The sequence below is a fragment of the Hakea prostrata genome, chromosome 3 (genome assembly GCF_041222555.1).
Source record: "Hakea prostrata isolate BN-2017 chromosome 3, UWA_Hpros_2, whole genome shotgun sequence".
In the NCBI taxonomy this organism is placed as follows: domain Eukaryota; kingdom Viridiplantae; phylum Streptophyta; class Magnoliopsida; order Proteales; family Proteaceae; genus Hakea; species Hakea prostrata.
Genome location: NC_142602.1, coordinates 35,403,022 through 35,547,200, shown reverse-complemented (window position 1 = coordinate 35,547,200; position 144,179 = coordinate 35,403,022). Strand labels below are relative to the sequence as shown.

General features: G+C 39.9%; 2 protein-coding genes across 2 annotated transcripts; one reads left to right on the top strand and one right to left on the bottom strand.

Moving 5' to 3' along the window:
* The first annotated feature begins 61,636 nt into the window (after positions 1-61,636).
* On the top strand, positions 61,637-121,033 carry LOC149022162 (glycosyltransferase family protein). Its single transcript, XM_089150327.1, has 13 exons — positions 61,637-61,700; positions 61,813-61,905; positions 64,968-65,044; positions 65,851-65,926; positions 66,023-66,095; positions 84,278-84,332; positions 84,696-84,757; positions 85,176-85,239; positions 86,278-86,335; positions 86,423-86,509; positions 98,267-98,360; positions 102,823-102,938; positions 120,744-121,033. The coding sequence occupies exons 2-12, from the start codon at positions 61,820-61,822 to the stop codon at positions 102,913-102,915; spliced, it is 825 nt and encodes a 274-aa protein (XP_089006453.1). The 5' UTR covers positions 61,637-61,700; positions 61,813-61,819; the 3' UTR covers positions 102,916-102,938; positions 120,744-121,033.
* Positions 121,034-122,082: 1,049 nt separating this feature from the next.
* Positions 122,083-123,020, bottom strand: GUN4 (protein GENOMES UNCOUPLED 4). The gene has a single exon (XM_089150328.1). The coding sequence runs from the start codon at positions 122,970-122,972 to the stop codon at positions 122,193-122,195; it is 780 nt and encodes a 259-aa protein (XP_089006454.1). The 5' UTR covers positions 122,973-123,020; the 3' UTR covers positions 122,083-122,192.
* Between the last annotated feature and the right edge of the window lie 21,159 nt (positions 123,021-144,179).

Below are 144,179 nucleotides of genomic sequence, written 5' to 3'. Positions count from 1 at the left end.
GTGGAGCAGCTAGCACACAGGTTTGGACGGCATTGACGGCTCCTATTGACAGTAGTCGGCATCGTCTTCTTCGCCGATGGGATCGTGAGCTAGAAGCTGATCTGAAGCTGCAAGAGCATGACCCTAAGGTGAAGAAGGTGAAGAAGATGAGGACTGAAGAAGAAGAAGAGCCAATGGAAGATGTTGATTAGAATTTCTTATTTCTTTTGGACTTTTACCTTTGTTTGTAATAGCTTTAGACTTTGCTTTAGCTTTTGATCTACCTTCCGCATTTTTCTATGGGGTATATTTTTGTTATACTCTGTAGTTTCTTTTGATTGGTATCTTGTTATTTCCACACTCTAATATACTTTTTGTGATCCCTTTGAGATCCTTTTAATATTAAATTACTTGAATACAATGTTTGTTCTTGCTTTTGATTATATTATTGTGCTAAGTGGATATGATTGTTCCAAAAGTTGATCTTCAGGGCTGTGGATCATACATTCGGGTATTCCAGATAGGGTACCAGCTGGGTGGATGTGACAGAATGCTATCAGAGCCCAAAATTTTCCAAACAATCATAACTACAAACACAGTAATGAAAGCATTCTTGAGTCATAGATCCAAAAGTGACTCAATCTTTCTTAGAAGTGAATAATAGACAGCTTGGATTAGAAACTTTAATCAATAAAGCATAATACACAAAGTTTGAATAATACACAATAATCATAAGTTATGACTTGTACTTGGGTTGTGGTTATGGGTTTCAGTTATGAGTCAAGTCATGTGTGTAAGTTGTCCTTGTCAGTTGTCAGTTGTCGTTGAGAGTTGTCATATGAGTCTGAATCAGGAGTTGTTGTTGGGAGTTATGGTCATGAGTGGTTGTTGTGAGTTACGAGTCCTAAGAAAATGTTGAACAATAATTAATACAACAAAAGAAATGCATAATGTGCAATAACACAAGTGAAACAAATTGAATTTCATTAATCCTATAGGAATTTTTTACAAGTTTGAAAGTAAATACATATGTGAAAGCATAAAATGAAAACTCCTAGCACTATCTATCTAGGTGATCGACTCTGATGATCTGTCTGGTCCCTCCTAGCTCTGAACTCCTCCTCTAGTCGTGCAAATCGCTCTCCCAAATCCAAACGAGAGAACGAGGCAAAACTTTCAAAAATAATAAATCCATAACTTCCAAAAATAGCAGATTCTATTTTTGGGGCTGCTTTGGTCGATGTTGTTTGGTCAATGGGATCGACCAAAGGGTTCCTTTGCTCCAAATTGCTGAATTTTGGATCTCCCAGGTCAAAACCAACTCTTTAGCCTTCAACCAACTTAGGGAAAGGACTAACCTGACTTCCTAGGACATTCTAAAGCTATCCATACTGAACTCAAGGTCCACCTTCAAGGTCAAACACCAATCAATTCAATTCTTCATCCAAAACAAATAGGGTGTCCAGGCTAGGGTTTGGGCTGGATTTCACATTCTCCCCCCCCCCCCTTAAATGAATTTCATCCTTGAAATTAGGAAAGTACTTGGCTTCCAAAGAAATGGGAATACTTTACTTTCATCTTGACTTCCTTTTCTCAAAAATTTCCTTCGGGGATAAACTTCTGTCCCACAGCTTCTTCCAAACGAAACGAGGCAACTCATATAGCAAAGAATAAATCAACACAATGCATATGGCATGTATGCAATGCACAAGCAAAGAATAGATTAATAGCAGAAGTTAAAAGCTAAGAGTAACGTACCGGTCACGGCGTCTTGGTTCGGCTCTAACTCGCTTCCAGCTATGCTATACACTTTACCAGCAGGAGGGGCTTGAACTGGCTTTGCAACTAAAGCAACATGACGACCTAACTTATGAGGGCAGACACAGGCAGGATGTCCTATTTGTTGGCAGAAATAACAGACAAGCTCTCTTTGTCCTACAGGTTGCACTTGCGCTAAAAGTCTTTGAGTCACTGGCCTCAAGTTTGCATAGATTGGCCCGGGGTTTGCATTCCCAATACCTTGTCCCACAGCTTGGCGCTGAAAAGTTGTGGCGGAATATGGTGCAGGTTTAGTGAACTTCCTGTCAGTCCTTTCAAGATAACCAGAACTTCTACTAGGCAGGGATTTCAAGTGACTAAACTTCTCTCTCTTGGCTTCTTCAACCTTCTTCGAATTCTACACTATCTGAGCATAGCTCTCAATCGATAAGATGGTGAGATATGCCTTGGTTGAGATAGGGTCTCAATCGTTTGAAGAACTTCTTCGCTTTAGCTCTATCCGCCTTCAGGGATTCAGGAGCAAAGACAATAATTCCTCAAATTTCTGTTGATACTCAAGTACAGAGAGGGGACCTTGCGTAAGAGCCATGAACTCCAACTCTTTCGCATCCTTCACAGACTTAGGGAAATAATTCTTACAAAACGCTTCCTTAAAGATTTCCCAAGAGATACCATCAGCATGCAAGGCTTCAAGGATAGGACTGGTCGAATTCCACCATGCACCAGCTTCGTGTTGGAGCTTTTGCTCGGCGAATAAGATCTTCTGTGCTTCAGAGCACTGCAAGTTTCTAAAACCTTTCTCTAATTCCCTCAACCACTTATTAGGGAACAAAGTATCTTCCGTCACTCCAGTAAAACTCGAGACTTGCAGTTTCAGAAAACTCTTCATTAGTCGGGTATGAGGAGTTTCGGCCAACCTATCAGCATCAGGCATAGCAGCAAGGTTAGGGTTTGCCTAGGCAGCAACACGGGTCTCATTGTGCATAGCCATAATCCCACTCAACATTTGATTAAATTGTGCACTTTGTTGTTGCATCATATTCCCCATGATATTAGCGATATCATGGATATTGACCATTGGAGGAGCACCAGGTGGATTACCAGTAGCTTGACCATTCAAAGGAATCTGGTCATCAACACCATCAGCAGATACACCAGCATTAGAGACAGCATTGCTTCCATTCCGACTAGAGGAGGCACCCCGGTTCCTTCTTCCAACCATTTTGCTAAACCAACAAAAGTAAAAAATCCACGAAAATTTCATCCAAGGTCAAACTTACATTCTCAACATGTCAAACACACTTGACTCAATTGCACAGGCCATTAGAAATCCAAGCAAAGCATCAAAAAATCAAATTTTCTCAAAAATGGCCAAAACTACAAAATTCACCTTGCTTGGTCGATACTCTTTGGTAGATGGGATCGACCAAAGCGTTGACCAAAGGGAATCTGCACGAAAAACAGCTTTGAAGGGAGCACTTCCTTCACTTCAAGCTCATTTCTGACTTCACTTCCTTGGAATTTTTGCTTTGCAGAAAAGGGTTCTAAGGCTTCCTAAGGCTTGCAAGAGGCTTCAACAACTTCACACAACCTATGTGAAATCCAGCCCTAGCCTAACCCTAACCTTGACCCGGTAACCTCGGTGTTTGTAGGTTTGAAGACCCGAAGTGGAGGAAAAAGAGATCTGTGGGCCCTCTCATTAGAAGACATGGTGTTCGACCCCAAACCCATGGACATTGATGATGGTGCCCCATACTTGGAAGCATTGTTAGTGTTTGATAAGAAACTGCATCTTGAAGAAGAGGAGTTTAGTTAAGGGACCTAATGCACTCCTGAACTTGATTCAAAGGTAATTCTCTGACCTAGACTATTCATTTGAGATGTAGGAAGAAGCCCATTTGATTTTGAGTTGATCTGGCCCTCCATTTCCCTATTCTAAGTTGCTGTCCTAGCTTGGTTGACTGCCTTGGTCGGCTGACCCAGTCGACCACGCCAGTTAGCCAACTAATATTTTAAATGCTGAATTTTATGTTATTTTATGCTCTACTTAAGTGGATTTCGTAGTTAGGACCCTATTCAATTGCTAGAACCTCCTGAGAACGTGGGAAGACTCCTCTTAGGCCTCTCCTTGGTAGTGGTGAAGTGCTCTTACAATATTCTTTGTTTCTCATTCCCAAGATCATCTCCAGGGTATGTAATCTCTCATTCTCTCTCTAATATACTCCTACCTCATCTTATTCTTGTTGTTGGGACTATGAAGAAGGTGTTGCAACCTTGCAACCACCTCTTCTATTGTTTCCTTGCAATAGTATAAACCCCCTTTCTATTCTATCAATGCTATGCTCCTATACATGATTCTTAGCTTGAATATTCATTTTGTTAATTACACATGCGATTGATCATGTTATTATATATCTTTCTATATGTGAAATATCAATTGTGTAGGATATGATTGAATCAGGAATGTGATTGATTAAGTATGATTTGGGATTGGGGAATGTCCTTTTGACATTTCTGTCCTTGGACATTAGTGGGAATAGAATGGGATATTTCCGATGGTGCCCTTTGTGAAACCCAGCCCTAACCTTGACCCGAAAACCTTGTTGTTTGTAGGTCCGATGACCCGGAGTAGGGGAAAAAGTCAACTGTGGGCTATCTCAATGGAAGATATGAAGTTTAACCCTGAACCCATGGAATTTGATGTTGGTGTTCCAATTATGAAAACTTGCTCAAAACTAGAAAGGAAACTACACCTAACTGAAGATGAGATTAGTTGAAAGACTTGGAGTATTATCTGACTTGGTTCGAAGGCATTTCTACACCCTAGGTATGTAACTTGATGTGTGTGTAAAAGCTCTTTAGGTTTGGTGTTCATTTGATCCTCCAAATCCCAACCTTGGCCTTGCTGTCTCGCTTGGTCGATTGGGCCAATTGACCAACCAATCGACCAATGGGATCGTATTTTGCTAATTAGGTCATGGCTGCTCTATTTAAGTTCAACCTTGAGCTTAACCTCTGGAACGAGTCAGAGCTCCATTCCAATCAGTTTCTTTGCGCCCTAGGTTGGATTCTTGCAAGAACTCTCACATCTCCCTTCTTCTTGCATCGAAAGGTATGTCTACACTCTCTTCTTCTTCCCCATCTCTATTTTTCTTTTCTTTTTGGACTGAGACAGTTGAGTAGGTGCTGCATCCTCTGTTGCAAACATCTCTCCACTCATCTCTCATGGTTTCCTAAGGATTAATGGCTACTATAATGATCTTGATTATGATCATTGCAAGCTTTTGAAGAAACCATGATCTTCTTATTTGATTCATCTTCTGATCTGAATTCTTATAGTCTTAGATCTGTTTCTTGATTAGATCAGTGTTCAATCTCTATGTTTTCTTTACTAGAATAGTAATCTGCCAATCTTTGATTTTTCCCTTCATGATCATAACATGTTTTCTTCAAAAACCCTGACTGTTACTTTTATGGTAAGTTTTGTTTCCTTATTTGTATCTTCAGGTTTTGATCAATGATAGTGTTAGACTTGTTCTTTAGTACTAGTAGACTGTCATTAGGATTCCCTTCTTGTATGGTGATGTTTCGGATCGCAAAATTTTGTTTTCGGATCAGAAACTCTGTTTTTGTATGCTACTGACTCAGTTGGTTGAATGATTGGTCGACTGGGTCAGTAGACCAATCAATCAACCAATGAAGACAGTAGCTCTTTTCTTGGTCTGTTTTGGTTTGTTTGATCTCCAGCCTTTTTTACTTGTTTCCTAATAAGGTATGTATACTTGTTTAGGATCTTCTTGCCAAGTTTAGAAAGATTCTCCTTGATTCTTGGGATTCTCTTCAAAGTTATATAAGTTAAGGAGGGTTATTTTTATAATTACATAGATTGTGTGATCTTAGCTTCTATATTAGAATCATTCGGATTTGTTACCATAAATGGATTATTTTATGGATACACTACTGATGTAATTACTTTAATTACAGTGGCATTACTTACTTGTATTCTTTAGTTTATGAATGTCTTTTATTAACAATTGTATATGAGACGGATCGTGTTATTGTATACTTTCTATATGAGGAGTTACTAGAATTGTGTATGAAATATGATTGACTGATGATTGTGACTGATTAGGTATGGTTCGGGATGGAGAGGTGTCCTTTTGACACTTCTGTCCTTGGACATCAACGGAAATATTATGGGATGTTTCTGGGGGTGCCCATTGACACCTTCCTAAATTGTTGGTTGTCATACCTAGGACTGTCTAGCAGTGTTTGGCTAGGATGTCCCCGTTATATCAGACCCTAGTCAGAAGGGTATTGAGATTGAATGACCCGTGGTAGCAATAGGGATTCACGGGTGCTCAAGACCGGTAACCAACCCATGAGAGGACAGGAATCACATTGTGGGGGCCATTTATTGGGAAGGTTGCATATGGATAGACTTGGTCTCATGGGCGCTCAAGACCGGTAACTATAAGGACTCTAGTGTGAAGAATACCGGAAAGGATCCCGAGAGGGGAGGAATGGACGTATCTGGAATTAACTTGATATGACTAAGTAGAAGACTTGCATTTGGCTAGGCTGAACCCTGACATGCGCCAATACTTAGACCAATGGTGATGTGAGAGAGCGGTGACCTATACCCCAGTCATGGATTGTCCGAGAGGGATGAAGGACCCATTACCAACCGGAGCCGAGTGATTGAGACTTACCCAAAGAAGTATGGTGCTATGACTTAAAGCATGTCTGCCAATAGAGACCAGCATACATAGAGTTAGATTCATACATACATTGTCTGTTTCATATCATATTGCATCATGTTGTGTTATGTAATCATGTGATTTATGTTATCGTGGATTTAACCTGCCTTACTGGGTTTCTTTCGAGACTCACTCCTTTTGTATTCTATCTTTTGCTAGACTTCTCTACAGGTTCGGATTACTATGACGGTACGTATGAGGAAGCACAGGGTGAAGAGGCATATTTCCCGTAGGGTGATAGCTGTTACGATGATTACTGTGAAGATCCCTCGGGTGGTCATGCTTCGTACCATGATTAGTCCATCTGTGGAGTGGAAGCGTCTTTGCCTTATCTCTGAAGTCTACACTTACAAGGACATTCTGTACAAAGTTGAAAACAATTTAGTTACTTTTGTTACATCTTTTTGGGGTTAGTTGTAATCTCTTTTCTTTCCTTTCTTGGCTACTTTTCCGCTGTTTGGTAGAGTGAGTTTCCGCCTCACTTTACTCCTTGACATGACATTATTTATTATCTTTTCGCACTCTGATGATATATGATCTTTTCTTTCCTTATTTGGACCTCTCTTTTATATTGGCACATTGATTATTTATGTTCATGATTATGTTATTGCTTATGTGGGAGCATGATTTCCTCGATACTTGTTCTTTGGGACTGTGGATCACACACCCGGGTATGCCAGTTAGGGTACCGGCTGAGGGGATGTGACAGAGTGGTATCAGCGCCCAAAGTTCAAGAAAATCCTAACCATAGAAAACAATAATGGAACATTCCTGAGTCATAGATCCAGAACTGACTCATCTATTCTTATAAGTGAATAATATAACATTTGGATTAGAAACTTACTTAATGAAGCATAACTGAATCTTTTGAATAATACACAATAATTATATTTTAATAAATGACATATAATGTAATAAAGGAAAGTGCATAATACACAACAATAAAGAGAAACAAAATGAACTTCATTAATTTTAAGAAAAGTTTACAACGGTTACATCTGATAAAGCATAATAGAAAATCCTAAGTACAATCTATCTAGGTGCTCTACTCTGATCTCTGAATGCTGTGAAGTCCTCGGCCATCTGAGTAATCTGAGACTCTATACGCTCCTATCGTGACTCCATAGCACTATACATCTACACCTGTCTAACCTCCATCCTCTCTAGCATGGAAGTCATCGATCTCATTTGTGCACCTAAATCAGAAGTCTCTGGGACTGAGTGTGAAGGGCCTCCAGTCTCAAAATGTGATGATCTGGGAATCTCAAGATACTCTGGATCAGCCTCATGCATCTCTGTATCCTCCTCTGCCTGATCATCAGAATCTGGACCAGCATCACCCCCATCTGCTGGATCCTCATCCTCCTCTGTATCATCATCCTCCTCACCCTCTGGACTTGGAGATCTCACAGTCTGGGTAAGCCGCATCTGCCTGATGGTCCTCGTCCCAATAGTGTACCCCAGTGCTCTAGTGACTACAACTGCTTCCTCTAGATCCACCCCGAAGTGCTGGAAGACTAATGTTAGTAATCTCCCAAAGCAAAGGTTCCTCATACTCGGATGTGCCACCAGGTCTATCATGACGTTCTGTATGATGTAGGACAAGTCAATCTGAAATCCCATGTAGATACGGTAGATGACTACGACCTCCATCACTATGACCCTGTGATGATGTCCGGCCTTCGGCATGATGTTTCGGCCCACAATGCGATCGATAATCCGAGCCAAATCCGTCATCTGCCCGCCGTTCCGTGGAAGATAACACTCTGAGCTATCCCAAAGTGTGGTACATATCTCATGAAGCTCGTAGGGTAGCAAGTAACGGTCCACCTCAGTCCCTGAGGGTATCCATAAGCACTGATGCAGATAGTAAGGCACCTGGAGAATCTGTGCCAGTGTCCTAGTGGAGAACCGGGATCTGTGTCTCCATGACCCTGCTCTCAAGAATCAATCTGAAATGATGACCCTGTCCTCTGGCCTCCTCGATAGTCGTGAGGTTACTAAAAAACAACCTCACTAGCTCCGGGTAGACATGCAAGTCCACTGTGAAGAGATGGGTCCACCCTAGGATGTCGAATATTTGTCGGATCCTGAACACCCTCAGCTCTCATAAATGAAGAAGTCGCTGTACTCTATGTGGCAAGACTCAAAGAACGCCTCATACAGGAACTCTACCTGTGGCGTATCGAATCTATCGAGCTGAAGTACCTCTGCTCTCGGATGAGCTGGAACTCTGCCTTCCCTAGAACCTACTATCCGGCCTTGACCGTGTCCTCCTCTCTGCATGATGAATGTCTATGGAAAAGACAAAGACTTTGCTTGTTAGTGTTGTTTTGAAAATTCAGCCAGAAGGGCATTTTCGTAATTTTCATCAAAATTGAAAATTTGTGGAAAATGCAAATTGAACATACTAGAATGTGCACAATACTTGGAATTGCATGATTATGAAGTTTATTTGAAGAAAATTGATCAAAATCTTGGTTTAAAGTCAAAAATTCAGCAAGAAGAATTTGGGGATTTTGCATTCTAGGTCAAAATTGGATTTTTGAAAATTCTGAAATTGGTAGAATCAAACTACATGTACACATCCACAACATCATTTTAAACATGTATCATTTGATTTCGTGTGAAAACTCCAAGTGGTTTGTGAGAAATCGGAATTTTTCTAAAAATAGGTGATTTCAGTTGCGTTAGCGATGTGAAAATGCAAGATTGTGTTAGGACTTGTTATCTAAGCATGGCATTGTGCTAAAAACCCATGGAACATGTTTCTAAGTATTCCTAAGCATGATTTATAACTATAGACACAAGTAAAACATGGATTTTAATGAAATGCTAACATGAGAAGATGCATTTGAGAGAGAAGATGATGGTTTACCTTGTATGATGATGAGTGAGTGTTGTAGAGTTGCTGTTGAAGCACCAATCTACTCTTGAAACACTTAGAATGCTCTAGAACTTCTTCCCCAGAGCTCCCTCTCAAGTTTGCAAGGTTTGGAATGAGTTTGAATGAGGATTTGTGACATAAAACCCTGATTTTCGCGTGCTGTGAGCATTGGTCGACTGATTGGTCGATTGGGTCAATCGACCAATGGACCCAGTAGCTCCAATTTTTGTTGAATTTTGAAAAAATGTGATTTTTGTCCTATGATTAATTGTTTAATGACTAAATGGATGTATTTGAGCATGATTTAAGATTTTTAATCATTTGGACTTGTGGATTATGATGAAACTTCGAAATTCAGGGTTTTTGACATTTCGGTTTTTGCGAATGGTTACGTTAAGAAGTGGACGTGGTGAATCCAGTGGTCACAAAAGTGGCAAGATACCAATCGATGGTCATGATCAACAGGCCAACACTGGTGACCAAGGTACCCATAATGTACCCAGTGCCCCAAACATCGGAAGTTTCCGCGATATTGCCAACATTATGGGCAATATGATGCAGCAACAAGCAGCCCAGTTCAATCAGATGTTGGCAAGTTTCATGACTTTGCACAATGAGGCTCGTGCCAATGCCAACGGAAATGCTCATGCTGCGGTTCTGAATGCGGAAAGGCTGGCCGGAACTCCTTATACCCTTTTGATGGAGAGTTTCCTGAAGCTGCAAGTGTCCAACTTCACTAGAGTGTCCAAGGATGCCTTGTTTCCTAACAAGTGGCTGCGTGAATTGGAGAAAGCTTTCCGAAACCTGCAATCTACTGAGGCCCAGAAAATTCTGTTTGTTGAGCGGAAGCTGACACTTGGTGGACTTCCACCTGGCCTATTTTAGAAGGTTTGCATGTAGGCATTGTGTCGTGGGATTTGTTCAAGGAGGCTTTCTGCAAGAATTATTTTCCAGAAGTAGTGAAGGATGCGAAAGAGGCTGAATTTATGGCTCTTACACAAGGACCTCTCTCTGTGTTGGAGTACCAACAGAAGTTCGAGGAGCTATACTTCTTTGCTCCTGACTCCTTGAAGCTTGACAGTGCCAAAGCGAAGAAGTTCTTCAAGGGATTGCGACCTGCAATCAAGGCATATCTCACTATTCAACCTATTGAAAGCTATGCTCAGGTGGTGCAGAATGCCAAGAAGCTAGAAGAAACCGAGAAGGAGAATGCTAGAGTGCAGAGACCTTGGCAATCAAGGAATCTTGGATTTGTAGACCGTACTGATTGGCGCTTTGTGAGACCTACGCCATACGGCTCCTACTTTTCAGCCTAGGAGTGTAGGTCAAAGTTTTGGATTACAGCAGCAAGGTCAGTATAGTCAATATGGCGGGAATCGACCACCGATGAATGCGAATGCTAGGCCCGTGAATGCTATTCCTAGGCCTTTGGTTCAAAAGCCACACGTTGCACCTATTCCTGTTGGACCTAGTAACCCTGTTTGCTTCTACTATAAGCAGACTGGTCACTTTGCTCATTTCTGTCCTAAGAAGTCAGTTCAACAGCCGGCTCCTATAGTGAAGAGTACTCTTGCCCGTCCTTCTGGTAGAGTATTCAGTATTTCTGGTCCTGAATAGGATGCGAATCATGAAGTGGTTGTAGGTACTTTGATTCTTGCTTCTATTCCTACATTTGTCTTATTTGATATGGGTGCTTCCCATTCGTTCATATCATCTGCATTCATCAAGAAAACTGACTTAGCACCTGAGAATTTATCTAGTCGTTTATTTATTTGTACACCTACTGGACCTATTGTGAAACTAGATAAAGGGTTAGTTAAATGTCCTGTTTTGATTGGTGGGAAGAACTTGGAAGCCAATTTGGTACTTCTGGATATGAAGAAGGATTTTGATATCATTTTGGGTATTGATTGGTTAACTGCCCATAATGCTGTAATTCTTTGTTCTTCAAAGAGAATTTAGTTTCAGATTAGTGGAAGTTCAATTTTTGAATTCCAAGGCGAGAAAGGAAGAGTTGGTAAGAAGACCTTGTCCGCACTGATGCAAGTCTATGCATTAGTAAAAGGGATGCCATCTGAAGGAAAGGTTAAGGAAGGAAAGAAAGTAGAAGAAGTCAGGATTGTATGTGACTTCGTTGATGTCTTTCCTGATGATCTGTCAGGAGTGCCACCTGATAGAGAAGTGGAGTTTTCTATTGATCTAATCCCTGGAGCTGCCCCAGTATCTAAGGCTCCATATAAAATGGCTCCTACCGAGTTGGAATAGTTGCAAAAACAGTTGAAAGAACTCTTGGATAGAAGTTTCATTCAGCCTAGTGTGTCACCTTGGGGAGCCCCGGTCTTGTTTGTCAAAGAGAAGGATGGTAGTATGCGTTTGTGCATTGATTACCGTGAGTTGAACAAGCTGACCATCAAGAATAGATACCCGCTACCCAAAATTGATGATCTCTTCGATCAGTTGAAGGGTGCAACAGTGTTCTCGAAGATATTTGAGGTCTAGATATCACCAATTAAAAGTGAAGTCAAGTGATATTTTCAAGACGGCATTTAGAACAAGGTAAGGACATTATGAATTTCGAGTCATGCCTTTGGGTTTGACTAATGCTCCTGCTGTGTTCATGGACCTCATGAACTGAGTATTTGATGACGTACTTGATAAATTGTGATAGTTTTTATCGATGACATCTTGATTTACTCGAAGAATGAAGAAGAGCATGCAAGGCATCTAGATTTCACCTTGCAAAGACTGCAAAAAAGAAGCTTTACGCTAAGTTTAGCAAGTGTGATTTCTAGCTCAAGAGAGTAGTATTCCTCGGCCATGTGGTTTCTGGCTCAAGAGAGTAGTAATCCTCGGCCAAGTAGTTGTCGATTGGGAAAGACCGAAGACTGTGACGGAAATAAGGAGTTTCCTTGGTTTGGCAAGGTACTACAGAAGGTTTATTGAGAACTTTTCTAGATTGGCTACTCCCATGACTAAGCTGACTAGAAGGGAAGAGAAGTTTGTTTGGTCTGACGCGTGTGAGAAGAATTCCAAGAATTGAAGGATAGATTGACAAGTGCCCCGGTTTTGACTATACCTGATAGTTCCAGCGGTTTGACAGTCTACACCGACACGTCGAAGATTGGTTTAGGTTGCGTGTTGATGCAACATGGTAAGGTCGTAGCCTATGCTTCTCGGCAATTGAAAGATTATGAGCGGACTTACCCCACTCACGATTTAGAGCTTGTCGTTGTTGTCTTTACTTTGAAGATTTGGAGACATTACCTTTACGGTGAGAAGGTTTCTATTTTCACCGATCATAAAAGTTTGAAATGCTTCTTTACCCAAAAGGAGTTAAATATGAGACAAAGAAGATGGTTGGAATTGGTCTATGATTATGACTGTGACATTCAGTATCACCCTGGTAAGGCGAATGTGGTTGCTGATAAGAAGCAGGAAAAGTCAGAAGAAAGTATTGGACTTGAATGCTCTAAGTCAACCTCTGTTGTCTTCGGTTGCAAGTTTTGATTTGGAAGTGGTCCCTGAAGGTTAGGATTTTGTTCTTTCTGCCATGACAGCAAGATCCACCCTTAGAGACAGAAGTGTTGCTCTTAAAGGTTCTGATCAGGAATTTAAGGAAAAGATTGAGAGGATTTCTTCGAATCCTGATTCGAACCCTGACTTTGGTATATCTATGGATGGTGCCCTATTGTTTAGAGATAGACTTTGTGTGCCAGCTAATGAAGGAATCAAGAAAGAGATATTGAAGGAAGCACACCAGTCGATCTTTACAGTACACCCTGGAAGCACCAAGATGAATTAGGACTTAAGAGAACATTTCTGGTGGATTGGTTTGAAGGCCGATATAGATGATTTTGTTGCCAAGTGCGAGACTTTCCAGTGTTTGAAAGCCGTTCATCAACCCCCATCTGGATTACTTCAACCCCTTCCCATTCCTGGTTGGAAGTGGGAAGATATCTCTATGGAATTTGTGATAGCTTACCTCAGACAAGTAAAGGTAATGACACTGTATTAGTAATTGTCGATAGGTTGACCAAATCAGCCCATTTCATTCCTATGAAGATTACTCATACTTTGGATAAAGCTAGCTCGGCTTTATGTGGACAATGTAGTTCGTCTGCACAGAGTGCCAGTGAGTATGGTTTCTAATCGTGATCCTAGGTTCACCTCAAGGTTTTGGAACAATTTGCAAAAGGCCTTGGGAACCAATTAAACTGGAGTCAGCTCATCATCCACAATCTAATGGACAATCTGAGCGGACAATTGAAACCTTGGAAGATATGCTTAGATCTTGTGTAGTGGATATGGGTGGAAATTGGGATGAACACTTTGCTTTGGTTGAGTTTGCCTATAACAACAATTATCAAGCAACAATAGGCATGGCTCCACTCAAGGCTTTGAATGGTAACACTTGTAGCACACCCTTGTATTGGACTGAGACTGGTGAAAGAAAAGTCTTAGGTCTAGAAATGATTGAAGCTACAAGCGCAATGGTTGATATGATTAGAGAAATGATTAAGTATGCTCAGCCAAGACAGAAATCCTATGCTAATAAGTGAAGGACTGATTTGGAATTTCAAATCGGGGAGAAAGTTTTCTTGAAAGTTTCACCTATGAAGGGTGTGATGAGATTCAATGTCAAAGGAAAGCTTAGCCCTCGTTACATTGGACCCTTCGAAATTTTTGAAAAGGTTTGGCCTATTGCGTATCGTTTGGCCTTGCCTCCATCTCTTGCTGGAGTTCATAATGTGTTTCATGTTTCAATGCTTTGGAAATAGATAGAGAATCCGGAACACAAACTACGGCAAGGACCCGAAGGACTTAGTGCTGATCTTACCTATGATGAAGAGCCAGCTAAAGTCTAAGACAAGAAGGACAAGCAACTACGGAATCGCACCATCCCTTTGGTGAAGATTTGGTGGAAGAACCATACCCCTTAAGAAGCTTCTTGGGAGAAGGAAGAAGATATGAAGGAGAAGTTTCCTCACCTTTTTGGAAGTTCAGGTACGCTTTCAATTTCGAGGGCGAAATTTCTTTTTAAGAATGTGAAACCCAGCCCTAACCTTGACCTGGAAACCCTGTTGTTTGTAGGTCTGATGACCCGGAGTAAGGAAAAAGTCAACTGCGGGCTATCTCAGTGGAAGATATGAAGTTTGACTTTGAACCCATGGAAGTTGATGTTGGTGTTCCAATTATGAAAACTTGCTCGGAACTAGAAAGGAAACTACACCTGACTGAAGATGAGATTAGTTGAAAGACTTGGAGTATTATCTGACTTGGTTCGAAGGCATTTCTACACCCTAGGTATGTCACTTGATGTGTGTGTAAAAGCTCTTTAGGTTTGGTGTTCATTTGATCCTCCAAATCCCAACCTTGGCCTTGCTGTCTGCTGCTTGGTCGATTGGGCCAATCAACCAATGGGATCATATTTTGCTAATTAGGTCGTGGCTGCTCTATTTAAGTCCAACCTCGAGGTTATTCCGTCTCCTCTGCCTCCTAAACCTCTGGAATGAGTTAGAGCTCCATTCCAATCAGTTTCTTTGCGCCCTAGGTTGGATTCTTGCAAGAACTCTCGCATTTCCCTTCTTCTTGCATCGAAAGGTATGTCTACACTCTCTTTTTCTTCCCCATCTCTATTTTTCTTTTCTTTTTGGACTGAGACAGTTGAGTAGATGCTGCATCCTTTGTTGCAAACATCTCTCCACTCATCTCTCATGGTTTCCTAAGGATTAATGGCTACTATAATGATCTTGATCATGATCATTGCAAGCTTTTGAAGAAACCATGATCTTCTTATTTGATTCATCTTCTGATCTGAATTCTTATAGTCATAGATCTGTTTCTTGATTAGATCAGTGTTCAATATCTATGTTTTCTTTACTAGATTAGTAATCTACCAATCTCTGATTTTTCCCTTCATGAGCGTAACATGTTTTCTTCAAAAACCCAGACTGTTACTTTTATGGTAAGTTTTGTTTCCTTATTTGTATCTTTAGGTTTTGATCAATGATAGTGTTAGACTTGTTCTTTAGTACTAGTACACTGTCATTAGGATTCCCTTCTTGTATGGTGATGTTTCGGATCACAAAATTTTGTTTTCGGATCAGAAACTCTATTTTTGTATGCTACTGACTCAGTTGGTTGTGTGAAACCTAGCCCCAACCTTGACCCAGTAACCCTATTGTTTGTAGGTCCGACAACCCGGAGTAAAGCAAGAAGTCAGTTATGGGCCATCCAAGTGGAAGACTTGGTGGCTGGCTTAGAATCCATGAGAGTTGATGTCAGTGTTCCATTCATGGAAACTGCACCCTGATGATGATGGAATTAGTTGATAGACTTGGAGTACTCTCTGGCTTGGTTCGAAGGCATTTCTACCTACTAGGTAAGTCACTTCATGTGTGTGCAAAACCCCTTTATGTTTGGATTTGATCTGAGCCTTCATTTCCCTGTTTTGGAATTGCTGTCCTGATTGATCGACTCATTGGTAGTCGACCAATCAATCGACCAATGAGATCTGATTTTGCTGATTAGGTCTTTGCTTGCTCTATTTAAGTCCAATCTCGAGTCTACTTCGTATTTTCTACCTCCAAACTCTTTGGAATGTACCAGAGCCCTCTGCAAGTCATCTCCCTTGCATCCTTGGTGATTTTCTTGACGGATCTTCGTCAAACCTCTTGCATTTACACAAAAAGGTATGTGATCATCCTCTTCTATGTTTCATCCTTGATTCTTCATTACTTTTCTTTCCTTTTCTGATTGAGGACAGTAGTAGTGATGTTGTATCTCTGTTGCAACTATCACTATACTCTTTCCCTCTTTTTTCCTAAGGATCTAAAGCTTGGTGGATGATATTCATCAAGATCATCACTCGCTTTTGAAGGAAAACATGTATTCATTATTTTCTTGAAGATCTATGCATGCTTTTCATGATTTCTTTATCACAATTAGTGATCCATCATCCTATTGTTCTTGTCCATGATTTTTACTATGAATTCTTCAAGAACCATGATTGATCTAATTATGGTAACTTTTTGTTTCCTAATCTGTGACTTGAAGACTTGATATGATTAGTGTTTTGAAGTCCTCTATATACTAGTATACTGCCATTGTAGTTTCCCCCTTGTTTAGTACCCTTTTGAACCACCAAATTCGGTTTTATATTCTAAAAACTCTGATTTTTGAAGGCCACTGTCTCTATTGGTCGACTGAGGCAGTAGACCAATTCAATCGACCAATGAGTACAACAACCTCATATTTGGTCTGATTTGGATGTTTTGATAATTTTCCTTTTAAGTATCTTTCCTAATATGTTATATACACTTGTTTAGGACTTTCTTCCCAAGTTTAGTCAAGGTCTTATTTGATTCCCTAAGATCCTTTGCGAGTTATATAAGGTAAGGATGGTTATTTCCTTAACTACATAGATTGCATGTTCTAGTTTCTATATTTGAATCTCTTTAGTTTATTTCCTTAATTAGATTCTTACAATGATATACTACTGATGCAATTACCTTGATTACAGTAGCATTACTTGTTTATACTAAATTGATTCATGTATGATTTACTTACCAAATATATGCAAGTTGGATGTTATTATTGATTTCTTTCCATATAAGAAGTTACCATATATGTGATGATATGGATTTATGTTTGTGAATGATTAAGTATGGTTTGGAAAGGAGAGGTGTCCTTTTGACACTTCTGTCCTTGGACAACTACTGGAATATTATGGGATTTTTCCGGAGATGCCCTTTGGACACCTTCCTAAACTGTTGGATGACATATTTAGGGATGTCTAGTAGTGTTTGGCTAGGATGTCCTATTATGTCAGACCCTAATCGGAAGGGTATTGAGATCAAACGACCCGTGGTAGCAATGGGGATTCATGGGCGCTCAAGACCGGTAACCAACCCGTGAGAGGACAGGAATCACATTGTGGGGGCCATTTATTGGAGGGTTGCATATGGCTAGACTTGGGCTCATGGGCGCGCAAGACCGGTAACCAACCTGTGAGGGGACGTGAGAGCTTCCAGATTACCATGTGGATAACCAATAGGGTTGATGAGTCCGTAGTCAGGGACTATGAGGACTCTAGCGTGAAGGATGCCGAAAAGGATCGCCAGGGGCGAGGAATGGACGTATCTGGATCTGACTTGATGTAACTAAGTAGGAGACTTGCATTTGGCTAGGCTTTGACCTTGACATGCGCCAATACTTAGACCAATGGTGATGTGAGAGAGTGGTGACTTAACCCCCAGCCATGGAATGTCCCAAGGGTTGCCGGACCCACTACCAAAAGGCGTTGTGTGATGAGACCTTCCTAAAGAAGTACGGTGCTATTACTTAAAGCATGTCTGCCAATAGAGACCAGCATACATAGAGTTAGAATCATATTGCATCATGTGTTTCATATCATATAAGCATTTTACTTTGCTTTGAAATCCTGCTATTTATGTTGTTATGGATTAACTGCCTTATTTTCTTTGAAACTCACTCCTTTTGTACAATATCTTTTGTTAGACTACTCTACAGGTACTGATGACTACGAAGGTCAATATGAGGAAGCGCAAACTGAAGAGGCGTACTACACGCAAGGTGCTGGCAACCATGAAGATTACATTGAGGATTCCTCAAGTGGTTTTGCTTGTTACCAAGATTAGCCCTACTGTGGAGTGGGAACGTCTGAGCGTCATTGATGAAGTCTTTCTATGTTTATGAAGACGTTCTTTATAAGATAGAATAGACTTTAGTTTAGTTTATTATATCTTTCTTTCTTATCTTAGAACCAGATGTAATCTTTCTTTTGACTTGCGATCTACTTTCCGCTGGTTGTAGAGTGGGATTCCGCCTCACTTTACTTATTGATTTAGACATTTTGATTGTCTTTCATACTCTGATGATATATGATTTATTCTTCCTTATTTGGATCTTTTGGATTATACTTTGTACATTGATTATTTATGTTCATGATTATGTTATTGTCTATGTGGGAGGTTGATTACCTCGATACTTGATCTTCGGGGCTGTGGATCACACACTCGGGTATGCTAGGCAGGGTACCGACTGGGTGGATGTGAGAGGTTGACTGATTGGTCGACTGGGTCAGTAGACCAATCAATCTACCAATGAAGATAGTAGCTCTTTTCTTAGTCTGTTTTGGTTTGTTTGATCTCCTGCCTTTTTTACTTGTTACCTAATAAGGTATGTATACTTGTTTAGGATCTTCTTGCCAAGTTTAGAAAGATTCTCCTTGATTCTTGGGATTCTCTTCAAAGTTATATAAGGTAAGGAGGGTTATTTCTATAATTACATAGATTATGTGATCTTAGCTTCTATATTAGAATCATCCGGATTTGTTACCATAAATGGATTCTTTTATGGATACACTACTGATGTACTTACTTTAATTATAGTAGCATTACTTACTTGTATTCTTTAGTTTATGAATGTCTTTTATTAACAATTGTATATGAGATGGATCGTGTTATTGTATACTTTCTATATGAGGAGTTACTAGAATTGTGTATGATACGATTGACTGATGATTGTGACTAATTAGGTATGGTTCGATATGGAGAGGTGTCCTTTTGACACTTCTATCCTTGGACATCAACAGAAATATTATGGGATGTTTTCGGGGGTGCCCATTGACACCTTCCTGAATTGTTGGTTGTCATACCTAGGACTGTCTAGCAGTGTTTGGCTAGGATGTCCCCGTTATACCAAACCCTAGTCGAAAGGGTATTGAGACCGAACGACCCGTGGTAGCAATGGGGATTCATGGACGCTCCAGACCAGTAACCAACCCGTCACATGAATCAGATTGTGGGGGCCATTTATTGGGAGGGTTGCATATGGATAGACCTAGGCTCATGGGTGCTCAAGACCGGTAACCAACCCGTGAGGGGACATGAGAGCTTCCCGTTTACCATATGTGGATAACCAATAGGGTTGAGGAGTCCATAGTCTGGGACTATGAGGACTCTAGTGTGAAGGATACCGGAAAGGATCCCGAGAGGGGAGGAATGGACGTATCTGGAATTAACTTGATATGACTAAGTAGAAGACTTGCATTTGGCTAGGCTGAACCCTGACATGCGCCAATACTTAGACCAATGGTGATGTGAGAGAGCGGTGACCTATACCCCAGCCATGGATTGTCCGAGAGGGATGAAGGACCCATTACCAACCGGAGCCGAGTGACTGAGACTTACCCAAAGAAGTATAGTGCAATGACATAAAGCATGTCTGCCAATAGAGACCAACATACATAGAGTTAGATTCATACATACATTGTCTGTTTCATATCATATTGCATCATGTTGTGTTATGTAATCATGTGATTTATGTTATCGTGGATTTAACCTGCCTTACTGGGTTTCTTTCGAGACTCACTCCTTTTGTATTCTATCTTTTGCTAGACTTCTCTACAGGTTTGGATTACTATGACGGTACGTACGAGGAAGCATAGGGTGAAGAGGCATATTTCCCACAGGGTGATAGCTGTTACGATGATTACTGTGAAGATCCTTCAGGTGGTCATGCTTCATACCATGATTAGTCCATCTGTGGAGTGGAAGCGTCTTTGCCTTATCTCTGAAGTCTACTCTTACAAGGACATTCTGTACAAAGTTGAAAACAATTTAGTTACTTTTGTTACATCTTTTTGGGATTAGTTGTAATCTCTTTTCTTTCCTTTTTGAGCTACTTTTCCGTTGTTTGGTAGAGTGAGTTTCTGCCTCACTTTACTCCTTAACATGACATTATTTATTATCTTTTCGCACTCTGATGATATATGATCTTTTCTTTCCTTATTTGGATCTCTCTTTTATATTGGCACATTGATTATTTATGTTCATGATTATGTATTTGCTTATGTGGGAGCATGATTTCCTCGATAATTGTTCTTTGGGACTGTGGATCACACACCCGGCAGGGGTATGCCAGTTAGGGTACTAGCTGGAGGGATGTGACACCCTTGGACGCTTTCTTAGATTATTGGATGTCATACTTAGGGCTTGTCTAGTGGTGTTGGTTAGGATGTCCTTGTTGTATTAGACCCGATTTGGAAGGGTATTAAGACCGAACGACCCGTGGTTGCAATGTGGATTTGTGGGCACTTGAGACCGGTGTGTTGCATCCGTGAGAGGTCATAGATCACATTGTGGATACTCATGAGAGACCATTCATTGGTAGAGTTGCAAATAGTAGACTTGGGCTCACGGGCGCTCGAGACCGGTGAGTTATATCCATGAGAGGACGTGAGAGTTTCCCATCTATTTTTTGTGGATGACCAATAGGGTTGATGAGTCCGTAGTCCGACTTGTTTGTAGCCATAGGATACGTGACTCTAGTGTGAAGGATACTAAACCGAGTTGGTTGGTGCCATAGGGGAAGTATCTGGATCTGACTTGATATGACTAAGTAGGTGACTTGTATTGGGCTAGGCTTTACCTTGACATGCGCCAATACTTAAACCAAATGGTGATGTGAGAGAGCAGTGACCGAAACCCCAACCATGGATTTTTCGAGAGGGATGCAAAACCCATTATCAACTGGAGCCGAGTGACTGAGACTTACCTAAAGAAGTATGGTGCTATGACTTAAAGCATGTCTGCCATAGAGACTAGCATACATAGAGTTAGATTCATACATGCATTGTCTATTTCATACCATCTTGCATCATGCTATGATTTGTATCATGCTATTTATGTTATTGTGGAATAACTTGCTTTGCTGAGTTCTTTTGAACTCACTCCTTTTTGTGCAAATGTTTGTTAGACTATCCTACAAGAACAGAAGAGCTTGATGGCCCCTACTACAAGACGTCCATTGATGAAGCATACTACCATCAAGGTGCTTGCGATCATGAAGATTAGTCTGAAGATCCCTGTATGGATTATGCTGCATACCAGGATTAGTCCCACCCTAGAGCGGAGCCGACCTTGTCTTGTTTCATTTGTTTATGTTTACGAGGATATTTTGTATAAGACCGAGGAGACATTAGTTTAGATGTTTATCCCTTTTATTCCTTCTTTTGAAAACTGGATTGTAATCTTAATTGTTTTCGAACTATTTTTCACTCCGATTTGGGGAAAGATTTCTCCATATACTCTTTACTTGTGATTTTCTTATACTGGTATCATTTATTTCCGCACTCTGATTATATTGTCTCTCTTATCCTTATCGTGATCTCATTGTTTACATGATATTATATTCACTTGATCTTGTTCATGATTATGCTATTGTTTATGTGGGAGGTTGGTTCCTCGATATTTGATCCTCGGGGCTGTGGATCACATACCCAGGTATGCCAGGTAGGGTACCGGCTGGGTGGATGTGACAACCTACATTGATCATCTTACACAAGTAAGCTCTCTTCCTTCTTCTCTTTCTTCTCAAATGTCCTTTACCAACAACATGTTTTTATTCAAAACTATGAGATGCTTGCTGTTCTTGCTTAGAAACATGCTCCAACTAGTTTCCATTCAATGCACGCCTTAACAACAAGATTTCACTCACTTAACACAATTTTCTCTATTCACAACACCAAAATCCCAACTTTTGAAAAACTTGCACCATTTCCAAACCAAATGGAATTTTGACACCAAACCACTTCCTATATGACTGTTTAAATATGATGAAGGTGCTCGTGCACTTCGTTCGGCCAAAATCCGACTTTCCAAAAATCACAAAATCTTGCCCAAAAGAAGATTTCCTTCTTCCTTCTTGCTGAATTTTCATGTCCAAACTGCATTCTTGATGGATTTTCTTCAAGCAAACCATCCCAGTAGGTTTATCCAAGTCTTATGCACATGTTAGTATGTCCTAATTGCAATTTCCCCAAAATCAAAATTTTTCAAAAAATAACGAAAATGCCCTTCTTTTAACACAAATAAGCACAAGAACTAATCCAATTGCAATCTTTCTCTTGTCTCAATTGGTTCACTATGCCTAGAGGAGGACAATGAGTGGATAGGGGTCGGGGGCACGTTCCATGGCCGGCAGTAATAGAGGAGGCTCTTTTCACTACTACAGTGGTTGAGTTTCTACACGAGTACTATTTCTGGGACATACTGGTCGAGTGCGGGTGATTGGTTATCTTGGATGACTTGGAGACATTCTGCATCAGAGAGAGGCTTGGGGCTATGGATTGGCTGCACTTATATACTATAGATTACCCAGTCTACCAAACTTCGTCAAGTACTTATATAGTAACCTGACCACCACATAGAGGAAAATCCACGCGATGGTACTAGGATCGTCATTGAGTCTATGGTCGGGGGTGGAGAGATCAGCTTCACTACCAGGGTACTAGCTTGCATTCTTGATGTTCCGTACATTCGAGATTCTCGCTGGTGGATCCCGGCTGGCACAAACATCACGGAGGCTCTTCTCCCACATGAGGTTCATGAGATCTGTATGGCATTATGGAATGATCTCTGCTGCCACAGTTTAAGAGCGGCACTAGGATGCGTCCTTCAACTAGAGTTATCGCTCGCATTGTCGGGCAAAATATCATTTCTAAGGCAGGGCACCACGGTGTCAATGATGGAGGCACTAGTGATTTATAGCATCTACACTGAATTCCAGATAGACCTTGCCTACATCATGCAGTATGTCATGATTGACCGAGTTGAGTTTCCTGGGGTCAGGAACTTGGCTTTCAGTTGGCTCTTGACTCGCATCTTCGAGCACTTCAGTGACGATCTCAAGGATATTCCGATACTCTACCGCCAAGACATCGGAGAGGACATTGGTTCCTGGTTGATCGGGAAGATGAGGCTTCGCGATGCAGCTTGGTCAGAGGATGAGGGTGATATTGCCGAGGCTGATGACATAGAGGATGAGGATGCCGATGAGGGTGGTGATGATGATGATGATGATGATGATGATGATGATGAGCACAAGGATGAGGTTCCAGCTTAGGGTAAGGATGATGTCGGGGATCAAGGAGATGAGGATCAAGGACAGGGTGAGATTCTGAGACACGAGGATATTCCTATACCACGCTTCCGCGAGGTCAGAGGTCCATCACATACGACTTCTGAGGCTCCAAGTGTGGCTTCTCATCAGTCATCGATTTCTTCCACGCTCGAGAGGATTGAGGCTGGACAGAGGAGGATAGAGTCCTTTTTGTACACCTTGGGAGAGTGATTTGTATGATTGGAGGAGGAGTTTAGAGCTAGGAGGGACCAGACAAATCATCAGAATCGATCACCTAGATAGATAGTGCTAGGAGTTTTCCTTTTATGCTTTCACAAATGTATTTACTTTCAGACTTGTAAAAGTCTCCTAAGTGATTAATGAAATTCAGTTTGTTTCATTTGTGTTACTGTACATTATGCATTTCTTTTGTAGCATTAATAATTGTTCAACATTTGCTTATGACTCGTAACTCACAACAACCACTCATGACCATAACTCCTAGCAACAACTCAAACCAACAACTCTCGACTCAGACTCATACGACAACTCTCAATGACAACTTACAACTCACAACGACAACTTACACACATGATTCGACTCATAACTGAAACCCAGAACCACAACCCAAGTACAAGTCATAACTTATGATTATTGTGCATTATTCAAACTTGGTGTATTATGCTTTATTGATTCAAGTTTCTAATCCAAGTTTTATATTATTCACTTCTAAGAAGGAAGTCACTTTTGGATCTATGACTCAAGAATACTTTCATTACTGTCTCTGTAGTTATGATTGTTCGAAAACTTTGGGCTCTGATACCATTCTGTCACATCCACCTAGCCGGTACCCTATCTGGAATACCCAAGTGTGTGATCCACAACCCTAAAGATCAAGTTTAGGAACAATCATATCCACTTAGCACAATAATATAATCAAAAGCAAGAACAAATCATTGTATTTAAGTAATTTAATATTGAAAGGATCTTAGAGGGATCAAAAAAGAATATCAGAGTGCAGAAATAACAAGATACCAATCAAAAGAAACTGTAGAGTATGGCGGAAATATACCACACAGAAAAATGCGGAAGGTAGATCAAAAACTAAAGCAAAGTCTAAAGCTATTACAAACAAAAGTAAAAGTCTAGAAGAAATAAGAAAATTCTAATCAACATATTCCATCGGCTCTTCTTCTTCTTTAGTCTTCGTCTTCTTCACCTTAGGGTCATGCTCTTGCAGCTTCAGATCAACTTCTAGCTCACGATCCCATCGGCGGATAAGATGATGCTGGCTGCTATCAATAGGAGCCATCAACGCAATCCAAACCTGTGTGCTGGCTGCTCCACTAGTCATTACTTTCTCCAAAGACTTCCAAAGCTGCACCATATAAGGAAAGGTCCTCCATACCGTAGCACGAGTTCTCTTCTGAACCTGCAAGGTCATCTAAAAACAAGTACCCTGAAGGGTAAGCTCAAAAAGAACTTAGCAAGTATCCAATCACAATAAACATCTTCACAAAAATTCCAAGGCCAACATAAATGCAATGATATGAAACAATAGATGCAAGTATGCTTCTAACTCTATATATGTATGATGGTCTCTATTGGCAGACACGCTTTAAGTCATAGCACCATACTCCGCTGGGTGGGTCTCAAATCATTCTCCCTTAGTCTTCCCGGCATCTTGGTTCTCCGTTTGATCAATGGGTCCTAAAACCTTCCTAGACATACTTTGGCTGGGGTTTAGGTCAACACTCTCTCACATCACCATTTGGTCTGAGTAGTGGTGCGTGTACAGGGTTAATCTTTGCCCAATGCAAATCATCTACTAAGTCACATCTATTCAAGGTTAGATACGTCCATTCCTCGCTTCCCGCAATCATTTCTGATACCTTTCCCACTAGAGTCACTGTCTCCTTCTCGGCTACGGAGACTCTTTACCCTACTGGTCATTCACACATAGTAAACGGGAAGCTCTCGTGTCCTCTCATGCTTCCCGCAATCTCGAGCGCCCACGAGCCCAAGTCTACCACATGCAACCCTACCAATGAATGGCCCCTACAATGTGATATATGTCCTCTCATGTTTCTCGCAATCTCGAGCGCCCATAAATCCCCATTGTTGCCACGGGTCACTCGGTCTCAATTTCCCTTCTGATGGGGTCAAATATGACAAGGGTTTCCTAGCCAAACACTTATAGACCAATCCTAGGTATGTCAACCAGTAGTCAGGGAAAGCGCCAAGGGGCACCATAGGAAAGCGTCTTATACCACTTCCATTGGTGTCCAAAGACAGAAATGCCAAAAGGGCATTCCCCATTCCACAACTACAACCTAGGCATTCACATCATATCATGATTCCATACATATCACATCATAGTCCAAATCACATTCACATCATTAAATCATCAATTTCAATATGTGAATCACAATATGAACATGCTACTGTAATTATAGAAGTGATACAATATTAAGAAAGTGAAACAATAGTAGATAACTCATGCATTCGCATCATATCAAAACATGGTATGTTAATATGCAAATTGTGAGTGGAATGCTCACCTCGTAATCCGAAATTAAAATCTTCAAGTAAGAGATAAGAGAACAATTCCAATATCACCTAAACAAGCTTGAGAAAACATGAATAGGTCATAAGAAACAAATCCAAAAGATAGGAGTTAAAATGAAGACAAAACAGGGGAAAAGTTGTTGTCAGCAACCCTTTGGTTGATGGGATCGACCAAGGCATCGATACCAAGCAAATTCAGTACGGACATAATACACTAATTTGGTCATGACTTCTTCATTTGATGTCCAATTACTCTAAAATTTGAAGGGAAGCTCCACACAAACATACTAAGACTATCTATGAAGGTTAAAACATCTAATAAGGTGAATAGAATAGAATTCTAACAAACTAAAACCATGGATCAACATAGAAAGGCTAGAATGAATGGGGATTCATTCAAAGAGATAGAAAATAGTAAATTAGTAATAGATGAGAAACAAGTCTAACACTGATTAGAATGGAAAACTACAGTAAGCATAGATCATGCTATCAAAACTAAATCAAAATTATGAAGAATCACCATATGGCTTCAAGGAAAGCATAGAGTGAATAAGGATTCACTCTAAGACAAAGGAGATCAGAGGTTAGGTCATTACAATAGTGTAATGCCTTCCTCATAACCAAAACAATAAGAAACAACAATAGAGAGGCGAGATTAGAGAAAAAAGAGGTCGAATACCAACCTTGAATGAGAGAATTCAAAGTAGAAGCTTGGTGGAATGCTTGAGGAGGAGGCTCTAGGGTTCTTCTCACGTTCTCCAGTAGTTTAGAGGCTAAACAATTAGGTTTAGAACGAGGTTGCAATATAGGAGATCCCAAATCCAAAACTTCCAAAAATAACAATTCTATTTTTCAAGGTTGCTTTGGTTGATGCTGCTTAGTCAATGGGATCGACCAAAGGGTCTTCGTCCTTCATTTTGCTGAATTTTGGATCTCCAGGTTCAAAACCGACACTTAAGCCTTCAACCAACTTAGGGAAAGGTCTGACCTGACTTCCTAAGACCTTCTAAATCTATCCATACTGAACTCAAGGTCCACCTTCAAGTTCAAAGACCAATCAATTCACTTCTTCATCCAAAACAAATAGGGTTTTCGGGCTAGGGTTTGGGTTGGATTTCACATTACGAAAATCCACCCAAACAAAAGGAGCCTAGAAAAACCCAAATTGAATTTCATTAATCACATAGGAGATTTTTATATAAGTCTGAAAGTAAATACATTTGTGAAAGCATAAAAGGAAAACTCCTAGCACTATATATCTAGGTGATCGACTCTAATGATCTGTCTGGTTCCTCCTAGCTCTGAACTCTTCCTTAAGTCGTGCAAATTGCTCTTCCAAGGTGTACATAAAGGACTCAATCCTCCTTTGTCCAGCTTCAATCCTCTCCTATTGAGCTTCTATCCTCTCAAGCGTGGAAGAAATCAATGACTGATAAGAAGCCACAACTGGAGCCTCAGAAGTCGTATGTGATGGACCTTCGACCTCGCGGAAGTGTGGTATAGGAATCTCCTCGTGTCTCAGAATGACCCTGATCCCCGACATCATCCTAACCCTGAGTTAGAACCTCATCCTTGTGCTTATTATCATCATCATCCTCATCACCCTCATCGGCATCCTCATCCTCTGTGTCATCAGCCACAGCAATATCACCCTCATCCTCTAACCTAGCTCTGTCGTGAAGCCTCATCTTCCCGATCAACCAGGAACATGGGTGGCAATTGGGATGAACATTTAGCTCTGGTTGAGTTTGCCTATAACAATAGTTATCAAGCGACGATAGGCATGGCTCCATTCAAGGCTTTGTATGGTAATACTTGTAGAACACCCTTGTATTGGACTGAGACAGGTGAAAGAAAAGTCTTGGGTTCGGAAATGATTGAAGCTACAAGTGCGATGGTTGATATGATAAGAGAAAGGATTAAGTCTGCTCAGTCTAGATAGAAATCCTATGTGGATAAGAGAAGGACCAATTGGGAATTTCAGATTGGAGAGAAAGTTTTCCTAAAAGTATCACCTATAAAGGGTGTGATGAGATTCAATGTGAAAGGAAAGCTTAGCCCTCGCTTCATCGGACCTTTTGAGATTCTTGAAAAGGATGGACCCGTCGCATATCGTTTGGCCTTACCTCCATCTCTTGCTGGAGTTCATAATGTGTTTCATGTTTCGATGCTTCGGAAGTACATAGAGAATCCGAGACACATACTACAACAAGCACCTGAAGGACTTAGTGTTGATCTTTCCTATGATGAAGAGTCAGCCAAAATCCTAAACAAAAAGTGTCGGAATCATACCATCCATTTGGTAAAGATTCGGTGGAAGAATCACACCCTTAAAGAAGCTTCTTGGGAGAAGGACAAAGACATGAAGGATAAGTTTCCTCATCTTTTTGGAAGCATAGGTAAGCTTTCAATTTCGAGGATAAAATTTCTTTTAAGGGGGGAGAATGTGAAATCCAGCCCTAGCCTAACCCTAACCTTGACCCGGTAACCTTGATGTTTGTAGGTCCAAAGACCCAAAGTGGAGGAAGAAGAGATCTGTGGGCCATCTCAGTAGAAGACATGGTGTTTGACCCTAAACCCATGGACATTGATGATGGTGCTCCATACTTGGAAGCATTGTCAGTGTTTAAGAAACTACACCTTGAAGAAAGGGAGTTTAGTTGATGGACCTAATGCACTTCCGGACATGATTCGAAGGTAATTCTCTAACCTAGACTATTCATTTGAGATGTAGGAAGAAGCCCCTTGGAATTTGACTTGAACTGGCCTTCCATTTCCCTATTATAAGTTATTGTCCTAGTTTGGTCGACTGCCTTGGTCGACCAAGCCAGTCAGCCAAGTGATTCTTAAATCCGAGAAAAGCTTATTTTTAGGTTCTTTTATGCCCTACTTAAGTGGACTTCGTAGTTAGGACCCTATTTTATTGCTAGAACCTCCTGAGAACGTGGGAAGACTCCTCTTAGGCCTCTATTTGGTATTGGTGAAGAACTACTACAAGATTCTTATTTTCTCTTCTCTAATCTCTTCCCCAAGGTATGTAATCTCTCATTCTCTCTCTAATCTACTCCTACCTCATCTCATTCTTGCTATTGGGACTATGAAGAAGGTGCTGCAACCTTGCAACCACCTCTTCTATTGTCTCTTTTGATTTGTATAAACTCTAATCCTATGCTATCAATGCTATGTTCCCTATACATGATTCCTAACCTTGCATTTCTATGATTTTCTTCATATCAACATGATTTTATCTCCTAAGCTGATTTTTCTAGTATGCTAGGTCTGATTAAATGTTAGTAATTGTTTTTAATCTATTGCTCATCATTTTATTGATTGGATCCTTGATTTCCCTTTGCATTTGCAATTGATTTCATTGAAGATCATGATTTTTAGCATTTAGAAGTTAGGGTTTCAAATTGGGGATTTTTGATTTGATCATTGTTATATGTCTAATCTTCTTTAGATAGTCTTAGTATACTGTTCCTAACATTCCTTTCAAATTTTGGAGTGATCCGAGTCCCGAAAGCTAGGTTTCGGATCAAAAATCCAAAATCTGCCCCGTTATTGTTTACCTGGTCGACTGCTTGGTTGACTAAGTCAGTCAACCAAGCCAGTCAGCCAGCTGAATACAGCTTTGTGTATTCGGCCGTTTTGATCCATTTGACCTCCGATTTGCTTGATTCTTCTTCTGATATTGCACATATGATTGTCTAGGGTTCAAGTACTAACCTTGGGACCATTCTCCTTGATATCCATACCATCTTCGATTCAAATTAAGGTAAGGATGGTTATTACCTTAATTACATAGACTACTTGAATCTTGTTTCTATTTTGGGAACTTCTTAGATTCACTTCATTATTGTATTTCCTAGCATTGTATGACTACTGTAGGTACTTCAAGTACAATAATCCATACTTATGTATTCTTTGTGATCATGAATATTCATTTTGTTAATTACATGGGCGATTGATCATGTTATTATATATCTTTCTACATGTAAAATATCATTTGTGTAGGATATGATTGAATCGGGAATGTGATTGATTAAGAATGATTTGGGATTGGGGATGTCCTTTTGACATTTTTGTCCTTGGACATCAGTGGGAATAGAATGGGATATTTCCGATGATGCCCTTGGATGCTTTCCCAAATTATTGGATGTCATACATAGGGCTTGTGTCACATCCCCCCAGCCGGTACCCTAACTGGCATACCCGGGTGTGTGCTCCACAACTCCGAAGATCAAGTATTGAGGAAATCATCCTCCCACATATGCAATAACATAATCATGAACAGAAGAATAATCAAGTTTTAATATTATAAACAAAAGATCTAAATCAGGAAATGAATATCAATACAATCAGAGTGCGGAAAATGATACCAGATGTAAGCACATCAAAAAGAAATAGAGTGAGGCAGAGACTCACTCCACAGTTCCGGCGGAATGTAGTACATAAGTCTAAAAAGAATTACAACTGATTCTAAAGGAAAGCAAAGAAAGAAAGTCAAACTGAACTACGAGTTTTCTATCCTATAGATATCATCTTCAAAATAGTGGACTTCATCAATCCAACATAGATGTTCCAATTCTACGTTACATCTAATCGTAGTACGCAACTTGATTGCTCAAGGGATCATCAGTGTGATCTTCATTGTTGCCAGCACCTTGCTTGTAGTATGTTTCATCGGCTTGCGCTTCATCATATTGTCCTTCATAATAGTCAATACCTGTAGAATAATCTAACAAAAATTTGCACAAAAGGAGTGAGTTCGAATGAACTCAGCAAGGTTAGTTAACTCATAATGTTTGTGAAATTTAAAAAGTAACCGCAAGCGCACCGTATCGTGTAGCTAACGGGTCGATCTCAAGGAGATATGCCACTTATAATTCAACTTCTTAATAGTAATGCGAGAGTGGAATGATTCAATTTTTGTTAACTAATTAACTAAACTAAACGATCCTAATCTATACGTCTAATGCAATCGAATTGAAACGAACAATAAATTAAACACAATCAATGCATAAATAAAAGACAGGAAAATGCAGATGCAACACCACCCGTCACCGAAACCAGAGGCACGACTGTAGGCTTGCTCCGGTTATGTGGTCCGAGATTATGAATGAATAGGCAGAAAGTAAATAACATAAAGTAAATAACAGAAAGTAAATAACAAAGCAATAAACAAAGCAATAAAAGGAAAAGGAAATAACTAAAATGCAGATGCAACACCACCCGTCACCAGAAGCAGAGGCACGACTGTAGGCTTGCTCCGGTTATGTGGTCCGAGATTATGAATGAATAGGTAGAATAATAAATAATGCTGAAAGTAAATCCTAAATTAAGAATATGGAGGGGTAGATAGAAGCGGGAATGGAGGGAGGAAAGAAGATTAATAAAAAAAATTACTTACTTGCGAATTGAACAAATGATTCGAATCTCAACCAACCCTAACAACCAGATCTAGATCTAGAATGATCTAAATCTGCAATTGCTAGACCCAGAGAAAAACGAATCTAAAAACTTGAACTTGAAACTTGAACTTGAATTGCATTACATAAAAATTAAATCTAAACATTGAATCTAGAAAATTTAAAATCTCACAACTGCAAGCAAAGAAAACTAGAGAAAACCTAAATAAACTGAAGAGAGAAGAAAGAATGCTTCTACTAAACTCTAGAACATGTTCTCCTTTGATGGAATATGATCTCCTTTTATAGAGTTTACATGAGATATGAAGCACGGCCGAATTTGAATAAAACTCAGGGTTTCTATCTGACTCATCCAATTAGGGTTTTGATGTACTAATCGCGCCGACTTAGAGATATCAGATGCATAATCCCACCGTTGGATTTGAGGTTTAAGTAGTCGTGAAGCTCTCCTCCAAAAATCAGCATGATCGGACATCGGATGACCGTTCGATGAAGGGTTTGATTGAAACTGGACAGAGGCATTCAAAAACGGGATTTTTGCTTCATCCTTATCTGAATATAATTCTTTTTCCTCTTTTTCTTTCTTTAATCAAATCCCAAATAGAAAATAAAATATTGAGGTATGCAAGGACTCTTTTCCATCTGGACTCTCTCAATAATATCTTTGTAGATTTGATTTAAAATCTCAGCCGTAGATCAAATTTGCCTTCTTTATCTCTTCAATATTTCGGAGTTGGCCCGTAATCACACATCTCTAGCCCATCATGCTCCAGATCAGGCCCATTTTCACATTTGAGAATTTGAATGGACTTCTTGACGTGTAAAATAGCATGATTCAAGCCCAAAACTCCAAATATTTGCTTAAGTCTTGAAAAGTCCTAAAATCTGCAAAAACAACATAAAACCCAAGGTAACTCCATTCTAAGTGTATAAAATGCATGCTTTATGCCCTAAGATTTCACACATAAATGTGTTCATCAGATTCCCCCACACTTAGATTAAGTTTGTCCTCAAGCAAAAATTAAAGAAAATTCAAATGCAAGTAAGAAACTAGTGCAACAAAATAAATCCTAACTCACTTTCGTAGGAATCACAGTTACACTTAGCATGTGCAACATGCCTTTAAACCAATAGGTTACCCCTAGAGGACGAGTTTTGTCTCGTGGATGTTTGCAGTGAATGTACATCCAAAATTCCAATTTTAGCTCAAAATAAAACATTGCAAATTCCAACTCTAACAATTGGTAAGTACTCATATAAGATCAATAGCTATGACAATTTTTTCTCACCATTGATTTAAGATCCCCCACACTTGAACTTTATTACCCCATATTGATTCTTGAGACTTAGCATATATCTCAATCAAAGATTCACCTTATATCTTTCAAGTACACCTTTCCTTTAAGCAAAACCACTCATAAAGTAAGGGGACCAAGTACTAAGGTTTTGAAGTATTTTTGACCAAACAATTTTACCAAGGCATTGATGACACTTGTATTTATTTCTCTTTTTTTTTCTTCTTTTGAGTAGTGAACTCTACATTACTCCACTACGGTTGGCTTGAATAACATGGTGGAGCAGACACCAGAAACCCAAGTTACTTTGTAGCTTTGCTTTGCATATGCCCACATAGACAGTGATGCGAGAGTTCTTTTCAATAATCTCCTTCCTAAGAGTTTCGATCAAGTCACCTCGATTCCCGAGTCGGAGTGCCTGTCTAGTTCCAAGGAATTCAACTTTTACTTTCTACTCTTTTTTTTTTTTTTTTTCTCCTCTTTTCTTTTTCTTTTTCTTCTTGTGTCATGCCCTACACAAAATTGATCTCAACTTCTAGCCAAAGAAACAAGGACCCACATAACTCATAAATGGTTCGACGCCTTAAGTTAAGGGCCTTTTATTTTTCTAAGGAAAGTCTCATCTCAACATATATACAAGTTACCTTCCTCTCAACATGGTTTTTATGTGTTCATGATGGGTACCAAAATCACTCTCATTTCACACATCATAGCAATTGAAAGAATATGTATAATAACCAAAAGTCAAAGTTAAAATCTACAACGCAGCTATACCCCCCCCCCCCCACACACTTAAGTAATGCAATGTCCTCAATGCATGTATGCTAAACAAAGAAGACAAATGAGGGGTATACCTTTCAGTCAATATGTGCTTATCATGGGAAGCTTTAGTCTTATCTTCAATATCAATGTATGATGGGGAAGGCACTCCAAATAAGAAAAACCGTGAATCGAAAAATCATCTCTAAAGATTTCAAGAAAAGCATTCACAATGTTAAAAAGAAATTCTCATCATACGTTGAGGTTCTCTAGAAGGTTTTGCATCTTTCATAAGATGAATATGATATTGTTCAATGGAAGAACTTAGACCTTTGATATGAGTGACAAACCAACCCAATGCTTCTCTATTATCATTCAACTGTGTGATCAACTCTTCTGCTTTGTCAGAAGTTAAATCAGAGACAACAATAACGGAAGATGATTATCTTGTCTCAGGAAAGCATACTTTAAATTAGAAGGCAACTCTTTCAATTCTAGCTTGGGGGGTTCAATTATTGATGGCTTGGGAATGGAGATGGAGATGGATAGAGGATTAATAGGCTCCAAAGGTGTGTGAAAATTTAAGACTTTGGAAAAGAAAGTTTCACTATCATCATCCAACATATCCATACATTCTTGAAATTTAGAATCAAAATCAATCTCAAAGTTGGTAATCATATCATTAGGAAAATCAAAAGATTCCTCAAGCATATTGATCTCTTCTTCTATTTGTGGTTGTTTCCCTATCCTGAACATATTAAACTCTACAGTTTGATTTCCAAAAGATAATCGTAAGAGGCCATTTCGACAATTGATTAATGCATTACTAGTAGCCAAAAATGGTCTTCCTAAAATTATTGGGATTTCATCCTTGATTGAAAAAGGTTTAGTATCTAGCACAATGAAATCAACTGGAAAAATAAATTCTCCCACTTTTAGTAAAACATCTTCAACCATCCCTTTAGGAATCTTAACTGACCTATCTGCCAACTGAAGAGTAGTTCTAGTTGCTTTCAATTCTCCCAATCCTAGTTGCTTATAAACATGGTAAGGCAAAAGATTCACACTTGCACCAAGATCAAGTAAAGCATGTTCAATGTGTGTATTGCCTATGACACAAGCTATGGTGGGGCTCCCTGGATCCTTATACTTGACTGCTACAGGTTGAGTAATTATTGAGCTAATGTTACCTGCCAATAACGCCTTTTTGGGAATGCTAGTGATTCTTTTATGAGTGCATAAATCTTTCAACACTTTTGCATAGGTGGGAATCTGGGATATGGCATCCAAAAGAGGGATATTTACTTCTATCTTTTTGAAGACATCAAAATTTTTCTCCATGGTTGCAGTCTTCTTCTTATTAACTAGACGACTAGGATAAGGGGCCTTAGGAACATAAGGACTCTCATTTGAAATTTGCTCTTTTCTCATAGTTTCTGATAGTGGTTCACCAAACTTAGGTACTGCTAAAGCAACTGGCTCATCCTCAACTTCTATGGGTTTCTCAGACAAACCCTCATTAGGAGATACTTGAACATTCTCCTCATCACAGTGGTCACTAATCTCGCTCTTTTCATTAATATGTGACTCACCTGTTAAATACCCTTTCCCACTTCTCAATGCAGACACAGAATTAATTGAAGCTAAAGAAGAATGGGAGGATTCAACTTGGTTGACTTGATTTTGTGGTCTTTGTTGAATCTGAATCCTAGGATTTATCTCAGGTTGGCTAGGCATTTTACCTTTTTCTCGCTCATATAAAGCACTTGCAAGAGTGGAAATTTGTTTTTCCATATTATGCATAGAAGTCATGAAGGTGCTGGAAAGTACTTCCATATTCTTCTCTAAGGAAGAGAGACGAGAAAACTCTGGATTGTTACCTCTATTGAAACCAGGTGATGATTGATTTTGTGCAATGTGAGGCATATGAGGCACAATAGGTGGATTGATAGGTCTAGCTAAATTGGCATTCTGGAAATTTGGGGCTTGAGGAAACTGGACATTTGGATTATGAGAAAATTGGGCATTTTGCTTTTGAGGGGCACCAAAGTGATTTTGTGTGGAATAATTTCTTAATCCATTTTGGTTTTGCCCTTGAGACCATGAAAAGTTAGGATGATTCTTCCCCCCAGGATTGTACGTGTTACTGTACGGGTTTGAAAACATCGCACTGACATTTTCATGTTGGCCTCCAGAATAGCTAGGGCATTCCTCAATTACATGTGTAGGAGACTGACACCATGCACACATAGCAATAGATTTGTCAATAAAATGTGCTTGACTTGGTGGTGCAGCTTTAACTACCAAAGTCTCTAACTTTTTCAAAATGTTATCTATTTGTACTTCCTTATGAACTTGGCTATCAACAAAATATCCCCTACTAGTCCTTTCAGACTCTTGGGTTGACTCCCATTCTCTAGTTCTATCTGCTAGGTCTAAAAGAAAATTCCAAGCTTCGGAATCATCAGTGAATGATGTAAATCCTGTGGGGCACATTGATTCCAACAGTTGCTTTGTTTGGTAATCGATACCCTCATAAATTATTTGGCATAAATGCCATAATTCTATACCATGGTGAGGGCATTCTTGGAGAAGGCTTTGAAACCTCTCCATTACCTTAGCAAAGGACTCATTGGGTTTCTAACGAAATTGAAGAATATCATTTCTTATTTTGTTCGTCTTAGAGAAAGGAAAGAATTTCTTCAAGAATAGGACAGTAAATTGTTCCCATGTGATAATGCTATCCCTAGGTAAGCTATAAAGCCACTTTTTGGCTTGGTCCTTTAATGCAAAGGTAATAAACCGTAGTCTTATGGCATCATCAGTAAGTTGTTGTACCTTCATAAGGACACAAACCTCCTCAAACTCCCTAAGGAACAAATATGCATCTTGATCAGGTAGCCCATGAAATTGGGGTAACATAGATAGATAATGAGATTTGAGCTCAAAATTATTACCCCTCACTTCAGGTAAACGTATACAGGAAGGTTGTGCAGATCGGGTAGGATAAAATCTATCCCTAAGACTCTTAGGTGGAGGTGGTGGAGGTAGACCTTCCATGGTCAAGTTAGACACTCGGACAATTCTATTTGTAGAATCACGAGTCCAGACACACATGCACTAACTCCCTAATGCAATTAATGGCTCTTATGAGAGAATGAGATTTTTTTATTTTTTTTATAAAAATAAATTAAATAAAGAATAAAAGAAAAGAAAATAACAAAAACAAAAGGAAAGTAGTGAATTTCCCACCACAAAGATTGAAACAATGATTCCAAAGCTGTAAGGTTGCCGTATAGCTGAGCGCTTATAGGTTTGACAGCAAGGGAATCCGTATAGTCTTCGGAGCCACCTACAATCGAATCCTGGGGATTCTGCAGTAGAGTGGGGACTACTATACGTTTTTGTTTCTACTCAAGTTAAGAGTAATATCTTTGAATTTTTTTTAAAATTTTTTTTTTTTAAATCACTTCGATTTACCTAAGAATGAGAAAAACAAAGTGGACTAATACCTCCCCGGCAACGGCGCCAAAAACTTGTTTGTAGAATTTTAAAAGTAACCGCAAGCGCACGGTATCGTGTAGCTAACGGGTCGATCTCAGGGAGATATGCCACTTAGAATTTGAACTTCTTAATAGTAATGCAAGAGTGGAATGATTCAATTTTTTTGTTAACTAATTAACTAAACTAAACGATCCTAATCTATATATCTAATGCAATCGAATTGAAACGAAAAATAAATTAAACACAATCAATGCATAAATAAAAGACAGGAAAAAAATGCGAACAATAACAAAGCAATAAACAAAGAAACAAACAAAGCAATAAAAGGAAAAGGAAATAGTTAAAATGCAAATGCAACACCACCCGTCACCAGAAGCAGAGGCACGACTGTAGGCTTGCTCCGATTATGTGGTCCAAGATTATGAATGAATAGGCAGAACAATAAATAACAGAAAGTAAATAACAAAGCAATAAACAAAGCAATAAAAAGAAAAGGAAATAGCTAAAATGCAGATGCAACACCACCCGTCACCAGAAGCAGAGGCACGACTGTAGGCTTGCTCCGGTTATGTGGTCCGAGATTATGAATGAATAGGTAGAACAATAAATAATGCTGAAAGTAAATCCTAAATTAAGAATATGGAGGGGTAGATAGAAGCGGGAATGGAGGGAGGAGAGAAGATTAATAAAGAAGGTTACTTACTTGCGAATTGAACAAACGATTCGAATCTCAACCAACCCTAACAACCAGATCTAGATCTAGAATGATCTAAATCTGCAATTGCTAGACCCAGAGAAAAACGAATCTAAAAAAATTGAAACTCGAACTTGAAGCTTGAACTTGAATTGCATTACATAAAAAAATTAAACTTAAACATTGAATCTAGAAATTTAAATCTCACTAATGCAAGCAAAGAAAACTAGAGAAAACCTTAATAAACTAAAGAGAGAAGAAAGAATGCTTCTACTAAGCTCTAAGACATGTTCTCCTTTGATGGAGTATGCTCTCCTTTTATAGAGTTTACATGAGATATGAAGCACGGCTGAATTTGAATAAAACTCAGGGTTTCTATCTGACTCAACCAATTAGGGTTTTGACGTAGTAATCGTGCCAACTTAGAGAAATTAGATGCATAATTCCACCGTTGGATTTTAGGTTTAAGTAGTCGTGAAGCTCTCCTCCAAAAATCAGCATGATCGGACATCGGATGACCGTTCGATGAAGGGTTTGATCGAAAGTGGACAGAGGCATTCAAAAACGGGATTTTTGCTTCATCCTTATCTGAATATAATTCTTTTTCCTCTTTTTCTTTCTTTAATCAAATCCCAAATAAAAAATAAGATATTGAGGTATGCAAGGACTCTTTTCCATCTGGACTCTCTCAATAATATATTTGTAGATTTGATTTAAAATCTCAGCCGTAGATCAAATTTGCCTTCTTTATCTCTTCAATATTTCGGAGTTGGCCCGTAATCACACATCTCTAGCCCATCATGCTCCAGATCAGGCCCATTTTCGCATTTGAGAATTTGAATGGACTTCTTGACGTGTAAAATAGCATGATTCAAGCCCAAAACTCCAAATATTTGCTTAAGTCTTGAAAAGTCCTAAAATCTGCAAAAACAACATAAAACCCAAGGTAACTCCATTCTAAGTGTATAAAATGCATGCTTTATGCCCTAAGATTTCACACATAAATGTGTTCATCACATAACAACATAAATAACATACAATAGAACATAACATAATGCAATGCAATATGAAACAGATAATGTATGTATGCATCTAAACTCAATGTATGCTGATCTCTATTAGCAGACAAGCTTTAAGTCATAGCACCATACTTCTCTGGTAAGTCTCAGTCACTCGGCTCCAGTTGGTAATGGGTCCATCATCCCTCAGGACATTCCGTGGTTGGGGGTTAGGTCACCGCTTTCTCACATCACCATTGGTCTAAGTATTGATGCATGTTAGGGTTAAGCCTAGGCAAATGCAAATTATCTACTTAGTCATATCAAGTCAGTTCCAGATACGTCCATTCCTCCCCTCTCGGGATCCTTTCTAGTATCCTTCACACTAGAGTCCTCATAGTTCCAGACTACGGACTCATCAACCCTATTGGTTATCCACATATGGTAAACGGGAAGCTCTCATGTCCCCTTACGGGTTGGTTACTGGTCTTGAGCGCCCATGAGCCCAAGTCTATCCATATGCAACCCTCCCAATAAATGGCCCCCACAATGTGATTCCTGTTCTCTCATGGGTTGGTTACCGGTCTTGAGCGCCCATGAATCCCCATTTCTACCACGGGTCGTTCGGTCTCAATACCCTTCGGACTAGGGTCTGATATAACGGGGACATCCTAGCCAAACACTGCTAGACAACCCTAAATATGACAACCAATGGTTCAGGAAGGTGTCAATGGGCAACTCCGGAAACATCCTATTTCCGTTGATGTCCAAGGACAAAAGTGTCAAAAGAACACCTCTCAATCCCAAACCATACCTAATCAATCACATTCTCAGATCAGTCATGACATACAAAATCAACACTTCTTCATACAAAAGAGAATATAAAAGCATAATCTAATCATTACACAATATATAGTAACAAGCATTTCATATAAACTTGAATAATTAAAAAGAATACATAAGTGAAGTGCTATTGTACTTACAGTAGTACATCAAAAGTATAAAATACAATAACAGTAGTTAAACTCAAAGTTTCTTAAATTAGAAACCAAGGTATACGCGATCTATGTTATTATAAAGTAACTGTCCTTACCTAAATTATCGTCGAAGATAATCCAAAGATCAAAGAGAGAGGTTCCAAACTTAGCAATTAAACCCCTAACAATCATAGATACAACATTAGGAAAGAAGCCTAAAAGATCAGAGAGCAAACGAATCAAACTGAGCGAAAAAACAGAGCTTCTGACTTCATTGGTCGATTGATTGGTCTACCGACCCATCGACTGATCAGTCGACCAATCAGTCGACCAACAGAGTCAGTACGAAGCAAATACGGAAATTCTTATCCAAAACTCAATCTACAGGGTTCGAAACTTCACGAAACTTGGAGGAAAACTTTAGGATAGTATTCTAATACTAAGGGGGTAAAGATCGGGCACTAATAATGATTAAAAACATTACCTTCAAATTTAAAATCATGGTTTCCCCAATTGGGTGAAACCCTAGAATTCGATGAAAAATATACTATGGAAATCATAGAAAAGACAAGGGATGATTTAGATTTCATCCAAGAAAAGGTAATCAGAATCAAATACAAGTGTGTTATGAAAATTAGATTCAGTCGACTAAGAAATCAGATCCATAAGAAGAACTAGGGTTTCAAAGGATCTTACAAGAATTAGGGTTGAGATCTCTATGTTGATCATAAACCCTAAAGAAAAGAGTGAGATTATGAAAGAGATGGTTCCAAGAATGCAGCATCTTCTTCCCAATCTCATACAAGAACAAGATTGAAGAATGATAAATCACAACACCGAAAGATTACTAACCTTGAATTGGTAGATTGGAGATGAGAGACTTCAGATCTTGCGGAGAATTCTTCGAAATCACCCAAGAGAGATTCGAACCAGTCTTCCCACGTTCTTAGAGTGTTTGGAGGCAGAGGACACTAAGAAACACGAAGTGTGTTTAAATAGAGAGTGAGAAACCCTAAAATTAGATTTTCTCGGATTTAACAAACTATTGGTCGAATGCTTGGTCGACTGAGCCAGTCGACCAATCAGGTTAGCAAAGTCTAGACAAGGAATTGGAGGATCAAATGAACACCAAACCTAAAGGGCTTTCACACACACATCAAGTGACATACCTAGGGTGTAGAAATGCCTTCAAACAAAGTCAGATAATACTCCAAGTCTTTCAACTAATCTCATCTTCAGTCAAGTGCAGCTTTCTTTCCAGATCTGCGCAGACTTCCCAGTATGGAACTCCATCATCAATCTCCATGGGTTCTGGGTCAAACACCATGTCTTCTATTGAGACGGCCCATAGTTGACTTCTTCCTTTACTCCGGGTCTTCAAACCTATGAACAACCGGGTTTCCGGGTCAGGGTTAGGGCTAGGATAGGGCTGAATTTCACATTCTCCCCCCCCCCTGCTTAAAAGAAATTTCGTCCTCGAAATTGAAAGCGTACCTGAACTTTTAAAAAGTTGAGGAAACTTCTCCTTCATATCTTCTTCCTTCTCCCAAGAAGCTTCTTCGGGAGTATGGTTCTTCCACCGAATCTTCACCAAAGGGATGGTGCAATTCCGTAGTTGCTTGTCCTTCTTATCTAAGATTTCAGCTGGCTATTCATCATAGGTAAGATCAGCGCTAAGTCCTTCGGGCGCTTGTTGTAGTATGTGTTCCGGATTCTCTATGTATTTCCGAAGCATCGAAACATGAAACACATTATGCATTGCAGCAAGAGATGGAGGCAAAGCCAAACGATACGCAACAGGTCCAACCTTTTCCAGAATCTCGAAGGGTCCAATGTAACGAGGGCTAAGCTTTCCTTTGACATTGAATCTCATTACACCCTTCATAGGTGAAACCTTCAAGAAAACTTTCTCCCCAATTTGGAATTCAAAATCGATCCATCCCTTATCAGCATAGGATTTCTGTCTTGACTGAGCAGACTTAATCCTTTCTCTAATCATGTCGACCATTGCGCTTGTAGCTTCAATCATTTCCGGACCTAAGACTTTTCTTTCACCAGTCTCAGTCCAATACAAGGGTGTTCTACAAGTGTTACCATACAAAGCCTTGCATGGAGCCATGCCTATTGTTGCTTGATAACTGTTATTATAGGCAAACTCAACCAAAGTTAAGTGTTCATCCCAATTTCCACCCATATCCACTACACAAGATCTAAGCATATCTTCCAGGGTTTGAATTGTCCGCTCAGATTGTCCATCAGACTGTGGATGATGAGTTGTACTCAAGTTTAATTGGGTTCCCAAGGCCTTTTGCAAACTATTCAAAAACCTTGAGGTGAACCTAGGATCACAATCAAAAACAATACTCACTGGCACTCTGTGCAGACGGACTACATTATCCACATATAGCCGAGCTAGCTTATCCAAAGTATGAGTGATCTTCATAGGAATGAAATGGGCTGATTTGGTCAACCTATCGACAATTACTCATACAATGTCATTACCTTTGCTTGTCCGAGGTAAGCTAGTCACGAAGTCCATAGAAATATCTTCCCACTTCCAACTAGGTATAGGAAGAGGCTGAAGTAATCCAAATGGGGGTTGATGAACGGCTTTCACATGCTGGCAAGTCTCACACTTGGCAACAAAATCATCAACATCGGCCTTCAAACCAATCCACCAAAAATGTTCTCTTAAGTCTTTATACATCTTGGTGCTTCCAGGGTGTATTGTAAAGATCGACTAGTGTGCTTCCTTCAATATCTCTTTCTTGATTTCTTCATTAGCTGGCACACAAAGTCTACCTCTAAACAATAGGGCACCATCCATAGATATACCAAAGTCAGGGTCTAAATCAGGGTTTCGAAGAAATCTTCTCAATCTTTCCCTTAAATTCCTGATTAGAACCTTGCAGAGCAACAATTCTGTCTCTAAGGGTGGATCTTGTTGTCATGGCAGAAAGAACAAAATCCAAACCTTCAGGGACCACTTCCAAATCAAAACTTACAATCGAAGACAACAGAGGTTGACTCAGAGAGTGATGTAGGACCCATTACCAACCGATGATGAGTGCTCAGACTTTTCCCAAAGAAGTATGGTGCTATGACTTAAAGCATGTCTGCCTATAGGGACAAGCATACATAGAGTTAGATTCATACATGCATCATTTGTCTCATATCATATTGCATCATGCTATGTTTTGTATCATGTTATTTATGTTATTATGGAATAACTGCCTTGGTGAGTTCTTTTGAACTCACTCCTTTTTGTGCAAATGCTTTGTTAGACTATCCTACAGGAACAGAAGAGCTTGATGGCCACTACTATGAGATGATCGTTGATGAAGCATACTACCATCAAGGTGCTGGCGATCACGAAGATTACTTTGAAGATCCCTCGATGGATTATGTTGCATACCAGGATTAGTCCCACCGTAGAGCGGAGTTGGCCATGTCTCGTGTCTTTTGTTTATATTTATGAGGATATTTTGTATAAGACTGAGGAGACATTAGTTTAGATGTCATTTCCCTCTTTTGAGGATTGGATTGTAAACTTAATTATATTCGAACTACTTTCCGCTGCGATTTGGGGAGTGATTTCTCCATATACTCTTTGCTTATGATTTTCATATACTTGTATCATTTAAATTCCGCACTTTGATTATATTGTCTCTCTTATTCATATATTGATCTCATTTTTTATATGATATTATATTGATTTTATCTTGTTCATGATTATGTTATTGTATATGTGGGAGGTTGGTTCCTCAATACTTGATCCTCGGGGCTGTGGATCACACACTTGGATATGCCAAGTAGGGTACCAGCTGGGTGGATGTGACACATCCTTCTCATCTCTGCCCTCATAAGTCGGTCATCATGCTTGCTTTAGTTGCAAAGCCAGCTCAAGCCCCTCCTGCTGGTAAAGTGTGTAGCATAGTTGGAAGCGAGTTAGAGATGAACCAAGATGTCATGACCGGTACGTTACTCTTATCTTGTAACTCCTGCTGTTAATCTATTCTTTGCTTGTGCATTGCATATATGCCATATGCATTGTGTTGATTTATTCTTTGCCATATGAGTTGCCTCTTTTCTTTTGGAAGAAGCTGTGGGACAAAAGTTTACCCACAAAGGAAATTTTTGGGAGAAGGAAGTCACGATGAAAGTAAAGTATTCCCGTTTCTTTGGAAGCCAAGTACTCTCCCAATTTCGAGGATGAAATTCTTTTAAGGGGGGGGGGAGAATGTGAAATCTAGCCCAAACCCTAGCCTAGACAACTTGTCTGTTTTGGATGAAGAAGTGACTTGATTGGTGTTGACCTTGAAGGTGGACCTTGAGTTTAATATAGATAGCTTTAGAAGGACCTAGGAAGTCAGGTCAGACCTTTCCCTAAGTTGGTTGAAGGCCTAAGTGTCGGTTTTGAACCTAGAGATCCAAAATTCAGCAATTTGGAACAAGGGAATCCTTTGGTCGATCCCATTGACCAAGCAGCATCGACCAAAGCAACTCCGAAAAACAGAATTTGTTATTTTTGGAAATTTTGGATTTTGGATCCCCTATATATTGCAACCTCGTTCTAAACATAATTGTTTGGCCTCTAAACTACTGGAGAATGTGAGAAGAATCCTAAAGCCTCCTTTTCAAGCCAAGGAAGATCCCCAAGCATTCAACAAAGGATTTCTCTTTGATTTCTCTCATTCAAGGTTTGTGATCTATCTCCTAGTGCTCTCTCTACTGTTGTTTCTTATTGTTTTGATTATGAGGAAGGTATTATACTATCGTAATGACCCAACCTCTGATCTCCTTGTCTTAGAGTGAATCCCCATTCACTCTTATGCTTTCCTTGAAGCCATGTTGTGATTCTTCATGATTTTGATTTAGTTTTGATAGCACGATCTATGCTTACTATAGTTTTCCATTCTAATCAGTGTTAGACGTTTCTTATTAGTTTTCTATTACTAATTTACTATTTTCTATCTCTTTGAATGAATCCCCATTCATTCTAGCCTTTCTATGATGATCCACGATTTTAGCCTAATAGGGGTTTTGTTATAATTCTATTCTAATTGACCTTATTAGATGTTTTAACCTTCATAGATAGTTTGCTTCAAATTAGATGTATCTGTGGAGCTTCCCTTAAAATTTTGGAGTAATCGGACTTCAAACAAAGAAGTTATGACCAAATTAGTGTATTTTGTCCGTACTAAATCTGCTTGGTCGATGCCTTGGTCTACCCCATCAACCAAGGAGCATCAACCAAAGGGTTGTTGACAACAACTTTTGCCCTATTTTGTCTCTGTTTCGACTTCTATCTTTTAGATTTGTTTCTTATGACCTATACATGTTTTCTCAAGCTTGTTTAGGTGATATTGGAATTGTTCTCTGATCGCTTACTTGAATATTTTAATTTCGGATTACAAGGTGAGTTTTCCACTAACAATTTGCATATTTACATACCATGTTTTGATATGATGTGGATGCATAAGTTATCTACTGTTGTTTCACTTTCTTAATATTGTATTACTTCTATAATTACAGTAGCATGTCATATTGTGATTTACATATTGGAATTGATGATTTAATGATGTGAATGTGATTTGGACTATGATGTGATATGTATGAAATCATGATATGACGTGAATGCCTACGTTGTAGTTGTGGAATGGGGAATGCCCTTTTGGCGTTTCTGATTTTGGAAACCAGTGGAAGTGGTATGGGACACTTTCCTATGGTGTCCCTTGGCACTTTCCCTAACTACTAGTTGACATACTTAGGATTGGTCTAGAAGTGTTTGGCTAGGAAACCCTTGTCATATTTGACCCCATCGGAAGGGGAATTGAAACCGAGTGACCCGTGGCAGCAATGGGATTTCGTGGGTGCTCGAGATTGCGAGAAGCATGAGAGGACATGTATCACATTGTGGGGGTCATTCATTGGTAGGGTTGCACGTGGTAGACTTGGGCTCATGGGTGCTTGAGATTGCGGGAAGCATGAGAGGACACGAAAGCTTCCCGTTTACTATGTGTGGATGACCAGTAGGGTTAAGAGTCTATGTAATCGGGAAGAAGAAGGTGACTCTAGTGGGAAAAGTACCAGAAAGGATCGCGGGAAGTGAAAAATGGACGTATCTAACCCTGAGTAGATGACTTGCACTGGGATAAGATTTACCCTGTACACGTGCCAGTACTCAGCCAAATAGTGATGTGAGAGAGTGTTGACCTAAACCCTACCCAAGGTATGTCCAGGAAGGTTTCATGACCCATTTACCAAACGAAGAACCCAAGATGCCTGGAAGGCTGAGGGAGAGTGATTTGAGACCCACCCAAGGAGTATAGTGCTATGAGTTAAAGCATGTCTGCCAACAGAGACCAGAATACCTATATAGAGTTAGAAGCATACTTGCACTTATTGTTTCATATCATTGCATTTATGTTTGCCTTGGATTGTTTGTGAAGATGTTTATTGTGATTGGATACTTGATAAGTTCTTTTTGAGCTTATCCTTCGAGGGACTTGTTTTTAGATGACTTTGCAAGTCCGGAAGAGAACCCGTGCTACAGTACAGGGGACCCTTCCTTATATGGTGCAGCCCCGAAAGTCTCTAGAGAAGGTAATGACCAGTGGAGCAGCTAGCACACAGGTTTGGACTGTGTGGATGGCTCTTATTGACAGCAGTCGGCATCGTCTTATTTGCCGATGGGATCATGAGCTAGAAGCTGCTCTGAAGCTTCAAGAGCATGACCCTAAGGTGAAGAAGATGAAGACTGAAGAAGAAGAAGAGCCGATGGAAGATGTTGATTTGAATTCTCTTATTTCTTCTAGACATTTACTTTTGTTTGTAATAGCTTTAGACTTTGCTTTAGTTTTTGATCTACCTTCCGCATTTATTTGTGGGGTATATTTCCGCTATACTCTACAGTTTCTTTTGATTGATATCTTTTTATTTCCGCACTCTGATATTCTTTTGTGATCCCTCTAAGATCCTTTTAATATTAAATTACTTGAATATAATGATTTGTTCTTGCATTTGATTATATTATTGTGCTAAGTGGATATGATCATTCCTAAACTTGATTTCGGGGCTGTGGATCACACACTTGGGTATTCCATATAGGGTACCGGCTAGGTGGATGTGACATGTAACAACCCCCATAATTCTAACCCGGGTGTCTAGCCAGAATAAGTTGTGGAGTATCCGGATTGAAGTCCATGATCCATACCCTGAGTCCATGGATTTGGATTCTGCTGATGAAGAACCTGCCTTACTGGGAAAGTGGTTCACCAATTAAAGTCAATGTGTGTTCAAAGGTGTCCAGAACCAAGGTAAGATCACCCCCACATGTTGTTTAGGGTTAGGTTTGAGTTGGGGATGAACCCCTTGAGCAAAGCACCCAATTACTAAAAAGTACTAAGGGGTGGTTGCTTAAGGTGGTTGATTGACCAATCAACCGCCCCAAGCGACCGCCAAGTCTACTTGCGGGGGTTTTACCCTAATTTGCCCCCAGTCCTATATATATAGCAAACCCCGACCTTTTTACTCATTATTCTATTCGGGATTGTTGTTGTGGACAGTTAGGAGGTAGAGAGCACGTGTTGGAAGGTGAGAGAAGCGGGGTTGGTGAAGAAGATCCAATCCTTCGTCCATTTTGTGAATCAAGTGGAGGTAAGTGATCCCACACTCTCTATTTTCCTTCCTCATCTCTTGGAATGGTGTGGATATATTCCCCTTGGGTTGGTGGTTAGTTAATTGTGTTGATTCCATTTCCCATATGTGATCTTGGTTAGATCATGTCTGAAAACAAATCCTTGTATTCGAATAAATGATAGATTTAATCAAAGGAGATGATTTGAATATTGAATCATTAGAATTTTAGGATTTTTAAAATCATATTGAAATTGGGAGATCAAAAGTCAAAATTTCGGACTTAGAAGTAGTCCGGAACAGAGGCGATCACTTATGGCGGTCGATTGCCCAACCAACTGCCCCAAGCAACCAGCTGGTTCACAGTATATGTGTGAAGTTGGTCATTGCTTTGATTTGACTCATGTCTTCTATATATTTTTGCAACTCTATATTTAGGTGATCTCTAAGGTTCTCTGAAACTGTTGTGGGTGAAGTCTACTTGTTTTTAGTAAGCTTTTACATATTTACAGGTTAGGACACATTCATATATATATAAGATGATATGCCCTATGATGGACTGTTTAATTCTTATATATATATATCATGACTCTTGTAACTTGATGTAGTTGTATAATTCAATGATTAGCAATTGAAAGTATGCTGTAAATGATGTTTATATGTACTTTATTACTTTTTGGTATAGAATGAATGATTATGTTATAATGGTTGGTGATGTGATGTAATTGTGATGGAAGGGTATTCATTGCTTGGGATATCAGAAGGCAATGGTATGGGACACATGCTTACTGATGCCCCCAACACTATCATTGTAAAATTTGGTCTTATCCTAACCCTGACCCGGCCAGGATTTTATACTGTTGCAGGTCCGAAGACCCGAAGTGGAGGTAGAAGAGACTTGTGGGCCCTCTTAGTTGAAGATTCGATGCTTGATCCAAAGCCTATGGACATTGACAATGATGCCCCTTACTTGAGCACATTGTCAGTGTTTAAGGAAAATCTGTGCATCGAAGAAGATTGAATTAGTTGAAGCACCTATTGAACCCTCGTGCTCAATTCGAAGATATTTCTTGAAACTAGACTTGTTGATTGACTTGTAGGAGAAAACCCAACTCAATTTGGATCTGTTTGGCCTTCCAATTCCCTGTTCTAAGTTGTTGTCAAGCCTTGGTCGACTGCTTGGTCGACTGCTTGGCAGTCGACCAGCCAATCGACCAGCAATAATGAAATTCGAAAATTCACAAAATTACTTACCATTTTACCCCTACCTTTTTGGAACTCGTGAATGAAGGTCTATCCTAACCATTGGCACTCCAGAGAATGAAAAGTGTCACTCTCTTGGGCTTTCCTTGGTGTTTGTGAAGATTCTTGACTCCAATCATTAGTTTTACACCTCAATCATCAACTCAAGGTATGATTCCTCTTATTCTTCTTCTAATCTATTCATTTTTCTATCAATTTATGATCTTAAGACCATGGTTGAAGTGCTACAACCTTGCAAACACTTAACCATGAGTTTCCCCCTTTCAATTCCATGATTATCATCCCACTCTTGCTATGTTATGCTTCCATTAGGATTGCTTACATCTCATTGCTTTGATTCCTTTCATTTCAACCTATTCTAGATTCAAAACTAATATGTAGATGCATGTTAGGTCTAGATTATTATGAATTCATGATTCTAATTTAATTATTAACATTCACTTGATTGATTCCCATCATTCTTTACAATTTCAATCAATTCCAATTCGATTATTGATATTTATCATATAGAACATAGGGCTCAATTTGGGTATTTATAATTGGACCGTTGGATCGTCATGAAATTTAGTGTGTAGTGTCCTCATATTGTTATAATCATGCCCTCCAAATATCGTCTCGATCGGAGAACCGGAAGGTCAGTTTCGGGCCAAATCTTCAATTCTGCCCATTGTTAACAAGTCTTGGTCGACTGTCAGTCGACCAAGCCAGTCAACCAAGAGATGTTAACATCCCTGCACTTGGCCGAATTGCTTCGTTTGACCTCCGATTCGATTGTTTTCTTCTCTGATGTTACTTGTATGTTGTCTAGGGTACCAACACTGACTTTTGGGACTATTCTTGGTGATCATTGATTTTATTTACGACTCGATTAAGGTAAGGACGATCGTTAACTCAAGTACATTGATTATGCAAACATGCTTATACTTTAAGAACTCAATAGATATACTTCCTATGTGCACTCCTTAACCATGCATGACTATTATATGCATTTTTATCAGTAATTGTATGTTATGTCATTCAGAATTTCATGCTTAATTATCCTTTATGATTATGTATATGATTAATCATGTTATGACATGCCTTTAATTATATGATGAATTATTGATTTGATATGATATGATGAGATTGAGCTTGTGAATGACTACGTATGACTTGGGATTGGGAAGTGTCCTTCCGACACTTCTGTCCTTGGACATCGGAGGGAATAGTATGGGATATTTTCCAAAGGTGTCCATTGACACTTTCCCGGGTTATTGGATGACATACATAGGATTGTCTAACTATATGGTTAGGATTATCCTTGTTGTATCAGACCTGAATGGGAAGGGTATTGAGACCGAACAACCCATGGTAGAGTATGGTTGATGGGCGCTCAAGACCGGTAACCAGTGAGAGGACTTAAACCATACTACGGATACCCGAAAGGGGCCATTTATTGGTAGGGTTGCAAATGGATAGACCTGGGCTCACGGGCGCTCAAGACCGATAACCAACCCGTGAGAGGACGTGAGAGCTTCCCATTTACCATTTGTGGATGACCAATAGGGTTGATGAGTCCGTAGTCCGAGTTGATGGGAGCCATAGGATACGCTGACTCTAGTGTGATGGATACGGAATGGAGTTGGTCGGTGCCATAGGGAAAGTATCTGGATTTGACATGATACAACTGAGTAGATGACTTGCATTGGGCTAGGCTTCGCCGTGACATGCACCAATACTTATACCAATGGTGATGTGAGAGAGTGGTGAGTTAAACCCCAACCATGGTTTTGATGAGAACTTTACCCAATTACCCCGGCAGACCCAAGATATCATGTATGATTGAGGGGGAGTGACAGACGACCTAAAGAAGTATGATGCTATGGCTTAAAGCATGTCTACCTTAGAGACTAGCATACTTAGGGTTAGAATCATATATCATCATTGTCTCATATCATCTTGCATCATATCGTGACTTGTATTGAATGAATTGTGTCTCATATCATCTTGCATCAATGTCGTGACTTGCCTTGCTGAGTTCTTTTGAACTCATTCCTTTCATGCAAATTGTTAGATTATCCTGCAGGTGTAGAAGACTCTGATGGCACACTCTACTCTACAACACGAGCTATGATTGCGCATACTACCCTTCAGGTGATGGCTACGATGAGAGTCAGGATTATTGTGTCGAGGAGGATTATGGTTTGTACCAGGGTTAGCCCCACCATGGTGAGGGAGCGGCCGCGCTGGGCTCACTTAGTCCACACTTACGAAGAAACAATCATAAAAATAGAAGAAACCTTTGCGTAGTGCCCCATTCCCCTGGATTGTTGTTAAACACCTGGATATGTTGTCTTTAACTCTTATGGATTTATTCTTGATATTGGTTGTAACTAAGATTGATTAACCACTTTCCACTATATTTGAAGGAGTGACTCCTGATCACTCTTTCCCTTTTTGAGATTCCTTCATGTGTAATTGATACTTGATAAATTCCGCCCTCTGATGATTATCTTTTCTTATTTACTTGATCTGTTTATTACTTACTTTAAACATTGATTATATTGTTCATGATTATGTTATTGTGTATGTGGGAGGCATGGCCGCTCGATCTTGATCTTCGGGCTGTGGATCACATCCCGGGTATGCCAGATAGGATACCGGCTGGGTGGATGTGACAATCATGATTGTTGGATGACATACCTAGGGAGTCTAGATTGCATGGCTAGGTACCCATACATGCTACTACTCTTTCGGTAGGGGAATTGAAGCCAAATGATCTGTCATAATAGTGACGTGACTCTGTTCATCCTACAGTGGTTGTCACATCCCTCCAGCCAATACCCTATCTGGAATACGCGGAGGTGTGATCCACAGCCCCGAAGATCAAGTTTAGGAATGATCATATCCATTTAGCACAATAACATAATCCAAAGCAATAACAATCATAGTATTCAAGTATTTTAATAAAAAAAGTCAAGAAAGGATCTCAGAAGGATCACAAATCAGAGTGCGGAAAAACAAGATACCAATCAAAAGAAATTGTAGAGTATAGCAGAAATATACCCCACAACATACGCAGAAGGTAGATTGAAATCTAGTCTAGGCTAATACAAATAAAGGTAAAGATCTAGAAGAAAAGAGAAATCTAATCAACATCTTCCATCGGCTCTTCTTCTTCTTCACCTTTGGGTTGTGCTCTTGTAGCTTCAGGCCAGCATCTAGCTCACGATCCCATCGGCAAACAAGACGATGTTGACTGCCGTCAATACGAGCCATCAATGCAGTCCAAATCTGAGTGTTGGCTGCCCCACTGGTCATAACCTTCTCCAGATACTTCCAAAGATGTACCAAATAAGGAAGGGTCCTTTGTACCGTGGCACAGGTTCTCTTCCGGACCTACAAAGTCATCTAAAAACAAGTCCCCCAAAGGGTAAGCTCAAAAGAACTTAGCAAGTATATCCAATCACAATAAACATCTTCACATGCAATCAAAGGCAAACATATATGCAATGATATGAAACAATATATGCAAGTATGCTTCTAACTCTATATATGTATGCCAGTCTCTATTGGCAAACACGCTTTAAGTCATTGATCTTTTGATTAATAAAGTTAACATTTGATTTAATCTTGTTCGTGACTATATTATTGTAAATGTGGGAGGATGATTTTCTCAAATACTGGTTCTTCAGGACTATGGATCACACACTCGGGTATTCCAGATAGGGTACCGGCTGGGTGGATGTGACAGTAGTACTTGTGGGGTTATCTAACCAAACACTTCTAGACACCTAGCATTCATGAGCTTAGGTCAAAGTGCACATATACATAAGGTCACTAAGGTAATGGGAGAATCCCACAACCCTAGTTGGTACATAAGTATAAGAGAACATAGTCCTAAAATCAAGCCCACACATTCACACCATTCTCATATACAACAATTTATGAAATTTGAAATAGAAACAAGTACAAACAATCATTACCTTTCATTTGCGCGCAGTTCACACACAATTTATAAGAGATTACAAGATTTCAAAACATTGAAGATTTAAGTAACAAATCATTCATACAATATATGGTTAGTATATTCCTTGCCTTTCAAGCTTATAACTCTCTCCACATTCCAAAAGTATTCCACCAAAAAGAGATTGCAATTGACTTAAAATAACCTTAGAAACAATAGAAACTTAATGAGCAATAATCAAGAATTGTTCAGAATCAAAGGGTCTAAAACACACACCCAAATAGGGCGTAGGGGGGTTGGGCCATACAAGGCCGGTCGACCGGTCCTGGTCGATCACCAAGTATAGGGCTCCAGCCAAAAACCCTAAATTCGTCTCCAGTTCGATCTCTGCTTAAAACAAAACTTTGGGGACTTTAATTTGATAGTATTAGGGTCCCCAAACTACCTTCCAAACTCCTCAATTGGTTCTCAAATGAAAACCCCAAAAATTGGCTCTCGCGAATGTCCACAAGTGTCACAGAAAGGTTCAAATCGGTTTCAAATGCAAAGGATTGCATGAACCAATTGTCACAAAGGTTAGGAAGCATTGATGAGACAATATGAAGCATTCAATGAATCCATGCAATGAAAAACAACACAATCAATGCAAAAGATCCTATCTTAATTGCATTCAGAAGAGGGATTGCGAAGGTTATTGAGAATCCTTACCTTATCGCATGATTTCCTTTCGTTCTTGCTCTTCAGCACCACCTAACGAGCGAAGAAACTTCTAAATCACAAGCTCCCTTTCTCTCCCACGTTCTCAGCCTCCTTTTTGCTTATGTGTTTTTTGGGGTTATAGAATCATAAAATAGGGTTTAAAACCAGAAATCCCGAATTTGCCCCGAAATTGGGCTGGACTGGACCAACCGCCTCCGGCCAACCAGTCCTATATCTCCTTCATGAGAAACCCGATTGCAACGGGCTTCAGAGGGTAGAAGGTCATTTGAAGGGCTGATCATTGGTATAGTTTACCTCGAATTTTGAGTCCTCTATCATTGGTTTACGAACATGCCAAAACCTCCTTTTTATGCCTTCACGATTTATCTTCTCTCTTCTTTTGAAATCCCTTAGAGTGATCGGGTCTTCATCGTGATCATCCACCTCCATAAGTTCGATTTTTGAACACTCAGGCTCAACTAGTATGGTTCAGAGTTGTCGCTACTTGTACTCTGGGTTCACGGTCCTAGGTTAAAAATCCTGGGGATTTCACATTACCTCTTCTCCTTGGCTTTGGAGGTCCTCTCCTATGAAATCCAGCCCAAACCCTAACCCGGAATCCATTTATTTGTAGGTCCGAAGACCCGAAGTGAAAATAGAAGGAAATTGTGCGCCATCTCATTGGAAGACATGGAGTTGGAGATTGATGATGGAGTTTCCTACTTGGAAACCTTATCTGATTTGGGGAAGAAACTGCATCTTGATGTTGAAGAACTTGGTTGATGGACTTAAGGCCTAGTTGGACATGTTTTGGAAGGTCCCTCAATGCTAGGTAAGTCACTTGTTGAGTTGGGAGAAGCCCCATTGAAAATTTTGAGGTTTGGAGCTTGGAATCCCTATTTTTGGGCTTACTGTCAGTGCTGGTCAATCACCTGGTCAATCAGACTGAGCGACCAAGTGAATGACAAACAGAGATAGGGGCTTATGTGTAAATCTCTGATTTTTAGGTTTTTGATAATCTACTTATTAGAACTTCGTGGTAATCAGCCCCATATTGTTCTAAGCCTTTAGAGAATGTGGGAAGCCTCTCTCAAGCATTCACATTGGAGTTTTGGAAGATCCTCCTCGAATCCTCAAAGCTTTTCGGTGAATCTTCTTCCTTAGGCTAATATTCACTCCTACCCACACCTCATCTACAATCCTATTGAATTCTCCTATTCTCGGTGATTAGGAGGATGATCTTATGTCATTCCCATGACTGATCCTCTAATCCCTATTGTTCTAGAGTGGATCTCCATACACTCTATAACTTTGTGAATCTACACATGATGATTTTGAAAGGAAATCAAGTGTGATATTCATGATTGATTAACCATTCTAGGTTTTTTATTTCTAAAGAATGCTAGAATCATTCCCATGATTATTTCTATCTAAGATCAACTGTCCTTTTCTTTCTAGAGTGAACTCTCATTCTCTCTAGCCTTTCCGTAGGATTCACGGATTGATTTAGATAAAACCTAGATTTTGATTAACTTAGAATTCTACTCTAATGATCATTGTTGATGTGAAATCTATACTAGATAGTCTTAGTCTACCATTCTAGAGTTTCCCTTCAAATTTTGGAGTGTTTCGAATCCCGGAAGTTGAGTTTCGGATCAAATTTAAGGTTTTTGTCCATACAAACATTGCTGGTCAATCACCTGGTCGGTCACATGACAAACCACCTGACCAACCAACAGAGTCAATGACACCAAGTGTTGCCTGTTTGATCCATTTCACTTCCTATCTTCGAGGGTTTGTTCCTAATGCTTAACCTATGTTTGTTTGCTTGGACCTATCCTCATTCTTTTTTTGGAATTCTTCGAAGTTAATTAAGGTAAGGATTCCCTAATAACCTTAAATACATGTTTGCTTGTATTTGATTTGGATTGCATGACCATACTACTTTCTTATAATTCTTATACTTATATTGTTGCTGTAATTACTGTAACTACAGTAGGACTTGCTCATGTAATTCAATTTTTATTTTGATCATGTATGATTGGTTATTTCCCTATGTATTGATTCATTAATTGTGCTTATGAATGACTGGTTTGGAATGTGATTGCCTAAGTGTAATTGGGGAATGGGGAATGTCCTTTTGACATTTTTATCTTTGGACACCAGTGGAGGTGGTATGGGACACTTTCCTATGATGCCCCTTGACTCTTTCTCTGATTATTGGTTGACATACCTAAGGCTTGTCTAGCAGTGTTTGGCTAGGATTACCCTATTATATCAAACCCGATTCAAAAGGGAATTGAGACCAAGTAACCCATGGCAGCAATGGGGATTTGTGGGCTCTCAAGACCAGTAACCAACCCGTGAGAGGACATGAATCACATTGTGGGGGCCATTCATTGGTAGGGTTGTAGTAGTAGACTTGGGCTCATGGGCACTTAAGACCAATAACCAACCCATGAGAAGACATGAGAGTTTCCTATTTACTATTTGTGGATGACCAATAGGGTTGATGAGTCCGTAGTCCGAGTTGGTTGTGGCCATAGGATACAATGAATCTAGTAGGAAGGATATCGGAAAGGATCACGAGAGGCGAGGAATGGAAGTATCTAACCCTGACTTGATATAACTAAGTAGAGGACTTGCATTGGGCTAAGATTAACCCTGACATGCGCCAATACTCAGACCAATGGTGATGTGAGAGAGCAGTGACCTAAACCACAACCATGGAATGTCCAAGAGGGATGTAGGACCCAAGTACCGCTGGAGAACCCAAGATACCGGGATGGTTGAGGGAAAGTGATTTGAGACCTACCCAGAGGAGTATGGTGCTATGAGTTAAAGTATGTCCACCATTAGAGACCAACATACATAGAGTTAGAAACATACTTGCATGATTCTTTCATATCATATTGCATCCTTTATGTTTTGCTATCATGTGATATATGTTATTGTGGAATGAACTGTCTTGCTGAGTTCTTTTGAACTCACTCCTTTTTGCAACAACTTTGTTAGATCTACCTACAATTACATATGACTATGAGGGCCAATACTATGAAGCCCAAGCAGATGACTCATAGGGTACCCAAAGTACTAGCTATTGTGACTACGACTGTGAAGACTACCAGTACGAAGCTTGAGCTTATCAAGATTAGTCCAACTCTAGTTCTTGTGTGTCGACGATGGGGCATTGAAGCTTTTACTTATGGATACATCATTTAGAGATATGAAGAAACATTAGTTTAGATTTTGTTTACTTCTTTTCCTTCCATTTTTGGGAATCGGTGTAATCTCCTTTTTAGTTGGAGCTATTTTTCCAGTGCTATTGTAGAGTGATTTTCCGCTACACTCTACATTTGCTTTATTCTATTGGTATCATTTTTCGCACTCTGACTATATCGTAAACTCTCTTTGAATCTTCTCTTGATTATTCTTTTATAATACTTAAACATTGATTTAATCTTGTTCTTGACTATATTATTGTAAATGTGAAACCCGGGGCTAACCTTAACCCGGAAACTCTATTGTTTGTAGGTTCAAAGACCCGAAGTAGAAGTGAAAGCCAACTATGGGCCATATCAGTGGAAGGCATGGTGTTCGACTTCGAACCTATGGAGATTGACGATGATGCCCCATACTTGGAGACCTTGATGGAATGAGAAAAGAGACTACACCTTGATGAAGAGCAGTTTGGTTGATGACCTTAGAGCTTGGTTAGACATGATTTGAAGGCATTTCCCCATGCTAGGTGAGTTATGGTTTATGTTGTGAGAAGCCCATTTCATTTTGATAGGAGTTAGGCCCTCAATTCCCTGTTTCAGGCTTTGCTGACAGCCTGGGTCGACTGGGTCAATCGACCCATAGAGACAGAATCTATGCAAGATCCTCTGTTTAGGTTTATGATGCTCTATATAATAGAACTTTGTGTTTCTTAGCCTCCTTTGTTTCTAAAACCCCTAGAGAACGTGGAGAACTCCTCTCAAAGCCTCTCCTGGGTGTTGGTGAAGAACTCTTGCAAACTCTCAAGGTTTCCTCTCTTGTTCTTCAATCAAAGGTTAGTAATCGCTCTTGTATGGTATTGATCTACTCTTACCATGATCTATTCTCTATACTGAGATTATGAAGAAGATGTTAAATCCTTGCAATCATCTCTTCTACAATCTCTATCTGTCACATCCACCCAGCCGATACCCTACCTGGCATACCCGAGTGTGTGATCCACAGCCCCAAAGATCAAGTATCGAGGTAATCAACCTCCCATATAGACAATAACATAATCATGAACATAAATAATCAATGTACAAAAGATAAACAAAAGATCCAAATAAGGAAAGAATAATCATATATCATCAGAGTACGAAAGACAATCAGAATGTCTAAATCAATAAAGTAAAGTGAGGCAGAATCTCACTCCACAAACAGCGGAAAAGTAGTTCTAAAAGAAAAGGAAAAGGAATGAAAACTAATCCCAGTAGCAAGTACAATAAGTAACTAAATTGTTCTCAATCTTATGACAACATCTCTACAAGTATAAATCTCGAAAATGGCGCAAGGGCTCTTCCACTCTATGGTCGGACTAAGCATCGTACGCAACATAACCACCCGCAGAATCTTCAGTGTAATTTTCGTAACCACAATCACCTTCATGGAGATATGCCTCTTCTCCTTGCGCTTCTTCATACGAGCAGTCATGATACTCGAACCCTGTAGAGAAATCTAACAATACATTGTACAAAAAGGAATGAGTTTCAAAGAAACCCAGTAAGGCAGTTAATCCATAACAACATAAATGGCAGGATATCAAAGCAAAGTAACATGCTATATGATATGAAACACATGATGCAATATGATTCTAACTCTATGTATGCTGGTCTCTATTGGCAGACATGCTTTAAGTCATAGCACCGTACTTCTTTAGGAAGGTCTCATCACACAACGCATTTTGGTAGTGGGTCCGGCATCCCTCGGGACATTCCATGGTTGGGGGTTAAGTCACCGCTCTCTCTCATCACCATTGGTCTAAGTACTGGCGCATGTCAGGGTCAAAGCCTAGCCAAATGCAAGTCTCCTACTCAGTTACATCATGTCAGATCCAGATACGTCCATTCCTCACCCTTGGCGATCCTTTCCGGTATCCTTCACACTAGAGTCCTCATAGTCCCTGACTACAGACTCATCAACCCTATTGGTTATCCACATATGGTAAACGGGAAGCTCTCACATCCCCTCACGGGTTGGTTACCGATCTTGAGCGCCCGTGTGCCCAAGTCTATCCATATGCAACCCTACCAACAAATGGCCCCCATAATGTGATTCTTGTCCTCTCATTGATTGGTTAACAGTCTTGAGCACCCATGAATCCCCATTGCTACCACGGGTCGTTCGGTCTCAATACCCCTTTGATTAGGGTCTGACATAACAGGACATCCTAGCCAAACACTACTAGACAACCCTAAATATGTCATCCAATAGTTTAGGAAGGTGTCCAAAGGGCATCTCTGGAAACATCCCATAATATTCCCGTAGTTGTCCAAGGACAGAAGTGTCAAAAGGACACCTCCCCGTTCCAAACCATACTTAATCATACACAAACATAATTCCATGATATCACATATATGGTAACTTCTTATATGGAAAGAAATCAATAATAACATCCAACTTGCATATATTTGGTAAGTAAATCATACATGAATCAATTTAGTATAAACAAGTAATGCTACTGTAATCAAGGTAATTGCATCAGTAGTATATCATTGTAAGAATCTAATTAAGGAAATAAACTAAAGATTCAAATATAGAAACTAGAACATGCAATCTATGTAGTTAAGGAAATAACCATCCTTACCTTATATAACTCACAAAGGATCTTAGGGAATCAAGTAAAACCTTGACTAAACTTGGGAAGAAAGTCCTAAACAAGTGTATATAACATATTAGGAAAGATACTAAAAAGGAAAGATATCAAAACATCCAAAACAAACCGAATATGAGGTTGCTGTACTCATTGGTCGATTGGATTGGTCTACTGCCTCAGTCGACCAATGAGTCGACCAACAGAGACAGTGGCCTTCAAAAATCAGAGTTTTAGAATATGAAACCGAATTTGGTGGTTCAAAAGGGTACTAAACAAGGGGGAAACTACAATGGCAGTATACTAGTATATAGAGGACTCCAAAACACTAATCAAATCAAGTCTTCAAGTTATAAATTAGGAAACAAAAAGTTACCATAATTAGATCAATCATGGTTCTTGAAGAATTCATAGTAAAAATCATGGACAAGAACAATAGGATGATGGATCACTAGTTGTGATAAAGAAATCATGAAAAGCATGCTTAGATCTTCAAGAAAAATAGATCTAAGGCTGAAGAACATCAATCTAAATAAGGAAAGTGAATGAATACATGTTTTCCTTCAAAAGCGAGTGATGATCTTGATGAAGATCATCCACCAAGCTTTAGATCCTTAGGAAAAGAGAGGGAAAGAGTATAGTGATGGTTGCAATAGAGATACAACATCACTACTACTGTCCTCAAAGAAAAGTAATGAAGAATCAAAGATGAAACATAGAAGAGGATGATCACATACCTTTTTGTGTAAAAGCACGAGTTTTGATGAAGATCCGTCAAGAAAATCACCAAGGATGCAAGGGAGATGACTTGCGGAGGGCTCTGATACGTTCCAAAGAGTTTGGAGGCAGAAAATACGAAGTAGACTCGAGATTGGACTTAAATAGAGCAAGCAAAGACCTAATTAGCAAAATCAGATCTCATTGGTCGATTGGATTGGTTGACTGGCCCATCGACCAATCAAGACAAGCAAGTCCAAAACAAAGAAATGAAGGCTCAGATCAAGTCCAAACATAAAGGGGTTTTGCACACACATTAAGTGACTTGCCTAGTAGGTAAAAATGCCTTCAAACCAAGCCAGAGAGTACTCCAAGTCTATCAACTAATTCCATCTTCATCAGGGTGCAGTTTCCATAAATGGAACACTGATATCAACACTCATGGATTCTAAGCCAGCCACCAAGTCTTCCACTAGAATGGCCCATAACTGACTTCTTGCCTTACTTCGGGTTATCGGACCTACAAACAACAGGGTTTCCGGGTCAAGGTTAGGGCTGGGTTTCACACCATCCATTCTTTCATGCTATGATCTTCATATTCAATCTTAACCATGATTCTTATGATTTCTTTATGAAACTATGATCATACTCTTAATTTGATTTCTCTAGCATTATAGACGCATGTTCATGATTATTCATATCCTTGATTTACTGTGTTAATCTACTAAAATGAGATCTCATCATCTCTAGTTCTTCTCTTGAATTCATAGCTTGTTTTCATTGAAAAACTATGATTTTATCAAATTAGAAAGTATGATTCTAAATTAGTAAGTATTGGTTTTGATCGTTGTTTGATGTCTAATCTATGCTAGTTAGTCTTAGATTACTGTTTTAGAGAAGAATATTGCTTACTTGTGTATGAAGATCAAATGTGTATGGGTGAAGTTGTAGAAGCTCCAAATCACCTTGGAAGACCTTTGGAGACCTACAAAATCCTTTCCCTAGAGCTCTCTCATGAAGCTTGGAAGCTTGAATGTGTTTTGAAATGAGAAAGTGGGCCATTTAAGTGATTTTTTGCGCACTGTCAACCTTGGTCGATCAGACCTTAGCGACCAGGTGAGCGACCAACAGAGTTGGAGAGCTAATTTTTTTTTTATCATTTTTGGAAATTTTGATTTTTGGCCCATGATTGTTTGTGTAGGGTATCAGATGGAATTGTACCTAATGATGCCCCTGGTGATCAAACTCTCGTGAATAGCCATACTGTTGGTAATCTCCATGGTGTTCCTTAGCCACCCTTGGTCTGGTTTAAAGGTCATATTTCCTACCACTCTCTCACCCTTTAGAGAGCCCTCAATCTTGCCCTCCCCACTCAATCTTTCCTCATTAATTGCCATATCCCAGTTAGCCCAAACTGGATCCTTTTTTGGAATGGTTCAGAGGACCTCGTTCACCTCTTATTCACTTGCCCCTCTCCCGTTCGCTTCGGGATAAAGCTCTTGCCTCCATTTGGCCCAGTTTGAAGCGTTCTTTTACTTTTGCTCGAGACTGATCTTGGATCTTGAGAAAATTTGCAAGCTCCTCCATTTACGATTGGATTGTCAGCTAATTTTTAGTGCCACTATCTACCATCTGTAGTGGGAACGCAATCTTAGACGGTGGACTTCCAAATCCCGCTCTCTTGACATGTTATGGAAATACATCTGTTTCAATATTTCTGCAAGAATTATTTCTACTACCCATCCCCCGGTTACTGACTCCTTAAGGATCAGCCTCATTATTGTCTCTGGGGTATTAGTTCTCTTATTTAGCCTCCTGCTCGAAGGCTGTTCTCTCTTGTATTTGTCTTGTTTGCCGTTAATATATTTTATTCATAAAAAAAAAAGTTTCCGACCTTGACCCGGATTGACCCGGCTATTGGGTTTTGGGTTTTCGGTCGGATCGATCTAGACTCCCAATCTGAAACTTCCTAACTTGCAGTCGAAGGCTCGAAGGTCCAGAGCACTCGTGCCTTTACCGAAACCATTCGCGGTGGCTCTCTTGATGGATTTTTCTCTTATATGTTTAGCCAATCAAGTACCAACACGGTAAAAAGCCCAGCTTTTATTTATTTATTTTGTTTTGCATTCTTTCCCCCTCGCAGGTGGAAGATGGCGAAATCTTATTTCAATTTCTATCGATTCTTCTCGTATTTAACTGTCCTTCAACTCCTCCCTGCTTTAATCTCTGCAATCAGGTAATTTATGCATCCAGCCAAGGCTTATTGTTGCATTACTTAATTCAAATTTCGCTTTCTGCTTTGAATTTCAGAAATTTATGCGTAAGAGGGCGGATTTTATGAGCTTCGTTGTAGACTGTGATATAATCAGCTAGTTCTTTGTTTCTTTCTGAATATTTGAATAAAAGATTGAAACTTGTTTTGGTTGATTGAGATAGTTTGGTATCTTAGTGCTATGACGGAAGTGACTGCATTTATGTGAGCAGCTGTTGGGAAAATTGAAGCATGAGCAGAAATAAATACATGTGTTAAAACAAACACCACGAAATAGTGAATAAAAAATAAACAAAAACCACGATAATACGTGAGATTAACGGCCCCCTTTGTTGTGTTTTTTCCCCCCCGGGGGATAGTAGAGGAAGAGGCTATAAAGAATGCCTCCCCACACCCACCCCAGAGAGTTTCTGCCTATATAGGTCTTCTCCTTAGTTGGTTCACATTGTTCACTGATATGTCCATGGGTGAAGAAGAAGAATTTTTCCACTATGTAGAAGAAGAACATAAAGAGATCTCATAACCAATTGCCAAGAACGGCGTTATAAGAACTCTCACCCAAAACCTTAATTGAAAATAACAAATCTCTTAATAATATGCTAGGCGAACATAAGATACATATGTATAGACTCCAATCGGATAAAGGGGTTGATCCATTTGGTCAGGTCATACTGTACAGCGGGGGCTCCGCTCTTGCACCCCCTCAACAAATTGAGATCAATGGTAAGCTTTGGTCTTGGCCCTATCGGCTCAAGCTCTTTGCTTCCATCACAAATTTTGGCAAACAGGTCAATCGGGTTGCCCATCAAAATATGTCGGTGCAAGTTCATCTTCCAAATTAGGTACAAGAATTTGAATTAGAACATAACAAATGGCTTCTTCATCTTCTCAAGTATGACCTTCTTCAATCCTTGTTGGGTTTGGGTCAATTACTTGTTGGGGATAAAATTGTAATTATATTGGGATTAGGGTTTTAGGGTTCCTTATAAATAGTCTTAGTGGGATAACCTAAATGAATTAAAATCCTTGTAGGGGATTGGGAACCTGTCCGGGGGACAGGGATTGGGGCAAGCAAAGGGGAGCACTTTGTGAGGTGTGAGAGTGGTGTGAGGTTTCTTGGAAATAGTGAAACTTCTTCTCTCTGGTGGACGTAGGCAGGATTTTGTCGAATCATGTTAAATTCCTCGTGTGTATTTTGCTTGTGTTTTCTTCTTCGTTCGTGTTTATGCATCCGTATCTCCAATAGCATGAAATGTGATCCAGCTGGATTATTTTCTTGATTATGAGCTTTTTTGTGCATGAGCTAGTTTTTTGTTTTTTGTTCTTTTTTTAATTTTAAATTAAAGAGGTTTTTGGAAATTTATTCTTTTGTTCCAAAATCTTCCTCTTCACTTGAACTTGAAAAAAGAATTCAGCTACATAGGTTAGCTCATATATTTATCTAGTTTAGGGTAGGATAAAGCTGGGCTACAGGAGGAATTCTTATAAATGTACCTTCACCTGCTACTTGAGTAAACCACTGGCTGAAAGTTTGGTTTGGTAATAGCTCCAAAACCCATCTCCCAATAAATATAAATTAGGTAAAAAAATTTAGAAATAATTACAGTAAAAAATTATGACTTGTGTGGCAGAACCTTACGATCTATGCATTGCTACTTAACAAAATACTAAATAATGATGAATAAGAATATATTAGATGCAAGCCATCCTATTCTTTAATCACCTTTCTGTGCTGAATTGATCTGTCACAATACGGTTAATGTTTGCCAATTTTGGTACTAATGATACATGAGATGGCGGGGGCAGTATGCCTTCTCTTGTGCCTTTTTTTTCTTTGGTGGGGAGGGGGGTGGTTGGGGGGGGGTGCGTTAAGGGGATAACTGTATGTGTCAAAGTATACAAACTATGAATTAGGTTCACTGCAAGGTCAGGCTTGGTGTATGTGACTGTTAGTTCCATCAGTGTGATGGTTTTTGGTAATCTTCTTTATTTTATACATGTAGGAAAGACATTCACAATGTTACTACAAGATCCTTGATGGAAGAGTGTTTCATCCAGGTCCTCTGTTGTATGAGGTCTACCAAATGAAAGTTTTATAGATACATGCATGATATATTTGTATTTCTCTGATCAATTTAAATAAATCAAATAATCTAAATGCTATGGTTGTTGAGGCTCTAAGAGGGAACAAGAATGCTTACACTCAGAGGAAGATAAAGCCCTAGGCAAGGTGGGAAGTCAGAGTAGGTTTCATGCTTTCTCCTAGCAATTAGAATCTGGCTTGGAAGTTGCCACTTGGAGCTCCTTTTACACTATCCTATGTCTTAGGGTTTGCCTGGTGCCCTGACCTTGATCTTGCTTATTTATCTGACCTGTGCTACCTAGGTTGCAGAAAGTTGAGGCAACTAATTTGGATGCTTTCGATCTAGTTTCGGACTGAGCTGAAAAAAGGGATGATGAATGTGCCTATTTTTGTCAGTATGATAATTCATAGACAGAAGGGACTGTTCCCCGAGTTTGGTCAGGGAAGACATGTCTCCCACTTCTAGAAGATACATGATTAAAATAAACCTCTGGCATTTACGTAGTAGGATGGCAATACTTCTGCTTGAGACCCATTGAGGGAAAAAAAGAAAAGAAAAGAAAAGAAAAAGGGAACTGTTACAGACTTACTGGTCCTGTTGATTACTTCAGGTTTAATTGCCATACTTTTAAGGATTCTGTTTTCCTTGCTGTTTGCTTCTAATTGTGTTGATCCTAGAACCTTGTAGTTGATATTAAGGAATATTTATCATCTTAAAGAATTGTAGTGGGATTTTTTAATTGATTGCAGTGGATATTCATTAGAAAAATGATAGAAAAGAAACGCTGCAACTTGGACAATTCCATTGGTGGATAATGCAGACTTTTGGAATTGTAAAATTTAAGTTAATAAAACTGAAAACTGAATTGTATCTTTGCCTTCTTGTTTCAGTAGTTTCAGATGTTTGTTCAAGTTTAAATTTCCTTTTGATTTCTAATTGCAGGAAGGACATAAGCCTTGGAAAGATACAGATCTGTAGAAACACAGTTCAAGGAAGATATCTTCTTTCTGATGATAAAGGTGTGCCATTGTTTTCTGATATATCAGTTACACTGTCCTCCCCCACCCTTTTAAAGGATTGCATTTTAAGCATGCATGTTGTGTACTCTCATCTGGTGGTTGTACTTTAGATTATAACTGTTGTTTTACATCCAAAATCAGATGTCTGTTCTTATATTCTGAGGATGCCATCTTCATTTGAATGCTCCAACTTGGAGAATGGTAATTACCTAGTATGGTTTGACAGTTATCTTTTGCTTCAGGATTCAATGATGCTTTCGTATCTCATTAAGATTACTTCATCTCCTCTGTGAAATCTTGTTCTGTAGACCTAGTGATTCTGCGGCCAATGAGCTTAAAGTTGGTGGACCACTATGGGAGCCTTGCACATTATTTAGCCTTGCTGTCTGTATGGTGTTATTTTTCTTTCTCATTATCATATTTTCTTATTAAAAGGTAGTACCTAGTGCACAAGGCTGCCACATTTAGCCTGCCGCCGGGGGGGGGTCGTCAGATATACGCAGCCTTATTTCCTTATTACTGATAAATATTCTCTTTGCCTCAAAAGGGGGAAGCTGTGCATTCAGTTATTCATTGGGTATGTATATATGTATACCGAATGAACCCTATCCCTGAAGACTATAAAAGGTAAACCTGTGGTGCCACACTGTTACTTCTGTTGCTGTTACTGCTTCTCAAATATAGTTTTAATTGTTTGTCATGCATTTGATGCTTTCTTAGTGTCGTATATGTTCTTATTGTTGCCTAAGAATATGACAGTAATTCTTTTATCATTGTCTTTTACCCCAACTGTTTTTTCATTGCAGGCCATGTGTGTGATGCTTTATCAGTGGATCCATGGTCTCATTGTTGCCCTGGGACAGGAGAGAAATTTTCTTGTCAGTGAGTTTTCCTCTAGATATCAATCATTCTTTGGGCTCAAATTGGTGGTAACTTGCATAAATTGGTGATTGTTTTTGGGGGATTCCTTGCTTGCAGTGGATGCGATTTTGTCTCACAGTGCTGTAATTCATATGAATATTGCGTTGCTTGCTGTCTAAATCCTGCTCGGGTATTTACTTAAGCATTGAGTTTCTTTATAATGTCATCTTTTAAATTTTTTTTTTTTGGGGAGGGTGTTTAATTATGTCTGAGGTTACCCAAAATTTAAGAAATTTAAGGTTTGAAATTCTGTTTGGGGGTTCTTTGTTAGCCAGTTTTCATCAAGACTGGGAATATTTCCAACTTTACCCATGGTTGGTTCTCTCATTCCTAAGCCCAACTCCTGTCTATCCCTAATAAAATAGGGAAAAGGAATGAGTGGAGAGAATATGATGTAGTTATAGACTGAGTGGAATCAATCCAGAAGCCAGTAACCAGGATCTGCTATAAACCCATAGGTTTGGCCAGGTCAAGAATGGGGTTTAAAGTCAAATTAGGGCTAGGGTTTGATTGTGCGGTTATGTCGAGCAAGTTTGGAGGAGTTCAACGTTGAAGGTTTCTTGGAGTTTAAATGGTGGAATAGTGCTGGATTTAAAATAAGAATAAATTAGGGTTTGGTTTCTGAGTTTTGGGAAAGAAGAAGATGAAGGAATCTTGGGTTTCTAGTGTTCAGAATGGGATGCAACCTAGACTGGAATCTCCTTGGGCTGAGAGGGTGATTCAATCCAAGTATGGCAGTGTTCTGGTCTATGAGGCTTTAGGGTTGAGAAATGAAAGTTAGACAGGAACCAGTAGCTAGGGTTGAGACAGACCAGTCATGAGTCACCAATTGAATATCTGATCTGGCATGGGAAGAGGAGTTGAACATTAACAGTAACAGCAGCAACAACTTGAAGAGCACAAAGATCAAACTTCAATGGTGGAGAAAACAAAAACCCACAACTTCGGCATGATATTCTTCAAGCACTGATGAATGGTTTCCTTGAGCAGCTGAAACTAATCTTCAAATCTGTTTGCTGACTTCTTGAACCAGCAAAGAACTCCCAGCAACAGGAAAATGCTCCAGGAGATCAAGCAAGAGCATAACATTAATTTGAAGAATTTGATGGAAGGGGAAAGGGGGAATAGATCAGCTCTCTCAAAATTTCTTATTTAATAAATCCTGGCTCAGCTGAGAAATTTCAATGATACTTATAGCCATAATTGTTGACATAGACTAAAAATAAAACATGGACTGGAACTTAGAGTTGGATTCACTTCCAAATCCTAATCAGAACTACAACTCCAAACATGACTTAAACAAAAGACTAGAATGACATTTAAGTTCTCCTAAACTATGCCCACAATTTTGGTGCTAGTTTACTGGGAACCTCTACCTAATAGTGCTGGTGTAAGGAAGGCTCCCTGCACCTGAGGCTGGTGTTAGACAGATGACCTGCATTATAATATAGAAGCTCGCTTGTTTGATGCCCCGATGTGCAGAAGGGGGGAGTGGGGAGGTGGTGGAACTTTTGAGTATTGTTGTGGATAGAGCCTTATGTACTTGGTATGCTCGTTTTGCAGAGCCTCCAGAATTGCTACTTTGATTTGGAGAAGCAGGATGGAGTGGGTAAGAAATAGTGATGCAATTCCTTCACTAAATTGGGATTCCTTCCTTAAAATGGTCTAGGTATTGGGCCTTCGATTCCTTGGGCTCACTTTGTAATTGGCTGATTTAATGGGGCTAAAATATGTTCAGGAAATAGAAACATAGGATTCATTTCTTTAATTTGGTTAAGGGTCCTATTTTAGATGTATTTCCTTTATTATTTCTATTTCATAGTCAATCTAGGTTGGTCAATTAGTTAAGGATTGGGTTAGGCCTTTCTTTTTTTGCATGATAATCTATTTTGGAGTAAGTTTCTAATTTCGAGTCCTAATTTGAGTTTGCAAGTATGGCAGCCAATGTGTCTATAAATATAGATGTAATTGCTTAGTCGAAACAGCCTGTCAGCAAAAATTGCTGGGGTAAGATTGTGTAGGAAAATTGCCCCCCAGGGGAGTCTGCTTGCGCGGAAGCCTTTGGCATTGGGTTTGCCCTTTTTGCTTGGTGGAGCCATGAATTGATGAATTGAATTTTAAGCTTATTTTTTTATTGCTGCAAGGTGGGGTACAATGGTGTAACATCTCCCTTCCCCCCTCTTTTCCCTCTTTTTCTCTCTCTTTTGCCATCTCTTCCCTTACGTGATTTATGATTTCTTTTTCTCCCAAGAATATATTTTCCCTTTCAACCTGATCTTCAACTGAAGTAAGTTGAATTATCCTAGACCCCATTTCTTCTTTTCTGAACTTCTAAATTCCCTGACCCTAAATTTCTTCTTCGGTTTCCTTTCTATTTTCGTTTTTCTTGAACCTTAGCTGTTAAAACCTATCTTTATCCCAAACTAACCATTAGAATCCATTAGAAATCCGGCCCATAGCCTGTACCTATCCTCCTGTTCTTCCAATCAAGAGTATACATCAAAATGTACTCCAAAATCTGTGGTTCTAACCTGTTTCTTGATTTTCCTTGCTCCCTAAAGAATTAAAATTTCCAACTTAGATTTACACCAATTTGGCTGTTAGAATTGTGGACTAAATTTCGATCGAAATGGTTGAAATTCAAAATGTTTGCATTTTTTCATATCGAAACGAAACTTCAGAAATTTCGTCGAAATAATATGTTTCAACTATTTCGCAGGTTTTGACCGAAATTTCGCAAGTTTCAACCTAAATTTTGCAAGTTTTGACATCCAATTTGTTTTTCCTAGGTTTTTGTTGATTGCTATCCCATTTCCACCTAATTTTCACGACTCCTTTGCTTTCAAACACCTCTTTTCCTAATTTTTTGCTTCCAAACACCTCTTAAGCTACAACAGCTACACAGGAAACTCCGGCAACAATAGAATGTGAAGCATGAATTACACCCAATAGTTCCAAACTTTCCTTTTTTATTTTTGTTTTATTCATGCCTTAAATTATCTTGTATTGCCTTAAAATTTCTATATGTTTAGTTTAGGACTATGATCTATGATAGTGTGTTAAACTTATTTTTTTTTATTATTTGTTACCTTTTATTTATATTTTGATTTTGATAATTATTTTTTTAATGTATATATGATAGATGGGCTTCAACTTGTGAGACACCATTATTTAATCTAGTTGGTCATTTTATTTTGTTGACTTGTTGTATATGTGACCGTTCTATTAAACAATTCATGTATGCTGATGATTCTATGCCTATATGCAATACCATTTGTAATTGTCGAAACTAGTCATTTGTTAGCGTTAATGACTAAAATTGTCATTCTATCTTGGTTGGTCTGACCCGTAGGCTTATACGGTCCGACCACTTGTTTTATAGAACTTGGGCTGACCATCCGGTCTAGGGTCGGATCGAGCATCCTGTCAGGGAATTCCGATCAAAGTAAACTTCTACTGTATGACAACTATCTAAAGGAATGAGCCAGGTAAATAACTCTTCCTAGAGTTATATTCCGAATCTAACTTTATTATCTTAAACTATATAAACACCTCAAACAGGCATAAGAAAGTAAATATTCAAATTCTGTGTGATCAATTACTTAAGTTTCTTATTAAGTAATTGAGATCATATATCATTGGTACTGACTTGCTCGTCGGAGATGTACCTCGATCCCCCAAGGTTGAGCACGTGTTTTGCGAAACTTGACCAGGGAAGGACAAATAGGATTTCGTATCAGCATTTTGTGCCGTCTATGGGAAATGCATCAAAAGGTCATGGTGCGAACAAGATCAATGGTCGGAGATGCTAATGAGAACAGATATGAAGTCGATAAAGAAAATCCTCCCCCCAAAACCGCGGAGATTCCTTAACAGAAGGAGCAACCGGAGCAACCTAATCAATTCGCTATTGTGAATCAGATTGATGAGCTCCAAAAACAAGTCTCATCTCTGAACGAACTGGTCAGGATGAACATGCGTCATCTAATCGCCCCAGGAGCAGGTTGTCAGGAAAACCTAATAAACCCTAAGGGGATTAGAGATGACCGACCACTTATACCCGACCAAACTCCCCGACCTCTCAAAGAGAACGACAAAAGGCAAAAGAGAAGGTGGGAGAAAAGTCTAGAGCATCGAAGGAGGCAATTTCAAAGGATAATCTTCCAGGCTAGGAGGATGAAGATCGAGGAAGCAGCACTCATCTGATCAAAGATCCAAAGGACAAAAAACAACAACAATGGTCCAAACAAGCATGAGGACTACATGAACAAAAGTTTCGAAGAATTGGATGAGAAGCTGAAGAAATTGAATCTAGACACAGTGAAACTGCTATGTGCCGAATTTTCCCTGCCTCTCTGATCGGAGCTGCTTCAGAGTGGTTCTTGGGACTCCCAAATGGTTCTATTGAAAATTTTGACTATCTAGGTCGGGTTTTTTTTATCACGCTTTCAGAGCGGAGTGAGCACCAAGAAAAGAGAAGATACTTTGTTTTCTATTAAACAAGGTCGAACAGAGTCCATACGAAGCTTCCTTCAAAGATTCAACAATCTAACCATTCAAATTGAAAATTTGGATGAGAAGATTGCATTCCACGCATTATATCAAGGACTTAATCATGAATGCTTGCTTGAACGACTCCTGTTAAATATGCCAGAAACATATGCAGACCTGCTCGAGAGATGTCATAAACAAGCGGAGATATTAGAAACCCTAGAATCTTGAAAGAAGGAGCCGACCACAAAGATGAAAAGTAGCAAGGAAAGATCTCAACCGACTAGGCTGCTAGGACCGAGTTCGGCCAACTCTAGCCTAGTAGAACCAACAAAACATCATGAAGGTAGCTATCCACCCCACAATGCCAAGATGTCAGAAATCTTGATGCAAATAAAAGGTCAAGGGCTACTAAAGTGGCCGAGTAAAATCTATGCTCGACTAGAAAGTCAAGATAAAAGCAAATACTGTGAATTTCATGAAGATCATGGTTATTGGATTGATGATTGTAGAAATTTGAAGATGGAAATTGAGAAATTGATTTCTCAAGGGCAACTGAAAAGATACGTCCAAACGAAGCAAGGAGCTTGACCACAAATTAAGGCAGGACGAAAAAGAGAGACCGGACAACCATGGGGACCAAAGCCGACCAGAGGATAAAGATGATTGAAGAAGGTCACCCGTATACACGGTGTTTGGTGGACCAACTGAAGAGTCAAATTGACAAGCAAAAAGAAAGGCTTGATATATTGGGAATACCGAAACTATGAGGTCCAATGCAAAGATATCATCAGAACCTATCATCAAAACCTATCATCTTTTCCTCTGAAGACATGCAAAGTGTTAAGATTCCACATGATGATGCTTTGGTGATAAACGTCATACTGGCTGGGACAGAGGTTCACAGAGTCCTAGTGAATACTGGATCTTCAGCAGATATATTATCATTGGAGGCTTTCAAAAAATTTAAGTTGAAGGAAGATATGCTCGTTCCATGTGGAACTCAACTTTAGGGATTCACCGGATCATCCACCCGAGCATAAGGAACTATCAGATTGGATCTCCAAATTGGAGAACATCCAAGGGATAGGGTCGTACAATCAAACTTTTTGGTTGTTTGGGATCTGTTAGCATATAATGTCATTCTAGGCCGACCAACTCTTTGTGCTCTCGAAGCAGTGGTCTCCACATTACATATGAAAATGAAGTTTTTGTCCACAGAGAGGATTGGAGAATGCAATGCCAACTAGAAATCAATCCGCTAGAGCTACAACAACTATAATTGAAAAAGGGCAAAAACAAACTCAACAATGTCTGTTGAAGTCAGAGATGATCGAGATGAAGAAACATTACAAAGAGCTGAGCCAGTGGAAAAGCTAGAAAAGATTTGTTTGAACCTTGATAATGAAACGCAAGGGACCATGATCGGGTCAAAATAGGGGACAAATTTCAAATCCAAGCTGAGCTTTTTAAAGTTAAACACTGACGTGTTCGCCTGGTCGGCCGATGATATGCCAGGGATCGATAGACAAATAGCTGAGCACAAGTTGTGCATCGGCCGGCAATCAATTCCAGTTATACGGAAAAGAAGGAATTTCTCTATTGAGAAACACGAAGCCATCCGAACAGAGGTACAAAAATTAAAGCAATCAGGTTTTATAAAGCGAACCGACCACCCAATATGGTTAGCTAATGTGGTAATGGTCAAAAAAGCAAATGGAAAATGGCGGATGTGTATAGATTACACAAATCTTAATAAAGCTTATTCAAAAGATTGTTATCCACTGCCGAGGATCGATCTACTGATAGATGCAACCATGGGACACGAAATGCTTAATTTTATGGACGCTTACTCTGGGTATAATCAAAATCTTGATGCATCCAGACGATGAAAAGCACACAACTTTTATAATGGACAGGGATAGTTATTACTACAAGGTGATGCCGTTCGGTCTAAAAAATGCTGGAGCAACTTATCAAAGAGCAGTGAATAAAATTTTTGCAAATCAAATTGGTCGGAATATATATGTAGATGATATGCTTGTAAAGAACATCTCGAAGAGAGACCACTTGGTTGACCTGACAGAGGTATTTGGAGTACTTCGAAAGTATAGGATGAAACTTAATCCTGACAAATGTGCCTTTGGGGTATCATTTGGAAAATTTCTTAGCTTCATGGTATCTCGGAGGGGAATTGAAGCCAATCCGGAAAAGATAAAGGCTATCTTGGACATGAAACCACCAAGAAATATCAGAGAAGTCCAGAGCTTGACTGGTCGGGTAGTAGCATTAAATAGATTTATTTCCTGATCAAGGGAAAAATGCTTACCCTTATTTAAAGCTTTGAAACAGGTAGCTAGTAAAAAAAGCAAAATTTGGAATCAGGAGTGCCAGGGAGCATTCGAAGAACTGAAGGAAAGATTGTCACGACCACCCTTGCTCGTGATGCCGACCAACAAAAAGGAGCTACAATTATACTTGGCCACATCACCAGTCGCAGTTAGTGTAATACTCGTAAAAAAGAAGTTAATATATAAAACTTGCCTATTATGTTAGCCATGTTTTGAATGATGCAAAGACACGCTACCCAGAAGTGGATAAGCAAGCATTGGCATTAGTCACAGCTAGAAAGCTCCGTCCATACTTCCAATCTCACCCCATTGCGGTAATGACAAATTTACCTTTGAAAAAGATTCTGCACCGACCAGAACCTGGCGGGAGGTTAGTGACCCGGGCAATAGAGTTGAGCGAACATCAAATAGAATTCAAACCCCGACCAAGCATTAATGCTTAAGCCCTGGCAGATTTTATTGTTGAAATTCCACAGTCCGATTAGGGAGAAAGTGAGTATGCACCAAAATCAATTATAAGATAGATTTTGTTCGTCGATGGATCCAACAATGCACAAGGCAGCGGAGCAGGTTTACTAATAAAGAGCCCAAGAGGATTCGAGATAAAATATGCACTCCGTTTCAAATTCAAAGCTTCTAACAATTAAGCGGAATATGAAGCTATGTTAGCCGGTTTAAGGGTTGCCAAAGCTCTGGGCATCCAACATCTGGAAATCAAAAGTTCCTCACAATTGATCCTGAATCAAGTAAAAGGAGTTTACGAAGCCAAAGAAAAAAGGATGGGGAAATATTTGAGTCTAGTCAACAGTTACAAACAATACTTTAAAGATTTGGCAATTACTCAAATACCAAGAGTAGAGAACGACCAGGCAGATTCATTATCCCGTCTAGCCACGGAAGGTTCGAACGCTGATAAACCAGTAGTTTATCTAGAAGAACAAGCTTGAGTATAAATATGGTCGACCACATGCAAATAATCATCGACCAAGGTTGGATGGAGCCGATCATGCTTTATTTGGAGAATGACCAACTGCCAGATGATAAAAAATCTGCTCGAGCAATACAACAAAGAGCAGCTCGATTTACAATCAGAGTTGGACAACTATATAAAAAATCCCTCACCCGACCACTTCTAAGATGCCTGGGACCTTTGGAAGCAACAAAAGTGCTAAGAGAAATACATGAAGGAATATATGGTGCACACGTAGGTGCTCGAATACTAGCCAACGCAACTTTACGTCAAGGTTTCTATTGGCCGACCATGGAAGAAGATGCAAAAGACTTCGTAAATAAATGTGACAAGTGCCAAACACATGCAAAGATCCTCACACACCTGCAGTCCCTCTGACATCTATTCTATCCCTAATACCTTTTGCAAGATGGGGAATAGATTTGGTAGGGAAATTACCAAAAGCATCAGGAGGAAGAGAATACTTGGTAGTAGTAGTGGATTATTTCATAAAATGGGTAGAGGCAAAACCCTTAGCAACTATTAATATCGAGCAAATGAAGCGCTTCATCAAGCACAACATATTATATAGGTATGGAATTCCAAAAATCCTAGTGATCGACCATGGAAAACAATTTGAAAACATCGCCTTCACAACATTCTGTAAGGAACAAGGAATCGAACACCGATTCTCATCGGTAGCCTATCCCCAGAGTAACGGCCAAGTTGAAGTCACTAACAGGACAATGCTCAACGGCTTAAAGAAAAGGCTCGACCAGCCTAAAGAAAGATGGGTTGACGAATTACCCAGCGTACTCTGGTTGTACCGAACAACCCCGAGAATGACCATAGGAGAATCACCGTTCAGACTAGCTTATGGAGCAGAGGCAAGAATCCCTGTGGAAGTTCAAGTCGGATCACTCCGGGAAAAAGAGTTCGTAGAAGAAGCAAACATAGAAGGAATGAAGGCTAGTTTGGATCTGATTGATGAAATAAGAGATAAAGCACAATTTCGACTTGAAGAATATCAACGTAGAATCGTGACATTATAAAAAGGGCATACTCAGTGCCGAAGCTCCCACACTGTGGGGTGTGGGGAAGGGACTTTCTAGGCAGCCTTACCCCTGCTTTGCAGAAAGGCTGATTTGAACCCGCGACCTCCAGCGCACAATGGAGAGACTTCACCATTGCGCTAGACCCGCCCTTCAGAATCGTGACATTACAACACAAAAATTCAAAACGAACAATACTTCCTCGACGAACTCGTACTTCGTCGGACGGCCGCTTCAGATCCAACCAATCGAGGGAAACTATCCCCAAATTGAGAAGGACCATATATAGTAATACATCAATTTTCTCCAGGAGCATATCACTTACGAGATCCAAAAACAAATGATAAAATTCCTCGATCATGGAATTCGAACAATCTCAAGAAATACTGTGATGCAGAATTGGCAGCAGATACAAAAGAGAGAAAAGCCCAAAGCTCAAGCCCATTAAAAGCCTAAGGACATGACCCAAAACAGTCCATGGCTTGCATGGGCTAGGACTATTGGAGTGGGTTAAAATGAGCCCATGGTTTCATGGGCTTGGATCACTTTAGAAGAATATCAGCCCACTATTTTGAACTAAGCCCAAGTCTAGTTTTGAAAAGTCAACAAAAGGAGCTAGTAGGTGGTGTTGGTTAGTGGTGGGGTATAGTTGGTGGATATTTCCATTATTGTTTTGACTAGTGGTGTTGGGTAGTAGTTGGATGTTTCCAATGTTGTTTTGACTAGTGGTGTTGGGTAGTAGTTGGATGTTTCCATTGATGTTTGTAGTAGGTTGTGTTAGCTAGTGGTTGGATGTTACCATTAATGTTTTGTCTCTTGAGAATGCTATATAAAGAGACTTATGTAAATGGTGAAAAAACAACTTATGAATTGAAATCAAATTGCTTGCTAGCATTCCTCCTCTTTGGAGAACCCTTGTGTTTGATCAAGGTAGATTGGTGTTCGATCCAATCGATCCACCTTGCGGTGAGAAGCTCGGGTGTTAAGACTCCTTGTGTTTGATCAAGGAAGGTTGGTGTTTGATCCAATCGATCCACCTTGCGGTGAGAAGCCCGGGTGTTACATGTTACTTTGTTGTTCTTATTGTTCTCTTAATTCTCTTATATTGTTCCATCCATTCTTCTTTATAGCATACTGCTGTTTTGAAGACCTAGTTAGTCCTTGTTCTTAAACCAATATCCTTGTTCTACCACTTCGGTTTTCAGCCTTCTATTATATCTGAATTTTATCTACCTTAAGTCCATCATATTTGCAATTGACTCCCTGTGAAAAGGTCCTATTTGGGTACTGTTTTGATCATTCAAATTCGGTATCTACATTATACTGTCAATAAGCATAATTTCCAAAAACATCTTAGGGTATTCTTTACCAACTACTTCAGCATATAATTTTAGGGTGTCCTCCACCCAAGTTTTGCTAAGCACAAAATCCATGAGTGCAACATTTTTACTTCAATTTTATTATTTTCTTCAGCATATAATTTACTTCAGTTTTATGTTTAAGTTGTACTGATATCAAATGGTTTAATTTAATTATATTATGTACTTTATGATACGTGTTTGGGGGAAATAAATCCCCATTATAACAGAACACAGAAATAAATATAATTCAATTAACGATGTGTTGGAGACTGTAATCCCAAAAAGAACCAAACAGCATCACCCTAGTCGGGACTGCAGGAGGATATAAACCATCGAACATTACTATAATCTCGAACACGAGCGATATGCTTCAAATAAATCCGACCACACAAACAGTTCGGTCAACACCACACAACGAACATCGCAGTATATAAAGCAATTATACTTCAAGTTACCATGCCTGGGGGATAGAATAACAGAACCGAACAGAAGGCCTTGGAAACTTGGTATGATTACTTCACACGTCACATAAACCGAACAAAGATATTTATATTACTTCACATTGCAAAACAAAATTACTTCTATAACAAAATATATTATACATCTAGAATCACAAAAAAATCAAAGTTACTATGCCAAGATAAATATGAAAAGTTCATTGTTTTAGGCTGCCACAGGTAGAGAAAAGCTTTGAAAGTAAACTTTAGTCGGTGATTAGTCGGTGGCCACATCCTCAGAAGATTTCTGGTCGACATCAGGAGCGTTCATTAAAGGACCGGCTTGATCTTCCTCCTTAGGGGCCAGTTCCCAGTCGGAGTCTAGAAAATTCAAAACATCCCACCGCCTTGGGCAAAGGAAATGCCTTCTTACCAACCGCCTAAGCTGGCCAAGGAATTTTAAGATCATCATAGATGCTCGGATCGATGAATTTCTCTAACTTCTGAAGGTCAAGTCCTCGGAACTCCCTAATAACACTAGCAAAAGCGTAACGCTGACCATACTTAAACCCCAGGGCAGCAACCTTGGCCATAAACTCATGGCACCCTCTTGTTTAGACCCATCTCTGATTAGCTTCATGTCTTAGGTCATCGGAAAGATTTTCAAATGTGGCCGGAGAAGCATGAGATAACTGGTCGGTCAAATCTATGATAAAATGATCCTTTTCTATCTTCTCTTGCTTGGCGGATGCAAGTGCTAAATCCCTACTTTCTAATGTCTTCTTATGGTCGGGCTATCTCAAGTTTGAGCTCAGCCACTTGATTCTCGGCAGACCTTGCTCGAGCTTCTAGGGCTGCCACTTTTTCTTCCAATAAAGTTTTCTCACTGACCATATTTTCCAGCTGGGCACCAGTATCCTTAACTTTCTGTTCAAGTTGTTGGGCAATGACTTGATCTCTCCGAGCAGCCTCCAAACTCCCCCCCCCCCAACGCTTGAGACAAAGCACAAAGCAATCTGACAAAAGGAAGGTTATTCGAGAAAACTAAAATCTATAACTTTGACAAAGACATCATGGTCGGCAGGCTTGAAGCAAGAAATAAATTACCTTGTCATTACATCATTGGTTCGGGAAGAACCAATATCTCTTAAGAACTTCTGGTCGGCAGGCAGCATGACTCCCGACAACCATTCCTTTGCTACAGCGGTTCCATCGTTCTGATTGTTTAGAACGTAAGAGTTAGAAGTTAACGACCAAGATGGACGAAAGAGAAGAAGTGTCTGAAGTCTGTGTACTCGATGAAGCTCCGAACAAACGCTTCATTGGGCTAGAAGCAAGAGGAACATCCACTTCCTCTCCCGAACCGACATCAAATGAAGATGAAATTTTCTTCTTGTTTGGTTGGGGTGGTATCTCAGAAGAGACTTTAGCTCTCTTCAAAACAGATGAAGATAGGATCGGTATATTTCTTCCTAACTGAGCACGGTCCGGTTTGGTTGGTACTCTGGTCTCCGCCTCCTCAGCTTCTTCTTCAGCTGCTCAATTACAGGCTTTGGAACTGAGTAACACTGAGACAAATAAAGATGAATAAAGTTAATTCCGATCAAATAACAATATTCCAACAAAAAGAAGATGCCAAAGAAGAAAATCACTCACCGGGGAGGAACTCCCAATGACATAGCTCATTGGGGGTATTTTGGACAGTGGCCGTGAATGGCAAACATATTTCTATCCTCAGATGGAAGCCGAAAAATCCGCTCCCTGGCACGCTCTTCGGCTCCAGAAAGAATTGGGAAATCGTTGGATCCTTTAATCGGTTCACGGATCTAGCAGATCGAGAAAGATGGCTCAGTAGGTGGTTGGACAAAGAAAAACTTAGGTTGCCAACCTTTAGTGTTGGACGGGAGGGTTCCAGTCCCAACAAAGTTCCCTCCCAATCACATTGGGAAGAGGTGCGTTTGGACAGGTAGAACCATCCATCTTGCTGTTGTTTCTTTGCCATAAAGAAATGAAGAAATAAGGCAAGAGATGGTCGAACTCTAACCCCTTTTCCCTGACAAAAGCCCCAAAAACAAATAACATTGTGTTAGCTATTCGACACAAACATCCCCGAGCACATCTGGAAGTGAATCATGATTTCTCTGAAGAGGTCATGGACGAGAAGATGGAAACCACTCTTTAAGGCATCTTCATAAAGAGTAAATTCCCCGGGACGATGGCTGTTCGCCCTCTCAGCACTAGTCGGGACACAAAGAACATAATCTGATGGAATCTCATACTTCTGACGAAGATATTCTAAATGTTCTTCGGTCATCTGGGATGGTAAAAATTCAGGACCAGAGGAATATAGATCATAGTCTATGTGGTCGGGGGTAAGATCTTTGATCTGTTCGAGCTTATATTCAGCTAGGGAAAGACTATATTTCCACTTCTTTTGCTCGGTTTTAAAACGAGCTCGGGCACTCAGAATTCCTAATTACATTAGGGCGGGATTCTATATCAATCTCCTCACTGTCATACTGGAAGGGTCTCGAACAGAAGGACCCTCAGAAGTCTCGTTGGACCGGCCACTGGTACATTGGTCGGGATCCTTTAGGTGTTCGGTTTCCGTACCATTGAGAGACATAGAACTATAAGGTTTTTTTCCTAAATCACTTCTAAACTTTGGAGCAACGGAAGTTTTCTTCACTACAACCATGACTCTCTAAACAAAGGAGGAGGTTGGGAAAAATGAAAGAAAACACCAACAGAAGCAAAAGGAAAGGAAGAGAAAAATGTAGAAGTTTTTAAATAAACAATGTAAATGTTACTGGTTACCATATAAAAATACTGCAAAAAACGAAGGAGAAAGTAAAGGGAACTTACTGATTAAAGTTTTCTGAAGAAAACGAAGCAAGTGCAACAGGTTGAGGAGAAGAAGAAAGGAACTCCAAGGAAGAACTTCAGCTTGAACTTTCGAAGTTAGCAGCAGTGAAATGAGAAAGAAGAAGACGACAGTAGATATTTATGTAATTCTAAGATTCCAATCTAAAGGCTCAAGGGAAACATCTAATGGACGATCACGATGCAATCATCAAGAGATACCCATCCAAAGGCTACAAAGACAGACAAATGGACGGTTGAAGATGAACGATTTCTCGTAATGATGATGCATAATTAATGGGAAATGACGGTTATGACACACGTCAGATCTCACACAGCCCTCGAAGGACGTGCTTCGATATATGTGCACTTGTGATGGCTACTCATAATTGAGATGTTACATTTTCAAGAAAGGGGGTCTTGATCGGACCGACCAAGTACATTATGCACGGGAGCATAATAGTCCATTGGGTCGAACACATAGCTCACGACTCCAATAGACTAGGGGCTTATGTTAATGACTAAAATGGTCATTCTATCTTGGTTAGTCTGACCTGTAGGCTTATACGGTCCGACCACTGGTTTTATAGAACTTGGGCTGACCATCCGGTCTAGGGTCGGATCGAGCATCCTGTCAGGGAATCCCGATCAAAGTAAACTTCTACTGTATGACAACTATCTAAAGGAATGAGCCAAGTAAATAACTCTTCCTAGAGTTATATTATGAATCTAGCTCTATTATCTTAAACTATATAAACACCTCAAGCAGGCATAAGAAAGTAAGTATTAATATTTTGTGTGATCAATTACTTGAGTTTCTTATTAAGTAATTGAGATCATATAGCATTGGTATTGACTTGCTCATCGGAGACGTACTTCGACCCCCCAAGGTCGAGCACGTGTTTTGCAGGAACTTGACTGGGAAGGACGAGCAGGATTTCCTATGATAAATTTTTGGTGGTTTTTTTTTGGCAAAATACTAGTTCCATTGTGTTCATTATGCTTTAAATAAGTAGGAGGCAAGAAATTATATGAAATGGAGGTCATATAAGGCCCTAAACCTATGGTCGAAATTTCAAAAAAAAGTCATTGGTTTCAACCGAAATTTCGGTCGAAACCTGGAAATCTCGCGTTTTCCCTCAGTCGAAACTTCAGTTTCAATCGAAATTTATTCCATGGTTAGAATTGTCCCAAACTTTAGGATTACTCCATATATACCATTACCTAAGTTCTATGCAAGTTTCATCACCATCCAACCATTATATAACCTATGTTCTTTTGTATCCCACTCAAATATCTCAAAATCTTAAAAACCCTAAAGTCTTACTTTTTGATTTGAGATCTTGGAAAGCTGGCCCCTAGTTGAACCTCTTCAATTTAGGGCAGCATCAAACAGGGGGGAATAAAATGAAGGTTCAAGAGCAAAAAGTAAGAGTGTACCTGGCATTCTTTTCATTAGTACAGAGGGTAACACCATAGTCAACTGGAGGGGAGGGGCAATGGCATGGATAGAAGTGTATGATGGAGGGGAGGGAATTTGATTTAGTGTTAGGAATAGCTGATGGGTGTTATCTCTGTTTTGACTGTTTTTTCTACTTTCAACAAAAATCCTCATTCATCCTTATATTTTATTTTTGGAAAAAATAATGCAGCATTTGAGAAAACCATTGAGTCCATTCATTGTGCCTGGAACGCTCTATAGGAGGACGGATTGCATTGCTTTTCTGCTTATGGATGCTTGACAACATTCGTCAATCAAACCATAACGTTCCAATTTGTATCATCTTCGGATCTCTACCTGTTGGTGATGGTGAGCTCGGAGAAAGTCATTCACTATTTCTCTGGATGAAATCATGGTCCTACACTTCATTGTGTGCTCTCTGTTGGGTTTCTGGTCCCTGATTTGGTACTCAAATATTTTGCAGCTACAAGTTGGTCTCAACTGTCCAACTTAATGGATTATTGGAGGCTACTTGATCACATCACCTGTCACATAGTTGTCTTCATGTTTCTTCACAGCTATATGAATTGAGAGACAACTAAACGGAAACCAAGGGCGGGGGAATACAGAAATGCAGCCTTGGATTGACCCCAACCCAACCAGTTTCGAGACAGATGAACCGGGTCCAGTTTCAGTCATGGGTCTTTGTAGGATTTTAGGAAATATATTATTTGGGGAAATAATGTCTTAGATATTTTTCTCTGTTTATTTCAGAAATTTGATTGGTAGGATACTTGGTTTCTAAATAAATTTGGTTTCCGAGTCTTAATTAGTTTCTTAGTTAGGGAGTTGGTCTTAAATTAGAACTCTTTTAATTTTTTTATATATGATATAATCACCCCATCATAAGAGACAGATTGAACAGAATGAATTGAGTTGTCAATTAGAGAGCCTGTTTACATATGATCATTCTATTACCCTCTCCCCTTTCTATTATGCAATTTCCTTCTCTCTTCGTCTTCCTATTCTTCTAATTTGTCTTCTATGAAAGCCCACCATACCAGCTTGTTCTCAGTCCTGCATTATTTGGTATAGAGCTGAAACTCCTGTATCCTCCATGTGAATCTCTCTCTCCCCATTCATGTTCTTCTCTTCTGTTACTGCTTGCAGCAGTGGGAAAAAGAAAATTCAAAACCTTCTGTACCCTTCTTTTTCCGCCGATACTTCAATTGATTGAGTTCAAACCAGGAAAAAAAAGAAAAAAAAAAAAAAAAAAGAAAAAAGAAAAAGAAAAAAAGGAAATTGTTCCGGCAGCAACTAAAGGGTGGGGGAGAAGAGAAGAAGCGGCCAGAGAGATACGGTTCAGGAAAAAAACAACAAAAGAAGAAGAGCAGTTGATAGATTTGAGAGAGAAGCAGAAACAGAAAAGAAAGGAAAAAAAAAAAAGAAGGCAGAAAGGTTGAGAGACAGAATTAGAACTTAGTAAAAATGAAAAGGAAGAGAAAAGAAATAGAAGAGGAGGGATATAGCAGAGGAAGGAAGCATGCTTGAACCCATCCCTGCTGGTTGCCTGGTTCATCCATCCACTGCAGGTAGCAGCTCCCAGTCAATCTTGCGCAATTCCCTGGTTTGAAGGAAACCCCAGTCCTAATGGTAGTCGTCACCCATGATCTTTTTTCCCATCCTTTCCTTTATTTTTCTTTTTAACTTATTCCCCCATTCCAAAATCTTTTCCTTGTTTTCCACTTTACCTCTACGCATCATGGCTTACTTCTAATTCTCAATTTCCAGAATTACATTATTGCCATTCTATTAGATAGTTTGACTTATCTATGATTCTACCATCCACATCTAAACTTCCATTTAGTTACAATTCAGCCATCTCTTTAAACAATTCAACTTACTATTCTGCCACTATTCCCACAAACCTACCACATGCAGATTGATCTGGGTGATTTATTCTTTTTGAATAGTAATGGGTTATGTGAAATGCAAGTCAAATTTTCTAACTTGATAACAGATTTTTAGAGCTTGCCAATATTAAGAACAATTTCTGTGGTATAATGTCAAGCATGTTAGAGTATCCAGATTCTAGAGGATAAATCAAAGATGGAAGAAATGTGACTCATGACGCCAACAATCAAATGGATGTGCATGGGTCAATAAAGTTGAAATTGAAGAATTGTTTGACAGCTCAATTGCAGCTGAAACTCGATGATCAGATTCCTGTTGAAAGCAAGTTGTTTGCTAATGACCATCATTCAGTTGACCATGAGATGCATTGGATCATTGCCACACCAAAGTCAATATTTGTGGACGTCAATTGTTGATTCATTCGTTTTATAGAACTCGTCGCAACTTTTCCTCAACATCAGGAGAGTTGATGTAGAAATACAGCTTTAGACCGACCCAAACCCAACCTTTTTCTAGACAGAGATGAGCCTGTCTAGTTTGAGTCGTGGATCTACCAGAGTTTTAGGAAATAGTATCTTAGGACATTTGGTTTCTAAATAATTCAATTTCCTTGTTTGAATTAATTTCTTAGTCTTAAATTAGAAGTCTTTTAGTTCCTTTATATAAGGGCAGTCCTTGGCGCAATGGTCGGTGGCAGACCACAGTTGTAGCCTGAGGTGAAGGTATTGAAACAAGCTCTCAGCAAAAGTTGTCGGGGGTAAGGCTAGTAGGTAAAAGGCCATCTGGACTCTGGCATTCTGCTTACGTGGAAGCCTTCAGCACCGGGTTTGCCCTTTTTTGGTTCCTTTATGTATATTATAATTTCCCCAATCCCCATCATAAGAGGCAGATTGAATAGAATGGTTTGAGTTATGAATTGGAGAGGCTGTGTAGCTGTGTGCGTGTGAACGCTCCTTTCCCCTCCCCCGTTTCTACTATGCAATTTTCTTTCCCCTTCTTCCTATTCTTCTATGTTATCTTTTGTAAAGGCCCATCATAACACGCCATTCTTAGGTCTCCATTTAGGGAACAGAGAGAGAGGGTTATGAAGTGAGTGGAGGGTGCAGCCAGAGTGGAGAGAAGGGGATGGTAAGTTGTAGAGGGTTAGGCAAAGTGGAATGGGGTTTGTGGAAGAATAGAGTGTGGTGAGAGATGCTGGGGTGGGAATAACAGAAAGCAGAGATGGGAGGCTGGCTTAGGGGTGAGAGATCTGGTGATAAGAGAAGTTGTAAATAATTTCAGTCTTAAGCATAGCTGGATGATAAAGGACCACAACCATAAAATTTCAAAAGCATGAGGTTAATTTTCTTGAGTACCTCAGCGCTAGTTCTCCCCATATTTATTTATTTATTTATTTCTTTTGTAAGTTGAAGTTCTGCCCATTGCGATTCACCATTTAGTCTGTTTTTCAACAGACACAAGAAGAACTTGCATTGAAGGTGAAGGTCGCGAAGCCAATGACAGCAGGTGGTACTTCCCGCACTTTTGACAAATAAGAATTTCTCCTCACAGTAGCAACTGTGGTGAGGTTCAGATGATGTCAGGCAAATTTGAATGGTGTTCCTCTGAAACTTTTGGCCCTCTTTCAGGGTTCCAACCAGTTGTTGGACGAAATTTCTTTTTTCAGTCGTGGAAATACAGCCATATGACGAGTGCATTTTGAGACGTCTCAGTAAATTTGTTATATTGATCTTGCTGAAAACTTCCTAGGTTAATTTATTCATTAAAAGAAAAATCCCACTGGGTTTCCTCTTATGAAAGTCTTACTTTGTAGTGAGGGTTTTACCCATTTGTTTGATGAACCACGATGTCATCTGGTTCTCTTTCTGACAGGGACATATGCAAGTGTCTTTGATTTCTGTGCTGGGAGGTGCCGTCACAATTCTGAGAGCGTGGTATGTAACTATCGCATGCTTCTCATGTACAATTGTTATGCTAGTAAGACAATACATTGTGAGATCACCAGTAGCGTCCTTGAAGTGCATTACTTTACCTAGTTACTGAGAAAGCAACGTGTGTTGGTAAATGATCCAGCGTCATTTAACAGCCACCAAGTTTTATTGACTGATGATTCTATCTTATAAGCATCAGATGAATTTCATCTTGTGGAATGGTAGGGAAAAGATTGCAATAAAATAGTCTAGTGTCCAAAAGAAAAAAATGCTAGCTTGAGATCTTTTGCATGTGAAGTCTAGTTTTTAGTTGATGTATAAGTAGGATTGTCTGAATGACTGAAACATAGAAGATGAAGTGCATATTCTTCAACTTTTGTGTTTGTCTTAGTATTTTCTGAAATAGGTTGAAACATTTCAGGTTCATGAGAATGCTTATGCTAGCGATTATCATCACTGCTTTTCTCTGCCATCAAATTCTTCTGGTGAGTTTATATGTTCTGGTTTCCATGATTGTTCTTTCTTGTTTTGGAGCTTCTCCTGTTGCTAATTGCTTGAAACTTGAACTTCCCTATTAGGAATGGATAGTTGTGAACCTGTGTGGTCAAATACGTAATTTAGTTTGAACACATGAAAACTTAAAGAAACCCTGCAGCTATAAGTTTTTAAGTAACAGAAACAGGAAGATTATTAGGTGCCATATGTGTGATCTTTAGCTGTCATATTTGTATTTCCATCTTTTATCCTGTTGTCTGCTTCACATTCTGTTTTCAGTCTGTTACTGTTGCTGGAGTTCCATAATTAATTTCAGTTGGTCTGTATGTTTCCATGTATTTAATTGACACATGCATATAGCTGTAGTTTACTGGATGACCCCCCTGAGCAAGGGCTTCCTGTTACTGTTACATGTGTTTCTATTTTAGTGAATAATAACTAATTTATATTAGTCATGTAGAGGAAAGGCTTGAACCTTGTGCTATAGGATAGTTGTAAAAAAAAAAAAAAAAAAAAAAAATCTAATTATTTCAAGGTAGAGGTTCCCATGATGCCAGTGTTTTTGGGGGAAGCGGGTCTTTCGTGCTGCACCAATGGTGGTGTCAGGGACTGCAATCATACAGATTTGGACCACATGGTCAAGACAGGAGAGTAATAGTAATAAACTCATTTGAGAGGGCATATGGTACACTGAACAGGAGAGAATCATAATAATAAACTCATTTGAGACGGCATATGGTACAGTGTCTGCATGGCTAACTTTATCTTTTCTTTCACAACACCAACTCAGCCATATCCCATCTAAATGGGGATGGCTATGTGGATCCTGTCCCTCCAACAAGCTTTATTTGAGGTAACGTTCTCTTATTTGATAATGGATATTTGTCTTTACAATCTGAACTGCTGGATGTTTTGTTTATCTTAATCTTTACACTCATTTCTAATTTAGAAGCTAGATTGAGGCTTTTGATAGGGTTTGATAACTCCTTTTATTTTTAATATGTTGTCTTGATAACCCTCCTTAATAGGGACCTTGGTCTCCAACGTGGAAGCAAAATTAGCTGGCATCAATATTGTAATTGGAAGGTGAGAAGTGGAGCATTTTTATTAATGGCTTTAACATCTCGAAAACATTTTGACCAGAATTGATGTTATCACTTGAATATTGCGCAGGCATGGAGAATCTTGCAACTCAGTTTGCAGGTTAAAGAGTCTGTCATGTGTTCCAAACAAGCTTTCTGTGTTGAATAAATGTGAAGTGTAAGATTCATAGATCCAATGAATTTATTTATTTTGTCTTTTGCGTGACTCAATATCTTCCTTGCCCTACTTCTGTTAATAGGGGCTAGGAAATGTTTTGCCCAAAGTAAAATGGTATTTTTCTGTTTTATGATTAGTGGTTGTATGGAAGAATGCATCTTATATGAAAAAGTTGTCAATCTCCCGTTTTGAGCTATTAATAAGGCTATATGTTTTGGAGTTTTGCACTTGGGACCAAACCTCATTGGGATGCATTTCCATATTATCCTTTGAGATTTTATTATTCATTTTAAGTCACAGTGGAATATGCTTGATTCTATGTGATTGTATAGAAAGCATTTCCTCTCCATCCCAATCTCTTATTCCATGCTTGTGCATTCGCATATGTACTTTAGTGTATGTGTCATAGTTGTCTAGGCGACCCAAGGTGGTGGAGTGCCTAAGTGCTTAGCAATAAGGCACCTAGGACAAGATGCGAGTGTCATCTTTTAGAATCGAGGTTCGGTATCTCGGTGATGTGAACAAGGGCCCACCCCCTAGCCGAAACCTTGGTGTGGGCCTGAAGACCCTGCCTAGGTGGCCCGCCTCGGGTTGGCCGAAACCTTGGAAGGAGCATTTTTGTCATTTTTCTAACCCTAGTTTTCTGCTGATTTTAATTTCAGAATTTTGGTTTTAGTTTTCTGAGTCCAATCATGTTTTGAAGTCATAGTTTGAGTCACTAGTTGAATTCCAATGTCATAGTGTGCCACACCCCACCTGGTGGTATCGAGCCAACTCGACCACCCATGGTGTGATCCACAGATATAGGATTGCTAGTCATGAATCCACAACCATAAACGTTGAATGCAATATAATAATTTAAGAGCAAAAAGGATAAAGGCATCAATTAACAAATACTTAGGAATCTCAAAGAATATGCGAAAGGAAAGTAAATAATGTTAATTAATCCTTTAATAATTCAATTATTAAATTCTTTGTCCCAAAATAAGGTATCTCAACCCCAAAATGAAATTATAATCTTAGAGAACATCTCTAAACACCATAAGCACAATCATGGCACATGTAGGATCCATTTTTCTTGTAGTATTGGTCCCTACATCATACGCGTCCACCTGAAGATGTGCTTGCAGCTCAACCGGTCCATCATAACCGACATAATCATTTGAAGAGAGGTCCCTAATAGAGTGAGTTCTATTTTTTTTTGTGGGGGGGGGGGGGGGAGTGAGTTCCAATAAACTGAACTTGTGGGAGGTCCTAGAGTGCAATACTAGTATGCTAACCATACTAATCTCTATCTCGGTAAGCACACTGAAGACTCACCAGCCTCCTCTGGGTAGGTCCACACTCATATCCATATCATCATCATTACTGTAGGTTATTCCATATAAATCAATTTGATAATTGAAGGGGAAAGCTCCTTACCTGGATTCGCTTTCCTAAATAATATAGAATATCTGCAATGGAAGTAATTTGGATTCCACGTTCACATTCCTCCACTACAGTTCCACCGGTTTGATTCCACAATCACTAGGAAAGAGAATAATTTCCACAACCCAAATGCCGTGGAAGGATGGTATGGAGATCTAAAGCAAAGGGAAGGAAACCCTTCTTGCGTTTCTAGGAGAGAGAGATAGGAGCCGCCTTTTTCTTTTGGAAAAACTTGCGCACAAAAATAATGTAATCACCCAAGTGATATGGTGGTTACAAATATATAACCCTATATTCTGTAACTGCCTAAAAGTGATTTTCTAGATCTACCCTTGGGCATATTAATAAAGTAATTAATAAATCCCAACATCTCCCACTTGCACAAGGGCAAGTGTTAATCTCTTTGTAACAGTGTGTCCCAGACACACATGTATATCCTAGATATACATATATATTGATCTATTTGCTATGTATCCCAGATACATAGACCACTTGTGTCCCAGACACTAACATCCATAAGTCATACTGGCAAAATGAGTTATGCGATCAGTGATATACCTGCACACGTGAGCCCCCAACTAGAAACCTTCCCAGAAGACCAGAATGGCACATCACTCAAAGAAACTCATCAAATAAGCATTAGTATACCATAGTGTCCTAGGTTTATTTAAACTCACCAGACTAAAGGTATTTCGATCCCTCTGAGAGATCACTTTCTTGTCCTTAAAATGTTCACTACTATAACACATACAGTTGGTGCCAGCAAACACTTTTAGGGTGTAGTTGAATCAAACCTTTCCTTTCGCCCTAGACCATCACTACATTTAGGATTGACTCCTTTCCCGATAATGCCCCTTTAGGTCAAATCAATCATGACTATAGGTAACACCCCAAAGTAGCCACATCAACCCTTCGTTTCATGATGTTGTCGAAAGTCACTAAAAACATTAATGGACCATAAGGTCTAGGACTCACACAATGAAAGGAGCAGGGATCCATCATCTCATTTCCAATGATCGCTAAGCACACATAGTATGATATACGTGCTATGGTGGAGCATTCTATACACAATAGAATGCATGTCCCTCTCAATAACATACATGTCTTAGTCTAGTCGCAACCTCTTGTGTCTAACCCGAGTTTCTTTATTGTCGCCACCCTAGCGCCACATAAAGTAGTCGTACCTGGCTCCTATAGGCAACATGAATAGTGGGAACATTCATGTCGATTCTCTTCACAATAGAGAAACTAATCTTAATTCCAAATCAAGGCGACATCATGATTATGAATTGACCTACACAAAGTCATTCACAATCCGTCTCATCTCTGCTCGCCTCCAAGTCGCCAGAGGCGAATGCTCGTGTGAGTGAGCCATTCTTTTGCCTATTGACATATCTCGTTTTATGCTAGAAGAAACACAATCACACAGAAAGTGGAAAAAATAAATGATGGAATGAACTCATATTACTCAATAATAAGAAAGTTTAAGTACAAAAGTAAGTCACAATCTACGCAAGCCCAAGGATTTTACATGAGAAATAAAAACATCCTTGGCTATAGGTTTGGTAAGAGGGTCAACTACCATCTGACTAGTAGATATGTGCTTAAGTACAACTTTCGTCCTTAATATAATGTCTCTAACAAAATGATATCTCAACTGTATATGTTTGGTTTTCCCATGATACTTGGGGTCCTTGACATAGCTAAGAGCTGCCGTACTATCACAATAAACAAGGGCAACCTCGTTGGATGTCATCACAAATCCAGTATGTCGAAGGAATCTCCTTAACCAAACAGCCTCTTGAACCGCAGCTGAGCATGCCACATACTTTGCTTCCATGGTCGAAAGGGATATCCAAGTCTGCTTCTTGCTACACTACGAAATGGCCCTGTCATTCAGCAAGAAAGCATATCCAGAGGTTGATTTGCGCTCATCAATATCTCCAGCCCAGTCAGCATCACTATGGCCAATTAACCGCAAATCCGATCCTTGGTAACACAATATGTAGTTACTCGTTCCTTTGAGATATCTCAATATCCTCTTAACTGCTTTCCAGTGCTCTATGCTTGGGTTTGATTGGTGCCGACTAACTAAACCCACTGTATAACAAATATTTGGCCTAGTACACATCATAGCGTACATGAGGCTACCCACTGCACTTGGAATATGGAACTCTTTCCATCTTGGTTTTCTCCTGTAAAATATTAGGACCCATATCAAGGCGCAAATGCAAACCCTTCTCCACTGGAGTATCAATTGGTTTGCAGTTGTGCATCTGATATCTAGTCAAGACATTGTCAATATAGGTTCTCTTGAGATAAACCTAGTAATCTCTTTTGCCTATTTCTGACAATCTTGACACCAAGCACATAGCTTGCTTCACCCATGTCCTTTATATCAAATACGGAGGACAACCATTTCTTAATAGTTTCCAATAGCTCCTTGCTATTGCTAGCTATAAGTATGTCATTTACGTACAGTGTCAGAATGATGTAATTATTATCAGATCTCTTGGTGTAAACACAGTGGTCTTCCTCAAGCATGTAAAACCCATTTTCCATCATAGCTTGCTGAAACACACATTCCACTGTCTAGAAGCTTGCTTTAAGCCATATATGGACTTCTTAAGCTTGAACACTTTGTGCTCAAGTCCATTAGCTTCAAAGCCTTGAGGTTGATCCATATATATATCTCTTCCTCAAGTTCTCCATTGAGAAAATCAGTTTTTACATGCATTTGATAAAGCTCTAAGTCCAACTGAGCAATAATGGCTAGTATGAGGCGGTTGGAGGCAAACCTAACCACAGGGGAAAAAGTTTCCTCATAATCAACGCCCTCTCATTAGGTGTAGCCCTTAGCCACTAAACGAGCCTTGAATCTCTCAATAGATCCATCTGCCTTTTTTTGATCTTGAGAACCCACTTGTTCCCAATTGACTTTCGGCCTGACGGTAAGTCAACCAAGTCCCATACATGATTAACTTTCATCTACTCCAACTCTTCCTCTATCGCTTTCAACCATTCCTTTAAGCTTGTCCCTGCATGAGCTTCCTGCATGCTCTTCGGTTCATGCTCATCGACTGGAGCCATCTCACAGTTTATCTCTTCAGGAGTTACCATGTAGGCTTCATCCTATATATCGAAACGTCGACGAGGAACTAGCCCGCGCCCATCCTCTATATCGAAACGTCGACGAGGAACTAGCCCGCGCCCACTACAGCGCAAGTGCATGTCAGATTGCTCACCCTCTGAGGTAGCTATCACATCTGCTCTCCCACTCTCATTAGAATCTTCTGGATGAACCCCAAGTTCATTATCCAGAGTTTGAATCCCTAGAGTGGCAAGATCACTATCTTGTATCTCAAAGAATCAATGATTATTTGTTAACTCCTAAAAGAGATGGAAAACCATTATCTAAGAATGTTGCATCCCTAGACTCAAGTTCCGTTCTCCTCTCACTCTCATCTAAACCAATAAAGACATGTCCCTTGGAGTTTAGAATATCTTACAAAGGTACACTTTCTTCCTCTGGGTCCAAGCTTCCCATATTGGTGAGATGTAGAGTGAATATATGCTGCACATCCCCATGCGCGCAAGTAACTCAAATCTGGCTTCCTTCCGGTCCACAACTCATATGGTCTGGAAGGAACCGATTTGGCTGGAACTCGGTTAAGGATATTGGCCGCTATCAACAAAGCATCTCGCTAATAAGAGATGGGTAGGTTTGCCTGCGCCATCATGGATCTCACCGTGTTTAGCATGGTTCTATTCCTCCTCTCAGCAACCCCATTTTGCTATGGAGTCCTGGAATAGTAAGTTGCCTAGATATCCCTTATCCCCTTTTCATCACACAACCCTTTGAACATATCGGAGAGATACTCTCTACGTGTATCCGTTCTAAGAGTTTTAATCATTTTATCTAATTGATTCTCAACTAAGCTTATGAATTTCTTAAAACATTCTAGAGCTTCTGACTTATGAAAAATTAGATAAATATGACCATACCATGTATAGTCATCTATGAATGTGATGAAATAAGCTTGTCATTTTCTAGTATGCATATTCATGGGTCCACATACATCTGAATGAATAAGTTCCTAGAGGAAGAGAGGCTCTCAAAGCCTTTTTGAATGGTTTTCTAGTTGCTTTTCCTGCTAGACATGACTCACAGGTTGGAAAATCAGATAGTGAACCATGGCCTAAGAGACCATCTCTTGCCAACCTGTTCATCCTATCTAAGCCAATATGTCCATAAAAATCTAAGCCAATATGTCCTAGTCTAGCATCACATATTAGAATCAATACACAGTATTTTGGTAAACAAAAGAATTACTAGAATTAGATAAATTATCAATTGTATCCAATACAATAAAACCATTCTGAAGAAAACCATAACCATAAACTGTATCAACTAGATACAAAACCAAAGAATTATTCTCAAATACAACTCTAAAACCATGTCTCAAAAGAAAAATAACAGAAACAAGATTCTGCCGAATGTCTGGAGCATACAACACTTCATAAAGTAACAGCGTTCGGCCACCTTGCAAAACTAATTTGCATGTGCCTATGCCATGAACCTCCACACTTGAGCTGTTCCCCATCGTTATTCTCCTGCTTCCTCTTGGAACACGACGGTATTCCACGAAGCTTGAGCGTTCCCTTGTTATGTGTTTTGTCGCACTTGGATCAACAATCCATAAAGGATTTAGTTTAGCAAGCATAATAGAACTTGTTATATAATAAGATGAGGTATAACACACAGTTCATACCTTCTGCTCAGTGCAATCACAAGCAAAATGGCCAGGCTTTCGGAAGTTGAAGCAAATCAAAGGTGATTTCTTCTTGCCAGCTCTAGTCCCTCTTGAACGCTTGGGGACATTCTTATTTTTGTTTCCACCTTGGTTGCTTTGCCTGGACTGCTGAGGTTGAGCTTTCTCTCTCTTGCGCTTAGAGCCTGCACCCTTACTAGTGCTAGCTTCATCAGCAAATACTTTAGTTTGAGGGGCATCGGCCAACATCCGATCCTCCTCCAGCTCAAGGTGCTTAGCAGCTTGATCAAAAGTCTTGACATCATCAGCATAAGTCAAGAAGATCTTTATATGCTCCCAAGTCTTCGACAGTGACCTAATAACTGCAGAGACTTGCTCCTCATTAGTCTTTTGGCACCCACATGAGCTTAACTCACTAATCATGTTGGACATGATGGTTATATGCTGCCTCATGGTGTGACCCTGGCGCATTTTATAACCGTCAAAAGTGATTCCGAGCTGGCGGCCTCTTGTGGTGGAAGTCCCTCCATACTGGAACTTCACTGCCTCCCACAAAGAGTTTGCAGTCCTATGCTTCTCAAATTGAAGCATTAGGTCATCCCTCATGGAGCTTAGGATAGTAATCCTAGCTACCTGATCTTTCCTCTTCCAGGCATTGTATACCTCAAGGTCCTTGCGATGTTGTGCAGTGGTACCTTCCTCAGGTGGGGACATGGTCTGGTTTATGGTTTCCAGCATATCCTGCTCTTTTAGGAAATACTGCACCTTTCGGTGCTAGATGTCATAATTCCTCTCGTTCAGTTTATCTCCTTTCGTGAGGTCAGCAACTATGCTCTTTGTAACAGCCATTATACTAAAGACAATATATACAAGGATGAGTTCAACTATTTTAGTATAAAACACAACAGAAGCAACAACAAATCACACTAGCCTAGTCAACCTATGGGATAAGCATTTAAACTAAAAGAGATGCTAACAACCATTCAATCAAATTCTCATGCAAACCCATATAGACTTATACAGTAGTTTCATTCTGTGCAAGAAACATGATTAATAGACCCATAATTAAAAACAGTTTTATTAAAAATAAAACATCCAATTATGTTTATGCTATAAAGTGGTTCACATAGAACACTTCTACCTCATTAGCTCCCACTAGGCCTCATTAGGCCCTCAATGCCCAAACATCACACAGATTGTTGAGCCATTGGTGTCCTGTAAGTTAGAAACACATTCTAAACTGGATACACCAAAATCCAAAAAATCCATCTCCCAGACGGACGGCAATCTGGCCCAGACAGACTGTCGTCTAGCTAGATGGAAGACCGTCTCCCAGACGGTAAGTCCGTCTGGCCTTCTGTGACCAGACGGACAATCGTCTCCCAGACGGAATTTCCGTTTGGGTCACTGTGATCAGACCAATAAATGGACATTCGTTTGGTCAGATGGACGTCCATCTGGTCATAGTGACCAAACGGCGTGATTTTCCCTTGAATGAAACTTTCTCCAAAAACTGGAAAATCACGTTTTTTCTCCCAAAAATTCATCCAAAAATTATGCATGGAAAAATCCAACAAATATTGAACAAAAACATTCATCATAGATCATCAATGCATGCAATTTTTACATAAGGGAAATCAAAATGATCCTCCCACTCGGATCTGAACCAAAATAAGGGTTTCTTAAAACCCTATCAATTCTCCCATGGGTTTCCAATTAAACCTTGGAGTCATTGCGGGTTTTTATAAACCCTTGATCCTCCCATTGGATCCATTCAAGAAAAATTAAACAATAGGGAGGAACCGTGAATCGTGGGAACCTTAGGCTTTGATGCCAATGTAGGTTATTCCATATAAATCAATTCGATAATTGAAGGGGAAAGATCCTTACCTGGATTCGCTTTCCCAAATAATATAGAATATCTGCAGCGGAAGTAATCTGGATTCCACGTTCATGTTCCTCCACCAAAGTTCCACCAGTTTGATTCCACAATCATTAGGAAAGGGAATAATTTTCACAACCCAAATGCCGTGGAAGGATGGTATGGAGATCTAAAGCAAAGGGAAGGAAACCCTTCCTGCGTTTCTAGGAGAGAGGGAGAGAGAGATGGAAGCCGCCTTTTTCTTCTGGAAAAACTTACGCACAAAAATAATGTAATCACCCAAGTGATACGGTGGTTACAAATATATAACCCTATATTCTGTAACCGCCTAAAAGTGATTTTCCATATCTGCCCTTGGGCATATTAATAAAATAATTAATAAATCCCAACAATTACAAATAGGGGTCTAAGGTAGGTCACCACTGTTTCATCATGACCATGGTTAGGGGTGTTAGGTCCATCTCATCAAACACAACATTGGTCTGAGGCTAGTTTTCTTCACGCGTCAGGGAAATACTTGGCCATGCAGAGGTTCTTGACTTGTCATGTTACTCATGGTAACAATACCTTTCCTCATGTCCACCAATCCTGTTGGTCCAATATCCTTCCCATTTTAGGAATGTTGATCCTCACGGCTTCCAACTATCTTTTGGACGAACATCTTGCTACTTTATGGTCCATCCATATATAATACAAAAATGGCACTCTGTATTCCCTCATGGCTCTCAACCGTCCTTTTGGGTGCCACACAAGCCCAATCCTATACCATATGCAACCTGGCCATGAATGATACGTTGATATCACTCTGTGTCTCCTCACGACTCTTAACCGTCTTTCAAACGCCCACAAGTCACCTACTGCTACCACGTTGAACTTCAGTACCCTTGTTGAAAGGGTGGTAACACGTCTGGGTATCCTAACCGTGCATCTACTGACACACATTCATATTTGCATAATTATGTCTTGCATGAGGAGTTAGGAGCAATGGTCTGAGCTATAACCCCTGACATATCTAGTTATCACTAATTTGGAGAAGATTACCAAAATACCCCTAGATCGGATTAGGGGTCCTAGGGGTTGGAGAATTAACCCTAGGCCTTGTGAAACTCCTGAAAATGATGGACATCACCTAGACTAAACATGTCTTAATCTCAAAGCCATAGAACACTATTTAAGCCATCAACAAAGCAAAAATGGAAAAGGGGGAAGCTTAGAATAAGCCTTGCAAAAATTTGAGAAAATCCACAAGAGGAGCACAGAGTGAGATGGAAGGCAATGACTCACTGAATTGGGTGGAAAAGGGGTTGAAAGCTGAAAAATCACAAAAAATGAGGGTAAAGGCTCGAAATCTCACCGGTGGTACCACTTAAGCGAGATAGAGTATTCTTCAAGGGAAATGGGTTGGTTTGGGATTTCGACTGAGACTGGTTGAAACTTGGTAATATTTTTTTCACTCCACGAGTTTCATCTCGGTTTCGAAAAAAACTGATTTTCAGTCGAAATTTGTAACACTGGTTACACTATGTGCCTTATATCAAACTTTAACATTAATCTACATCAAGTAACTAAAAATCAACACTAGGCCATATTAAGTTATCAAAATCAATAACAAGGCACATCAAGTCATCAAAGATCATTTCAGCCACATAAAGTCATAAAACATGAATGGAGAACTAGAAAGTGACAGTCTGAAAAAGCAAGATGTTGAAAGTTTGAAACGACAAAACATACAGTTGGTTTATACTGTTCATGGAATTGGTCATCGTCATCGTCATGGTCATGGTGTACCTAGTCTTGCATTTGGTTTATATAGTTCTTAGAAAGCATAATGTCATCTATAAGTAATTAAACTACTCGTGATTTAAAGAAATGTTATTGTTTTATGAGAGGTTTGAATGGCCAAGTGATTATATTTTTACCTTGACTTTTTGTATTAGGTAAAGCATAAAACCAGGCTAACCAGGTTTCCATGTAATACCAAATTGCTTAAATCGGATTTAATATTGAAAAAGTTGTTTTCCAGTCATAGTTATTTGGTGTATGCAGATGTTGTCATAATTGCTATGAATTGTAATATTTCTTTTGATATCAAAACAAATGAATACTTCATTGCTTTTCGAATTATCTATATCTTACCAAACTAGGATTTATGTAATTTTTAGATTTGATAAGATCCCAACATTAGAAAGTTGAAAATTTGACTTACCTCTAAAAACCCTGTTTTGTTCTTGAATTGGAGGGTTGTCTTCTTATGCTTATGGATTCTAATTTCTAACTATTTTAATCATATTTAAACCTCCATTTTTTTGCCCCTGTGGGGTTGGGGGGGGGGGTTTAAATGAAATAAAAAAAAATATAAAATCCTTTACTTAAATGATACTTGGCATAAATAAAGGCCAAGGTATCCATTACCCTAAAGTAACGGCTGCCCAAGGTTGTCAAGGCAGCAAGGCGACCAAAGCAATTGGGGCTCTGCCTAGGCTATTAGGCGACAAAGCGGCGCCTACGCGACCAAAGCAGTTGGGTATTTTTTTTTCAAGACAACTACTTTTAAACTACTTTTTAATACAACTACTTTCAATAATAAGCTAAACAAACATTCAATAGTCACATTCATCCAAAAAAGAAAGCATTCAAGAATCATAATTATGAAAAATTATCCGAAAAAAGAACACAAACATAAGTTCATCTCATCAAGCATCATAACAATGATTATGTACTAACAGAGCAAACACGATAAATTAATAGATCTCATTATTCCGATTTCCAAGTCATTGTCCATTTAATGATTCATCGATTCTTGATGTTGAGTATGGCTCATGCTTCATGTTGAAGTATACGTGAATTTGGAGTTTTACTGTTCACGTACTGTTCACGTGAACAGTATTTTGCTGTTGTTTTGATTATATTTTCTATTCTAATGTGGGAATCTTGCTACATAAGTTTTGGGAGTTTTTTAGAAAGCATAGTTTATATTTTGGTGGTAGTTTTTATTTTCAGAACTTTCTATTTTAGGAGTTAGGAAGTTACTAAAGCTGTAATATTTTGTTTCCTTCTTCTAAAGGACAATTACTTGTCTCTCAAGTTGTATTAGATTCATTAGAAGCTATAAATAAAAGTGCTCTGTGATTCTAGACTTTTTAGCTAAGAATCACAGGTCTTTTCTACTAGTTCTTCATCTCTCTCCTCTTCTTCTTCTTCTTCTTCTCTCTTTTCTCTGTTCAAGTTCAACTGCTATTTTGATTGTTTAAAGCTTGTTTTCTAACACTTCACATTCTGTTGCTGACGAGCACAGGGGTCCCTTGTAGAGGTCCTATGTCACTTTGGGCCTCGGAGTTTCTTTGCAATTTGGGCCTCGATTCCGAAATGACTAAGCTATTAAATTTATATACGGTTTTGTAGAAAAAAATTTGATTTAAAAGAAAAAAGTTAAGAAAAAAATAATGTACAAAAGATAAAAAAAGCTGCTGCTTTAGCGTTTCAACCGCCTTGCCGCCTTGATTGGCCTAGGCGGATGCTTTGACAACACTGCAGCAGCCTGAGACCCTAAAAGCCTCAAAATCTGTCTAGATGCCTAGGCGGTGGTGCCTTGACAACTATAGCATTGATGTATGAATTTTCTTTGTGATTTTTACATATTTGTTATTATTTATCTTTTAATACTTCTCCAAATAGTATGCAGAAATACATGATCTGCAAAGGAGCATGTTTGGCCAGCATTGGATCAGATCAACCTGCAGTAGTTGTTGATGATGCTCCTAGACATTTGGTACGCCTTCCTTCTCTTCCCAACCCACCCCCACCCCATAGGAGGGAATTTGTTTTGTAATATTGTAGCAGAAGTTTGAGGCAACATGAGGAGTTTCAATTCTCAAAAAGGTTTGCAACTAATATGCAAATGGTTTGATGCAATGGAAAATGAGAGAAAGCCATTGTCAAGAAACATGACTTGTAAGAAAAATGTCATCAAACAGGCTGCATTGTGTTGTATTGCTGTGTAATTTCTTTAGTGTTTTGTTAGATTCATAATTTTATGTTTACATCGTATATCAAGGTAAAATTGTAAATTGATAGTAAAATTATAAGTGGAAAAAGTGATGCAGCCCTAATGTAAAGAGGTTCAACTAGGGCCAGCTTTCCAGGATCTTTACTCAAAAAAGTTAGGGTATAGGATTTGTAGGTAGTTGATTGGGGTTCACAACTTTCCAGGGATTTGGTTAACCCCCAGGCCTTTCTTTAACTAGAACCAGCAAATAATTGGGCTTATGATAAATTAGGCTTATATATGATATGTTTTGGTATGGTTTGAGATGACTGGCAATTTATGGGTATCCTATGGGATAGTTTGGATAGGAATCTTGGGTAAGCTTAGGTTAAAACATCCTAGATGGGGTAAAGAATCGTGTATCTTTGGTTATGGGAGGTTTGGGTAAGGAATGGGATGAACTTGGGTTTGTAGGAAAGAGATGGGATGAACTAGGCTATAACAGATTAATCTGGGTAGAGTTTGAGACACTCAAAACTTACCCAAGGATGGTAAGGGCTTTGGTTAAGGTTAAGAAAAGGCTATATGGTTGGGTAAAGTGGGTCTTGTGACAAAGGGTGGGAGGGTTGTAGGATCTCATAGCTAGGGGGAAAGGATTCTTGGCTGTCTTTCAAGAATCCTGAGTCATTCTTTTGTTGCTTTCTATCTATTCTTTTCTTCTCTTTTCTTTCTTTTCTGTTTTCCAAATCTGCCTCGAGGATCAAAAGGAAAAAGAAGTGGGAAAGAGAAGGGGAAAGGGTGAAGGGCTGCTGCCGCAAGGGGGAAGAGGGGTGGGGAAGGGTTGCACAGGGTAGGGAGGGGTTTTTCGACTCCTGCAAGAGGGGGAAGGGGGCATGGGCGGTGGCGCAAGGCTTGGAGAAGGGAATTAGGGGTTGGAGGGGGCTGGAGACTTGTACTTACTTGATGGGAGAAGGTCTCTTGCGGAATATCCTTGAATTCCAGGGTTGCCACAAGTGTATGAGAGGGAGAGAGAAGGTTGAAGACTGAAGACATAAATTCCAGAACTTATAAAAACTCCAGCCCGGGCCACAGGGTTTTTTTCCCACGACCCGAGCCTCTCATTTTCTTATAAACCCTGAACTGATTTCATTCATAATAAGAGGGGCTATTTATAGCCTTACAAATTGAAATAAAACCTGCTTGGACTCACCTTACTAATTTGTAATAAGACTCCACTAGGGGATCCTATTTATGATGGGATTCCCTTTACAACTCAATCACTAAATAAAAACTAGAAGGGGACTCTTTAGATACAATTTTGGAAATAAAATACCTAATTACCAGTAAGAATCCTATTTGGAAATTGGACTTTAACTGAGTTTCCTACTCAGACATGGACTCTTTAATACCTTGAGGAAAACAAGCTCAAACAGAAAAATAAAGATCGATCCATGACCTTTGGATTGAGAGAACTCCAACCAGAACTCCAACCAGACCCCTCTTGAGCCTTAAAAGGGCTGGGAAATGATCAAAATACTCCTGGGGTATTCAGCTAGCTTTGGGTTGGGCCTTTCGGGTCTGGGTTTTGGAGCCATTTATGGGGTGCCCAACCCTAGTTACATCAGCTCCCCCTTCTTGAAATCATTCATCTCTTGATGAAGATGGCTGACTGGGTGCTCCTGGGTCAATCCCTTTGCTGGCCTGTGGTTTGAACTCGTCCTCCCATCTTACAGTGGGGAGGATGTAGCATGTCTGTGGCCCCTTACATCTTTCCTAGATAGAACTCTTGCAAGATAAGGCTGGAGGGAATGAAGTCTAAGTCTTTAATTATAGGGTTCCTTTTGTCCAAATCCCAAGGAGGAAAGACGAAGTCAGTGGGCTCAGACTTGAAGTCAATGGCCATGCCTCTGAAGTCTTTTCTTGCGATCACCTCTGTTAGCACTGTGGATACAACAACAACAATAAGCCTTGTCCCAACTAAATGGGGTTGCTACATGGATTCTTGCCTTCCAATCAGTTATGTTTGAGGCCATGCTAGATACAAGGTCTAAGCTATGCTTATCCTTTCTCACCACTTCTCTTACTCTGTTAGCACTGTGGATATAGGCTTAAAAATCTCTCCTCTATGCTTGCCTTTATCACTAATGATAGCTTGGACTTCAAGGATGTCTACGGGAATGTTTGTTCTGGCTCCTTTCTCTTCCATGGTGCTAGCCTAACTGGTTTCATTTTGACTTGTACTTGATGGGAGAAGGTCTCTTGCAGAATATCCTTGACTTTCAGGCTTGCCACAAGTGTATGACAGGGAGAGGGAGGGTTGAAGACTAAAGATATAAATTCCAGAGTTTATACACTCTTCAGCCTAGGCTGCAGGGTTTCTTACCAATTCCTAATAAGACTCAACTAGGGATCCTATTTAGGATAGAATTCCCTTTACAGCTCAATCACTAAATAGAAACTAGAATAGGACTCTTTAAATACAATTTTGGAAATAAAATACCTAATTACCAACTAATTGAAAATTGAACTCTAACTGGGATTCCTACTTGAACATGATCTCTGCAATATCTTGAGAAAACCATATCCAGACAGAAAAATAAAGACAGATAGATTCATGACCCTTGGATCAGGGGTATTCAGCTAGCTTCTGATTGGGCCTTTTGGGTCTGGGTTTGGGTCCTATTACAGGGCCCCCCCGACCTGGTTTCATTTATGGGTTTTATTGGATGGAGGGATGAAACTTGGTAATGATTTGTGGGGATGATCCCCAAAGTTTGGGACTGTTTTAACGGTCGGGTTGGCTTAATTTTGGGATTTCTAGGGAGTACGAATGTAAAAAGAACGAAAAAAAACAAGATAGGTCTTGGTAATTTGAAGAAGAAGAATTACGGTTCAGAATAATTCCACTTTCTATTGTCAAAGATATTCTTGAATGGCGACTTGAACGGTAGAAGAAACTCTTGGGAAAGAAAAGATAAGAAGAGGAGCATAAAAGAAGGGGGAGCACTTCCATACGCACTGCTAAACAGCACAAAAACTCTTATAAAAAGTCATATTCATTAAACAAATCATCTCTCATTGAATTTTTTTTTTGGGGGGGGGGGGGGGGGAGATGCCCTATAAAATTCCTAATTCGACTCATACTTACTCTAAAAGATAAAAGATTAGAAAACGTAAAAAGATCAACATAGAATTTTATCTATTATTGAGTATCATAATCTAACTCACACTAAATCATTTATTGAATTTACCTCATCCCATGTACCATCATTACCCCCACTTTATGGGCTTATAAAAAATAAGAAGCTTAATGTATATAGAACTCAAACCTGGGCCAAAATAAAGTATTTCAAATTCCAATTTACCCTTTTGGACATTCTTTACTGTGTTAACTCTCTTAGTATTGAGAAAAACTTGACAATGAATTTTATAAAATTTAAGTTTGAGTTTGATGTGGTGCATGTCCAATTTCAACCCAAAACAATTCTTTGGCATCTCACTACTATTTAGATTGTAATCTTTGGGGCAGGAGCTTTCTCTCCAACAGTTTCAGGTAAAATGACGGACTCCATGTGCTTGATCTCTGAATCAATGTCAGCCATGGACAGTCTGTTCATAGAGTCTTCAATTTAAATAACTTGCTCTTCAGGGACTTGATACACAAACTCCAACTCTTCAAAAACACTATCTTGAAGACCAATAAGATCTTGTAGATTGTCTTCAACACAAAATTTGAACTGTTGAGTTAGAAGCTCCTAGTGCAGTTTATGGTTTAATTCTCTTCATGATTTCGAAGGATTTCAGTGAAATTGTTACAAGTCATTAAATTGGAATAATGTATAGAAATGGTTACCTGCCTGGAAAGAAGTGGCTGTTGCTTGAGAAAGCTTTATATTACTTGTTATTTGGTATTGGTCATACTTCATGGCAACTCTGATGACATTATCAATTATTAGAGTGGCCAGTTAGTAAATCATGGGATTGTAATGTATTTTTCTCTTTGAAGAATGAAGAGTGAATGTGTATTTCTGCTCTCTCTGGTTAACAGTATGAAAGCTATGCCTGTGTAGTGATCGGGTAGCTAGGATGGGAGATGTTTTTTTCTTTTTCAAAGTACTCCTCCTGATTTAATCTCAACAAATTTGAAGAAAGGATTAGGAATAGCAAGCTAAGTTATATCTTGTCTAAGGTTGACCATTTTACGTATCATGAATCTGAGCTAATCTAATTTGCCATTGGTTTTCAGAATCCAGGAGCATGCTTGTATACTGAAAGACAAGCAATGCTTTCATGCGATGGTTCTCATCGGCATACCAAAAGACTTTGTCCTTGTGCATAATACCCTGGCTTTGGTATGACTGTGTGAGTATGTTTTTCTTGTTGGAAGTTGTACTTGAATTAGATGTTGGGCTACTCTGGCTGTGGTAATATTGAATGCTAATCATTTCAGGATTTAGAAGCAACCTATTATAGATCAGATGAGGAAATTATTTACATTTTGTTTTTGACCAAAATTCTAGAAAACACCTGTTGCCATTTGTGCATAAGTGAGTGTAAATTTATCACAGCACAATTTTCTTCGAATAAGTTGGATCTTTCTAAATATTTAGTTTTAGCTCAACTCCTTCGTTTTTGCACTCACTTATTGTGCATTTTTTATTGGTTAAATGTTTGTGAAGAATATATATATATATATATATATATATATATATATATATATATATATATATATATATATATATATATATTCTGAGTATGATTTGGTACTCTTTTTCCTGCAAAACATATAAAATGCTGTCATTGTTTCTGAGCTCTTTTATCAATGTTGTGTAGTATGTTTTGCCTATCAAAATCCTTGCATTTCTTGCCTTATTTAATCTACCGGGGTGATATTGTTATTATGTTCAAAACTTCCATTGCCCATTTACTTGAAATCATTTTGCTGGATATACCACATTCTGAGATTGGATGAAGATGTCTCTAGCAGCGAGATGTCAGTTCACAAGATCCCCTGAACATCGTTTGCACCCTACCATCATCTGTATGTATAGGGTACATTATCACTTCCCCTTTATCCGCATTACCCATTCTACAAAAATATTCAACATGAAATTCAAATGGAATGTAATATCTGTCATCGCTGTGCTGGAAGGGCTTACACTCTGTTGCTCTCTTTACTAAGCTGCTGGAAAACAGTTCGGCCAGTGCTGTGGTTCCATGGCCAAGTTCATTTCCCCTGGACAACTAGATAATATTCGATGATGCTTATCTAGATGCCTTGAATCCATATGAAGAAACAAAGACATATAGTTATGTTTACTCAAGCAAGGTAGGTGGAAGGGGTAGAAAGGAGTAGCTTCAAGTTGAGGAGGCAGAGGAAAATAAGGCATAACAGCAGCTGCACTAAGGGGCAAGGGGCTTCAAGGAAGGGGTAGAAAGGAGTGGCTTCAAGTTGAGGAGGCAGCGGAAAATAAGGCATAACAGCAGCTGCAGTAAGGGGCAAGGGGCTTGAGGATGGAGGAGGAGAATTGACAAAGCAAGCAGTACTAGAGGCAACCATAGTAACTTAACCAAACCTACTCTGAGCAGAAAAAAGAAGGATAAATATAGGTTTGCTTGTGGTTGGACTGACCATAAGAAACAAGAAGAATATGAACTGAGTTGTATTTGGTTTTTTATGCCTCTGTGAGTTAACACTAAATGGTCCTCACCATAACTCAACAAAGTCAAGATACCAAAATGAAGCCCTGTTATCAGATATCTCATAATTAGGGAATTATATTCATGACTTGTCCTGTCTGTATTTCCCTTGGCTTGAGGCATTTAGACTTTGCCACCACTAGTTGTGTGGAATTCATTTTATTGATGTAGATGGCATCCATATGATTGTGGACCTTTCCCAACCAATCCATAACCACCCCCTCCCCCAAATAAAATAAAAAAAGAATCTTGGTGGTCAAACTTCAGTGTGAAACAAGCAGGGGAAGTTGTAAGTTGAATTAGAAACTATTATAATGTTACAATACAGCCATTTCACTGTGATAGAATCTAATTGTAGCGTCTTATTTACTGTCGTTACCTTGAGCTCACATTTGAGGGATTTGTGATGTAGTCCTAGACTGATAGACAATCATCTAGGATCCAATAAACTTGGATTTGTTCTGACCAGGCAATCCAACTGGGTATATTGGGATATTGGTTAATCTTATGGTTACATTTGATAGGTTTGTAGTGCTAGGCAGGGGTATGGTAGCTTATTAGTGAATTTTTTTTCCTACTGTTTGGATGATTGTCAGATGCTATAGCATATTTTAGTCGTTGGGAAGGTTTCCCAAGGATAACTGGGAAATTATAGTTGAAATGGTTGGATTGATCTGGTTTAAGTTTTCGGGGATTTAGGAATAGTGGCATGAGCTGTTTGGGATGAATTGGGAGGAGGTTGTTTTAGTTAGCTGTATAAGACTCACTCATTGATTTTTATTCACCTAGGCTGCAGCCTGTTTGATGAGAGTGTGACTAAAGATTAATGTGACCAGCTAGGGACAGCCCAAGAAGGGCCGAAAGAGACCCCGGGCCCACTAGAAGTTTGTGACAATCCCCGAGGGGGCTGAACCAATACAAGGGTATTTTGGTCATTATTCACCCAGGTTCGAGTCTTATTTTGCTGGAATAAGTCCAGGTAATTTATGGAGTCCTTTTCTACTTTTTTTGGCTAGTTAGAGTCCTAAGTTATCTTAATTAGCACATGTTTTTAACTTAGAGTTTAATTAAGCATGTGTGTTTTTAGTAGATTTCAAATCTAGGGTTGAGGTCTTTAAGTAATTAGCTTCCATTTTGAATGTTTTGGTCAAGAAGTAGGATCCTTGTCAGTTAAGGATTCCCACCCCAAGTTAAAGACTTTTTGTTATAAATAGTTAAAGAGTCTATGTAAAACTCAGTTTTGGATGAATAAAATTTTGAGTTGAAGAAAGACTTGAGAGAAGTCATGGGTTTCCCAAGGTACAGGCCTGCAGTTGGATTGTCCTATTGTTTTCTGCAACTTTGAAAGTTCTTCTTCTACAAGCTTCAGCAGCAACCTAGTTCAAGCCTCACCCAAGTAAGTACAGCCCCTCCCTCCCCCCCCCCTTCTTTCTTAGACCTAGAAACCACCCCAACCCTATCACACCTACCCCCTGTCCCCTCAATTTCTGGTTCAGCAAACCCTACCCCTTCTGCTAGCGACTGTAGCCCTCCCCCCCCCCCCCCTGTTCCCTGTGATAGCAGCAGCCCCCACCCTTGGTAAACAATCTTCCCCAGCCCCTCTTGGACCCTTTTCTCTTCCCCTAGGATCACACCAAGCCCTAGACTGCTTCCCTAAAGTTATTTTCCCCAATCAGCACCATTTCCTTAACACAGAAAATTTTTGCACTTCATCTTCTACCTTGGAAGAATTCTGCAGAATTTTAGTTTCTTCTGAAACCCTAAATTAGATAAACCAGACCTTAAATTTTCTAACCCTTTGAACCCAGTTCTTAATTTACAGAACCAGCAAAGACAGATCCAAACCCTGGACCTACCCTAAACCCTATTTTGACTTTTAGTGCAAATTTCATATCTGGAATCCTGATTACAGTAAAAGTTCAGAATCGATTTCCAGTTACAGCAGGGTTATCTGAAGCTCTGGAAGATCCTAAGCCCCCTAAAATACCGATCTCTTGCTGGAATTACTGGAGAACCCAAAAATCTAGGGAAATTCCCAAATTACCCCCAGCCCTAGATTTGGGTTTACATCAGTGGTATCAGAGCTGCAGTTCCAGAAAACTCTAGTCTTGTCTTAGATGGACCAGGAGTAGCCAAAGCCATGGAGGATCGAACTAGGAGTTAATTCCCTCTCATATGTACAGAGTGATAAGGCAACCACCCAGACCACTAGAGATTCATGACTTAAGAACTTATGATGGCGTCAAAGACCTTCAGGTATTTTATGAGTGGTTGCATTATCTAGACAAGTATTTTGATCGACATTATTATCTAGAGAATGGCAAGATGGGGTTTGCATATAACCGACTGGTGGGATATGCTCATGAACAGTGGAACCACAAAAGGAGTCAAATGATGTATGAAGGCATTGAATCCAACAGTTGGGAAGAGATGTCAAAGATGTTGAGCCAATTATTTTTCCCTAAGAACATCAAGTGAGGCAATACCAACAACGATACCCCCCAGAGTTCAGTAAATCTGATGGAATAAATCAGGAGGACTGGTACAATAAAGCAAAGGATTACTTAGCTAGTGAGTGTCCTCAAAGAAGGGGAGATACAGTCTACCAATCCCATGAACCACCTCTCGAAGAAGTCCTTTGCCAACCTCTAGAAGCATCCCTCATTGATTAAGATGAAGCCTTGAACGAGTACCATGAGTCCAAAGAGTTGCTGCCCCAGAATCTTGAGGAGACACCAAAGTTACTTGATCTAGCTTCTAGTCCATGCGATATTCATCATGCCTTTGGTCTAGCACATGATCTTCTTCTGCCTAAAGAAGAGGTAACTCTTGACAACAGAGACTACAAACTTAGAGGATCATGAGAGCATAGCCGAGACAGCAGTGCAAGCAAGAGTTATGAGAAAAGAAGACTCCTTGGGAAAGATTGCTGGTTTTGAGCCGAAACATGCTGGCTTCACAACACCACCTTGGTTCTTTGAAGGGAAGGCTCCTAGACTAGAAGACCACATCCCTTGCCCCATCACTTTTTCAGAATTCTGTCCTGGAGCAGTATTGGCTGCTGTGTATCTACTACTTCCTCTTGCCTGCAAGATGTGAGAATGAGTTCATATGGAAGCCCCTCAAAGGATAAATCCTGATTTGCATGACAAGTGCATTCATCAAGAGATGAATGATTTCAAGAAGGGGAGAGCTGATGTAACCAGCTAGGGACTGCCCAAGAAGGCCGTAAGAGGGCCTAGGCCCACTAGCAGTTTGTGACAAGCCCAGAGGAGGACGAACCAATACATAGGGATTTTGATCATTATCCATTTCTGGTCCGAGTCCTATTTTGCTGGAATATGTCCAACTAATTTTATGGAGTCCTTTTCTACCTTTCTTTGGTTAGTTAAGAGTCCTAAAATTCTCTTAATTAGCATGTGCTTTTAAGTTAAAGTTTAATTAAGCCCGTGTGTTTAGTAGATTCCATTATTTTTTGCAACTTCGATAGTTCTTCTTCTTCAAGCTTAGCCGCAACCTAGTTCAAGCCTCTCCCAAGTAAGTGCAGCCCCTTCCCTCCATTGCATCCCATCCCAGCCCCACTGTCTCTCTTGCTGAGACCTAGAAACCAACCCAATCCCTTTGCATTTACCGCCTCTCCCCTTGTCTTCTAGTTCAGCAAACACTACCCTTCTGCTTGCAACCGTAACCCTCCCCCTTCCCCCCTTGTTCCCTGCGAAAGCAGCAGCCCCCACCCTTGTTTATCCATCTTCCCCAGCCCCTCTAGGATCAGGGGTGGAACTCCCTCGGCCCCCTCCGATTTTTCAAAAATTCTCCTTATCCCTTTAGTTTTTCCTTTTTTTTCCCTCTCTTTCCCTCTCTCTCCCCCCCCCCCCCCCCTACATGTGAAATATCATTATTTGCTCACCCAACAACAACAACAACGATAGGCCTTTTCCCAACTAAATGGGGTGGCTACATGGATTCTTGCCCTCCAATCAATTCTGTTTGAGGTCATGCTAGATACAAGGCCTAAGCTATGCATGTCCTTTCTCAACACTTCTCTTAAGGTTATCTTAGGCTTGCGCCTAGCTCTCCTAGTTCCTTCAATTTGGATTATATCACTTCTCCATACAGGGGCATTTAGTTGCTCACCCTAATATTGAAAATAATTCTTAGAGGTAAGATTAACGGGTAGAAAGGATTCTTAGTAATTGTCTAAGGATTACAATTAAAAATCTTTTTTAAGGAAGAATTAGTTGAAACCCAACTAGAAACTAACTCATGAATTCCTAAAATTTCTCCTATTTCTTCTCTCCTCTTCCCTCACATACCGCTTATGGAAACTAGAAAAGCCAAACGTTAGCAATTTGTTCCTAAATCTTCCATGCTTAATGAGGTATTCTCTCTCTTTCTTTATTTCCCCCCCTTTTTTGTTATTCTTTTTATTTTAATTTTATATTGTGAATGGAATAGGGTGACTAACTAGCACGATTCATTTAATTTGCATCTATTAGCGATTTACTGTTGAAATCATCTTCCTTTTTTTTGATAATTTCCTCCTTAAAAGAAAGAAAGATAATAGATAGCAAAAATCATTGTCAAAGTTGTTGTAAATTTTAGAATTTTCTTAATAATCTACTTCAAAAAATGAAAAAAAAAGGAGGATTGGTGCCCAGTGGGGGCCTGCCTATGATTTATTTTATTAATATTCATAGGTGTGTCCCACCACTATTGTGTGGTGGGGAAGCGTGAGAGGACCACATTGTGATCCGAACTCTACTCCCCCTCTCCCCCTCCCAAAAAAAATATTGAATCTTGGCTCCGCCCCTGTCTAGTACCCTTTCTCTTCCCCTAGGATCGCTCCAAGCTCTAGACTGCTTTCCTAAATTTATTTTCCCTAATCAGCCCCACTTTCCTTAACCCAGCAAATTTCTACACTTCATCTTCTACCTTGGAAAAATTCTGCAGAATTTCAAACTTCTAAAACCCCTAAATTAGATAAACCAGACCTTCTTAAACCTTCTAACCCCTTGAAACCCAGCTTGAATTTACAGAACCGGCAAAGACATCCAAACCCACACTGGCCGAACCTACCATAAACTCTAATTTTGACTTTAGTTCAAATTTCAAATCTGGAATCCTAATTACAGTGAAAGTCAAGAACTGATTTCCAGTTACAGCAGGGTTATCTGAAGCTCTAGAAGATCCTGAGACCCTGAAACACTCATCCATTGCTGGAATTCCTGGGCAGCCCTAAAATCTAGGAAAATTCTCAAATTACCTGTAGCCTTAGATTTGGGTTTACATCAAAGGTTGAATTTTGAATCTGATTCATGACTAAGAGTCATAGAAAAAAATTCGAAGAAAACTCAAGTTTCGACCAGGTGAAAATGGAAACTTAGGTGGGAAATTGGAAAATTTCGAGGAAACTTAAGATTTTTTCGTGCAAGTTTCGACAGGTTTTAAAGAGTATTTTAGGGTGAGACTTTGCATTTAAGCTAATTAGAGTATAAAGAACACATTGGTTGTATTTTGCTAAAAAAATCAATGTAGATATGTCATTCAATGTACATAACATCAATGTAGAGTTGTCCAAAAAGTACACTATAAACTTAACTACTTAAGCACATAACATTCAATATATAATTTATAACTTCAAAATAGCTGACAATAAAAGGAAAATACAACTTAGTGCCAAGAGTGGATCCATCCTGTGAGCTGAGTAGTACTATGCCTGTAATATCCTCTCTTCCAACCAACGAACATAGACATCCCATGACATTTTATGCCTATGGTTGTCAAGGTAATCGACAACTGTAACTTTATGAGTCTGGTCATCAACATGCTTAAGATAACTAGTTTGAGGGAATACGCAATTTGGAAAGGGATGTCTTGATGGAGGGGGTATTTGTTGTGGTATTTAGGGAAACATGAAATAAACAAAAAAATTGAAAATTTGGGAAAGCTACAAAATTTACAGGAAAAAGTTCCAAATTTCCACGAAATTTCTCAGGTTTCTACGAAATTTCCCATGTTTCCCACGAAATTTGGGAATTTCTTTTCTCATGAACCAGCTGGTCTAGTTGGGTTGAACCAGGTTTCGACGAATCGACTGTTTCAATCGAAAGTGAGGACTTTTTTTCAGTCCTCACGAGTTTCGTTCCGAAACTTCACATGTTTCGACCGAAATTTGTACCGTGCTAAGAGTTGAGGAAAATCTTTGAATAAGTTGAAGCCGAGCTTCACTTTGAGTCTCCCGTACCTCGCACCATCAAAGAATCGATTGGATCACATAGCAATCTGATGAATGAACCATCCAAGCCTCCCACCGCAAGGTGTCAATTCAATTAAAAACCAATTCCTATCACCAGAAAAGAAGAGAGTAGTGGCCAAAATGCCACTGCTGACTCCCCAGGAAAAGAAAGGGGATAATTACTGATATTCCCCTGTACTATAGCTTAATTACTGATCAAACCTTGCTTTTTGTGAAATAACTATCACTCCCTCACTTCTAAAGATGCTAAAAGGCTGTTAAGGGTGGTATACAATGTCCATTTTTCCCTTTATTTGAATGAAGAAGCCAAAAGACGATATGACCTTTGTTTAGAAAAACCCATATGGAATACCAATTTTGCAGCCCTTAATTGAATGAGTTCTAGGTTGGTGCAAGGTTATTGTAACACTAATTATACTCAGATATGATAATGGGGTAAAAATTCAAAAACCAAGTTGAACAAGAAAAATATAAAAACTTCGTAAGTAATCCAACATAATTCGTGCAAGGACATGGGGCATAAGAACCTAAAAGTGTTCTTGAGCAAACAGGATTATGGCAAGCTAGACCATGTTAACAAATGAGGTAAAAATGGCCTGTTTTCTTACTCTTTCTGTACAGCCTTCTCTTAACAAATTTCTCTGAATGGGACAACCTGCGTGGAAAGAGGCTTGTCTTACACTTCAAGAGCTATTGTCATGTACACTTTACTAACTGATAAAGATTAAGCTTCTGTTTCTCAATCATCTTTTCTGGGAAGTGACTTAGAGTTTGCAATGTTCGCAAGACGTACAAGAATTGTTGATGTTTTTCGACACTGATACTGAGATCGTTCAAAAAGCCCAACGGAAAGATGAACCAACATTGTGATTCCAATCTAAAGATGGCGTGGGCATTTATTTATTTGCATGCAGCTGATAACCCAACTGCGAGAGGAAGAGGAAGAAGGTGCTTTATTTATTTATTTATTTTCAGTGAGAGAACGAGTTTTTTGCGGTTAACAGCAGAAGTCCCCCTGGTAAGAGAATAAGATGGGTTCAGGGCTTTAGGTTTAGGGTTAATTTTGTCTGCTAAGGACTAAGGGTAATACTGTAATTTAAAATTTTACATAAGAGGTAAATAAGTAACTATTTACAATTCTTAGGGTTATTTTGGGGGTTTTTTGAAAAATACAAAGATGCTGCATCATCTTTAACTGGCAGAGCATAATGACCAGGGGGCATCATTAGTCTCAGGCGACGTCTTGGTTGGATTAGTAGTTCCAAAAAGTACAGGGGATAATGTAGGAATTAGCTATACTACAGGGAGGCATTAGTAACTATCCCAAAATGAATTCATGTTCAAAACATGCACCTATTGTAATAGACTCAAACTTATACTCCTACATGAAAAAGAAAAGACCTAACCCAATCCATAATCCATTAGGTAACTTATATTGACTAGGAAATTGAAATGGGACTCACACCAAATCTCTAATCCAGCCCCAATAATAAACATTTAAAAGAAAATCACGTAAAAAGAAATATTCCCCGAGCCAAAAAATAAATTATTTTAAAACAACTTGAATTGAACCACCGATTCAAGCTAGTAAAACCCTAAAATAAACTTTGGTAGGAGAAACAAAATTGGTAATCTTTTATGCAACCTAACTACCCATAGTTAGCCCATAAAAGTGGCCTAATAGGCTAATTGATGGAGAACCCATGTGATGGAAGGCACTACATGTATAGAACCCTACCCTAGATGTAAAACAACAACAAACCTTTTCTTAGCCAAATGGGGTCAGCTACATGGATCCTTGCCTTCTAATCAGCTCCATTTGAGGCCATACTAGATACAAGGCCTAACCTATGCATATCTTTTCTCACTACTTCTCTTGAGGTTATCTTATGTTTGCCCTTGGTTTTTCTAATTCCATCCTCCATTGAACATGGCCTTGCCACCTCTATTGACTTTCTTGTAGCTTATCATTTATCAAAGCTACTCCAAGATCAACTGTAATATGAATATGATGCAATGCAACCAAATGTTGCTTTTCATGCTATAGAAATGTGAACCACCTAGGAGATAATTATTTATATTTGGTGGGCACCAAGTCCAGCTTGTGAGGAGATAAATTCATATATGATGGGGTCCAAGTCCAGTTTGCAAGGATATAAAATAGGAATTGTTCTTGTGGGATTCTTAGAGATAATGTAAGATTTTGTTATTTATCTATTTATTGGGATAATTATGTAATCAGATATTTAATTTGGGTAAGATATCTAGGATCAATTTTAGTAAGTTTTAAATTGCTGAGTTCCCTAGTAGGATCAGTTTTTTTGTTGGTTTTAAATTACCAAGAGTCCTACTATAGTTGTTTTTGTATCGAAGTATGTCTCTTTTATTATTTGAACACTTATGATTAGCTTCTTGGCTATGGGAATAGAAAAATGAAGTTAAGCTTGAGTTTTGTACGCTTGGAGCCCCCCTCCTCTCTCTCCTCTTCTTCTTATGAGTGATCTTCTCCATCTTCCCGTGCTTCAAGTCTAAATCTTCTCAAGCTTCCCCTTTTTCTTCCTATCTTTTTATCCTCTTTGCTCCTCTATCCTGTCCCCCATTATTCGGTATCAAACTAAACCTAGGTAACTCTCTCAATCCTGCTCTTAAGTTGTCTACCTTGGCTAATTTCCTTCTTCTCAGGCTTCCCCTTTTTCCTCCTATCTTTTTATCCTCTTTGCTCCTCTATCATCTCCCCCATTATTTGGTATCAGGCTACACCTAGGTAACACTCTCTTTCTATTGGATTCTTCACTCTCTCGATCCTGCTCTCAAGTTGTCTACCTTGCTAATTTCCTTCTTATGATCTTTGTTTCCTACTAATTCTTCTTCTCTCGCTGATTTGTCTTCTCTATTTCTTCTTTCTTTGATCTTCCTCCCCATTTGTTCTCCACCTATTCACGACCACCGTGAGTAATATCATTATCTTCAAGCTTTACCTCTCTTCATTCCACACACCTTCAAGGAAAGAAGGAAAAACAAAGGATATTTCCTTCTTTAACAAGTGCTTGATAGGACCCTACTATTGCTCCTCCCAAAATCAATACAAAAATAGTAGAATTAACATTGATAAACTGGTTTTAATGGTGCCACTCACCCCCACACCCAAAGGTGTCCTCAGCCTATGGCTGCCCAAGAAAACTCTCCAAAACATTCGATACCCTCCCCTCTCACTTGTCCCTCTATTTATAACCCTCAACTAACCCTAATTCTCTCTCTCTCTCTCTCTCTCTCTCTACCTGGCCTCATCCTAGGGTCCTAACACTACTGGCCCCTCGAAAATCACCTTGTTCTCGAAGTGATGGAAATTTTGAAGAAGTTTAGCTCTCGCATGCTTGCCACATAACTATTGCAGTCCCTCACAATATATTAGACACCAGAGACGTATATTCACATGCTTGCCACATTTTTTTTCCCTTCGATTTCCCATCGCTATCTGGAGCAGCAAGAATATCACCACGATTAGCCAAAAGACTTCGCCGATTGATCCCCTGACGAGCATTCTCTAGCAACAGTATGGCACTTACACAATTCTGATATCCTATTCTTAAGCAAATCATCTGAGGAAATGCTTTGCTTTTGCAACTCAGAAATTTCTTCTTTAAATGATTTTCAATCGGCAGTCCCACGCAAAGTTTGTTTTGAAGATGGTGTACTAAATTTCGTAAGGTCTCCAGCGCCTCTTCCAAAAATAGGTCACACCCCCGCAAACTCGCCAGAAGCGCGCTACGTCTCCGCCTTGGGGTGTCGCAAGTCCGGATCTCCATTGCTGCTGCCCCATTCTCGGCGTCTCTTTCCATCTCAGTTTCAAGAGGTTGAAGACGATGGCGTGTCCCCTTCTTGGCTCGGTCGGACCGTTGGTTCATTGGTTCAAACTGAGTTTTGGGTTGAGCCTTAATTGGGCCCAAATTAATAATCAAAAGAAGTGGGCTTTGGGGTAACGATACGGGCCAGGCCCATGATAGATGTGTTAAATGGGTGGGGTTCAAATACTTAAGAACATGGGTTAAAAGGAATGGGTTGGGCGTTGGGTTGATGGGCTTAAATGGGCTTTGGGTCATAAAAGTGGAATGGGCCCAAGATAATTTGTTTGAACGAGTTAAGAAATATAGGTTAATGAAATGAGATGGGCTTGGGGTTAATGAAATAAGTTGGGCCCAAGGAGGTTTCTTTGGGAACCAAGCGGCCCAATCTTTAAATTTGGTTCGTTTGGGCCCTATGTGGGAGGATAAGTGTATCTGAGTTGGGCCCAATTTAGAAGAACCTAGACTCTTAATGAGTGAACCGAACCCGTAAACCAGTTTGAGGTGGTTCAAACTACCGGTACCCTAACTGGCATACCCGGGAGTGTGATCCACAGCCCCGAAGATCAAGTATCGAGGAAATCATCCTCCCATATATACAATAACATAATCATAAACAGGAAATAATCAAGGTTTTAATAAACAAAAGATTCAAATCAAGAAATGAATAATCAATATAATCAGAGTGCGGAAATGATACCAGATGTAATCACATAAAAAAGAAGTAGAGTGAGGCGGAAACTCACTCCACAGCTACAGCGGAAAAGTAGTGCATAAGTCTAAAAAGAATTACAATGATTCTAAAGAAAAGCAAGGAAAGAAGATCAAACAAAACTACGAGTTTTCTATCCTATAGATGACATCTTCAAAATAGTGGACTTCGTCAATCCAACAGAGATGTTCCATCTTTACATTACGTCTAATCGTAGTACGCAATGTGATCGCTCGAGCGATCATCAGGGTAATCTTGATTGTCGCCAACACCTTGCGTGTAGTACACTTCATCGGTTTGCACTTCGTTGTACTGTCCTTCATAGTAGTCAGAACCTGTAGGATAATCTAACAAACATTGTACAAAAAGGAATGAGTTTCGAAAGAAACTTAGTAAGGCAAGTTAACTCATAACAACATAAATAACATGCGGCAAATCATAACAAAATGCAATGCAGTATGAACAGATAATGTATGCATGCATCTAAACTCTATGTATGCTGGTCTCTATTGGCAGACATGCTTTAAGTCATAGCACCGTACTTCTTTGGGTAGGTCAATCACACAATGCCTTTTGGTAGTGGGTCCGGCATCCCTCGGGACATTCATGGCTGGGGGTTAAGTCACCGCTCTCTCACATCACCATTGGTCTAAGTACTGACGCATGTCAGGGTTTAAACCTAGCCCAATGCAAGTCTTCTACTTAGTTACATCAACTCAGCTCCAGATACGTCCATTCCTCCCCTCTCGGGATCCTTTCCGGTATCCTTCACACTAGAGTCAGCGTATTCCCTCTCGGACTATGGACTCATCAACCCTATTGATTATCCACATATGGTAAACGGGAAGCTCTCATGTCCTCTCACGGATATAACTCACCGGTCTTGAGCGCCAATGAGCCCAAGTCTATCCATATGCAACCTCCAATAAATGACCCCCACAATATGATTCCCGTCCTCTCACGGATTGGTTAGCCATCTTGAGCGCCCGTGAATCACATTGCTACCACGGGTCGTTCGGTCTCAATACCCTTCCAATTCGGGTTTGATATAACGGGGACATCCTAGCCAAACACTGCTAGACAGTCCTAGGTGTAAAAATCAATGATTTGGGAAAGTGTCAATGGGCAACCCTGGAAACATCCCATACTATTTCCGATAATGTCCAAGGACAGAAGTGTCAAAAGGACACCTCTCAATCCCAAACCATACCTAGTCAAACACATTCTCAGATCAGTCATGTCATACACAATCAACCATTCATCATATAAAAGAGAATATAAAGTCATGATCTAATCATTAAACAATAAAGAAATAAGCAACTCATATAAGCTTGAATAATGAAAAAGAAAACATAAGTGAAGTGCTACTGTACTTACAGTAGTACATCAGAAGTATAACGTACAAGAACAATACATAAACTCAGAGTTTCATAAAGTAGAAACCAGAGAGTAAATGATCTATGTAATTATGAAATAACTGTTCTTACCTTGATTATCGCCAAAGATAATCCAAAGATCAAAGAGAGTAACTCCAAACTTAGCGAATAGACCCCTAACAATCATAGATACAACATTAGGAAAGATACCTAAAAGATTAGAGAGCAAACGAATCGAATCGGGCAAAAAATGAAGCTACTGCCTCCTTTGGTCGAGTGCTTGGTCTACTGGACCCATCGACCAAGCAGTTGACCAACCGAGTTAGTACGGAATTGCAGAAACTAGATTGGTTATAACTTCTTCGTTTGAAGTCGGATTGATCCGAAATTTGAAGGGGAACTTCCTAGAATGTATTAGAACTATATGGGAAGGTAAAATCATCAAGTCAAGGTCAAGAGATGGGTTCTTGGTTTGAATTAAGAAACTAGGGTTTCAACCTTATGGCTCTCATGAAAAGGCTATGATCACAGGATGAAAGGGAATGATTGCTATCAAGAAAATAACAAGAAAATCATTAAAAATCAAGTTTAGATTAATCTAAACATTGCCCATGAGGTTTCCCTCGCATGGGAGGTTAGCAAAGGTTTCCAGAAAGATCATACAAGGTTAGGGTTTCAAAAAAAGTTTCGGGTTAGGGTTAAGATCTTGACGATGATCATAGATCTCAAGGAATATAATGAGATTACGAAGGGATGGTTGCAAGGATGTAGCATCTTCTTCCTGATCTCAATGAAGAATAAGATTAAAGCAAAGAAATTCGTAATGTCGAAGTGATTACTAACCTTGAATTGGCAAATCAGAGATGAGAGGCTTCAGACTGCAGAGGAATCGTTCGAATCACCAGAGAGAGTTTTGGAGAGGTCTTCTCACGTTCAAAAAGTGTTTAGGAGGCTGCCGTAACTAAGAAACATGAAGTAGGGTTTAAATATAAGTGAAAAAACCCTAAAATTGCATTTTCTCGGATTTAGCAAACCTTTGGTCGAGTGCTTGGTTGACTGACCCAGTCGACCAAGCAGAACAACAAGGCCAAAATAGGGAAATGGAGGATCAAATGGGCTCTAAACCTCAAGGGCTTTTGCACACATATCAAGTGACATACCTAGGGTATAGAAATACCTTCAAACCAAGTCAGATAATACTCCAAGTCCTTCAACTAATCTCATCTTCTTCAAGCTGCAACTTTCCTTCCAGATCTGCACAGACTTCCAAGATTTGAACTCCACCATCAATATCCATGGGTTCAGAGTCAAACACCATGTCTTCTACTGAGATGGCCCACAACTGGCTTCTTCCTTTCCTCCGGGTCTTCGGACCTACAAACAACCAAATTTCTAGGTCAAGGTCAGGGTTAGGTTAGGGCTGGGTTTCACACAAACCAACCCTAAAAATCCTCAACTAGCGTCGTCTTCTCCCTTTCCTACGAACAAAAATTCTCACTGCTTGCAACTTGCCGCCGACTGAATGGCCTTCTATGCTTCTTCACTTCACTGCATCTCGAAGTTATCGCAGAATATTGCTCCTTTACTCTGGTCCGGTAGGTATCCTCACTCAGTCCTATCTTCGTCTTTCTACTCCTCATTTGGTGAGGCGTGATTTCCATAGCCGGCAGTACTTCATCCTCCGTTCGATACTTCTTTCCAACCTTCTCTACAACCCGATTTGGCGATGCATTCACATTGATACTATACTCTGATCCAACTTGGTTGGTGTCTATCTCTAGATTTGATCTCGGTTGTCTCCCGTCGCTAAACTCACACCTTAGGGTTTCTTTGAATCCCGTCTAAGTAAATGTCGTCCAATTCTTGCAATAAATCTAGTTGAGTGCCTCTCTTTCCAGATGTTGGATCGTCACCCCCAACCACTGTCCACTGCTCTTCCTCGATCTGGTTCTCCTAGCAGAAGAGAAGAACCTCTAAAATCCATCTCTAAACTCCTCCTTCACCAGAAAACAAAGATAGTGCCATCACCTCCCTGGATCGTGAATGCTCTAATGTCAGTTGATAAGACCCTACTATTACCTCCCAAAATTAATACAAAAATACCAAAATTAACATTGAAAAACTGGTTTTAATGGTGCCACTCACCCCCACACCCAAAGGTGTCCCTCAGCCTACGGCTGCCCAAGAAAACTCTTCCAAAACATTTGATACCCTCCCCCCTCACTTGTCCCTCTATTTATAACCCTTAACTAACCCTAATTCTCTCTCTCTCTCTCCCCTCCACCTAGCCTCATCCTAGGGTCCTAATAGTGCTTTTCATACAACATTAGTTCTTATCTCACTAAAAGTCAAGAACTAGTTTATTTTAAAAGAGGGAGAAATTCATGTAGCATAACTAGAAGTTACTGATCATGCTACACTAAAGTGAACAGTAAGCTAGGAGATAATTCTTTGTATTTAATGGGCCTCAAGTCTAGTTTACAAGGAGATAAATTCAAATTTGGTGGGCCCCAAGTCCAGCTTGCTAGGAGATAAAATAGGAATTGTTTTTGTGGGATTTTTAGAGAAAATGTAGGATTATGCTATTTATTTATTGGGATAATTATTTTTAATTCGGGTTGGACATCTAGGATCAGGTTTAGGTAGTTTAAATTGCTAAGAGTTCAAGTAGGATCATTTTTTTCTCTCTTTTTCTTTATTAGTTTTAAATTACCAAGAGTCCTTCTATAGTTGTTTTGTAACGAAGTGTCTCTTTTTATTATTTAAACACTTGTAATCAGCTAATTGAGTATGGGAATAGAAAAATGAATTAAACCTTGAGTTTTTGCTCTTGCAGCCCCCCTCTTCTTCTTCTTCTTCTTCTTCTCTATCTTCCCGTGCTTCAAGTCTGATCCATCTCAGGTTTCCTCTTTTTCCCACTATCTTCTTAGTCTTCTTGCTTCTTTATCCCAGCTCCCATTAGACTATTCATTACATTATTCTTCCTAATTTTGCTACTCATCCATCTTAGCATCCTCATTCCTGTGCCACTGAGTTTATCTATATGGTGCTTCTTAGCAGCCACACCACCCATCCATCTTAGAACCCTGATGTATTCCTTAAAAAACAAGCTTATTTGGTTAAGAATCTGCTTTTCTTTGCCTGGTTCTTGTCTTCTACAACATGAATTTGTCCATTTCTGCCATGTGGCAAGCCATGGGGACGTATAATTGCATTCTAATTCTGTATCATTTATGTTTCTAGTTTCAAAATAATTCCCCTAGATTTTTGGTTACTTCAAAATCGTGTATATGTACCATGGCTCATACATTTGGTAAGATGCACAGATACATGATGCATTAATTTATTTATTATTTTATTATCAATGTATAAATCTGTGTTTTAGGTGGTTATGTTGTTTGAAACTATTCAATATTCACCCATGGCACTCTGTGCTAGTTAAACATTCACACAATATATCTGAGAACGCAACTGTCATCTTATCCCTTAACCTTTTTTTATTCAGGCCTTGAATCTCCTTCTGGCTCTACAATGACCATCCCTTTGAGTAATCTCACTCTCATTTTCCTCTAAGCTGTTTATTGCTGTTATCTCTCTCCGTTTCAATCATCTCCTTCAAACCATGCCATTACTCTTCTCTTAAATGAATTCACATGCTCATGCTGTGCTACAGAATATCATCCCAATACATTTCATGAAGTCACCCATCTTCCTTAGCTATGTGATTACGAGCTGCCTGTAGCAACTCGTTTTGGTTTTCTGCTTTTTGATACCTCTAGATGAACATCGCTAGTGCACACCTGCTATTGATTGAGTTAACAATCTAAAACGAAATAAACTCAACAAATTTTTTCTGGACAATTTAATGTATCTTCTGACTGAAATTGGACATCTGGCAACTGACTGGTTAGAACCATCCAACTAAAGAATTATTTGACAATATTCTGAAAATATTGTTATCTTTTTGTATTATTCCACCGTGTGTTCTTGCGTCTCTGCCAGTTTCCGCATGCACCATTGGGATCCCAACCAATGTAGACAATGCTTGAAAGCAATTAGGTGACCACGTAGCTTGAATGTGAACCATAATTTAAGTTATGGATATGTTCTTGAACTGGATAAGAAGGATCAATTAGTTTTAATGATTTTGGGGTTTGGTTCATTCTCCCTCTGCCTTGGTATGATTTTCTGAACTTAAAAGAAGAAGCAACTGATTTCAGTTAACTTAGAGAATTGAACCGACCACTTATCCGTGATTTCTGACTCTATTCCACTGTGCAGGTACACGGAGCATGGCTAAGGGTTTCTGTACTTTATATGGATTTCAATCCAGATTATTATTGTATCGATATGCAAAATTGGATTCAAATTTCCATGTATTGTAAATTCTCGCTTGAATATGTAATTGAACTTCCTGATGCAAACCATTGCTTTATATGACCAACAAGAAACCCTGGTAAAAATGAAGAAACCGATACACTGTTCTTGTGTTATTGCGGAGAGGATGTCCAAAAATTCTTTCCATTTTTTTTTTTGTGGTATGCAGAAACGAGGTCATAGACAGTCACCTAACGAAAGAAGCAAGAACAGAAATTAGGTCAAACGGGAGAGCCTTTATCTGCCATTAGGATGCTTCCAGACCAGTGGGAATATACGGAAAAGAACCTTCAAGGGGCCAATGGATCCAACGCCACCTTGGACGTCCAATAGGTAGCTTGATTCGCGTCCTACCAATATGCTCAAACCGGACGTGACTTCTAATCCCTGCCAACACACGAATATCACTACTGTAACCAGTGAGTTTTCCATTACCCCAAAAAAAAAAAAAAAGTGAGTTTTCCAGTCCCTCTGCAAGTGGGTTCCAGTAGTTGCATTATGTTGAGACAATTGGGTTCGTTCAACTCCTGGGCTATTGCAATCCCTCCAAAATGGCAGCCATTCCTGCCTCTGGATCACAGCAAGGAGCGATCCTCCTGCGAAACCACCCCACCTCCTCCTTCGAGTTGTGTAAGAACGCTTATAAGCTTCAGTTTCAATGGGGAAAAAACACGAACAAAAAGAAGAAAAACTATTCTTTTACTATGGCTAAACGATTTATATAATTACAGTATCAATCAGAATATACTCCAAAAACTATCTACAAAGCATAAAAGAATTTGAAAATGCTAAGCCCATCCATCCCCTTGCTTTCATTCCCAGTTTACCATGGTCAAGACGATTTCTTTATGCGCATCAAAGGACCTCGAGATGCTAATCCACGAAAAGCAAATATCTCCCAGATCATGCGGTGGAATGGCGATTTAACAAAGTCTGCAGAATAAATCAATTTTAAAATGGGATAACATTTGGCACAAGCTTTCAGAATATTGGGAGGTTCAGCCGGTGATACAGGATATTCTACTGTATCTTCTACTTTTATCTATTCCACTTTTCACTGGATTCCAAGAAAATTCAATTTTGTAGCGGAATTCTTGTCGCGGAAGGCTCTTTCTTCTCCTAATAGCCTCGTCTGGGCTTCTTTAGATCATTGGTTATGTGATCTGTGGTGAATCAATAGACCGCAGTTTACCAAAAACCAAAGAATGCAGGGACCTTTCAGGGATTGAAAATGATAGAAAAGTAAAACAAAATAGGAATGCATAACACTATAACAGTAACTCTTTAGAAAACAAATTGGTGGACCAGGCATTACTTTCTGCCGGATGAGAATTTTATTTGAACAATCCAAGCTCAGAAGCTATAGTCTGGTTTGGATAGTCTCTTGGTATCTCCAGGTTTTGGTTTCTGCTTCATCTCACCAGCTCCCTTGTCTTCTTTGTCGTCATTCTCTTCTTCTTCATCTTCCATGGTCTGAAAAGCAGGGTGGCTTAGAATACTGTTGAGGAGTTGGGTACCTCTAAGAGCATTTGTCAGAGGGAGGTGACCTTCTGGGGTGTCATCTTTCAATTCCCAGATAAACTCATTTGGGAAAGCCCTGTAATTGTACTGCTCAACCTCAGTATCTAGCTTCTTCATCCAGCCAAGCTTCTTGAAAAATCTGGTGAAATCTCTGTTAACCTTCTCGCATATTCTCTTCTGAACACTGTAACCAAATTTATTATCGCTGTATTGTCGCCAGAGATTGTCTATCGTCTGGAGGTCGGATTTTGAGATGAATTGGACTTCTGAGAAGAAGACATAACCACGCTCCTGAGCTGCTTCCCCTGCTAAAACGATAAGGAGACGGCGAGTTTCTTCGTCGGCTTGCCGGTAGTCCTTGGAGGATAGGTAGTGTTGGAGGGTGTCGAAGGAGAGTGTTTGTGAAGTTGGATTAGTTGTGGTGGAAGTAGTGGAGAAGATGGTGAAGGAAGTGGAGCAGAGTTTATGCTGCAGGGACAGAATGGTAGAAGAGGTGGTGGTGGTGGTCGGTCTGAGGAAGAGCGAAGATGGTAAGGTGGAGGGAAGGCTATCTGAGTGCTGGCGCCTGCTGAGAGGTAACCGCTGGAGGGACTGAAGAGACTTGGTGGCCATTAGAGTGAGAGAGAGAGAGAGAGAGAGAGAGGAGAGAGAGAGAGAGAGAGTGTCGGTGTCTGTGTTGTGACCTGTGAGGCGGAGATGGGTGGGAGGGAGAGATAAGGAATGAGTGAAGCCCCCAGAGGGTGGGGTGGAAATCTGAGGGGTCACCGTAAGAGATAAAAGAGCAGGACTTTTGATTGGTTAGATAAGGGTGAGGCTGGATCCTAATCTTCTTTCTCTTCCTTCGTGGTTCACGAAATTTGGTATCGACACCGGCTTGGGCATGACAATTTTTTCTCTTTTGTGGTTCAAGGCATGACAATAAAGTGGCTTGGGCATCACTGGCATTACTCGGTGAGAGCTAAAGGGGTGTCTAACAGGTACCATCACACTATAGACCTGTGTATCAAGATTCCGATTCGTTTACCATCGAGGGTAGTGCATGATACAATATATATTCAGGAATAGAGGGTAAGGGTCTACCTTGTCACTGCTTAGAGGTATCCATATTAAACATGTGGTAAAGGAACTACATATACTACCTTCAAAAGTAGCTGATCCGATTCACCCCTCAATGCTACTTTAGGGCTGCAATAGGGATGAGTTGGGCTAGGCTATTCGATCTCAATCACAATCACAACCCTACATGTTCTTAACTAAGCTCATTCTCACCTTGACCCTCATTTAGGGCCTAAGATTCTTGTCTCTATGTAAGGGTTAATCTGTGTTTGGTGGTTTGGGTGAGGGGTTAATCTGTGTTTGGTGGTTTGGGTGAGCCATTTTTGGTGAACCGGTTTGGTTCATGCCTTGTATATATATATATATATGTATTTCTGGGTTGGTTTGATTAGATCAAAAGTTGAGAAATCAGTTTGGTTATGATATGGAGAAAATGTAAACGAACCTGGTTCAATCTTTGTTCGACCCTCGACTTCGGTCGGGAAGAAGGGAATCGGCTCGCTTTCGAGCGAGCCGAGTCTAGGAGATAGCTTGCTGAGGAAGAAAACTAACTCAGTCACAAGCACGCCCTAATCCGATACGATCGGAATAGGCTAATCAACCTAAAGGCGGCTAGCAATATTTGGCGGCTGTCACTCATCGCTATTATATGGATAACTACCATATAACGATCGTATTATAAAAGGAGTCATCTACTAGTCCAACTTAGTAGAGATCTATCACTTAACGGATCTATCTGTTAAGATCCAACGACTATCCGAAGAAGGCTCAAATACATCCAACGAAGGAAATTCGAAGGTACACTCTATAGAAGACATCACCTACTCACAAGGTAAAAGGGGGGACGAACACACATATATAGATACATACAATCTGAATCGTATTCTCGTTATTCATTCCTTAGCTCTGTGACCCAACAGAGCCGTTTGTGATTAAGTTCATCAATTGACTTAGCCTTCGGAGGTGGACTCCCGATCCCAGCGGTCGGGCCACATCTGACGTTCGTTTTTGCAGGTCATTCTCAGGAGATCTAAGGGCTGAGCAGATTTTGGACGCATCATTTGGTGCCGTCTATGGGAAACCTTTCAGAAAGCTATGGTAACTAGATCAGCGGCATCAACAGTAGCTGTTGCGGCCCAGCGAGAAGCTGGCGTCCAAATTCCCGGAGTGAACAATCCGGATATTCCACAGGGAAGTTGACCCCTTGAAGTAGATGGTGGTCAGGGGGTAATAATCCTCCAGATCCACTCCAGTATCAACTGGATCAACTGAAACTCCAGATGTTGGAGATAAGTCAGGCACTCCGTGTGCTACCCAGACAAGTGGTGATACCACAAGTACCCGATCATCGTGATGCAGAAAGGCGTGCATTACAGCGGGATCAAAGACTGATCGATGAGCAGAATGTCGGTCAAAATTTCCTGGAAGGCGACCAATTGCGAGAAAGAGAACCTAGGAGAACTAGAGATCTCCCTAGGCAAGACGATCGGTTCGATGGACCGCAAGGAAGTACGACCGGTTCGAATACAAGGTTAGTTGCAGGAGTACATACTCACTCGCCAACTATCAGGCACGTTGCTCGAGATCATGATCGTGTCGTCAGAGATCAGTCAGCACATATTGGTCAAGAATTGGCCAATATCAATCAAAAGCTCGAACAATTGGCGAGAGGGAGAATAACCGATGATATATATTCGGTTATCCGAAAAACTCCATTTGCCGGCCCCATAGCCGGATATCAGTTTCCTCATAATTTCCGTTTGCCAACTTTTTCCACGTTCGATGGTTCGGGAGATCCCACGGCCCACATCAGTGCCCACATCAGTTATTATCAGCAGACTATGGCAGTTGCAGGTAATTCTGATGAAATCCTTTGCAGGGTCTTCGGTTCATCCTTAATTGGAGCAGCACAAAAATGGTTCTCGAATCTCCCGTCGGGGAAGATCGTGGATTTCGATGAATTGGCGCGCAAATTCATAGGACGATTCCAGAGTGGAATCCAAATCAAAAAGACCGAGGAGACCTTGTTTACTATTAGACAAGGGAAGAGTGAATCGATTCGGGAATACCTGAAAAGATTCAATAGGGTTACAATGGAGATAGAGAATCTAGATGAGCAACTAGCTAAAACTGCTTTGTTCACTGGACTCACTAACCGACGACTCTTGGAGTTATTACTTCAAGATATGCCTACCACTTATGCTGAACTGGTACACAGATGCCAAAAGCAGGCAAAGGTCACGGAGATCCTAGACGGCCAGGGGGACAATAAAGCCTCTACAAAAGAACAAAAGGCTCCTGAGAACAAGCAGAAGCGGAAACAGAATGTTCACGATCGAGTCAGAAAGCCTCATCAGGCGTGGTGGCAAAGATCTCCTGATAAAAGTGAGTATACTCCACTAAATACTCCTTGGGCTGATATTTTAAATATTATCAAGAAACAGAATATCTTGAAGTGGCCTCCAAAGCTTCCCACCAAGCCTGGGGAGCCGAGAAAGGTATTGCCATTTCCACAAGGATTACGATCATTATACCAATGATTGCAGACATCTAAAAGCAGATATTGAGAGATTAATATCTCAAGGACACTTGTCCAATTTCGTTAGAAGAAGACGAGAGGAACCGCGAGACGCAGGTAACAAAAGGGACCGTTCGGTTAGCCCAGAACAACCGGCGGAGGCTCCTAAATCTAAGAAAGGTAAGGAGGTGATCGATGCTACTCGGTCACCCATCCTAACAATATTTGGAGGTCCCGAACCTGAGTCACTCCGGAAGCGAAAGCAAAATCCAAGTTCGTTGGGACTGGAGAAATGCAGAAGTGTAAAAGGCCGAATGGTGAGGGTTCAATCACCTTCGGCGAGGAAGATGAAAGAGGTTTTTGTTTACCTCATGATGATGCCATAGTCATCAAGGTAAAGATTGCGCGCCGTGAAGTACATAGGGTGTTGGTTGACACCGGGTCTACTGCAGACCTTTTATCTTATGAAGCTTATCAAAAGCTTAAAGTGGATGAAGACTTGATGGAGCCATCATCCACGGATCTATATGGCTTTGTAGGATCGTCTGCAATAGCAGAAGGATCAGTACAGTTTGGACTGTCAATTGGAAGCTTCCCCAAGGAGGTTACCGTTCGAGTAAACTTCTTGGTGGTTCGAGAGCTCCCGGCTTACAACGTCATCCTCGAGAGACCATCCTTATCAAAGTTAGGTGCTATCGTTTCAACGAAGCACCTGAAAGTAAAATTCCCGGCAGAGATGGGGATTGGTCAAGTTTCATCTGACCAGAGAATTTCTTGGTAGTGTTATGTTGCATATTTAAAAGATAAGGAGGGCCCAAGAAAGGTGACAGTGCTACCAATTGAGGTACGAGATGATCGGGAGGAAGCAGAAATGCAAAGACCCGAGCCGATAGAAAAATTGGAACAAATTCAGTTGTATCCCGATGATGAAAAAAGAATTACTTATATCGGGTCTGAGCAGCTGGGAGATTTCAAAGAGGAGTTGAAGTCTTTTCTTCAACAAAATAGTGATGTGTTCGTGTGGTCTGCGGATGACATGCCCGGAATTGATCGGCAAGTTGCAGAGCACCAACTTTGGATAGATCCAAAGGTGAAACCAGTTATTTAGAAGAAGAGAAATTTCTCCATAGAAAAGTACGAAGCCGTTCGGGGCGAAGTTGAGAAACTGAAGAACTCTGGTTTCATTGAACCCATTGAATGCCCAATCTGGTTGGCCAACGTGGTAATGGTCAAAAAGGCAAATGGCAAATGGAGGATGTGTACAGATTACATAGACCTCAACAAAGCTTGCCCTAAAGACTATTACCCATTGCCCAGGATTGATCTGTTGATAGACGCAACAGCAGGATATGAAACATTGAGTTTCATGGATGCATACTCGGGGTATAACTAGATCCTCATGAACCAGGAGGACGAAAAGTTTACGGCTTTCATGACTGATCGTGAGAGCTTTTATTATAAAGTCATGCCGTTCGGCTTGAAGAATGCAGGGGCTACTTATCAGAGAGCCGTCAACAAAATCTTTAAGTACTTTATCGGGAAGAACGTGGAGGCATATGTTGATGATATGCTGGTAAAAAGCAGTGCGAGAACAAAGCATATTGAAGATTTAACAGAGGTATTTTCAGTACTACAAAAATACCAAATGCAGCTGAATCTGGAGAAGTGTGCCTTTGGAGTTTCGTCGGGCAAATTCTTGGGCTTTATGGTATCACAAAGAGGTATTGAGGCTAACCTAGCCAAAATACAAGCTTTGATTGATATGGAAGCCCCAAAAACTGTTCGGGATGTGCAATGCTTAACGGGGAGAATAGCCGCGTTGAACCGTTTCATCTCACAGTTGGGAGAAAAGTGCCTCCCCTTTTTCAAAGCATTCAAAGATTTGAGGGGTAGTAAGGAGGCAAAATGGACTGAGGAGTGTCAGAAAGCTTTCGAAGACCGGAAAGAGACATTGTCCTGACCCGAAAAGGGAGAAATTTTACAGCTGTATTTAGCAGCATCTCCTTCGGTGGTAAGCGCAGTCCTCTTTCGGGAAAAAGACAAGAAACAGTGGCCAATCTATTATGTTAGCCACATACTACTCGATGCGGAGACACGGTATTCTCAGATAGAAAAGCAAGCTCTGGCTCTTATGATAGTAGCTAGAAAACTACGGCCATACTTTCAGGCTCATCCAATTGAGGTATTTACCACTTTTCCCCTTTGTAAAGTTTTTTCGTAAACCTGATTTGTCTGGAAGAATGGTAGCTTGGTTGGTTGAACTTAGTGAATTCCAAGTAAGCTTTAAGCCTCGAATGGCAATTAAAGCTCAAGCACTGGCCGATTTAGTAGTAGAGACTACTGCACCGATGGAGGAAATAGCCGAACCCACCATTTCGACCGTATGGGAGGTATATGTGGATGGTTCGAGTAATAAGCAAGGAGCAGGGGCTGGAATTCTCCTGAAAAGTCCAGCATGATTTTATTATTCGATATGCATTAAGATTTGCATTCGAAGCAAGTAACAATGAGGCAGAGTACGAAGCCCTAATAGCTAGACTTCGATTGTCAAAAGCATTGGCGATAGTAGACATGACTATTTTTAGTGACTCACAACTTATTGTCAATCAAGTACAAAGGGAGTATGGCGTTAAAGAACCCCAATTACAGAAATATCAAGAGATTGTGCAAGCATTGCAGAAAGAATTCAGGAATCTGAAAGTATGTCAGATCCCAAGAAAAGAAAATACAATGGCAGATGAGCTATCCAGATTAGCCAATGCCAAAGAAAAGAATTTAGACCCTTCGGTCTACATAGAAGAAATAACCTTCCCAAGTTATCAAGAGACAGAAATATCCTATATTGAAGCAGAGTGTTGCTGGATGAATCCGATCGTAGAATGTCTGAGTAATGATAAACTACCAGAGGATCCAAAAGAAGCAAGATTAATCAGGGTGCGCTCCGCACGATTCGTAATGCGAATGGAAGGCTATACCAGAAGATTTTACTCCGGACCCCTGTTGAGATGCTTGGGTCCCAAAGGATCGGAATCAGCCCTAGCCGAGGTACATGAAGGAATTTGTGGTGCTCACATGGGCGGTCGGGCCTTGGCACACAAAATTTTGAGGCTCGGGTTATATTGGCCTAAGCTCCAGCAAGCTACTATGGAATATGTTTGTCGGTGTAGCAATTGCCAAATCCATGCTACAGTATCTAAACGCCCAGCTGAAACCTTGACTTCGATTTTAGACCCCATCCCTTTTGCAATGTGGGGAATCGAAATCATGGGAAAATTCACCAAGGCGTCGAGCGGAAGAGAATATCTTATAATAGCAATTGACAACTTCACCGAATGGGTCGAGGCAAGCGCCTTGGAAGACATCACTGAAAGAAAGGTGGAGAAATTCGTGCTCGAGTCAATCATATATCGGTTCGGGATGCCAAAAATAATCGTGACAGATCATGGCACTCAATTCGATAACCCACAATTTGAACAATTTTGTGGGACTTACTTGATCGAGCATCGTATGTGTCACATCCCGCCCTAAATCCACCCGGGGGTACCCTATCTTGGGTTACTCGGGAGTGATCCACAGCCCAACAGATCCAGTTTAGGAACGATCATATCCACTTAGCACAATAATATAATCAAAAGCAAGAACAAATTATGGTATTCAAGTAATCTAATAATAAAAGTTAGGAAATGATCACAGAAGGATCACAAAGAACATCAGAGTGCGGAATAAAAAGTACCAAATCAAAAGACAATTATAGAGTATAGCGGAAATATACTCTACAAACGTGTGCGGAAGGTAGATCGAAATAAGGTAAAGATTACAACCAGATCTCCAAAGAAGGGAATTAAAAAGGTAAGCAACTAAGTTATAGTTTCTTCTAACTTATATAATGTCTCCTCAATAACATAATCATAAGAAACTAAGCCAGGCTAGATCTACTCCTGACAAATATGAGTCTTGAACTGATAGCCTTCACAGATGTAGTCACCGTAGCCAAAGTGGTATGAGTCACCAACTTAGTCCTCAAAGTGTTGACCGTCACAGTCAACAGTAGTAGTACCTGCAGAAAAGTCTAACAAATATGTTGCAAAAAGGAGTGAGTTCAAAAGAACTTAGTAAGGAAAGTTATTCGATAATAACATAAATCATATGATGCACAGTATAGCATGATGCAATATGATATGAGACAATGATGACATATGATTCTAACCCTAAGTATGCTAGTCTCTAAGGTAGACATGCTTTAAGTCATAGCACCATACTTCTTTGGGTCGTTTGTCACTCCCCCTCAATCATACATGATATCTTGGGTCTGCTGGGGTAATTGGGTGAAGTCCTCATCAAAACCATGGTTGGGGATTTAGTCACCACTCTCTCACATCACCAATGGTATAAGTATTGGCGCATGTCACGGCGAAGCCTAGCCCAATGCAAGTCATCTACTCAGTCATATCTTGTCAGTTCCAGATACATCCATTCCTCCCCTCTCAGGATCCTTTCTGGTATCCTTCACACTAGAGTCACGGATATTACCCACCGGACTCATCAACCCTATTGGTCATCCACAAATAGTAGACGGGAAGCTCTCACGGATCATTTCACCGGTCTTGAGTGCTCATGAGCCCAAGTCTAGCCATTTGCAACCCTACCAATAAATGGCCCCTTTCAGGCATCCGCAATGCGATTTATGTCCTCTCACGGGATGGTTACCGGTCTTGAGTGCCCACAAATCCACACTACTACCACGGGTCGTTCGGTCTCAATGCCCTTCCGATTCGGGTCTGATACGACAGGGACATCCTAGCCATACATCTAGACAAGTCCTATGTATGTCATCCAATGATCTAGGAAAGCGTCGATGGGCATCTTCGGAGAACATCCCATACTATTCCCTCCGATGTCCAAGGACAGAAGTACCAGTAGGGCACTCCCCAATCCCAAATCATACCTAAGCAATCACATGCTTATTTCCATCCATTACATATTCAACAATACATTATCATATTGAAAACATGTCATAACATCTCATAATACAGTGTATAAATAAATGACAAGAATAAGTAAACATGATAAACCAAGTAATTAAGCATGGTGCTACTGTCATAAGGTAACTACAGTAGTTATATGATGTCTAAAATCAATTAATAAGTTAAGTTTACTAAGTTACCAACAACAATGTAAAAGTCATACAGTCTATGTTATATGGCAATAACCGTCCTTACCTCAAATTGTGAAGAAGATGATCCGAAGTCACAAGAGAATGGTCCAATTATAGTCTTAAAGCCCTAAACAAACATACATGAAGGATTAGAGAAGAAATCAAAACAATCGGAGATCGAACGGATCAAAATTGGGCAAAAGTTGCTGATAGCAACCTTGTTGGTCGATACCTTGGGTCGATACCATCGACCCACTGTATTAACCCAAAGGGTCTCAGACAACAAGTTGGGTTTTTGGCTCAAAGTTGGTCTTCTGGGTCTCGGATCGATACGAAACTTGGGGAGCAGCTTAAACACAATATAGAGACACTAATTATTAAAGAATTAACATCCTCCAATGGTCAAATTAGAAATCCCCAAATTGGCATATCAAGTTCAAGAGTTGTTAATCATGGCATTGGCTATTTCTTAATGCAAATTGGGGAAAAACATAGTGGATTAGGTAGGGAATAGCTTAGGAGCAATATTGAAATCATATGCAAGGTATAAATTAGGTTAATCATAGGCTTCATCTTAGTTTTGGTAAATAAAGTAAGTTGGTAAGCAACAAATCATGGAAATGTATATTAATTGATCAGGAGGTAAGTGGAACATAGCAAAATGGTTGAAAACATCAATGTATGAGGTAAAGAAGACTCATGGCAAGGTGTTTGCAAGGTTGCAGCACCTTGGCCATGGTCCCAATAGTAAAAATGAGAGTAAAGATGAGTGAGAAAGAGACTAGGAGAGAGACTCATACCTTGAGGGTAGAGGAAGAGAGTGGAAGTGGGTAGTTGGCAATGATTAGTGGGGAAGATGCTTCACCATTACCAAGGAGGAGTTATTGGGAGTCTCATCCACGTTCTCAGGTGCCTCAATGATTAGAATAGGGTTCAAAACACGAGGATGGAATAAATAGAGTAGGGAATATTCCACATAATCTTTAAATCCGGATTCAGCATGTGTTGGTCGATACATTGGGTCAATGGTATCGACCAATAGTATCGACCCAAACATGTTTCAGCAGAATTTTTCAGAATAGTTCAGCAACTTAAGGTGTGGACTTGGAGGGCTATACAAGGTCAAATTGCATGGGGTTTTCTCCTATAGTTCACTCAAGAAGTCTAGTTTCCAGAGATATCTTCGGATTGGGCATGGGAGTTCATTAGGTCCACCAACTAAGCTCACCTTCTTCGCTGCAGAGATTCTTACAGCACATTGACAATGCTTCCAAGTATGGAGCACCATCATCAAAATCCATGGGTTTCGGGTCAAACACCATGTCTTCCTTAAAGAGGGCCCACAAGGACTTCTCCCACCACTTCGGCTCATTGGATCTACATACAATACAAATTCCGGGCCGGGTCAGAGTAAGGATAAGGCCGGATTTCATAGGATCTACCCTAAGGAAAAGGTCGAACATGGCCTCCTAAGGCTTTCAAGGGTCACAACATTGAAATCAAGGTCCGACTTCAAGGTTTAACATTAAACAAGTCTTTCTTTATCCCAAAACAAATAGGGTGTCCTTGCTAGGTTTGGGCCGGATTTCACAGTATGTCATCAGTGGCATACCCCCAAAGCAATGGCCAAGTAGAAGTTACAAACCGAACGTTACTTGAGGGGATAAAGAGAAGACACGAAGCTGATAAAGCCTTGTGGGTCGAAGAATTGAACAATGTACTGTGGGCTTACCGAACTACGGTTCGAACACCCATAGGGGAAACTCCTTTTAAGTTGACTTACGGATCTGAAGCATTGGCACCTGTCGAAGTAATGGCTAGAACACTATTGGAAAGAGAGTTCGAAGAAAAAGAGAATGAACAAGGACTGCTAGATAGCCTTGACTTGTTAGATGAAGTTCATGCAAAAGCAATAGCGCGAACTCAACATTATCAACGAAGGATAGCGTCACATTATAATTCCTGAGTAAGGAATCGTTGATACATAGCAGGAGACTTGGTATTGAGAAATACCTTAGCTTCAGATCCGCGCCATCAAAGGAAATTGGACCCTTCATGGGAAGGTCCATATATGGTTATTAAACCGGTCGGTTCGGGAGCTTATAAGCTAAAGAACATGACAACTCAGAAAGAGCTGGATCGTTCGTGGAATGCCAGGCATTTGAAGAAATATTATCCTTGAAGAGATTCTCATTTTCATTTCGTGATGTAACAAAATTCAACTCAATCAATACAATTCTCAGTTTTCAACATACTGTCTTTTGATTGGGGGCATCACATCACACAACACTCAAGATTAGATCTAGCAACAAAATCAAAAGGCATCGGTTTAAAACCCGTGTGGGACCTTCTACAAGGCATTAGTTTAAAACCCGAGTGAGTTCCTTCTCAAACTTATTGCATTTCTCCAGAAATTCTTAAGTAAAGGCATCGGTTTAAAATCCGTGTGGGACCTTCTACAAGGCATTAGATTAAAACCCGAGTGAGTTCCTTCTCAAACTTATTGAATTTCTCCGGAAATTCTTAAGTAAAGGCATCGGTTTAAAACCCGTGTGGGACCTTCTACAAGGCATCGGTTTAAAACCTGAGTGAGTTACTTCTCAAACTTATTGAATTTCAACGGAAATCTCTAAGTAAAGGCATTGTTTTGAAACAACTAAGACCTACTGCAACAATGACTCAAGTGACTGACAAAGTTCAAAAATGAAGTTAATTCTTTATTCCTTTAAACGACTAGAAGGGGCCAACCTTTACATCAAGTATACATATGAGATAACAAGTGTTGAGATACAATCTTCGTTCGGTCAAAAAGGAAAGTCATCATCGGTGATCAAAGTAGCTTTGTCAGAAGCAACACAGATTCAAGAAGAAGAAGAAGAACAGAGTCGGGAAAACATATGTTATCATTTGTTTATCTCCCTCGGGGATTGCGAAGCATTCTGCAAGTACAAAATCCTCCACAATTCCATACTCTTTATCCAGCTATTCCGGAAGAAGTCTGATCTTTGATCAAACTTGCATTCACGGCAAGCTCTTCATAGCTGAATCCTTTAAGAGGAGGATAGGGAGGGAGTCGTGAAGATGATACATTATATACGGATCTGGAGGTGGAAGATCCGTTGTATCTTTGGCCCAAGCAGGAAGAGGAAGTCCTAGTTTTGCAAACACTTCAGGATGACAATTGGCGTCGTGGGGAGTCGTGTGGAAATAAGGATTTCTCCTTAATATCAATTCCCATACCTCGTTCTCACCATCCTGGTATGCCTGCAAGTTATAAGCATTCAACATGTCAACAAAAGGCTTACTGTGCAAATATTTACAGATGCAAGCTCTGCGAACATCAATTGAAAGGGACTCGAGCAAAAGGGTAACAACTTGCCTTTGGGATGTTGACATAGCTTCAGACCCTTTCGCCCCTGCTGAAAGCTTTCCTACTTCCCGCTCCAGCTGCCGGATCTTCTCCCTGGGATCATCCAAATCCGGAACGAAGACGCTCGTTCTCGGAATTCTTCTCTCTGGCAATCTCCCAAGCTTGGTTTCCAAGACGAGCAACCTCAGCATCTTTGGCTTTGGATTCTTCCCGAAGCCTAGAAACTTCATCACTCAGTCTACTGAGTCTAAAGGTTGGTTCCACTTGATTGTGGAAGTTACCAGTGAGACTCCTGCAACAACTTCAGAGTTAGTCAAGAGCAAAAGAAAAATCTTTAGAACGAAAGGTAATGAAAAAAACTTACATCACCAGTGATTTCATAAAATCCCTGTCTGGGATCGTGGAGAGGGCTCTGCTCTCGGCAGGCATTTGAACGACAATGCACCATTCTAGTGCCTTGTCAAAATCGCTTGTCACCAAGTCAGACCTCTTCAGCGATCAAGAAGAATGGAACATGTCATCGGCCAACCGAGGGCGCTTCCTAGTGGCAAAATCCTCCGGCTCTAGGGAAGGAGTGGAGGAGGATGCCAAACAAGCATTAGAGTTGGAAATATGAGCGGCACCTGCGAGGACCACATCTTCCTCAGATGCCCGAAGGGTCTTCATCATGGAAGAAGACTCCAGCGTAGTTCCAGCAGGGGTGTCAATAGTGCAAGCGACGACGGAAGGGGCCACGTCCTCCTTAGAAGACCGAACTGTCTCTTCAGGTAGAGGAAGCGTTGGAGAAGCATCAGCAGAAACTGTGGGAATCTGATCTGAAGATTCACCAACACCAATCTCCCCATGTTTAGAAGATTCACCAGCAACAATCACCTCAGAGGGAGCAACTTCCGTTGGTACTGGGGTAGTCTTCTTGCAAGATTTCGCCCTAATAAAGTCCAAGTTAATTCTTGGAGGCACTGCAAATAAAAGAAAAGCAGCATCAGTACGAGAATCCAACAATTTATAGTAGAAAAGGGAAAACCCTAGATTTCTGTCGAACAGATGAAGTTATGAACACCAATCAGGGAACTTTCATAATGAGTAAACCCCAAGTATGAATACTGTGGAGATTACTCAGGGAGAAGAAGAAGTTCGTGACAAAAATGAATGACAGAGCAGAAGACTTACTTGTTTAGGTTCTGATCGAAGATATTGTTGGAGGACAAGAGTACGAGACAGGCAAAGGAAGATAAAATATTACTTTGCAAATCCATTAGACAAAAATAACTTGCAGATAGCGAGATAAGGATGAACTACCCTTGAGGAACTTAAATAGCCTCAAGGAGACATGCGACGGTTGAAAGCCCAAGTTAATCAACGGACAGAATGGAAGAGACGTTTCGAATTCCTAAAAATGCAGGATCAACAGTCAGGAGATAACGGCGCTTAAAATTTGAAGCTTGAAGGCTGGACTAGGTTTCCATGTGGAACAATGTGCACCTGATACGAGGATACTACCAAATACCAACCGTTGCACTAGTATTAAATAATAGAGTATTTCTTATTCCTTGGGAAGAGCAATTGGTATACGAATACAAGGAAACGTTTGAGCTTCATCATAAAGAAAGAGTGGTTGGGACATAAAGTTCAGGTGTCACAAAAGGTTCGGAAGAATCAAATTGATCGAACGCATCTCTCCCGAACTCATTTCCTTGATGTCCCGAGCATTGTTTTCAATTAAGGTACAAGTTAATCTACGTGATAACTTATATCATTCTTAAATATAACTGTTACTTTGCTTGGACCGCTGAGGTTGAGCTCTCTCCTTCTTGCGCTTGAAGCCTGCACCCTTGCTAGTGCTTGCTTTAGCAGCAAGTACTTCAGTGTGAGGAGCATCAGCCAACATCCGATCCTCCTCTAGCTCAAGGTGCTTGGCAGCTTGATCAAAAGTCTTGACATCATCAGCATGAGTCAAGAAGATCTTCATATGCTCCCAAGTCTTCGGCAGTGACCTAATGACTGCAGAGACTTGCTCATCATCAGTCTTTTGGCGCCCACATGTGCTCAACTCACAAATTATGTTAGACATGATGGTTATATGTTGCCTCATGGTGTGACCCTGGCGCATTTTATAACCGTCAAAGGTGAGTCCAAGCTAGCGGCCTCTTGTGGTGGAAGTCCCTCCGTACTGGAACTTCACAGCCTCCCACAAAGACTTTGCAGTCCTATGCTTCTCAAACCGAAGCATCAGGTCATCCCTCATGGAGCTTATGATACTAATCCTAGCTACCTGATCCTTCCTCTTCCAGGCATTGTAAAGCTCAAGGTCCCCGCGATATTATGCAATGGTACCTTCCTCAAGTAGAGACATGGTCTAGTTTATGGTTTCCAACATGTTCTGTTCTTCTAGGAGATACTGCACCTTTCGGTGCCAGAGGTCATAATTCCTCTCATTCAGTTTATCTCCTTTCACGAAGTCAACAACAATGCTCTTGGTAGTAGCCATTTATTCTAGAGACATTATATACTAGGATGAGTTCAACTATTATAGCATCAAACACAACTCAAGCATTAGCAAATCATACTAGCATAATCAACCTATGGGGTAAGCATTTAAACCAAAAGAGATGCTACTAAACATTCAATCAAATTCTCATGCAAACCCACATAATCTCCCTGTCATTCTAGGAATGTTGTGTTGAGCTTTTATCAACACATGGAGGCATTGAGTCGAGTTGGTCGTAGCGGCTCCTTGCTGCAAACTTGTGAAGAGAATCTGGCAAAGGCCAATTCTGAGGTGGACCGGCTGAGGAAAGTAGCCGAAGAGTTGAAGGAGAAGCATGATGAGGAGATGAGTTCTTTGAGGAAAGAACTTGACTCGTCAACCATTCATGTTGTTGCCACTGAACGCGAGGCTAAGAAACAGAAAGACGCTGCTACCGCGTTCGGTGAGAGTCTCGAGCTTAAAGCCTTGGAGAACGAACGTCTGTCTAAGATGGCAGTTCCCAGCAAGCCCAAACATCTTACACAAGGTCTTCGGAGGGACTGCATTCGGAAGTATCTGAACAGCGTCCCCTTCATTGATCTATTGTTCCTTCAACCTTCAAGCCTATCAAGAGGGGCAGAATGATGTCTGGAGAAAGATCCTTGAATCTGATCCCTCTTTTGACACAACTCCCTTTCAGGAGGTGTGTCACAAGGAAATCTTCGAGAAGCCTGAAGCTGCCTTTCCCGACTGGGTTTTGGGAGAGGAGGACCCTATTCCAGCAGACCCAAATATCGAGAATTATCTTGCTAATTCGCGGCCTATTCTCCAAGAACCTCAAAAGCCTACTTCGGATAAAGATTCTTCAGCCGACAATGAGGAAGAACAATAGGAAACCATCACTATATATATTTTTTTAAAATTTTTTGTAAGGGTTGGCCCCCTACGGTCTTCTATAGTGAAATGGAAATCTGTCTTCTTTTTCCCGAACTCTTCCAATGATTGCCATAATGCTTCCTCATATCATACCTAGGAAATTGTCTATTCTCTCTCGTTTCAGTAAACTACAAAAAGAAAAAGACCACATATCCAAGGAAATTGTAGTTTACTCGTTTCAGTAAACTACAAAAAGAAAAAGACCACTAAACTTACTGATTCAGTGAGACGGAAGCTTGAGAGCAGGAAGGCGCAAAGCAGACAAAAAAGGTTCAAATTCCAGACAGGAAGAATGAAACCTACGAAGACAACAAACCGCTTTTAAAACTCCCGCACGAGTGTTCGGGAATCTGAACGATCGAGATTGATTCAAAATCAATGATCAAGATTGAAAGATGTTTTGAAAGTTTGAACTCACGAATCTGAAATAGGCGTTCGGAAACCTTCGCTTGGATGACGTGAGTCACGACAGATCAACTGCAACGAGATATGTGGCCTTACACTCACAACGCTCGTTGGTAATGAAATTTGAAAAGAAAGAAAGGTAAGAATGAAGAGTACCTTGTGCTGTTGATCTGAATAGTTGGTGTGAAGTTGTTGAAGCCTCTTGAGAGTCTTGGAACCTTAGGAACCCTAGAGAACCTTTTCCCCAGAGCCAAACTCGAAGTTGGAAGTGTTTGAAATGTGATTGAAATAGAGAAAGTGGTCCCTTTAAGACACAGATTTTGTTGTTTTGGAAAAAAGTTGATTTTGATGCATTGTTTGGATCTTAATGACCTGTGCAGCTGATTTAAGTGTGGTTGACATGTTGGAAGTGTGATGTTTTTGTGGAGGACCTTTGAAACCCTAGATCCTTTTGAGAAGTCTGGAAAACTTTTCTTCAAGTTCGTTATTCGTAGCCTTTGTCTTATCTTCGTTCGATTTGTCACCTATGCATCTCTTGCATTCTTAACGTCAGCTTATTGTTCTGAATTCCTATCTTTTGTTTAAGAAGTCAGCCAAGAGTCCAATCTTCTTTACCTATTAGATCTATTTTCATTGTACCTTCCGTCCCCTTGGTAAAGATTTGGTGGAACAATCACACCCCTGAAGAAGTCTCCTCATCTTATTGGAAGCCCAGGAATGCTTTCAATTTCGAAGGCGAAATTATTTTAAGGGGGGGGGGAGAATGTGAAATCCCACCTATTCCTAACCTTGCTGCTATGCCAAATGCATACCTACCATATACATTGTTCAATTTATTCTCTGTCATATGAGTTGCCTAGTTTCATTTGGTAGAAGTTTACCCGAAGCTGATCTGTTCTCTCTACGAATTCTTCTTGTGCCTTCTATTCCCTTTGATAGGAGGGTGACCTCAAGCCATTCCCATGACCGATCCTTCTATCCCTATTATTCTAGAGTGGACCTCCATACACTCTATAACCTTAACAATTCTCCACATGATGATTTCGAAGAGAAATTAAGTGTGATCTTCATGATTTGTTATTCCTTCTAATGGTTTCAAAACTTCCAGCTTTTCATCTCCTATTCTTCAATCAAAGGTTAGTAATCTCTCTTGTGTTGTATTGATCTACTCTTACTATGTTTTATTCTTTGTGATTGAGACTCTGAAGAAGATGTTGCAACCTTGCAACCATCTCTTCTACAATCTTCTTTCATTCTTAAGGTTTTATGATCTTCATATTGATCTTCACCATAATCCTTGTGAAATCTTCATGAAGCCATGATCATACTTTCAATTTGATTTCAAAGCATGTTAGATTTACTCCTTTGTTTTTATTACAAAAGACTTATTGTTATTTGATTCCCGTAGATTTTGGGAGAAGAAAGTCAAGGTAAAAGCGATGTATCTCCATTTCTTTCGAAAGCCTAGTACTCTCCCAATTTCGAGGACGAAATTTCTTGTAAGGGGGGAGGAATGTGAAATCCCCCAGATTTTTACCCCTTTAACCCATGGCTTCAAAATCGAGAAAATCGGGCCTCGAGTTGACGGAAAATGTGGGCCATTCAAGTGGAACTTAAAGGGTTGGAAATGGAACCAATGTTGGTGGATGACCCTTGTGATGACTCATCAACTCTTAAAGTTTAAGTGAAGAAAAAGATTAATCTTGATGGTGTAAAAAGGGTGATCTTGGAACGTCCGTTGATCAACGATGGAGAATCCGATTGATGCAAACAAGGTACCAAATCGAAGATCGTCGAAAGACCTTTCCAACAAGCCAAAAATCACCAAAATCAGAGTCCATTTGAGGGGTCAACTTGGGACCGGTTGAACGGCCGGTCGACCGCCCCAACCCCCAGCCATTTTCTAGCTTCGGGGCAAAATCAGGTTTTTCATGTTTAAAACCCTATTTTGAGTTTCTAACCTCTCATACTCGCATTTTAGAAGGCTAGTACGAGGCTGAGGCTCAAGGAGGAGGAGAAACCAAGGGAGAGGAAGGTTTCTAACCATTTGGACGCGTGCTAACACCCGGATCATTGCGAAAACGTTAGGAAAGGTAAGAATCATCAAACCCTCTTCTTTAAGCTTAGTTTTTGGAGTAGTTCTTCGCAATAAATGATAGATTTGAGTAGTTGTTGCTTGATAGGTGTTTTGAATGCTTGCAAATAGTTTCATTTATGTTTCCCTTTGGTTTGTGAGTGATTTGTGCGAGTCGTTGCAAACGATTTTGCATTTTGGCTCTCAGACCCAGCTGAGAGCACTCGCGAGAGCCCAAAATTGGGGCTTTTTGATTGAGATGGAATTAGATCAAATTGAAGGTATAATTAGGACCCTATTGCTTCCAATTAGACATTCCCAAAGTTTCGTTTCGATTCGACTCCGAATCGATGGTGAAATTTGATTTTCGCCAAAACTAGGTTGAGAAAGTTGGGTTCGAAACTAGTTGGCAGATTAGGCTTTTGTTGGGTGATTTTGGGAACCTTATTAAAACCCAATTGATTTATAATTTATGTCTATTGATCTTCTTACATGATTAGGTTTATTTTGATTATAATCACCAACTCGTAGGTGTGACTTTGTGGAACTTTAGAGAGCTTATGCTAACTAAAAAGGTGAGGAATATACTCAACCTTATCTTGCATGCTTAATTATTTAATTAAATTTCATTATTGATATATTGCCTTGTTTTAATATTTATTATCTTGTGATTTTGTGTGGGACTTTGCACGAATGAAAGGTAAGCAAGTATCTTTGCTTCTATTTTCAATATTCTTTGAAAACAATATGAGAATGTATGAGATGGATGAGATTGAATGGATTGAGTGTTTTATTTTATTTTCAAATTCTAAATCATTGATATGAAGATATATGGATGATGTTGAATTAAATTATTCTTTTTATTTTATGTTTCAAACTAGGGTTGTGGGTTCGCCCATTACCCTAGTGAACTTACATGAGTATGCATCTAGACTTAAGTACATGAATGCTAAGTGTCTAGAAGTGTTTGGCTAGGTAACCTCATGAGTACTAATACCCTTCCGGCAAGGGTATTGAAGCCGGTTAACCCGTGATGTTAGTGGCTGGGTCCTGAGCGTCAAGCAGGCCCACTATCATCATAGAGAGGTAGGGTTGCATATAATAGACTAAGGGCTCCTGGGCGCTCAAGACCGGTGAAATGATCTGTGAGAGGACATGGAGAGCATCCTATCCATTATATGTAGACGACCACTGGGTTAAGGAATGGGATCCAACAGATGCCTCCCGTTGAGGATTCCATGTATTGAACCAAAAGGGCACTAAGGCATGAGGGGAGATATCCGGACCATATGTAGTACGAGACTGTATGACTTTGCACTGGGCTAAGATTATCCTTAACACGCGCCAATCTCATACCAAACGGTGATGTGAGAGAGTGGTGACCTATACCCCAACCATGGCTTGACAGGACTTTACCCAACAACCGCGGAGAACCCAATAGACGTCTCTTGTTGAGGGAGAGTGACTGAGACCGCCCACAGGAGATTGGTGTACAAACTTAATGCGTGTCTACCATAGAGACTTCATGCTAGAGTTAGGAGCATAGTATCATAATCATTCATGCATCATATCACTATCATTAATTACATTATCGATACTCAAACTATATGTGTGGTGTGGGATCTTGTGTACGAATGCACTATATGATGTGGAATCTTGTGGACGAATGTATGATAAGATGTTGAGTTGACCGCACTGAGTTCTGTTGAACTCATTTCTTTTTGTATGTTTGTTTCTATTAGAATATTAGAATATTCTGCAGGTTATGAGAACTCCTTCCAAGTGGAGGATTCGTCGTCGGTAGGTTTTCTTGAAGGAGTGACTGAAGAAGATGTAGACTTGCATGGAGCTTCATGCCTGTGCAAAGACTATTCTTATGAGGTTGGATTCCATTAGGGAATCAGTTTAGTTTAATTTTCGCTGCAACAAACTATGTTTCATTCAAACTCTGATGTCCATTTTGATTAATTTTAGATATATGGATGACTGTAACCTTTTGATCAATCAAGTTTGATAACTTTATATTTGAACTTGATTTATTCTTGTCCTTTTAATTATGCTATATCTTGTGTTGTATGGAATTGTCACTGAACCTAGGTCCTGCGGTGTATCACCCCCACGGGTATTCGGGTATGGCCGGATTTGGCTGGGTGGGGTGTGATAGAGGTGGTATCAGAGCCTTGGTTCATACAAGTCCTAACTCCATGTGATATAGTAGGGGCATCCTTGAGTCATAGATCCAAAAGTGACTTAAATTTTTCTTAGAAGTGAATAATAGAGAACTTGGATTAGAAACTTGAATAAATGAAGCATAACACATCTTAGTTGAATAATACACAATACTTAAAGTTTATGACTTATACTGGGGATGTAGTCATGGTTAGAGTTAAGTTGTCTGTTTTAAGTATTGTGTATGTGTGTTGAGTTGTGAGTTGAGTCTTGAGTTTAAAGTTGTCGTTGTGAGTCGTCTTTGTGAATGAGTCTCTGTTATGAGTCGTGTTGTCGTCGTGAGTTGTCATGAGTCTGAGTCGTGTGTCGTCGTATGAGTCTGAGTTGGGTGTTGTCGTTGGGAGTAATGGTCGTGAGTAGTCGTCATGAGTTATAAGTCATAACTAAATATTAACAACTTCTAATGCAATAAGAGAAATGCATAATGTACAATAACACAAGTGAAATAAACTGAATTTCATTAATCACATAAGAGATTTTTACAAGTCTGAAAGGAAATACATCTGTGAAAGCATAAAAGGAAACTCCCAGCACTATCTATCTAGGTGATCGACTCTGGTGATCTGTCTGGTCCCTCCTTGATCTGAACTCCTTCTCCAGTCGTGCAAATTTCTCTCCCAAGGCATACATATGGGACTCTATCCTCTCCTGTCGAGCTTTTATCCTCTTAAGTGTGGAAGAAATCGATGACTGATGAGAAGCCACACCTGGAGCCTCAAAAGTTGTATGTGATGGACCCTCAATCGCAGCGGAAGCATGGTGTAAGAATCTCCTCGTGTCTCGGAATCTCATCCTAACCTCGATCCTCATTTCTATGATCCTCATCTCTTTGATTATCAATATCACCCTCATCCCGAGCTGGAACCCCATCATGAACATCATCATCACCATAATCACCGTCACCATCACCGGCATCCTCATCCTCTGTGCCATCAGCCATGGCAATATCACTCTCATCCTCTGACCTAGCCACGTGAAGTTGATCGCTCTGCCTCCAACCGTGGACTCGAAGATAATCCTAGTGCTATCTGTTTAGGAAATTGTTCCTGAGAACCGAACTAATCTCTCGTAGCCTAAGACTACTCTTCTAGTCGTGTCAATCGATCTTCTATAATGCATATGTGTGTCTCTATTCTCTCTTGTGTAGAAGTTATCGCTGACAGCTGAGAAACCACACTCGGTGCCTCCAATACATCCCATATGATTCTAATACATCCTAGGAAGTTCCCCTTTGAATTTCGGATCAATCCGACTTCAAACGAGGAAGTTATTGCCAAAGCAGTCTGTACAATTCCGTACTGACTTGCTTGGTCGACTATTTGGTTGACTGGGCCAGTCTACCAAGCACTCGACCAAAGGAGTCAGTAGCTTCGTTTTTCGCCCGATTTGATTCGTTTGCTCTCTGATCTTTTAGGCATCTTTCCTAATGTTGTATCTATGGTTATTAGGAGTTTATTTGCTAAGTTTGGAGTTGCTCACTTTGATCTTTGGATCATCTTCTTCGATAATCAAGGTAAGGACAGTTATTTCCTTAACTACATAGATTGCTTGTTCTCTGGTTTCTACCTTATGAAACTATGAGATTACTTACTGTTATTGTAATTTAATT

Excerpts from the sequence above, each read along its gene's own strand:
- LOC149022162 (XM_089150327.1), top strand. The coding sequence starts at position 61,820 with ATGGCGAAATCTTATTTCAATTTCTATCGATTCTTCTCGTATTTAACT. Across the intron at positions 61,906-64,967 it reads GCTTTAATCTCTGCAATCAG|GAAGGACATAAGCCTTGGAA; the intron begins GTAATTTATGCA and ends TTCTAATTGCAG. Across the intron at positions 65,045-65,850 it reads TCTTCTTTCTGATGATAAAG|GCCATGTGTGTGATGCTTTA; the intron begins GTGTGCCATTGT and ends TTTTCATTGCAG.
- GUN4 (XM_089150328.1), bottom strand. The coding sequence starts at position 122,972 with ATGGCCACCAAGTCTCTTCAGTCCCTCCAGCGGTTACCTCTCAGCAGG.